Raw genomic sequence first — 144,179 nt, forward strand, 5'->3', positions numbered from 1 at the left:
AGATTCAGGATTCTCTGGTGATTAATAGTAACGGGAAAGAGAGAATAACATAATCTCAAGGGATTAATAAACTAACTGAAAAAGTTGGTGTTTCAATCAGTAGTAATGTCAATACTGCATGTGGGGCCATAAGGTCAAACAGAGAACTTAGACATAGTTTAGCTGAAACATTGCTATTCAGTGCCAGCTCTTACCCAGGACAAAAGGTATAAGCCTTTCCCACAGGTCGAGGGTGAGGATATAATAAGTAATAGGTTTTTGATGTTCCCCATAAAGTTTAGTTAAAATTCCACGGTTTGTCCAGGTCACTCATGCATAGTTAGTGATACCAACGAAGGAGGTTGTTGAAGAGTCTTTTTCAGGTTTCAGAAGACTTGTTCACTCTTGGGCCCCCAAAGAACTTGGTTTCTTATTGAGGACTTTTTCAACTTATAAATAGTTATTATAATCTCAGAATAATTTGCTCTCATTGTCTGCTATATTCAGTTAAACCTAGAAATACTCCAAATTTTCGTTTTGTAGTGGATCTAGGATAAGCCTATACAGTCTTAGCTTGTCACAAGAGACTGGCTTTCCCTCCTTCGGTAGGTTATTTCGTAATGCATAGTATTTCAGCAAAATTGTAATGTGTATTTTGAAACTTTATGTCACTTTCTGCCATTGCTAAGAGCAAGCATAGATGTTTTTAAAGGTTTTCTTATTCTCTAAATAAAGTAGGAAATCTTCTACATATTGTATCAAAACTGAATTACAGCAGAAATCTATCTTTTAAATCTTGAATGAGGGTGTGAGAAAAATAGGAGGGAACTTCAGTGACCCCCTGGGGAATAACTGTTCAGGTATACTGTTGTCTTCCCCAAGTATAGGCATGAAGGTATTAACTTCTGATCTAGAGGCACCCAGAAAGAGGCAGGGTAAAGAAACATTATAATGAAACAAGTAGCTTTATGTGAAATTGATGACAGGGTGGTAGTTGGATTAGGTCCTGCTTAGAAGAATAACAATATTGCGGATGGACCTAAAAATTTGAACAAATAAATGTCTTCATCTATTAGGTTTCTTTATTAGAAGAATTAATTCTGCAGCTTTTTGGTGTGCAGGGCCACCTGTCTACCTTGGGTCATGTCTTCTTTTTGTTTTAAAGTCATTTCAAAATGTTCTGCCATGTGCTGCAGTTCAGGTAAATGGACTATTTTCCACTCTACTTAGTGTTTTAGAATTAGATAACCAATTTCCCATTGAACTTCAAGGACAAAATTATATGAAAAGGCTGCTGTTATATCAGTATCTTCTTTAATTGTTGAATGTTGTTGGAAGGTATTTTCTAGTCTATCCTAAAAAAGAAATAGTTTCATATTTTTTCCTGTTTTCATGATTCATTTATGGTCCAATGAATTAGTAATGGAGGGTTTCAAGTATGGCTTTTGAAAGACTGACCGGGTGTGGTGGCAGGGGCCTGTAATCCCAGCTACTCTGGAGGCTGAGGCAAGAGAATCACAAGCCCTTGAACCCAGGGAGCACAGGTTGCAGTGAACTGAGATTGTGCCACTGCACTCCAGCCTGGGCGATAGAGTGAAACTCCATCTCAAAATAAATCAACAAATACAAAGAAAGACTTTGACCAATTTGGGGGCCTTTTTTTTTCCAAGGAGAAAAAAGTTCCTATAGGTCCCTTCAGGGACCTCGGTCAGTTCAACTGGCTTTTGTTACCCAGAATCTCGCATCTGAGGTTCTGATCAACATGTGCACAAGTGAGGTAGGTTGTATAACCCTAGATTATATGCATCAAAATAATTCTAGGTTCTTCTATAAATAACTGTTGGTCTTATCTCGGTTTATGGGAATTTTTATTGCCCTTAATACACCTTGGGTCTAAGGTTTAAATTCTATTGTTGGCCGCATACCTGGCTCATGGAAGAAAAAATAGTTTTTCAGAGCCACTGGCATTTTGGGTCAGAAAAGAGTCATTGGCAAAAAAAAATAATAGAAAGAGAGATGTAGAGAAGACAAAGAAGAGGGCAGAGGTGATGAAAGGAGAAAGATTGAAAAGATAAGGGGGTGGCAGGATAATTGGATGTAGGGAAGGAAACTTGAAGAAAATGAAAGAAGGATTCAGTAAAAAAAAAAAAAAAGTCTATTGTCTAAGTTTATGAAATGTTCATTATCTCCAAGCAAAGAATCATTTAGTGAGGCAATTTTTTATTTAGAATTTTGTTTGATAGCTGGAATGTGTTTCCCAGAAGCTTGTGGGTTAGAAGTTTAATCCCCAATGCAACAGTGTTGGGATGTGGGACCTAATAGGAGGTTATCGGCTCATAAGGGTACAGTAGTTCTGTATGAATGATTAAGGTTGTTATCATAGGAATAGGTTCATTATTACAAGAGTGAGTTCTTACACATTGAGCTTAGCCCCTGGTGCCTCTCTCTGTTTCACGTGCTCACTTCTGCTGTTTCCACTTCAGCCATGGGATGACATTCGTCAGATGCTGACAACATGTTCTTGGACTTCCAGCCTCATGAAATATAAAAATTTCTGTCCTTTATAAATGACCCTGTCTGTGGTACTTTGTTATGCAGCAGAACTAAGGCAGGGGCTTATGCCTGTCAGTCAGAAAAAGTGCTGCCCATTGGGGCTGATCTAATTCCCTTTCTTTGCTAAGGTAAGACTCAAATGAATAATTGTTTTTATGCCAATGTTCCCCAGAGTGATCACTGAGGATCAAAACCATCTTTGGTGGAGTTATGCCATATAAAGAAATATATATAAGGACTAGGTTTATAGGCATATATATTTAAAAATCAGAGTATCTTTTTTCCTGGAGGAAGAGAGGATTTAGACTTCGTGTCCTGATGAGACCTGGAAACAGTTAATAGGAATGTGACATTTTGGTTTTTGTGTTTTGTTCACTCAATCTGATGATCAGCTGCCTCCAAAAGTACAGCCTACAATCTATACATCTTTCCTCTCCTGGCAGGTAGACAACCAGAGATCGCTCTGGATCAAAGCCAACTTTTTCCAACAACAACAACAACAAAAATCAAGATTATAGGAAAATTTCATCTTGTTTTACTAATGATCCACAGCAAAATCTGTCCAAATGAAAATCCCAAACTCTCCAGTCTGTGAAGCCAGCCTAAGCAATAGGTTATAGTCTCTATGCTTGTTATCTACTCTGGAATTTTCTTTCTTATGTCAAACAATGCTTTTAGATGATACAACACAAAAGGAAGCATGAGAATAAAACTGGATGACAAAGAATGATCTGATTCCAGCAAGGATGTCAAAACAAAAATGAAAACTGATGACAAAACCGAGGTACTGAAACTGGGACTAAGAAGTAAGGAACTCAACGCAAAGAAAGAGGAGTTTAGACCAAATGCAGACTTATTAAATTGACATGAGCTTAACAAGCCATGAGTAGGAAGACACAAGAGGATTGTGTGGGTACCAAACGTGGTCAAAGGCTAGGTTCTATAGTAACAGCAGTACGATTATATGTTAGTGGAATTTCCAAGAAAACTTTGGAAATGAACAAAGGCACAAAGGCACAAAGGAACAAATTAGAACAGAAACTATTCAGAGCTTGTTATAGCAGAGTCAGACACCATTACTTGCTTTTGGAAGAGACTTAAATGCAGGCAGGGGAGTTGGGAAGACTCAGGTATTCTCTGATTGGAGAGTGAAGTGTAGGCCTAGCGAAGATGAAACCTGGCTACCAAGAAGTAGGAATAAATTACCGATTGGTTCGGAAAGTATCTTAGTCTGTTCAGACTGCTGTAAAAAATACTGCAGACTATTTTATAAATAATAGAGACGTATTGCTCACAATTCTGGAGGCTGAAAAATCCAAGACCAAGGCACTAGCAGACCTGATATATGGTGCTATATATATGATATATGGTGAGGTATATATATGGTGAGGGCTCCCTATTTCAAAAATGGCTACTTCTGTGTTCTCACTTGGTGGAGGGGTGGATGGGACTAGGACCCTCCCTTTATCCACTTTTATAAGGGCACTAATTCCATTCATGAAGTAGGAGTCCTCATGATTTAATCACTTTTCAAAAGGCTCCATGCCTTACTACTATTATATTGGATACTAGGTTCAACATATGGATTTTGGAGGGACACAAACATTCTGGCCATGGCAGGGAGCATATTTGACTTTATCCAGTTGACCTTGAATTAAAAGCAAGGGTTGAAATTAGGGAAGATGCCAGTAATTTATCAAGCCTTGAACCCTTTCGGGCTGATCTCTATAGAGATTGCAGTTTAAATTCCTGGACTGGTTGCTGCAGAAGTCGTGAATCAGAGTACCATTGTCATATATGATCTGGCCATTGTCCATCTGTATATTCTGTCTCTCATTCAGTTATAACATCTGCAAAACATCTCTTATGACTTAAAATCTTTAACATGTGTTTTTTTTTTTTTTTAAATACATACATATTTCTGTGGGAGTCAGGCTTTTGCCTTTTTTGGTAATTCCCTTATAGAAGATCACTTTCCTAAAGGTGTCTTCCATGACTCCCCAGTATAAATCATACTCTGCCTATATACCCTGTGTTTCTGCTCCACGGCTTAAAAATCTGTCATAGTTTCTTTTGCCTAGACTGTAAAGTTGAAATACATTTTCATGTTATACAAAATCTTCTGTAATTAAACAATGTTTTCTCTCTCTCTGTAATGTCTCTCTCTATATAATTTTATATATATATAATTTCCCCCTGTTTGCACGCTCTAGGCTTAAGCCAAAGTAAATTATGTGCCAACAATCTTGGAGTGTTTGCTATCTCCAAAATTGGGTTCAAATATTCCTTTTATCTAGAAAGTACTCCTCCCTCTACACAGGCAACAAATTCCTCTTTACAGTTTTAACAATCAAATGTCCTGACCTCTACTCCCAGCTAGAATTAACTACAGTCCAATTTGTGTATTTGCTTAACATGCGAATACATCTAACAAAACAACCAATTGTTCAGAGCAGGTTTCCTTTTCCAGACTTGCTATTGGGATCTACACAAAGAGCCAGACTCTGAGTCTCAGTAACTCCCAGTGTCAGTCATATGGTAGAAATTTAGTAATTGATTGCTAAAGGAATAAATGCAGGGAGAAATGCTTAGCAGTATTTTGTGTCGTGGTGTAAATTGAATTAATTAACTGGACAGCAAACCCTGCCTAAAAATAGCTGCACTTTGAAAAATTTTTTAAAAATTATTAGAAGAAAGAAGTTGGAGAACCAGAAGAAATGAATAATAAAGACGAGAAGGTAGGAGAGAAGTTTTAGAAAGGAAGTGAAATATTAAGAAAACAAAAAATGAAAGTAAAAAAGAAAACAAATAAACAAAAAAACCTAGTTATGTTATACCACATTCCTAATATTCTAATCTTCTTATAGACTGAAAAAGGCAGCTGGCTGTCTTCCCATAATGCCGACGTGGGGACATTTCCTCTTCTGTAATTGTATATCCAGCACAATTATCTTTCACCTGTGAGCCAAAAGGAATTTCAGCAGCCGTCTTTTTGTATTCTGTCTATGAGAATACTATCATCACTCAGTTCCATTGTGCTTCTCAAGTACCCTGCCAAATGCTTCATCTCAAATATTACATTCATTACACCTAAATTTCACCTTTTTCTATAATTGGATGAGCTATTTATTTGCTTCTAATTTGCTGAAGAGCACTTCTCCATTATGCTAGTTGCTGTTTTCTACTAGCAAGACAGTTCAGCAGTAAACAAAGTAGCCATTTTATTATGCCTTTGCATATAGCCGTTAATTCTGTGAATGGGTTTCAATCTTATTAAATAAAAGTGCTGTGCAAATCAATATATATCATTGATAATAGGATTGAGTAGACAGGCTAGGCAAGGTTTGGAGCTAAAGTAAACATCTAATGTCTAGCATTTAACCAAATACTAATGTTTAAACTGAAACTGACCAAGAAGAAAAACTGTGGCCATAGGTTCTTTTACAAAATGAGCAAAGTATTCCATGTAATACATATGATTCTAGTTCTCTTTGTCTATCAGTCCTCCTTATTTAAAAATTTTTATGATAAAAATAATGAAATACTTTTATCTGTGAAATAAGAAAAATATTATTCTCCATTTAATTTTGCCAACTATTATTTTCCGCTTCACGTAACCAACCTGAATTGTTGACATTAAGAAAACGAATATGGCCGGGCATGGTGGCTCATGCCTGTAATCATCCCAGCACTTTGAGAGTCTGAGGCAAGCAGATCGCTTTGAGCTCAGGAGTTCATGACCAGCCTAGATAACAAGGTGAAACACTGTCTCTACAAAAAAATCACAACTGTAGTCTCAGCTACTCAGGAGGCTGAGGCAGGAGAATCACCTGAACCCAGAAAGTGGAGGTTGTGGTGAGTCAAGATTGTGCCACTCCACTACAGTCTGGGTAAAACAGCAGCACTCTGTCTCAAAAATAAATAAATAACAAAAAGAAAAAAAGAGTTTTTTTTTTTTTTTTTTTTTTTTGGAGACAGTCTTCCTCTGTTACCAGGCTGGAGTGCAGTGGCATGATCTTGACTCACTGTAACCTCTGCCTCCCAGGTTCAAGCCATTCTCCTGGCTCACCTCCCAAATAGCTGGGATTACAGGCACCCTCTCCACCACGCCCAGTTAAAAAAATTTTTGTATTTTTAGTAGAGACCGGGTTTCACCATGTTGGCCAGGATGGTCTCGATCTCCTGACCTTGTGATCCACCCGCCTTGGCCTCCCAACGTGCTGGGATTCAGGCGTGAGCCACTGCGCCCAGCCGAAGAAAGAATTTTTTTATTACAAAAAGAAAAAAGAAAATGAATGTGTCGGAGTCCCAGAAAAAAATAGGTTTAAAATTAAATATAATATATAAATATGTAGAACAAGCCACCAGTTAGAGGCAAAACAGAATAATAATATATTAAGAAATGACTTAGCAAGCCTCTTCATTACCTGAGTGAGTATACTTGCCTTGTTTATAAGTAACAGAAACCAACTTAAAACCCTAAAACGAAAGAATAATGTATTGCAATAATGTAGACATAACTTTCGAAATTCAGGGTCCAAACTTAAGTGAAAAGCCAATATGGTCCTTGGTAATATCCTCTGTGTCTCTTCTCTGCCACTATCTACTCATCTCTGGGTTTATGTTATATCTATACAGATAGACTTTCTCTATTCATAGTATGCACAGCTAAACATGGCTGGTAAGCTCTCATGGTACATGTCCTGGGCTCAGAAACATGAGATACATGGTTATTTCTCAGTCCCTCTCCTAACAGAAGAAATTTTAATTGGAGAAGCATGAGCGAGGTCTTGCCAATTGTAACTGTGAATTTTGGTCATCCTGAAAAAATAAGGCTGCTATGACCTGCGCCTGTTAAATTGAAGGCGTGGTTAGAGAGTCTAGTTAAAAACCAGCCAGGCGAGGTGGCCGGCGCCTGTAGTCCCAGCTACTCTGGAGGCTGAGGCAGGAGAATGGCGTAAACCCGGGAGGCGGAGCTTGCAGTGAGCTGAGATCTGGCCACTGCACTCCAGCCTGGACGACAGAGCCAGACTCCGTCTCAAAAAAAAAAAAAAAAAAGGATAATAGAGACATAATAGACACTCCAAATATGTACATTATGTCAGCCCTCCCTTGTGTAATTTCTGCACCTTTTCTTTCTGTATCATAATATAAAAACCTACCTGAATATCATTATGTATTATTTTACTTTAAGTGATTTAATACTCCTGTGATATTTGATATCAACTGACATGTTTCATTCTTTCATTCCAATATTTCTATTCAATTAAGTTAAAATGCTGTGCTAAGTATTATAGGGAATCCAAATTTTGATAAGATCCCATGGCTTTTCCCAAGTAGCTGTGATGTGCCAAGGAGATTAAGAAATATACACAGATAAAATTAATTTTAGAGGTGTCAAAATGTGTTAAATGCCACAGAAACGGAAAAGGTACATTTCAACTTGGAGGACTAAAGATGTCTTTCGGCCGGGCGCGGTGGCTCAAGCCTGTGGTCCCAGCACTTTGGGAGGCCGAGACGGGCGGATCATGAGGTCAGGAGATCGAGACCATCCTGGCTAATACGGTGAAACCCCGTCTCTACTGAAGGGTGCAAAAAACTGGCCGGGCGAGGTGGCGGGTGCCTGTAGTCCCAGCTACTCGGGAGGCTGAGGCAGGGGAATGGCGTGAGCCCGGGGGGAGGAGCTTGCAGTGAGCTGAGATCCGGCCACTGCACTCCAGCCTGGGTGACAGAGCAAGACTCCGTCTCAAAAAAAAATAAAATAAAGATGTCTTTCAATTTTCACCATTCTTTACACCTGAACCACATTTTTGGTGCTCCTTACTGTTTTCCTCTTTTGTAATCTTCCTCTTCTTCAAATTATACATTCGTATATAGAATAATGGAATTATTTCTCGGGGTGAAAGGTAAAATTTTCACATATATTTATGTTTATTATTCTGCAGATCATTACACTGATGGTTTATCCATCACAGATGCCTCTCTGAGGAATTCTCTTGTACATCTAATCTGGGCATTAACATCTTGGAGGACCCAAAATGCCACATCTGTTAACTCAAAGAGTCTTCCGGAGTTGCCATAAAATTCCCTTATTTTGAATTTTTTTAAATAGCAGACAAAGACTACAGTTTTGGAAAATGAGCACAGAGTGGGAACAAGAAGCAAATCTGGATCTCACCTGGCTCTCCTTGGGCTCAGAAAAGAAGGGAGAACAGACAAAAACTATTTGGACATTGAAATGTTCTGCTTACTGACAACATTTTTCCAGTGGGTACCTGAATAACCGGAGAGTCTATTTAAATCGAATGAAATTTAATTTAGATATGCATTTCTGTTTGATGCATACATGAAAAGGGAACATTTAATGAATAGCCTCTGGATGTTGCACCTCTGATGCGCAACTGTGCCTACCCAGATATTCTCCTCTTCCTTTTCACTTAATGCATATCTGATGGATCCATTCCTGTTTAATTATAGGACATGATTGGGTGACAAGCAAAACAATAATTTTTTTAAAGAGCTCATGAGAGCAATGGTCATGAAGATGTGATAACAATGCACTGAGCCCTCCGAATGCATTATTTCACATGGAAATATCTCTGCAGCAACATTTAGTATAGATTGGGTTGGTTATTCTTCTGTCACTTCCAAATGTACACGTGTACCTACCTTTTCTCATTTATCTTTCCATACCTCTGAGTGAGCATTGCCTCCTAAAAATCCTCATCCAATATTAAATACCCTACTCTACAATTAAGAAGGATAAAAATAAGATCAAAACATGATTTCTTTATCAATCTAAAGGCTTAATGAAGAGACACAAACATATTTAATGAAATGTAATCAGAGGTAGACAGGGACACTGGAATTTATAGGATCTTCAGAAGTGAATCAAAGTAGGACACACATATTGGTGTGTGTCCAATATGCAGAATCTTTGCAGACCATAGAAACTATCAGCTGTATTGAGCTTCACAAGAGAAACAGAGCCGAAGCAAGATTTTAGTAAATACGACATACAGAATTGGTGTAGGACTTCTTATAAAATCAATCATCTTATCTTAGAAGATAGAAGAGCACTGCCTAAAAGCTAAATGGATATGGAAATCAACAGAGATTTGTTTTGTTTTAAGATAGGAGTGATTTACTTGTTTATATATGCTGGAAAGAATTGTTAGTGGAGAGGGGAATTTAAAGAAATAGGAGAGGGAGAGGGTCATTTAGGAGAATAGCATCTCCTTAGAGATAGTTTAAGATAAAATCATTGCTCATCTAGAGATTTGCTTTGAGGCATATTTTCCTTTTAATGGAAGAGTGTGAAGATTAAAAAGTGTAATATTGGGAAGGAGAAACTACAAAAATCTCACTCTGGTATTTTGTGGAAAAGGGAGAAAGTTAAAGAGGGAGGTAGGATATTGAGGACAGTATGATTATCATGCAAAACAGTCCTATAGTAGATTATGTAGAAATAAAAATTTAAATAATAATTGGGATGGATATCAAATGAGAAAAAGGAAAAATGGCATTACAAGGAGAAAGAAAAGTTAAATTATAAAGGCATGAACAATTATGATGTGTGCAAGGGACTTCAACAACCCCATGTATGTGTTAGTAGAGAGGAGGAAAGTAGGACATGAGTGTACAGCAAGAAAAAGACATTTTGGGGTTAAGAGTCCTTTAAAAACCCTCTAATTCACACTCTGAAGGAACTACCTACTTCACCTATAGATAAGCCTCACTCCAATGGTATGTTCTCTGCTCAAAGTCTTTTGTTAGCCCCATTTAACAGCTACATCCAAATTGAGACTCAGCTGCACAGTTTCTGGGGATGAAAGGCTCCTATGAGAAATTGATGCTTCTTTTAAGCCCAACTGGGCCCTCTCAGTCTTAAAGCTTCCAGATGGCAGTAGAGCACTCTACCGTCTGAGTTTGTGAACTTTCGCTCTTCCCATATGGGCGTTGTGTAGATCTGACATGAGCACAGTAGAAAGGGCTTTATGAAAGCATCGGCACTCTCTTTTACCTCCCACTTCTGCTGTTTCTGAGGCTTTATTTAAACATTTGCTTTCAAAAGATTGTACAATAAGAAATGCAAGTCCCAGGCACTGATTCAGTCAAAGTGCCAGTGTGAGGCCGGTGTGTTAAAGGACCCACCTCCCTTTCTTAACTGCATTTTCTCATGGCTCTTTAATAAGATAGAAAAAGCATATACGAGCCCTCCATCCTCCAGGTTTACCATGATGCATTTCTTAAGTAGCAAATCCTTTCAAAAGTGTTACAATAAAAAACATTTTCAACGTGAAATAATGGCACACACATGTTTTACTGAATTTTTCTCTTTCATACTACCAAAATGACTTCATATAGAGGCAGCTGTGCCCTATTCAAGTGAAAGATTTCTGGTAAAGGCTGTATGTTATAACTGCAATTACAAATCCATTCCACTCTCAATATTTTGGTCTTAGAATTTGGTGGCTTAACACGCAAATTTACTTGCATTTGCTGTCCATGAAATGGCATTTCATTGCAACACAGCTTGGAACCTATATCTGTAACTAGCACTGTGTCTTGCCATCTGCTAGCCAATCAAGTAGTTACTTACCATTTCATGTATGACACCTACTCAGAAAGAGATGTTTAAGGGAAAGCTCTTGAAAGTATAGTATTTTCTCATCTAATTTGTCCAAATGTATAATATATTCAGAGATATCTTTTCTTCTATTGGTAAAAGGGAGATCTTACAAATAAATTGAAAACCCATAACCCCAATATCCACTTGAAAGTGATGAGTATGATTTGTATTTTGCTCTTTAGGAATCAGGGAATTTGCAATGTTACGTTCAAGTCTATACAGAGAACCTAAAAAGGATTTATTAAATGCCAGCATTTAGGTGCAAAGAGATAAGGGAACACTCAGTAGAGGAGATCTGTGCTGAGAATGAGGACAGATAAAGAGTTCTATCTTAGATCCCAGGAGCGAAACTCTGGATGTTGAATCAATCACTTTATCAATATGTAAGTAAATAGGCTGGGCGCGGTGGCTCATGCCTGTAATCCCAGCACTTTGGGAGGCTAAGACAGGCAGATCACCTGATGGCAGGAGTTCAAGACCAACCTGGTCAATATGGCAAAACTCTGTCTCTACTAAAAAATTACAAAAGTTAGCCGGGCGTGGTGGTAGGCACCTGTAGTCCCAGCTACTCAGGAGGCTGAGGCAGGGAGAATTGTTTGAACCTGGGATGCAGAAGTTGCAGTGGGCCGAGATTGCACCAGATCCAGCCTGGGCAACAGAGCAAGACACCATCTCAAAAAATAAATAAATAAAGTAAGCAAATAAATAAATACACAACCATGGCATTTTTGCCACCATATTAACTAGTTTTTATGGTCTAGTATTTGAATGGCTCGTAGATACCAGAAGCAAATTCAAGATCAGATTCTGTACTACTTGATAGGTTTGTTGGTCTATTTAGACCAAATTATTCAAAATTCTTTGGCTACTCTAAACAAATTATGCAGATTCAACAATTCTTTGGATTTTGCTTCATCTAACCTTGTTTATTCCCTATTTGGAAGTACTATAAAACAAATCCCAGAAATCATGTCATTTTATTCTTCCTCAGTGTGCCTTTCTAAATAATATACATTTTTCCATTATAACCGTTATCACACCTGACCAAATTAATGATAAATCTGTGGCCAGTTCATATTCAAATTTTCTCTTTCTCTTAGGAACAACTTTTTAAAGTTATTTATTCAAGACAAGACACACCTGAAGGCCACATATCCCACTTTGTTATTACATAGCTTACATTTTTTAAAACTACAGGTGTTTCTCCTTCCTTTTCATTTTGTGTGGTATTAATTCTTTACAGAAGCAGAATGAGTTACTCTCTGGAATGGTGTACATTCTGTGTTTGTCCATTTGTTTCTTTGAAATGTTATTAACTTGATTTTTCACCCCCTACATTTCCCATAAATTTAACCAAGCTATAATAAGGTAAAAGTATTTTGACAAAAATGCCTATAAGGGCATAGCAGTGGCTTTACATTGCATGCTATTAAGAGAAAGACAATGAGTGATTCTACAAGTTTTAGGTAGACAAAGATTTCAGTGGGTGTAGGCGATGACAGCCAGTCCCTTCTACTGTAAAGTCTCTTATGATTCTTTACCCTTATAATGTCATCTATTGATGATTATAATATGAAAAAGTTAGAGGCTATCCAATAATGGTTTATACAATTCCATCCATATTCGTTAGCTAGAATCCTGCTGTAAAGAAGCAGCTTCCTTTAACATTTATGGCTGAGTAAACCTAAAATATAATTTGTATAAGATATTCAGGATGAATAATTAATAATTTCCTCTAAATATCCAAATACCAGAATATTCTTCAAAAATCCAAATACCAGAATAAGCTATTATCACACCAGTTAGTTCCAAGAGAATTAAAAGAGTTTATTTTGAGACTTTGTTGTTGTTGTTGCTGGCTTTCTCTTGATTTGGATAGTATTTTGAACAATTAATTTTTTTCAGTATTCTGAAATATATTCTCCATTATTTTTGATATTCTCATTTTTGGCCATTGAAAGCTACTTCTTTTTGACATGGTGCATTGGGTTTCTTTTGTTTGCTTTTGTATTTTTAATAGGTTGCTTGCTTTCTGTCACACGTAGAAAGCTGCTCTTGTATTATTATACATATTTTCTGTCTCAGACCTGAAGGCAGCCATTCATTCAAGGAATTCTACTTCTTTTTAGTGGGGAATTGTAGTTAGAGGACATAATCTGAATTTTAGGTGTGCATTACTGTTAAATACATCCAATAGAAAATGGGCCATAAATATTATCACGGTTTAATACTTATAATCATCTATTCAACAACGAATATGAGCAAGTTCTTCCCTAGCAGCCTCAAATTTTAAGTCCTCTATGATCTTAAGTTAAAACAGAAAATTTTATCCTAACAAAATATTTGTTTGCTCTAAAGAGTTTTTATTCATCACTATAACATATCTCATAAAATAAAAATCCAAATGTCTTTATCATGTTGTATTTGCTTTATCTTAAGTTAGTGTTACAGTGATTGCCAGTGCAAAATCATAACTAATATACAACTGTTCAAAACAACAGAATGATAAACTTTGACAAATAATTATGCAAAAAAGTTATTGTAAATGCACATCTTTGAGATGTAGATGATAGCAGAGCAGTTTTGGTGACTTGATTAAAAACACGATGACACTATTTTATTCAGTGGACTGTCAGGAGGCAATGCACTGTAATAAGTTTCAAGATGGTTTAGATTAATGATTCTTTTGTAAAGTGGGAGAAGAGAGCTTGGTAAAGGGCAGAAAGGGAAAGTATTAAACCTTCCCTCAAAGACTCCTGGCTTTTCAGACAGATAGATCAGTATTGAAGTTGGGCAAAAATGATAATATCATTTCCTTAAAATTTTCCGTCTCTCCACAGATCTTGAAAAAAGTTGAGTCTCCCACAGAGGTATGAAAAGTCCAGGTTTAATACTGTTGGTCAAAGTCATAAACATAGGGATAGAATAATAATTAGCGGCCATAAAAAGTGAGAGATTTGTAAGGTAACATTGTTAGTTGTGGATAAGAAAATGTATTATGAATGACAATATTCTCTATTTCTTTTTTTTTTTTTTTTTTTTTTTTTTTTTTTTGAGATGGAGTCTTGCTCTATTGCCAGGCTAGAGTGCAGTGGCATCATCTTGACTCACTGCAACTTCCACCTTCGGGGTTCAAGCGATTCTCCTGCCTCAATCTCCTAAGTAGCTGAGACTACAGACACCCACCACCATGTCTGACTAATTTTCATGTTTTAGTAGAGACAGGGTTTCACCATGGTGGCCAGGATGGTCTCGATCTCTTGACCTCGTGATCCTCCCACCTCAGCCTCCCAAAGTGTTGGGATTACAGGCATAAGCCACCTCACCCGGCCACTCGTTATTTCATTTTTAGTCTTAATCTTGAGATTCATCTTTTCACAGATGTCCATTAATGCTCTGTTTCTCTCCATTTGTCACATATTTAAAAGATAGGGATCCTGTAACATAGAGAAGTATAAAGGAGTATCTACATTTTTAAATACTTCCCTTATTTCTTTTTTTAAGAAAGAATTAGGGAAGAAGTGAAGGGAGAGCTGTCATTTAGGGTTGCAGAGAGGATGCAAAAACATATTTGTTCTTTACTTTTAGATTATGTGTTTGGATGAATGTTGGTTCATTTAGTGACTATTGAATATCTGAGCTAAACTGGTTTTATTTCCATAATTCCTTAGTGATTCACAAACACACCTGAAGCATTAGTCTTAATTTATTCTGGACAAAGTCAGTATGAGATTTTTGATGAAGCAGCCTAAAATAAATGGCATTGATTATTCCTCCTTTCTTCGCTACTTCTCTCTCTCTGTCTCTCTCTTCCAGAGCTTATTCTTTTGAAAAGATCATTCTCCATTGATCTCATTTAACAAAGTCTGGCATTCTAATAAGTGATCTCATTGTTCAATTCCCACCACTCATAGGTGATGGGAATTGAACAATGAGATCACTTGGACACAGGAAGGGGAACATCACACACTGGGTCCTATTGTGCGGGGGGGGGGGGCGGCGGGGAGGGATAGCATTAGGAAATATACTTAATGTAAATGACAAGTTAATGGGTACAGCACACCAACATGGCACATGTATACATAAGTAACAAACCCGTACGTTGTGCACATGTACCCTAGAACTTAAATAAAAAAAAAAAAAAAGAAGAAAGAAAAAACACACTACATCTTTGTAGGGAAACACTCCCAAGCAAAATGCAATCATAACAAAAGTTGGGATTTCCCTTAAATGAACTACTGCTTTGATACTTACAGTAGCAAACCGGCTGATAATACATTGTAAAACATCAGGCTTGAACTGATTATAAATCCAACAGGACTCCTAAGATAGAAGAGAGTAGCTTGAGTTGGGCATTGCAAGAGGGTTTCAGGGAGGAAAAGGCCTGAGCAATCCTTGAAAAACAAATGAGTTTTGGATCAACAGAGAAATGTGCAAATCTTGCCTTACCATTGCATTGTCAGGATCAGATCACAGGTTAACAAATGGCCTATAAAGATTCTTCAGCACACTATACAATGTGCCAGTGAATATTTTATATTTCTTGTTCTTAGATACAGTCTCTGAGAGAAAATTAGTTTATATATTGTGTCATATCTTTTTCATCACTTGCCTTGAGCTCCTTCAAAGAGATGTACTATGGAAATAGAAATTATTCCTGCTCTGCTTCCCTCATAAATTTATCTATTTCTTTTTCTGCTTAACTTGTCATTGAATATATCAAACTAAAGTTTAGCTACTTCATGGTCTGTGGCTAGATTTTTAAGAATAATACATTATGTGAGGCTGTTGAAATAAATAATGGCATTATTTTTTCTTCCCTTTCCTTGAGTTCTGATGAATTCATATATAACCATAAAAATAAATTTCAGTAAAAAATGGACCTTCTGAGAACACAGAATGTGGCTGACTGTTTGATACAGCCTTGAGTGATCTATTTTAATATATTGAAAAGGTCATTATCTGAAAAGTTCTTATCTTGGCTTTTCAAGGTCAAAGGGGAATTCATGACTTTTTTAGAGTAAACATATGTCAAGCATCTGAAAACTCATAAATGTAAATCATGTACATGGGTCATAAATGTAAGTCTCTGTATTTTCTATGTTCTATTATATAAAACTAGTTAATAAAAATCAATGGACTTTCATATCATTTCTATAATTTAATACATATAACAATTTTGCCAATTTTAAAGAACACAGAATAACCAAAGATGACCCATATATTAATTAGGAAATAGTAGTCATTTTTCATTATTTTTTATCTTCAGTTTTATGGAATCTTAAACTCATAGAAAGGAAAGATAAGCTGAATGCATCAGAGTAACTAAACAGAATACACAGAGTGATTTCTCTAATCAAGTTTGAGTCTATTTCTTGAGAGTTTAGTTACTCTTTTTATTATTTTTGTTTTTGAACAAGTGATGGCATTTCCACTGATGTGTATTAAGTATAAACAATTCTTGAGCACATGTAAGCCAATTAAATAATGCAGGAGTAATTTAACTGAATGATCCTAGGCAAGATACATAAACAATATTAGCTTCGATATGTATGACTAAGACAACCTTAAAGGCTAGAGATAAATGGGGATAAAGTAATATGGATACTGAGACCTAAAGCTGAATTCTTTATTACTTCGGCAGTCAGAATGCTGAGTAAGTAAAGGAATTGAAAGACAGAATTTCAGGAGCTCACCATCCTAACTTTTGATAGAAACAAATCTAAGCCATTGTAGCCACCAGATAAACACACTATCTTAAAAAGACTAACTCATAAGGTGAATGCACAAACTCTGAGAGTTACCCTTGCCAGTGTTGCAGTCTCACGAAAGATAACCTGAAATAAAATTCACAGTTTTTGAGTTTATCCTGCCATTTCCCATATCCTTCACGAACATTGAGAATAGTTAATAAGCAGCTAGAAATAACTAAAAAGTACTATACTAATCAACACTCTATATCCCTTCCTTTCCTCAGTGGTCCAACAGTCTCCAACTGGATAAATAAATCAATGTGGATGTGTCTTTAGGTAGTTTCTGGAGTTGACATTCTTTAGTCATTGTTGTCATCTTTCTGGTTTAGTGTATCTGTGAATTGTAGTGCAGAGAGTACAGATTTGAAGGAAATACAGACTACATTTAAATATCCAAGTGATCAATTTTTTAATTGTCTTATCTGGGGAAAAGTAATAACTTTTATTCACCTCAGTTAATTCACACGCAAAACTAGAATAATGCAAAGGTCTGAGAATATTGTTCAAAATTTAATGTTACTGCTGTGCCCCTTTAGCAGTGCTTCTTTCACGCTCACTTATACCATAGTTCATTTAGGAAGTCATTTTATACTCTTAGATTTTTTCTTAAAATACTTTATCTTCATGCAACCATTTTGGCTGCCTCATGCATTTTATATTTTTTCAATTATTCTCAAAACACTTTTTGGTCTCCTATGATGTGCCAAACAGTCTGAAATTCTGAAAATATAATACAAACAGAATAAGATACCATCCCTGCTGTCATGCAGTTTACAGTATATTAAGGGAAAGTTCAAGAAAAGAAGGAGTATAAGTGCTATAATAGATATATAATTAGAGTTCTTAAGAAAGACCAAAGAAAGAGGCTAATTATACTAGAGGTGTCTGTTTACGTTTTAAAAAATGATATTCAAACCAGGCCTTAGCGAATGAGTAGCGTTCCTCAAAGAGGAAAACAGAAAACAGAAGAGAAGGAAATTACTTGCACAACAGAAAGCCTATGCAAAGGCACAGAAATGCGAATTATCAAGCATATGAATCTTAGCAACCATACTCTTTAGTCAATTGTAAATCTACTGCTACCTACCAGTATCCTTGTTTCCTCAATACACTTTCTATGTATAATTTATAAAGTAATCATTTTACACAGGTATCAATGTTCATTTTACATCTACAGAGGATAATTATTTGGAAAGAATAATACCTCAGCTAATTTAATTGCATCTCTATGCTGTTTCTTTCTTTCTTTTTTTTTTTTTTTTTTTTTTTTTTTTTTTTTGAGACAGAGTCTCGCTCTGTCGCCCGGGCTGGAGTGCAGTGGCCGGATCTCAGCTCACTGCAAGCTCCGCCTCCCGGGTTTACGCCATTCTCCTGCCTCAGCCTCCCGAGTAGCTGGGACTACAGGCGCCCGCCACCTCGCCCGGCTAGTTTTTTGTATTTTTTAGTAGAGACGGGGTTTCACCGTGTTAGCCAGGATGGTCTCGATCTCCTGACCTCGTGATCCGCCTGTCTCGGCCTTCCAAAGTGCTGGGATTACAGGCTTGAGCCACCGTGCCCGGCCTATGCTGTTTTTAAATTTTAATGTCATAACACATTTTTGCATAGATAATGTATTAGTCTGTTCTCATGCTGCTAATAAAGACACGCCTGAGCCTGGGTTATTTATAAAGGAAAGTGGTTTAATGGGCTCATAGTTCAGCATGGCTGGGAGGCCTCACAATCATGGTGGAAGGCAAAGGAGAAGCAAAAGCACATCTTACATGGTGGCAGGCAAGAGAGCTTGTGCAGGGGAACTCCCATTTATAAAACCATCAGATCTGGTAAGGCTTACTTACTACCATGGAAGATTATGGGGGAAATCGGCCCCATAATTCAATTATATCCACCTGGTCCTGCCCTTGACGTGGGGGCATTATTACAATTAAAGGTGAGATTAGGGTGGGGACACAGCCAAACCAAATCAGATAGTACAGTCACATGATTCCAAAATTGAAAGGTAAACAAAACTGTACATTGGAAACTTTTTGGTTGCAATCACCCATTTGTCCACCAACACAGGTAACCATTGTTATTAATTTGTCTTATGCATCCATAGTTATTTTATAGACGTACTAGTAAGCACTATTATATGTTCTTTTACACTCTACAATAAATTTTGAGATATTTCTATGACAGCACAAAAGTTTCTTTTTCTTATTACTGTACTATATTTAAGTAGTCTAATGACAGGTATGTAGGTTGTTATCAATCTGTAGTATTTAAACAATGCTAAAATGAATATATATTTACATATTTTTTTCACTTGTGTGAAATGTATCTGTAGACTACTTTATATCTAAAGAAATAAAGTTGGCCGGGCGCGGTGGCTCAAGCCTGTAATCCCAGCACTTTGGGAGGCCGAGACGGGCGGATCACGAGGTCAGGAGATCGAGACCATCCTGGCTAACACGGTGAAACCCCGTCTCTACTAAAAAATACAAAAAACTAGCCGGGCGAGGTGGCGGGCACCTGTCGTCCCAGCTACTCGGGAGGCTGAGGCCGCGCCACTGCACTCCAGCCTGGGTGACAGAGCCAGACTCCGTCTCAAAAAAAAAAAAAGAAATAAAGTTATGGAATCAAAGAACCAACTTTGTTTATAGTTGTGTTCAATATAGCCACACTTTGTGTGTGTGTGTGTGTGTGTTTATATATATATATATACTCAAACACCATATATGTGTGTATAGAAATACATATACTTAAACACCATAAACTGTACATACATATAGTTTTGCTTTGCATTTTTGGGGCTATCATATGTAAGAATTAGCCTAGTTCTGTTACTTTAAGGGTTATTTTTTTTTTCCTGTTTTATATGAGATGCTTATTCCCAAATATTCTCTTTTTATTTTAGGTGTTGGTCTTTTACTAATGTAATTGTAGGTTTTTGTTTTGTTTTGTTTTGTTTTGTTTTTGAGATGGAGTTTCTCTATTGTTGCCCAGGCTGGAGTGCAACAACACAATCTTGGCTCACCGCAACCTCCACCTCCTGGGTTCAAACAATTCTTCTGCTTCAGTTTCTCGAGTAGCTGGGATTACAGGCATGCACCACCATGCCTGGCTAATTTTATATTTTTAGTAGAGATGGGGTTTCTCCATGTTGGTCAGGCTGGTCTTCTTCATATGTTAAAGTTAACCACATAGTTTTGCAAAATCTACTGTAAGTTGTCAAAATATAAATTTAAAATATGGAAAATATTGTGTTAATATTCCAAAAGTCAATTTTCCTTCTATTTCTAATTTTTGGACTACTCTGCAGTGAAGAAAGATTTTCCTTAACACCAATACCCATGCTCATAATTTCCGTATGTGAAATTCTAACAGTAAATACATGGAAATAGCAAGAAAAGGTGGTACAAATCCTTAAATGCAAACTTGAAATTAGTGTTATTAATTTTTACTACTTAAAATAAAAAAAAATTAATGAGCGTCAGCTTTCATGTAATTGATGCTATATTTATATAGATTTCAGTTTTAAGAAATGACATTTTAATGAGAAGTATGTGTGAGTCAGAAAAAGTATACATTTATCATGAGTACATGAAATGACAACTCTTTTGCAGAGCCTTTTTGGAGGTGGGTGCCAGGGTAATAAACATTTTAGTATGCCGATCGTTATCTGTGTAGTATTTTGTGAAAGCATCCTCCTCGTCTTCAGATGATATGCAAGGAAAACATGTCAATTTAGGCAAACAAATTTTTGATATTTTTCAGACTACTTCCCTCTACCGGACACTTTGGTCATAATGGGCAAAATAGGTGATAGCAGCATGAATAACAGAATGAAAGATGACCTCACAAAATTAATATAGTTACTTTAGATTCTACTGTGAAATATTAAGCAGTACAATAGTGTAGCATTCTTTCCACATCGTCTCATTGAACTCAATGGTGCAGCCATTTTGTTCATTTCCTTAAGACATCTTTACTTATTTAATTTTAAATGTAAATATTCCACATAACCAATTTTACTGCACAATAAAAATGTTTTAATATAGCACTGAAAACTGAAATGTGCTTTAACAATTTATTTTTAAAGTATCCTAAATTGATAACACGAAGAAACCAAAAAGTTTTAAGAGGACATGATTTGAAACAGACATGGCGTGACACCATTTGAAAATAATAAAATATGGGGCATAGAAATGCCATTCAGTAAATCATAAGGTTTTTACATAGTACTAATGATATACCCTGAGCGTGCTGTTCAGTCATTCTTTACTAGATGCCAAGAGCAAGTGTACGCCACCCTGCCGGATATCAAATCCTTGGCCAAAGCAGCTTCCAAACACAGCGAGAAATTAAAAGCTTTACTGATTGGATTACTAAAATACATAATGGTCAAAATGAACTACAAAATGGAACTATTTCAGAAATCCACAGTTTTTCCAAACACAAAAAGAAGAAAAGTAAAATACATTAGACTATCAGACCATTGAAAACAGTCAATTCTTTTAAATGCACATACATAACACAGCAATTATTTCTATGTCTGTCTTGAGTCTTTTCTATAAAGAAAAGCAATAGCAATAATAATATTTCCATTATTTTCTTGCTTTATTCAACGGTGTCAAGAGTTTTTACCTACATGCTTTCATCTGCAGCACAAAAACGAGAGATAAAATGGAATAACAACAAAAAAGACAACATCATTGTCCAGTATTAATAAAGAGGCAAGACAAATCCAGTAACTTGTTCACTTACCGCTCGCTCAGTCATTATCCTTGTGAATCTTACATGAACATATATTTTATCATGTTTCAAAAGTGAATAACTTTTGAAAATATAATTATAATTATTCTTATAGTAATTCTGTGAGGGAAAGACTATTTTTCACCCTCTTTTACGGATAAAGAAATTGAGCCATGGAGAAAATAAATTGCCCTGCTCAGACTGGCCAAATATTAAGAGGCAGTTCAAAAAGTAAAATCCAAAGCATGCGTGATCCCAGAGTTATGACTTTAAACTTGTTTTTCTCCTTATCTGGTAGATTCTAAATATCTATATTAGTGATTAAGCATGCCTTCAAAGGTAAAATAACTATATTTCTATATTTTGTTCCCTGTACTCTACAATTAATGTGGGGGTTTAAAAAATGTAAATTAGTAGACTGGGTAAATTAAAGTCTACTGATATACCAATGATAACTCCATGTGAAACCTTTCAAACATATAATTATAAACTTTGGAAGGCTTCCTAAAATGTAATGTAGGTTGAAAACAAAATAAAACTTTTGGAGGTTATTTGAATATCAAACTTTTTCAAATTCATCATATGAACAGGTGTTTTGTACAAGGACATTCACTCCCAGAAGTAAAAGTACTATATAAATAAAAATATACTTAAACTCCAGTTTCTTTTTTTTCCTTTTTGCTTCTAAGTTTGTACAAGACTATATTTACTGCCAAAAATTAAACCTGAGATATTACAATGGTAATAAAAATGTCATGTAGGATTTGCTTACGTACTTTTAAATGATATTAAAAGTGAGTTGTAAACTGGACTGCATAAAAGAAAAAATGTGTACAGCTATTGATCTTCCTTAAATGAGAACGTTTTGCTGTTGCTGTGGTAGGAAGGCTTGCCACAGGAATGTAGACAGCTCATAAATGTCCAAACTTAAACATGAAATGGCCTATTTTTAGACAATTAGAGAGTTGAAATACTACTTGTTTTCTCATTTTATAATTCTATAGAATAATATTACAAAGGGCCATTACAAAGATTATGTAAATCTTTGCCCTTAAAATTTTGGCCAAATTTATACAAAGAAAACAAAGAATAGGGTTGGGTATACATCTAAGAAATTTACCTCATAAGGTGAAATATGTAGAGATCACAATGCCCAAATCTATGCTTTACTCAAGTGTCATAATACTATTTAAAACAAACAAAGAAAAACTTCAAATTATCTCAACTTTCCATTTTCATTGACCTATGTAGACATAACCAAAGAACTATTGGTCAATTTTATGTAGTTTACAAAAGCCTGACAGTGAATATACTTCCAAAAGTTAATTTTGCCATGATGTAGGTGAAGAATATGGTTTTTATGTGATAAATTACTCCTAGATTTGTTTTATCATTTTGTTGTATATAAGTAATCATGATCTTTCTTTATATAAAATTATCATTTCCAGAATACGTAGAGAAAATATTTTATAAAACAATTTGTTTAGTTAATTAATTTACTTTTTGAGACAGGCTCTCACTCTGTCACTCAGGCTAGAGTGCAATGGCAGAATCAGAGCTCACTCAGCCTCAACCTGCTGGGCTCAAGCTATCCTCTTGCCTCAGCCTCCCAAGCTGGGACTATAGGCACATGTCACTACACCCAGATAATTTTTTAAACTTTTTAGTAGAGACAAGGTCTCACTAGGTTTCCCAGGCTGGTCTTGAACTCCTGAACTCAAGTGAACCTCCAACTTCAGCCTCCCAAAGTGCTATGATTACAAGAATGAGCCACTGTGCCCAGGCTTGTGTCTAATCTTAAATAAGAGGTAAAATGTGTGTTCCAAGCAAATAATGAAAGTCCCCCCAAATTATCAAAAGAATAATACCACAAGTGTCTGATTTTATTGCTGAAGCTTAGAACAAATTCTGCCATTACATATGCCAATTCTGAAGTTGGTTCATTGTGTTGTTTCTTTGTGAAATATGACCTCATGGTGATTCTTAATATTTTATACTTCTGTTTGAATTATAGTTCTGATTTTAATCATATGAATTTTATTATAAACATAATAAAATGTGTTTAGTAATATTTATATTTATGAAATTACTATACAGGCATACGTCAGAGATAATGCATTTATCGTTGCATTATTCGATTATTTGGTAGCCTAAAATAATTTGATTTTAGGCTACCAAAATCAAGCAAATATCGACACAAACTGAGTCACATGAACTTTTTAGTTTCCCAGTGCATTTAAAAGTTATGTTTACACTATATTGTAATCTATTAAGTGTGCAATAGCAATAGAACAATGTCTAAAATATAATGCACATGCCTTAAAAAATAATTTATTCTTAAAGGCTAACAATCATCTGAGCCTTCAGTGAGTTGCAGTCCTTTTGCTGATGAAAGATTCGATGTTGATGGCTCCTGACTGATAAGAATGGTGGTTGCTGAAGGTGGAGGAGACTGGCAATTTCTTGTAATAAGACAACAGTAAAATTAACTGCAACTATTGACTCTTCCTTTATAGCAATGATGCTGTTTGATCAAATTTTACAATGTAACTTCTTTCTTTCTTTTCTTTTCTTTTCTTTTTTTTTTTTTTTTTTTTTTTTTTTTGAGACAGAGTCTGGCTCTGTTGCCCAGGCTGGAGTGCAGTGGCCGGATCTCAGCTCACTGCAAGCTCCGCCTCCCGGGTTTTCGCCATTCTCCTGCCTCAGCCTCCCGAGTAGCTGGGACTACAGGCGCCCGCCACCTCACCTGGCTAGTTTTTTGTATTTTTTAGTAGAGATGGGGTTTCACCATGTTAGCCAGGATGGTCTTGATCTCCTGACCTCGTGATCCGCCCGTCTCGGCCTCCCAAAGAATTGTGATTAATTATCTCAAACCCTTCTGCTGCCTTATCAATTAAGTTTATGAAATTAATCTAAATATTTTGTTATCATTTCAACAATTTCCACAGCATCTTTACCAGGAGCAGATTCCATCTCAGGAAACCACTTTATTTGCTCATCCTTAAGAAGCAACTCCTCACCTGCTCAAGTTTTATCATGAGATTGCAGCAATTCAGTCACATCTTCAGCCTCCACTTCTAATTCTAGTTCTCTTGCAATTTCCACCATATCTGCAGTTACTTCCTCTACTGAACCCTTGAACCCCTTAAAGTCATCCATGAGGGTTGGAATCAACTTCTTCCAAACTCCTATTAATGTAGGTATTTTTTACCACTCCCCACCAACCCATGAGTCACAAATATTCTTAATGGCATCTAGAATGGTAAATCTTTTCCAGAAGGTTGTCAATTTGCTTTGCCAAGATCAATCACAAGAATAATGATCTATGCAAGTTATAACCTGACAAAATGTAGTTAGGAAATAATAAAATTTGAAATTTGAAATTACTCTTTGATTCATGAGCTACCAAGTGGATGTTGTGCTAGCAAGCATTAAAACAACTCAAATTATATTGTATGTGTCTATGAGAGCTCTTAGGTAACAAGATGCAATTGTCAATGAGGAGCAGTATTTGAAAGGAATCTTTTTTTTTTGAGCAGTAGGTCTCAACAGTGGGCTTCAAATTCTCAGTAAACCATGCAGCAAGCAGATATACTGTCATCTAGGCTTTGTTGTTTCATTTCTAGAGCACAGGCAGTGTATATTTAGCCCATTTTAAGAGCTCTATGATTTTGAATATGGAAAATTAGAATTGGATTTAACTTAAAGTCACCAGCTCTATTAGACCATAACAAGAGAGTCAGCCCATCCTTTGAAACCAGACATTAACTTCTCTGCTCTAGCTATGGAAGTCTTACGTGGCATCTTCTTCCAGTACAAGGCTGTTTTGTCTACATTGAAAATCTGCTGTTAATGTAGCCACCTTCACCAATGATCTTAGCTACGTCTTCTGGATAACTTCCTGCAGCTTCTACATCAGCACTTGCTACTTCACATTGCAATTTTAAGATTTGGAGACAGTTTCTTTCCTTAAACCTCATAAACTAACTTCTGCTAGCTTTAAACTTTTCTTCTGCAGCTTTCTCACTTCTCTCCACCTTCACAGAATTGAAGACAGTTTAGAACCTTGCTCAGGATTAAGTTTTCGCTTAAGATAATGTTGTGACTGGTTTGATCTTCTATGCAGACCATTAAAACTTTCACTATATGAACAATAAGGCTTCTTTGGCTTTCTTATTATTTGTGTGCTCACTGACGTAACACTTTCAATTTCCAAGAACTTTCCTTTTGCATTCACAATTTGACTAACTGTTGCAAAAGATCTAGCTTTTAGCCTATTCTGATTTTCGATATGTCTTCCTCCCTAAGCTTAATCGTTTCTAGCTTTCAGTTTAAAGTGAGTGACATGTGACTATTCCTTTTACTTGAACACTTAGAGGCCATTGTGTGGTGACTGGCGAAATTTCAATATTGTTCTGTTTCAAAATAGAGAGGTCAGGAAGAGGGAGAGAGACAGGGGATCAGCTGATCAGCGCAGCATTCAGACGTAAACAATATTTAGCAATTAAGTTTGCTGTCCTATAAGTATAGTTCCTGACACATCAAAACATTTAAATAGTAACATCAAAGACCGCTGATCTACAGATCGCCATAAAAGATATAATAATAAAGAAAAAGTTTGAAAATACCAAAATGTGACACAGCATCACAAAGTGAGCAGATGCTGTTGCAAAAATTGTGCCAACAGCCTCGCTTGATGCAGGGTTGCCACAAACTTTCAATTTGTAAAATATTCAACAAAGTGAAGCACAATAAAATGAGCTGTCTGTACATTCTCTCCAGTATTTATAAATGATGAAACTCACAGCTTCTCTTCTCAGAGTCCTCTGAATCATGCTACAGTTTGGGAAATTCTTCCTCTGGTCCCACATTTGGGATAAAGATAGGATCTTATTCTCTCACTCTTCGACCCTCATTAGCCTCTACCTTCCATTCTTTCTGGTTCCAGAAAAGATTCTCCTCTCATCCTTTTCATCTTCAGTGGGTGCTGCTCTTCATGCGAAATGGGGCTGTTTTTCAGTGGGTGCTGTTCTTTAATTTAGCCACTTCAGTATGACTCACAAAGACCTTAAAGTATTACTGAGAAAAGACCCCATCCTTTCTTGCATTCATACCTCCAGGACTCATGCACTAATATGACCAACATAACATATATTTTCATCACTTTCTGCTTCTCAGAGTTAGTCTTCTTTCTGAATTCCATGCCAGACAAATCCAATCTGGAAATGCCCACCATCTAGGCCTTACTCTGCTTATATCCACATGCATGACACAGGGGAAGTCCCCTCCTCTCTTTAGACTACATTTTCCATCTATAAGACAATGAGATTATTATAGGACAAATTATGTAGCTCACAGGCCTTAAGTGTTCATCTGACCATAGATTACTTATCATCTCTCTCTCTATTTGATATCATGGCTTAACTCAGCCTATTGGATTTATTTGTGGAACAGTTACTATATTTTAAATAGATATTTTAAAAATAGCAATTGGCATAAAAATAACACATCCAGTTACTTAAATATGAAAGGAAATATTAGTTCTTTGTTAAACAGGTAAACCAGGGAATGCTTTGATCAGTGAAAGTAAAATGAAACTCGACCAAGCATTTGCCAATAATAAATATTGGCTCAATTATTGGAAAGAAGGCTTTTCTATCATTGTGTTATAAGTTCTCTTGCTAGAACTTCTGAAAAATCTCTCTAATTGATAGCCTTACTTGGTAGCTGACTTATCAAATCAGAGAAATTCAAGTCACATGCTAGAGGTGTAGCTCCCAAATCCTATATACAGATTTGCTATAACAAAAACACCTAAAATGTTAACTTATACAAGATATTTCTGATTACTTTTTATGGCTTGTGGAAATAGTATAAGCAAATATAAAAAACAACCATCTATAATTTAACAACTACCTCCAGAATGCAAGAATTGCTATCTCAAAGGATATTATACAAAAATTGTTACTTCCCTTATCTTTAAAGAGAGTCATATATTCCATGGCCCATAAATTGTCAGATATCAGATATTTCAATAATTTCCATGAATTTAAATCCAGTAGACCAATAATCTGAAAGAGCATCTCTTGACAAATAGTCTTTATGCATACTTGACAGATTAATTAAAGAAATGCAATTCTCCTGTATTCTGTTTTATGAAATGAAGATAATATGTTTTCAAATTAATATTATTTGCAAAAACATACCATGGAATATATTTACAAATCTAAATAAACTATGCTTATTTTAAACACTAAAATATTTAAGAAATTCTAAGACTCTTATTTGGATTCTACAGAAGTCAGATTTTTAAATATTCTTGGATAAGCAGTTGTTGCACCTGGCTTTCTTATTATACATAGCACATGCCACAATGTCAAAAATCACATAAGTAAGAATTATGGATGCAAACTCAGTGATATAAATGTCACTAATGATGTATACTCTAAAAATCTTAGATTGAGTTGAACTACTCATCTTTGATTGAAAAGTGAAAAATATCAATCCATGGACTGTCTTATCTACAAAGAACAACATTAAAAAATTGGTTTTCACCTGTTTTATTATAAATGTGATCTGTTGTTTCAAAGTCATAACAGCTCATTTAACTATGTTATTGTATACATTTAATCTAAGAATTATATCTCAAAATAGAAATATGCTAAATTCAAAGGTCTTCCTAAACAATTATTCTCACAATATTTAATTGATATTAAAAGAAACTGTAAAGTAGATATTAAAACTCTCTCACACAAGAAAGTTAGACCCAGAATTGGTAAACAATTCATCCTAAACTGCATTGCAAACTAAATAAATTGAGAAAATAAGATTCACATCTGACCCAATTTGCTCCACGGTCAATGCTATTTGGACTGCGATATGCTCTTATGATATAAAGACAAATCCAACAGGAATCCTGTTTTCAAATGCATATTGTTACCTTGTATAGGAAAGATTCCTCCTCAGGCTGTGTCATCTACTGCTGTGGTTCAGATTTATCTGGGCATGTGTTTCAAATTGATGGCAGAGGGCCTATTAGAAACCTGTCTACACGTGTCTCTGCTAGATCATCTACCTTGTCCAAGAGAAGAAATCTCAGTTCCCAGGATTGAACTGAAGCCACAAAAAGTCTTAGTTATTTATAACAGAGTGATTCTGAGTTCAAGGATTTGTCTGTTTTTCTTTTTTTTTTTTTTTTTTTTTTTTTTTTTTGAGACGGAGTCTCGCTCTGTCACCCGAGCTGGAGTACAGTGGCCGGATCTCAGCTCACTGCAAGCTCCGCCTCCCGGGTTCACGCCATTCTCCTGCCTCAGCCTCCCAAGTAGCTGGGACTACAGGCGCCCGCCACCTCGCCCGGCTAGTTTTTTGTATTTTTTAGTAGAGACGGGGTTTCACCGTGTTAGCCAGGATGGTCTCGATCTCCTGACCTCGTGATCCGCCCGTCTCGGCCTCCCAAAGTGCTGGGATTACAGGCTTGAGCCACCGCGCCCGGCCTTGTCTGTTTTTCAAATCCATTTTTATCCCTAATTCCTAGTCCCATATTCAAGTCCAAGAGAGAAAGAATGTAATAACTAAAAATAAAAATAAAGCAGTTATTTCTTTTCAGGTACAGACAATGCTACCATATGATCCTTATCTTGGGATGTATACAAATAGGCAGGAGCTGTTTTTTGTCACATTGATACAGACCAGAATTCAACTTGGCCTTTCTGAGACACAGAGACAGTCAAGAGAGTCTGGCTCTGACCAGGACAAGAATTCTGCTAAATCATCTGGGGAAAATAGCACCAATTAGCAGCAGCTGTCACCATATTTAAAAGACCAGTGGTGACCACACACCAGACAATAGCCACCTACAGAAAGAGGTACTCCTCAGAGGAGCATGAGTCCTGTGGGAAACTGGTTGTAATAAGGAAATACATGCCAGTCTCCTCTGAGAACTTTCAGAAATATTCATTGTGGGTGACAAGCAGAGAAATTCAGTTATTATTGAAGTATATTAACTTTTCCTCTTTTGTGTCTACAGTTCAGTAAGATCTGGTGACACTGGGTCTAACTGATCTTGTAGCTATTTATCTACATAAACCTTTCCCATATTAACCTACTCTCTGATTGACTCTTCCCTTCAACTTTAAGAGACATGTAGTAGGCCCATTTTAAATTCTATGAGAAAATCCCAAAGTTAGTATCCAATGAGTGGTAGAACTAACATTGGAACCAAGAATTGTGTCACCTCAAAACAGTATTGTTTCTTCTATACTGGTGTGTACAGAAAAGCTAAATTGGTAGCAACAATTGTTGTTTCTGAAACATCCTTGGGAATTACATTTGGATGCTCTCTGATCACATTTAATATTGTATACAAATGATTTAAAATAATATAAAGAATACAATTCTCACCTTGTCTGTTCACTATTGTATTGCCAGTGTGATAAAATAAGAAAAATAAATTAAATACAAAATGATTGGAAAGGAGGAAATCAATTGGTTATCATTTTCAAATGACAGAAATATCTACATAGAGAAGAAAAATATTTTAGAAATTATTATAAATAATAATAGTATGTGCAAAATACTAAGTAAAAATCAATGTACAAAATTCAATTGAATTTCCATGTACCGGCAAAGATTTAAAAAGAAAAGATTCTAAAAAACATTTAAAATATTTTCAGGTTTTTTTAATCCATAAAAAATACAGAAAAAAAATGCCAGATCTACATTCAGAATATTATGAAACATCAATGAACATCAGTATAATAGGGATAAAATAATGAAGTTATTACACGGGCATGGGTAGGCAGACTTTATAATGTTAAGATGGCAATTCTACCCAAATAGATGCAAGGCTTTACTGAAATATCAGTCAGAACCATTTAGCAGGGTTTTAATTATATACAATTTGTTCTGAAGTTTATATGGAAGAGTAAATAACCCATGTATGAAGATGATTATAAAACTATATTAAATACAATGCATGGCAGAGCATAGATAAATTAATAAATGGAACAGAATAGGCTAATTACTTAAAACATATGCATACAGATTTGTAGTATCTGACCAAGATAGAATGGCAGATCAGAGAGAAAATGTGCCAGAAAAAAATGGTCTTTCACATGAAAAATTAAAATTGAATATGTAGGTCCTTTGTATAATAAAAAAGAATGAATGAATGAAAGATAAGAAAAAGAAAGAAAATCAATTATAGATAAATTCAGAATTTAAATGTGAAAGCTAACTTTTGAAACTTTAAAAAATATAAGTGAATTTTTTTCTAATCCCAGGGTAAGAAAGGATTTCCTAAGCAAGACAATAAAATCTCTAAGATAAAAGTTAATAATTGATATATTGCTTTGCATAAAGATTAAGAATGTCTCTTTATCAGTTCCAATCTTAAAAGTCAAAAACTATGCTACATGCTTGAAGTAAATATTTGCAACACAAATTATTGACAAAATATTTTATAAAATATAAAATGACTAAAAATTAGTAAGGAAAAAAAAGGCAAATAACCCAATAGTTCAGAAAGTTATTTCATAAAAGAAAAAAAAATACATGGACAGCAAATATATGAAATGAGCTCAAAATGAATAATTTGAAAATGTAAATCAATACTAAAATGAGACATAACATTAATGATCAGACAATTTCAAATAGCAGATAGTATAGATCAATGCAGTAATATAGAAACTTATACATTGTGAAGGCAACTTCTAGTTAGTTAAAATATACTTAGGAAAACTATTTGATGTTGTCTTGTAAAGTTTAACATTCATACACTATGATATATTATTTAGTGGCCTCTTATCCCCTCCCTTCCCTCTGTATGCTCTGCTTTCTCCTATCATGCACTGGAATTAATTTTGCTAGTCTTGCAGCTATGTTTGTTCATGCAACTATGTGATTTGTTTTGACCACTGGGACACTGACAACCATGGGGCAAGCAAGAAACTGGAAAAGCAGATATGCACTAAGGTTTGACATCACTTGTTATTCCAATACCACTATTTAAAGTACCATGTCTGTTCTTCTTGGGGATGAAAGATCACATAGAGAGATCATAACTAGAAAGATCACATAGAAAGATCACAACTAGAGCCCTAAACACCAGGTCGAGGGATCTTCTGAATACATCCAGCCTAAGTTGCAACACTAGGTGTCAGAAGAGCAAAAGAGCTGAACAGCTGAGTTCAAGTCAATTGCAGACCCATAAAACCAGAAGCAAATAAAATAGCTGCTATTTTTAACTATCATATTTTGATTAGAACTGATACACTTAAATAGGTAAAGGAAGAAAAAATGTCTTACAACTGGAATGACCACATAGTCAAGTTAGTGTGGGACAGTGTAGGTACATGCCTATACTAATAATATTTTTACCTCTCAAAAATGTTGTGGTATAGAATAAAATTATGTCATACCTGTAACCCCACAATATCCATCTTAAACTATCTGAGATATATATTCAAGAGAAATGCTTGAACACATATAACAAGATATATATACAAAATGTTAATGGCAGGCCTGTTCATAATAGCAAATAACAGGAAATATGCTCAATGTTTATATAGAAGTGAATAGATTTTTCATATGTGATATCTGTACACAATGAATATTACACATCAGTGAAAACAACAGCATAGTTTGATTTCATTAACATAATATTCAGTGAAGAATGCAAACTCCAAAATATTATATATGAGTTTTGAAAATATTTTACTGAAGTCTAGATTCTGAGACAGACATTAATGGGCAAGATGTTAAATAAGAAAATAGCCTTGGGAACATATGTTTTAGAAGGAAGAGGAAGAAAACAATTGTGCAGAGGGGTAAGTTAATATGTGATGCAGGTCATGTCAAACTTTCAATAGTGAATCTAAAATGCTTCTCAGGGAAGTTCTAAGGGACCAAGAGAGATTTTCATCCTACAGAATTAAATAGCTATAGGATGACACTGGATATTGAATGTCACTAGTCATCTTCCATGCTGCTGAGGCAATCCTTGAAGCTTGTACAGGTTATGATTATCTATTGACAACACTCTAGCAGCTTCGACAACTTAATTCTTCAATGGATAAGGGGTTTGCCTTGTACAATACAGTGTCCACCAATTGGAGATTAAGCTTAATCTTTTTCTGTACTTCCTTTCACCATCAAAGTGGATGCTGATCTCCAGAACTCAAAGGAAATCCTCCAAATGAAGGTGTAAGACACAATGAATTTCTCTAAATTTCTCTTCAAAGGTTCAGCCTGTTAACTTCATTGTTCTTTGTTCTCAAACTCAACTTTCTTGTTCTCCATGCCTCCTTGCCTCTAGTTACTGTTAACAACCTTCCTGTCAGCTCTAATCAATAACTCACATCTGTTCCCTTGGTTACCCACTCTGCACCTATACCACCCTTCAAAACCACACGTCCCACCATTGTGACTCACACATCCCCCTTTCCTTACTTATTTGGGAACATATTCACCAATAACCAATCGGGTCAGTTTATGTTGTGTGGTCTGACCCCTGCCCATGGGGGAGTGACACAGAGGTAGGGACCCTGCGTTAGAAATAAAAACCCTTTCCCTCCTTTATTCAATGTGCTCTTGCAATTGTGATTGATGCAAACAGCACCCTTCTGCAGAAGTAAATTGCCTTGCTGAGAAGATGTTTGCCTGAGTACTGGTTTCACTTGGCAGCACTGAGCATTTACTTCAAATAAAAGCTAGCCTGGTCACCCAAGTTCCAATTTTTTTTTTTTAATTTCATGTTGGCAGATTATTTCCTGTTATACCAGGTCAGTAATTCACTTATAATAACATTTTGCAGATAATTTACAATCATTTCAATTCTTCAATTTTAGAAAGACATTAAGATACATGGTATTTCTAAAACCAAAAGGTCAGAATGCTGTTGCCCTTTCTATAGTCAATGAGAAAAGGTGATGTTATGAATAAATTATTGCTCATTTTTTAAGAGTACTTGCTTTGGATGATTTATATTTTGCTTATAATAATATATGAGAAATATGTTAAAAAATCATTCTAACACTACTATTTAGGATGGGAATGACAATCAAGCACATAATTGTGCTGTATTGAGGTCCTGATGATTGATGGCGTATCTCACAATTTTATTTATTATCTAATTGTGACTTCACAGTGTCTGAATGGAAAAAACAAAAACCAAAATCAAATACTTCTGGTTTCAGCTCCAACATGTAAAGAGCTTAGAAGTCATCACTCCCATCTTAAAGTATGTAAAAGCTAAAGACAATACAAATCGACAACTTTTCTTTGATGCATCAGAGAACCAAGGTGACACAGTAAACTATTACTCTGAAATCTAGAGATGTATGTATCTAGAGAAATAAAGCTGCTAATATTTTCTTACCTAGAGCAGAAACCATTGGAATCCATTAGCTGGTAGGAATATTCAGATGGTTGTTTTATCAATTGCTGCAGACTGAGTGTAGAATTGCTTGAGAGTGAGCAATTCATGGGAGCTGCATTCAAAAGGGCCCTCGTACATTTACAAAGGCATTCACTCTAGGAATCCCACTGTGATCTTACAGTGCAAATCTGTTAAATGTTCATAACACTAACTTGGAGAAAGGAAGACCATCTATTATGAATCTCACCCAGACTAATTTTCCTAGCAAACACCTGAACTTTAGGAGAAAGAGCAATTCTAAAACTTTATCTCAGGTAGGAGAAGGAAATTCTACTCCGACTCCAGCCTTTTTGTCTAAGGTATTGTTAAGGTAAATATTTACAATATTAATAACAAAGTGAACAAGGGCAGGGGGTCAAGTGAATAGATACAAAAAGCTGCACACAGTGAATGAAATAAGGGACAGAAGAAGGAAAGCTATAACCATGGAGTAGAGACAGAAACATTTATAAATGCCCTTCCAATAAGATGTAGACTTACTAAAAGACTGAAACATATCAGAAGATTGCACAGCAGTACCCCCCAAATACCCAATAGCACCACACCAATAAGTCCTCAATGTAATGCTAAAGCAAACTAAATATGACCTGAGAAGGACTCTGTACTTCTATATTTGAGTCCTTGTAGATGAACTGCAACCTAATTTAATAGGTAGTCAAGATTGAAAACCTAATTTAGGAGTATGTGCTTGTAACAATCGCTGAGTCTTATCCAATTCCAGCAGCCTTACTTCAACCAGTCATACACTGCTGAGTGTTCACAGTGTTCAAATAAGGCAAACGTGGAGCTGTAAAAAATCCAGCTGTTTCTTTACCTCACTTCCAATTTCTGTACATCAATTTACTTTTTTTTTTTTTTTGGTCTATAAATGTGTTCTGATCATGAGGCAACCCTGGAGTCTCTCTGAATCTGCTGTGATTCTGGGGGCCGCCCAATTCACAAATTATTCATTGCTCAATACAACTCTTTTAAATTTAATTTGGCTGTTTTTCTTTTAACAATAATAACAGTGGATTAAAGCTGGAAAGCTGCATGACACAGACTCTAAGGAGCACTACAAACAGAAGTCCCAAAGCCTAGACAGGAGACAAAAATGAAGACACTGGAGGAATTTCTTCTGGTTCCTAGAGCTATAACAATTCATAAAAACAGCCAAAATCCTAGCCAGATTGACTTAAATCTTCACAATGAAGGCCTATTTACCTGAAATAACATTACTGGCTTTGAACAAAAATTACAAGTCATTCTAAAGCCAACAAAAAGCAGAGTCTGAAGAGACAATAGAAACATCATATCTAGACCCAGATATGACACAGCTGTTGAAATTATCAAATAAGAACAATAGGCAACACGTAAGACCAGATGTATAATGTTATTAGAGAGATGGAAATTCTATGACAGACTCAAAAAAAAAACTGCTAAAACTAAACACACAGTTAAATAAATGAAGAACAGATTGATGGGCTCATCACTAAACTCTGCATAACTGAGGAAAGAATAAAATCAATAACTTGAAGACAGATAAATGGAAACTCCAAACTAAAACATAAAGAGAGAAAAGAAAAATAATTGAAAAAACAGAATATTTAAGACCCTGGGACAATATTAAATAGTGTAATGTATGTGTAACTGGAATATAAAAAGGCAAAAAAAAAAACACATGATTAATATTTGAAGCAAAAATGGCCAAAATTAATGATACACAACAAACCACACACTCAGGAAACTGAGAAAACACCAAACAAGATAACTTTTTAAAGACATATTATATTCAAACTACAGAAAAACTTAAAAAAGAATATCTTTATAAATACCAGAACAGGGGGAAAACTTATGTACAGAAAATCGAGGGTAAGAATTGAAATAAACTTCTCATCAGAAACCATGCAAACAAAAAGAAAGTAGAATGAAATATTTTTTAAAAGCATATATTATAGATAAAGAAAAGAGATAAGATGGACCACTTATGATGCCAAATTCATTACAAAAAGGCAAAAATTGAGGGAAAAATGTTACAAAGTATTAATGAAATGAATACTGTTTAAAAAAAATAAAAAATTAAAAACAAAAAGAAGTCTCACTCTTTTGCCCAGGCTGGAGTGTAGTGGCGTGATCTCAGCTCACCACAACCTCTGCTCCCGGGTTCAAGTGATTCTCCTGCCTCAGCCTCCCGAGTAGCTGGAACTACAGGCATGCATCACCATGCCTGGCTAATTTTTGTATTTTTAGTAGAGACGGTGTTTCACTATGTTGGCCAGGCTAGTCTCGAACTCCTAACCTCTTGATCCGCCCTCCTTGGCCTCCCAAAGTTCTGGGATTATAGGCATTAGCAACCGGCTCGGCCTGAAATGAATACTTTTATTAAAAGTGTAGATATTAATTTATTGTGTCAGTAATCACTCTTAATCCACATGGTCTAAGTACATTAGTTAAGAGACAGATTATCAAATTAAATGAAAACTTAACATAACTATATGCTGCCCAAAAGAAACAAAACACACCTTAAATACAAAGTTTCACATAGGTTAAAATAAAGGGATGGAGAAACATATACGATATTAATAATAATCAAAAGAAACCTATAGTAGCTATTTTAATATAAGGAAAAGCAAACTTCAGTACAACAAATATTTTCCCAGATAAAGATAAGATAAATAATAAAGGGATCCATTTTATAAAATGTCATAACAATTCTAAACTTTTATGCACCTATAAACAAGGCATCAAAACACCTGAAACATAAAAAAAAAAATAGAAATAACTATATTCACTACCATAGTTGGAGACATAAACATTCCTATGTAAGTAATTGGTAGACAAAGCAGGCAGAAAATTAATGAGAATTATATGACATAGCTCCGTGAAGCATACACAAGTTTCAATACCCGAATTGATCAAGTGGAAGAAGGGATATCAGAGATTGAAGAACAACTTAATGAAATAAGTGGAAATAAATAAGTTCTTCGAAATCAATGACAACAAAGACACAATGTACCAGAATCTCTGGGACACAGCAAAGCAGTGTTTAGAGGGAAATTTATAGCACTACATGCCCACAAGAGAAAGAGGGAAAGATCTAAAATCAACACCCCAACATGACAATTAAAAGAACTAGAGAAACCAGAACAAACAAATTCAAAAGCTAGCAGAAGACAAGAAATAACTAAGATTCGGGCAGAACTGAAAGAGACAGAGACACAAAAAGCCCTTCAAAAAAAAAAAAAAAAAAAAAATCAATGAAATCAGGATCTGGGTTTTGAAAAGATTAACAAAATAGACCACGAGCTAGACTAATAAAGAAGAAAAGAGAGAAGAATCAAACAGACACAATAAAAAATGATAAAAGGGGTACCACCACTGATCCCACAGCAATACAAACTACCATCAGATAATACTCTAAACACCTCTGTGCAAATAAACTAGAAAATCTAGAAGAAATGGATAAATTCCTGGACCCATAACCCTCCCAAGACCAAACCAGGAAGAAGTTGAATCCCTGAATAGACCAATAACAGCTTCTGAAATTGAGGCAGTAATTAATAGCCTACCAACCAAAAAAGGTCCAGGACCAGATGGATTCACAGCCGAATTCTACCAGAGGTACAAAGAGGAGCTCGTACCATTCCTTCTGAAACTATTCCAAACAAGAGAAAAAGAGGGAATCCTCCCCAACTCATTTTATGAGGCCAGCATCATCCTCATACCAAAACCTGGCAGAGACACAACAAAAGAAAAGGAAATTTCAGGCCAATATCCCTGATGAACGTTGATACGAAAATTCTCAATAAAATACTGCAAACCAAATCAAGCAGCACGCTAAAAATCTTATCCACCAAGATCAAATCGGCTTCATCCCTGGAATGCAAATCTGGTTCAACATACACAAATCAATAGTAATCCATCACATAAACAGAACCAATGAGAAAAAAGCCCATTTCTAACTCAATAGATGCAGAAAAGACCTTTAATAAAACTCAAGACCCCTTCAGGCTAAAAATTCTCAATAAACTACGTATTGATGGAATATATCTCAAAATAATAAGAGCTATTCATGACAAACCCACAACCAATATCATACTGAATGGGCAAAAGTTGGAAGCACTCCCTTTGAAAAGTGGCATAAGACAAGGATGCCCTCTCTCACCACTCTTATTCAACAAAGTATTGGAAGTTCTGCCGAGGGCAATCAGGCAAGAGAAAGAAATAAAGGGTATTCAAATAGGAAAATAGGAAGTCAAATTGCCCCTTTTTGCAGATGACATGATTGTATATTTAGAAAACCCCATTGTCTCAGCCCAAAATCTCCTTAAGCTGATAAGCAACTTCAGCCAAATCTCAGGATACAAAATCAATGTGCGAAAATCAAAAGCATTCGTATACATCAATAATAGACAAACAGAAAGCCAAATCATGAATGAACTCTCATTCACAATTGCTACAAAGATAATAAAATACCTAGGAATCCGACTTACAAGGGATGTGAAGGACCTCTTCAAGAACTACAAACCACTGTTCAAAGAAATAAGAGAGGGCACAAACAAATGGGAAAATATTCAATGTTCATGGATAGGAAGAATCAATATCGTGAAAATGGCCATACTGCCCAAAGTAATTTATAGATTCAATGCTATCCCCATCATGCTACCATTGGCTTTCTTCACAGAATTGGAAAAAACTACTTTCAATTTCATATGGATCCAAAAAGAGCGTACATAGCCAAGACAATTCTAAGCAAAAAGAACAAAGCTGGAGGCATCACGCTATCTGACTTCAAACTATACTACACAGCTACAGTAATCAAAACAGCATGGCACTGGTATCAAAACAGCATGGCACTGGTACCAAAACAGTTATGTAGACCAATGGGACAGTACAGAGACCTCAGAAATAACACCACACATCTACAACCATCTGATCTTTGACAAACCTGACAAAAACAAGAAATGGGGAAAGTATTTTCTATTTAATAAATAGTGTTAGGAAAACTGGCTAGCCATATGTAGAAAACTGAAACTGGATCCCTTCCTTACACCTTATACAAAAAGTAACTCAAGATATATTAAAGACTTAAACGTAAGACCTAAACCCATAAAAACCCTAGAAGAAAACCTAGGCAATACCATTCATGACATAGGCATGGGCAAAGACTTCATGACTGAAACACCAAAAGCAATGGCAACAAAAGCCAAAATTGACAATGGGATCTAATTAAACTAAAGAGCTTCTGCATAGCAAAAGAAAATGCCATCAGAGGGAACAGGCAACCTACAGAATGGGAGAACAATTTTGCAAACTATCCATCTGACAAAGGGCTAATATCCAGAATCTATAAAGAACTTAAACAAATTTACAAGAAAAAAAAAATCAAAAAGTGGGCAAAGGATATGAACAGACACTTCTCAAAAGAAGACATTTATGTGACCAACAAACATATGAGAAAAAGTTCATCATCACTGGTCATTACAGAAATGCAAATCAAAACCACAATGAGATACTATCTCATGCCAGTTGGAATGGTGATTATTAAAAAGTCTGGAAACAACAGATGCTGGACAGGATGGGGAGAAAGAGGAATGCTTTTACATTGTTGGTGGTAGTATAAATTAGTTCAACCATTGTGGAAGACAGTGTGGTGATACCTCAAGGATCTAGAACTAGAAATACCATTTAACCCAGCAATCCCATTATTGGGTATATACCCAAATGAGTATAAATAATTCCACTATAAAGACACATGCACATGTATGTTTATTGCAGCACTATTCACAATAGCAAAGGTTTGGAACCAACCCAAATGCTCATCAATGATAGACTGGGTAAAGAAAATGTGGCACATATATACTATGGAATACGATGCAGTCATAAAAAAGAATGAGTTTATGTCCTTTGCAGGGACATGGTTGAAGCTGGAAACCATCATACTCAGCAAACACAGGAACGGAAAACCAAACACTGCATGTTCTCACTCATAAGTGGGAGTTGAACAATTAGAACATATGGGCACACGGAGGAAAACATCACACAGCAAGGCCTCTTGGGGGGGTGGGGGGCAAGGGGAGGGATAGCATTAGCAGAAATACCTAATGTAGATGATAGGTTGATGGATGCAGCAAACCACCATGGTCCATGTATACCTATGTAAGAAACATGCATGTTCTGCACATGTATCCCAGAACTTAAAGTATAACAAAAAATGTATTTGAAGATTTTACTGGTCAAAAAATATTAACTAATTATGTTTCAATTGGTTATACTACTTGAATCTGACATATGTATATGTCAAACCAGATTCAAGTAGCATATATATATGCTACATATATGCTATATATATGTATGTATATATGTGTATATATATTTTTTTCAGTTGTTTACAGTGTTGAGGATTGTAGCAGATATTATGAGAAATTTACAATTAAAATGAATAAAAGATTTCCTCTAACTCTTTTGGGGGCTTCTGATTAAACTAAAATGCCTTCAACTAGTTGAATTAAGGTGCTGTCTTTTGTAATCATAGGAACTGAATCAATGCCTTACAGATAGTAAGGTAATAAATGCTCAACAGAGATTGCATTGACTTGATACGCGCCTCTAGTATGCATGAATAAAGAATACAGCTCATCACAAGATTTTCAGTTTATTGAGTAAATATTAATCCATTTTAGAAAGTTTACTTAGCACCATGTAAGTGCATAACATTAAGCAATATATCCTCTAGACATATAAAACTGTAATAATTTTCACACCTTAAGGAAGTTTATAACTTCCCTGTGGAAAAAAAAATTACTAAGATAAGAAAGACCAAACAAGAGAAGCCACTCCTGGGACAGTACACAAAATCCTGCAATATTTAATGTATGTATGTCAAATCATGCCTGCACTAGCAGTATAGTAAGGAAAATGAAGGCCAGAAAGAGAAGAAAGTGTAATTAAACAAGAATAATGCAGCAATAATGTCAGAATTTGTCTGGAAGTTGTCTGTCTTCAAAGTCCACACACCAGGGGTTAAAAGGGTCACATACCAGAAAAATGGACAAAAATTAAGCAGAGTATCATCTCAGAATTCTCCACATAAGACCAGTATTCCTAAAGGATAACATACTCAGTAGGTGAATAAGGAAAACAAACAAACAATCACCAAATACATACCACAGTAGTATAGGTGACTGATTTAGCCTTGAATTGGGACTGAATAGAATGAAAGAGTTAAAAAGAAAAAAATATTTTTAAAGCATAAACTTGTAATCACATAACTTTGTGTCCTGAAATCGTATAAGTTGTTGTCTTAAAAGCCTAAAAAAAATTAATCTAATGCAGCCCCATATCAGTTTATCCATAGGGATTCGGAGAAAAAAAATATATAAATGCTCTTTGGAGGAAAATATTTTAAACAAAGTCCTCAAATTCTTTCTATTAATAAAATTCTAAATAGCAACCTGCATTCAAAATAAAACCCTCAAGAATCACAAAACAATGAATAAGCACAAGCAAAAGTCAAACTAAAGCATCAGATTCCCAAACTGTAGATAATGGAATCAACACATAAAAATATAAAATAAACACATTTACATGTAAATACATAAAGAAGGTTATTGAAGTTACGTTAAACAATAAAACATCAAATTTTTTTCTGAATTTTGAAATTAGCACAAATTAAACTTCTAAAAATGAAAAATATACTGTATATATTAAAATTCTAATACAAATAATATTGACATAAAAATAAAAATATACTACTAATATTAACATTTTTAATTTTAGTAATTGAAACTGAGTTAAAAGCAATTAAACACTGCCTCAGAAAGCATTAGTGAAGTAGAATGTAGTTCTATAGATAATTATTCAGGAAGACAGAGATAAAATATATAATCAGGAAGGACAGAGTGAATATACCCAAACTCTCTCTAATCATATTTTCAAAAGTGGAGAATCAGAAGAATAATGAAAGGCCATAGTCAGTGATGTAACAGTAAAAAATATACCATATTTTATAGAATATAAGATTCTTCAGATTCAGAAAACTTAAAGAATCTCAAACAGAATAAATAAAAAGAAAATACACAGCCATGCCAGGGCAAAATAGCAGAGCAGGCGAATAAACAAAACACAAAGAAAAGACCTTCAAAGCAATCCAAGAACACGATCAGTTGACCTACAAAAAAATGACAGTCTTATTTCTCAACAGGAAAAAGGAAAGCCCAAAAGAATGTAATACCTCCATAGTGATAAAATATCTACCGAAGTACAACTATTTTTGATATGACTTTGTTTTCTTCATTCTTTTTATTTTTTAATTAAAATAAATTACCAGTTTTAGTGGAGGTAAAATGCTTTATATTTTTCTTTATGGTATGTGCTTTTATGTCTTGTTTAAAAACAAACCTTTTTCTATCTAGAGGATGTGAAGATAGCTTCATATATTTTCTTCTAAAGAGGTTTTTTTTTAATTTAAGTTACATACAGAAGATTTTGCAACACACTTCTGAGGAAGGGTTATATATAATCTCATAAAATTAACTCCTACAAATAAATAAAAATAAGACAATATAACAGAAATTGAGGAAAAGCCATAAGGAGATATTTCACACAAGGGCTTTAAAATTAATGGTGATGATTATATTTAAACTATAATGGATATTAATTTTTCCCACTTTTTATTGGCACATACAAATATTGTTCTGCCGTTGATAAACTTCATAAAGAAAATATTTATGGTAATTAACATGCAATCAGTATAAGGTGAAGTATAATTAAATATATTTATAATTATCATAGGAATTTCAAGGAAAGAGAAAGCACAGTGAACTTAGAAGAGTTGTCACATGCTTTTAGGAGCAATGGGTTGTATTGCTAAATTTCCTTGAGGAAATAAAATGAAACAAACAAAGGGAGGGAGGAAGAGAAGACAGGGCCAACACAATGCATAGAAAAAGCTAGTATTCACCAAAGCCTGGCAGAGACACAACAAAAAAAGAGAATTTTAGACCAATATCCCTGATGAACATCGATGCAAAAATCCTCAATAAAATACTGGCAAACCGGATTCAGCAACACATCAAAAAGCTTATCCATCATGATCAAGTGGGCTTCATCCCTGGGATGCAAGGCTGGTTCAACATTCGCAAATCAATAAACATAATCCAGCATATAAACAGAACCAAAGACAAGAACCACATGATTATCTCAATAGATGCAGAAAAGGCTTTTGACAAAATTCAACAGCCCTTCATGCTAAAAACGCTCAATAAATTCAGTATTGATGGAACGTACCTCAAAATAATAAGAGCTATTTATGACAAACCCACAGCCAATATCATACTGAATGGGCAAAAACTGGAAAAATTCCCTTTGAAAACTGGCACAAGACAGGGATGCCCTCTCTCACCACTCCTATTCAACATAGTGTTGGAAGTTCTGGCTAGGGCAATTAGGCAAGAGAAAGAAATCAAGGGTATTCAGTTAGGAAAAGAAGAAGTCAAATTGTCCCTGTTTGCAGATGACATGATTGTATATTTAGAAAACCCCATTGTCTCAGCCCAAAATCTCCTTAAGCTGATAAGCAACTTCAGCAAAGTCTCAGGATACAAAATTAATGTGCAAAAATCACAAGCATTCTTATACACCAGTAACAGACAAACAGAGAGCCAAATCAGGAATGAACTTCCATTCACAATTGCTTCAAAGAGAATAAAATACCTAGGAATCCAACTGACAAGGGATGTCAAGGACCTCTTCAAGGAGAACTACAAACCACTGCTCAGTGAAATCAAAGAGGACACAAACAAATGGAAGAACATACCATGCTCATGGATAGGAAGAATCAATATCGTGAAAATGGCCATACTGCCCAAGGTTATTTATAGATTCAATGCCATCCCCATCAAGCTACCAATGCGTTTCTTCACAGAATTGGAAAAAACTGCTTTAAAGTTCATATGGAACCAAAAAAGACCCCGCATCTCCAAGACAATCCTAAGTCAAAAGAACAAAGCTGGAGGCATAACGCTACCTGACTTCAAACTATACTACAAGGCTACAGTAACCAAAACAGCATGGTACTGGTACCAAAACAGAGATATAGACCAATGGAACAGAACAGAGTCCTCAGAAATAATACCACACATCTACAGCCATCTGATCTTTGACAAACCTGAGAGAAACAAGAAATGGGGAAAGGATTCCCTATTTAATAAATGGTGCTGGGAAAATTGGCTAGCCATAAGTAGAAAGCTGAAACTGGATCCTTTCCTTACTCCTTATACGAAAATTAATTCAAGATGGATTAGAGACTTAAATGTTAGACCTAATACCATAAAAATCCTAGAGGAAAACCTAGGTAGTACCATTCAGGACATAGGCATGGGAAAAGACTTCATGTCTAAAACCCCAAAAGCAACGGCAGCAAAAGCCAAAATTGACAAATGGGATCTAATTAAACTAAAGACCTTCTGCACAGCAAAAGATACTACCATCAAAGTGAACAGGCAACCTACAGAATGGGAGAAAATTTTTGCAATCTACTCATCTGACAAAGGGCTAATATCCAGAACCTACAAAGAACTCAAACAAATTTACAAGAAAAAAACAAACAACCCCATCAAAAAGTGGGCAAAGGATATGAACAGACATTTCTCAAAAGAAGACATTCATACAGCCAACAGACACATGAAAAAATGCTCATCATCACTGGCCATCAGAGAAATGCAAATCAAAACCACAATGAGATACCATCTCACACCAGTTAGAATGGCGATCATTAAAAAGTCAGGAAACAACAGGTGCTGGAGAGGATGTGGAGAAATAGGAACACTTTTACACTGTTGGTGGGATTGTAAACTAGTTCAACCATTATGGAAAACAGTATGGCGATTCCTCAAGGATCTAGAACTAGATGTACCATATGACCCAGCCATCCCATTACTGGGTATATACCCAAAGGATTATAAATCATGCTGCTATAAAGACACATGCACACGTATGTTTTTTGCGGCACTATTCACAATAGCAAAGACTTGGAATCAACCCAAATGTCCATCAGTGACAGATTGGATTAAGAAAATGTGGCACATATACACCATGGAATACTATGCAGCCATCAAAAAGGATGAGTTTGTGTCCTTTGTAGGGACATGGATGCAGCTGGAAACCATCATTCTTAGCAAACTATCACAAGAACAGAAAACCAAACACCGCATGTTCTCACTCATAGGTGGGAACTGAACAATGAGATCACTTGGACTCAGGAAGGGGAACATCACGCACCGGGGCCTATCATGGGGAGGGGGAAGGGGGGAGGGGGAAGGGATTGCATTGGGAGTTATACCTGATGTAAATGACGAGTTGATGGGTGCAGCACACCAACATGGCACAATTATACATATGTAACAAACCTGCACGTTGTGCACATGTACCCTACAACTTAAAGTATAATAATAATAAATAAATAAATAAATAAATAAGATAAAGGTGAAAAAAAAAAAAAAAGAAAAAGCTAGTATTCGAGGGTTGGTCAACCAATCTAAGTAAACCAATGCATAGCTGTGGAAACTGTTTTGTGTTACTAAATAGGACTTTTTTAAGCTGCTCAGTTTGCCCTTGAAATATGTCAAATGACTCATTTCAGGTTTACCTAGAGAGTATTGTCTTTGTGTAACTCCACCATCTTATCCCAGAAACAATCATTCTTGTACGTCATGGTTACCTCATTTAGTGCCTTTTGAGAGCTTTTGCAGGTGGGCAATATTTCACATGCAGTTTGGTTTGTATGCTGTAAACATCACTGAACAAAAACAAAACCATTCAGAAAAATAGCACTGAAAAGATTGGAAGCTGCTAAGGATAGAATCATTCTCAGTTATGGGGTGGTCTAAAGGTTTGCCTTCTTGGAATCCCAAAGGGAAGCTGTTTTATGAATGACCTAAGGAGAGCACACAGAGGAATGAGCTGAGGCAGAGGTAAGTTTGTATTTGTGCACATTTAATAATTGTATTTGTGCACATTTAATCAAAGTGACTAAACTTTGATTAGATTGTGTTTTACTGTAATTTTATAGAAAACAAGTGGTTTTGTTGTGTGTACCTGTATACTGTAAACCATGCATATCAAATCAACCGTATACAGGCTAATTTCACTTTTTAAAATATAAGTTAATTCTCAACAGGTTGCCACAAAATCAACAAGATTAGATTATTGCGATATCAAAATAACCAATAGTTATTTCAGTAGTGCATTATTCACCTGGCCTGACAAATAGCCACACAATTGACTTGGAGGGTAATACTGTGGAACACCAGTTTGCAATGAGAACGGTAAATGTATCTAATAAAGCTTCCTCCTAGCTAGATGGGCAATTAAGGAATACTGCTCTGCCACAAAACTGTCACAGATGCAACACCTGAGCCATGTCTCTGGCTTCCTCAAGCCTCTATCTGGAGAGGAAAAGAGCTGTGTTTTCCAAATGAAGCCTTGTCTTAGTAATCTTCTTTTCTAATGAGATCTGATAACTGTCATTGAGTCGAACTTTTTGGCCATATTGAAGCAGTTAAATTGGCTGTCTACTTAGGCTTGAAAAATCACGTAAATCAAGTGAACCCAAAAGATGTATTATATATTCTTGCACTTTGCAATGAACACTAAAGCTAAGGAAAGACAATGGATAATCCAGAAAAGTCCCAATCAGCTCTGACACAAATGCTGCACCAAAAAAGCATTATTTGTAGGACTAGCATTTATTAAGATAGTTAACACTAGTTATTAGGAGAGCAATCCCATAAGAATTCATAACTCTTTTAGTTTACCTGATATGGCTTTCTCATTAGTCAATAAATTTTATAGATTTTTAAAATTTTATAGATTTTTTTGTTTCAAATTCCATCTAGACTAATGAAAAATTATGGCCTATATTTTCTAGTAACAGAAAAAAAAATGTTAATTTAAAACTTTATCCTATGTAATAGATATTTTATTCCTAAACAGCAATACTTCAGTATATACAAATAAATGTAGATTTTAACTATGTGCAAATTGCATCAGATGTGTTTTTTAGTGTGTCATGATTAAGAGTACCTTCTCTTCTCTCTCCCTTTCTTCTGACTATCTCTTTCCTCTCTGCAAAATCACTCTTATTATCACACATACAGACTGTAACACGGGTAGGTGTTAGGATTGTGAGGACGGAGGTGCTTTATAACAATACATAATAAAACACACTGTTGAGTTTTACTAACGGCATTGGAACAGACATCCACTGTCTTCAGTATCCATTGGCCCAGAACACTCACCTTCATTCATTTGATTCAAAACTTTTTGTTTTCTGAGCTGGAGGTTATAGAGAAAAGAATATGAAAGAAAGTGGTGCCACATACATTTTAAGTTTTATGATGTCATCAGTAAGTTCTTGTTATGTTAATAGAAAATTCTACCATCATAGTATTTAGCTAAAATTTAAAAGTTAATATGTGAAATTTCTGAAAATAATATGTGATGAAGACTAACCTAATAATCCTAAGAGAATATACTAATTCTGGTTTTTTTTTTTTTTTCCATTACTCACGTATAGTGAAATTGGTACATGAAATAATGAAGAAAAGATGCACTCATTGGTGGGAATTGAACGTAGTTGACCTCTGTAGCCCAATTTCTCTGCTGCAAAGAAGGCTCCCGGTATTCACAGTCATTTAAAAGAAAGGAAAGGAAATGTCTGTAAAGGATTTTAATGGATTCCTAATAACATTAACTGAGCTCGATACTCTCTGCTCCTCTTAAACTGATGTTTAAAACTTTCCTAGAATGTGAGCAGTTCCTTCGTGTAAGTGATGATAATAATAATACAAATCAAAATTCTCTTCCAGGAAGAAATCGAATATGGCAGTTTTTAGCCAACAGTGACTTACCTGACATATAATATCTAGTTTGTAGTGTGTACAATGAAAAACTCTAAGAATACTAGAAAGAATATTTCTCATATTAAAAAATCAATTTTACTCAAATATTATAATAAAGCTTTGGGATTTTGACAGTAAAATTTATTTTCAGACTGTTGTATAAGCTTCCTGACCTGCATATTTATAGGTTTAGTAAGGTATGGTTGTCAGAGTTACCGTTCCTTGTCCATTTGTACTTATTTTTCTGGAGTAAGTCTCTCTCTCTCACTCCTTCCCTCCCTCCTTTTATGTATTCACACATATTTCTTATCAGTCAATAAACTGCATGCACACACACACACACAAATCCATTATGAAAATACATAATTTCATGGGTTTATAAAAATAAATTATCAAAAGGAGGAAAGGTAAGTCAAATTGTGGTCTTATGAGCTTGTCCAGGTCCTCCAGGTACTATTATTATGTGGTGCCTGAAGATACATTTGTTACACTCTTCGCAATGTCTAAAATTTTAATTTTCCGCTATGAAGCATCTAAAGTCTGTCTGGGATAGTCGGAAATGTGTTTCTAATTGCTTTTTCCATGCAAAAAAGATACAATAGATTACCAACAACAGGACTATTAATCATCCATCTAAGTGCAGCTTCTCTTCTGCATGCAATATTTATAAGTGTTTATATACTCGTGGCTAATGCTAACAATCAATGCCTACTTGATGAGCCAACCTATATAATTGTCAAATGCCTGAAACTCACCAGAAGATTAAGTTGATTCTTGGCTTCTGTTCCAGATTGGATTTGTGATTAAAAGAAAGAGAGAGAAAGAAAAGATATCTTTTCGAAGTTTCTATTAGGAATGGAAAAGTAATCTAGCTGCATTTTTCTTGTAGATAGTAGAATCATTTTTACTGTGTATTTTCATATGTCAACTATAATAACAAAATAAGTAGAGATAATTTTTCCTGCCTCTGTATTTGTGAAATACATCTCAATGTACAGTTTCTGTGATGCTGAGATTAAAAACAAAACCCAATTACTTTAATAGTTTAATTGAGAACTTTTAGACCTTACAAAAGTTAAGCTTAGCTTTCATCAATGTGCAAATATGGTTGTGTTGCATGTCTTTTGTTATTTTTGCAATTTTGTTATTTTTGTGAGGAATATAAATCACATTCTCATAGTGATGTTCATTAACTGCTAGTCAACTTATTTTTTCTTTTACTATTTTTGTTTTACTAGTGAAACTTATACAGAGTGATGCAATTCAACCCAGGGTATTAAAATTTTTTCTTTTGTGTATTTAAATATCAAACAAGATACACAATTACAAATTTGTATTTTACATTTGAGATTTTATCAATGATTTTATTTTATTTTATTTTATGTATTTATTTTTTCTGAGCAGGAGTCTCGCACTGTCGCCGGGGCTGGAGTACAATTGCGCCATCTCGGTTCGCTGCAACCTCAGCCTCACAGGTTCATGCAATTCTCCTGCATCAGCCTCCCAAATATCTGGGATTACAGGCACACACTACTACAACTGGTTAATTTTTTGTATTTTTAGTAGAGATGGGGTTCACTATGTTGGCCAGATTGGTCTCGAACTCCTGACCTCATGATCCGCCAGTTTCGGCCTCCCAAAGTGCTGGGATTACAGGCGTGAGCCACTGCTCCCTGCCATCAATTATTTTACTTTATTTGGTAGAGCAACTCATAAATATGTTTATAAACTAGCATAGTTTTAGTACTTATTAAACTCTTAATATGCAATTACTTGGTTATTAAACTTGATTTTTACCCTAAATATTTATCTTCAAGATTCAAACCAAAAGAGTTTTGAAGTCTGTACTCATTCAATAATTTACATTCTATGTATATCATGCCATGCCAGATTCTACAAATAATAAAAAGAAGACTTTAAGTTAAGATCATTTATCTCAAAATTTATGTTTCTTTAGGGAACCAAAGACACCTATGGCAGATTCAATACCAATATGCAAACACTACGTAAGTGGTCATTGAGGAAGGGCAATGGAAACTTACAAAATTATTACTGAACTATAAATTCAGAAGATAGGATCTCAGAGAAGGTGGGATACACATTGTATTCAAAAGAGTTGATGGGATTTGAATGGGCCAAGAGAAGAAGAGGGCTCAGATGAGAGGGATACTCTGAAGAAAGGCTCAGAAGTGGAAATGATTAGCATGGCTCAGTAGGCAGATAAAAGGAGGGGGGAGGCATTTCTTTTGGAATTGCTGAAATAGCTGGAGATACATTTGCAAAGGCAGTCAGTAAGTACATTGTATGGGGAGGATATGGAATTTCAGACTGCAGAGTTTGTGTTTTACCTTGCGATTGAAATCCATTTTAAAGTAACCCACCAAGGTGACAGGTCAGAATCAGAATTTTGCAAATATTTTTCTAAACACAGTTACAGGTTAAACGAAAGAGTTGCCCTCCCAGAGACAAGTTAGACTATCCTCTAAAGAGTGCTGTCGAACCAATTCTGTGCCAGGCCACAGGAGAGATCTCCTGGTGAATGCTGGAACTTGGTGAGGATTGGAGAATTTTTTTCCTTTTCTACTTCATCATTGTTGAAATTTAAAAATGAGGGAACACTGCAAGGAGAAAAATTAGACTAACTAGAGCTTGGGAAAGTTACTTACTACTTGAGTAGCCTCTCATAGGATTCTGGGCTCTCAAATCCCCAGAGCCTATTACCAACACAGATTTGTATCATTTTTCAGGACTAACATATGTGTGTTTGTACAGACACACACATATGCATGCATATATATATGACACATAGATCACACACTGGTGATGTATGGTGTTCTTAGAGTGCAGGCAAGGAAAATAGGACGAGATCACACATGTGGCCATTTCTTTTATATCCCTTAGTAATTCCACATTGTTCTCTTTCCTTCTGCTTATTGTCTACCCTCATCTCTGCCCCCAAACCCTTCTTTGCTTCTCTATTTCTCATTTCATCATCAATTTGTATCTTTTGCCTATCTTCTCCATTTTGCTTTTGGTAAAAGGTTCAACAGAGATTACCAAGAACAGAAACAGCAAGGTAATAGTGAGTCACTTACTTCTAGAAACCTTGGAGCACTTGTGGAATATATGATACCTGAGAATTTACAGACTTAATTAGAACAATTAGTGAGGAAAAGTGGTAATTACAAAAACCCAAGAATGGCATTTCTTGAATAAAAAGTTTCCTCTTTATGCTGTCTCTCCATCTGCAGGCTATTGCTATCATGGTTTATAAGCATGACAGATAGCCTAGACACTATGGATGGAAGCTTGGAATATCATCGGATAGAGTGGTGCCATCAGAGGAATTCCTGGTATTACCAAATGGAGTAGGCATGGGGACAGTTTTTGTGACAAATATTTTGGATGTCTTCACTCCGCCCCCCACCCACTATAGGGATAAGGGCAACAGAAGGCATGAGAATTTGAACAGAAGAGACACGCTACTTCCTGTACTTCCTACACAAGACCCAGTGACCACAGGCTCCCGGGGAGTATGATATAATCTGTTACCATTTCTTCTTACACCTGACCCCAAATTGTATGTACTCTGTAACTCTTCTGTAAATCTTTCTGGAATAGACAGATTTAAACACTACTAATAAAATACACACCGCTACATGCTATACATTCTTAATAGGCACAAATGTTTATACAGAAATTTTTATTTTTCTCAGACGCCTATTTATTTTGGGTGTATTTCTAAGATATTTTGTTTCCTAAATTCATCTGATATCACTGCAGCATAGACCATTGTTTACATATACTACAAAAAAAACTAGACTCAATTTAAATTTTAAGGAGAGAAAATATGATCCCATGAAGAAAGGCTCCAAGATTTATCTTTCCATGAAAAACTTAGAATGTTTGTCACAATTTTTAAAAGTAGTACATCCTCTAGCAGGAGGTTTTACATGCTGACTGAGCAAAATCTTCACAGATTTTCAGCAAAAGAGTCTCCTACAGTATTTATACATCTGTTCACTATTGTTGCTAGGTATGTAGCCTTACTGATGGATAATAGAATTTAATTAAACCTAGCACATGTTATATTTACAATATTTTAAGAGTAGTGTTTAGCACAATTCTGCTGGTATTTCTTCTTCAAAAATATTTACAATTTCCATTTTGGTGGGCTGTTTAAGTATTAAAATCAGAGATCTACTCTCTAATTAAAGTGTAAAAGCATTACCCCAGAAAGTTCTCATTGCTTAAATGACATATAAAACATCTTGGGTGGAAATAAACTTGTCCCAAGCTCTCAAAGGCAATTATGCCTGTTAGTTGCAATGCTCCTTTAAGAGAGAAAGAATAATCTAATTGAATGGCCATATGCACTATTTTATTAGGTTGATGCTTTGCATTTTAGCATAGTTGGCATTTGTGAAAGGAATTCTTTTGCATGGAGAAACTTTAAAATGCCCAAAACAGATAATATATCATCTTGATATGCCCTTACTGACTTTTTATATTATGAAAAGATTTAAAGCAAGATGACTGCTATTTAAGTAGTGAGCGATTTTTTAAAGTATAGATTTCCATCACATAGTCCCACATGCTGTAACCGAGTTGTGTTAGTAGGCGATTATCAACAATACTGAAAAAATCATTCAACAGTAAACAAAGCTTCGGTTAGGATATGACAAAACTAAGTTAAATACCATCTAATGTCAGATCAAAAGGCTGATTTTAACAGAGATTATCTATAAATTTTATAACTATGAAAGTGAGAATATCAAAAGGGAAAGGAGGCACAGCTATTTTAATTTAGTTTATGTACTATAAGTCAGTTGTGGTCCTCTGATAAAGTGATTTCACAGTTAAATTTCAGGACATAACTAGGGTGTTTAGCATAATAATATAATATCATAATCTAATTTGTACAGTAGATCCATGAATAAATCAGTGAGCTTACACTTATTGTCTGATATTTAACCAATACAGTTTCACCAGCAAAGGTCCATGACATTGGGAAGAAAAAAGTAGTTATGAGCTGTTTGTATACATTTTTGAAAATTAGCCATGATTATAGGAAAAGTGTTAAGTTTCTGGTTAGGATTTCTATTCATTATGAAAAATTCATAGAAGTATATTTTTTTGAAACACTTCATAATAATTTTTTTTCCACAACTTAAAATGTGATGTTAAGAGCCTTGAAAGAGAAATGTAGTAAATGGTTTTTCTAGGGAGTAAATGACTCCAGTTCAGAGTTTTCTTAAATAAATTTCTAGAGAGTTTTAAAAGTCTTTTTTATTTTGTGAGCTGAATTGTGTCTTCCCAAAATGTAGACATTGAAGCCCTAATTCTTAATGCCTCAGCATGTGACTTTGTTTGGAAATAAGGACTTTAAATAGGGAACTAAGGTAAAATGGGTAACTAGGATAGGCCTTAATATAATATGATTGGGTTCCTTACAAAAAGAGTTTGGAACATAGACACACAAAGAAAAGACCACGTGAAGACACAAAAGAAGATTACGTGTGCAAGCCAAAGTGGTAAGGCCTCAGAGGAAATCAGTCTCAGCATTATCTTGATCTTGGACTTCTAGCTTCCAGACTGTGAGAAAATAAATTTCTACTGTTTAAGCCACCCAGTCTGTGGTACTTCATTATGGCAGCTACAGCAGACTCATGTAATCATCAATACCGCACATTCAGTTTTCCTTAGCAAGATGCTATACTTGACTAGACACTAGACTAAAAGAAGAGGAGCATCTCCATAAAAACTCTTTAAGAAGAATACAATTAAATTTCTCTAGCATGCAGATCCTGAAAAAAGTTAGTAGGGAAGACAAAAGAAAACTATTGTACTCTGATGAGATATTATCCATTCACTTTATCCTCTATATGTTTACTTGTTCATTTTGTAATGTATTTGAGCATTCCATCCACCACTGTGTGTGCTCTCCATTTTTTGTTTATTGATTGATGGAAACCAATGGAAATATTACCTTCAGGAAAAGAAAAAAGCTTCGTTGGCATCTTTTAGATAGATAACACTTTTCTAAGTACATTAAGGAAAGTGAAACTATTATTTTGATTAATAATTCTTCTTCCTGCCTGAAAAAATATAGAATATACTTGATAGAAGTCAGTCAACCTTTCTATAATAATAAAAATAATAATATATTCCTGTTTTAATGATAAATTATATAATTATTAAATAATAATATATTTATAGTAGCAATCACATATTAATAATTGACTATGTCAGGCACTGTGCAAAGTATTCTAATATATTGTAGCTAATTTTGCATAACTGTTTGAGGAAGGTAAAATTTTTTCCATTGAAAAATAATAAATCTGAGGATCAGAGAAGAGAGTAAGATGTCCCAGATCACAAAACATTCAAGAGAGAGAGCCAGGATTCAAACTATGGTCAGAATGATGGGGTTGGGAGGTTCTTTATCAATATCTAATCTGTATTTCCCAATTCCCAACACATTTACTTTCTGTTTTGCTGTTGTTGTAATTTGCTTTTTTCCTAGTGAGGGCAGTCATTTTTCAAAAATCTGTATTAGTAGCTGATTCAAAGCCACTTATCTTCAGCTTATAAAGGCAGAATTATATGTTTGGAAGAGTTTCGTAGAATTTTGTTTGTTTACAGTCCTCAATATCTGCTCATCATCCTAATTGCATTTGGTTTCCTTTTGAAAACAGTAGCTCCATCTTTCCTGCTGCCATTTCTGGTGACTGGTGCTTTCACTTCAGATCTTGCTCTCTCTCTGTACTTTGGAAGAAGTGAAGTGACCTTAACATGGTTAACTGGATTTTCTTTCTATGACTTTGTATCTTAGACTGAAAGAAGTATAGAGTAAATAACAAGAATTCACATATTTTCCATCAGAAAACTTGGGCATGACTCTCAAACTGTTCCTACTACCAAGAGTATCAGGAATAGACTGGATTCCATTGTTTTCACATTTGTTTTTTAAGCTTTGCTTTGTGTGTGCCGTTTGTTTTGTATTGTTTGGTGTGTGTGTCACAAAGTTCCTGTTATGATGGATTTTTTTCTGTTTCTCATAATGGCATAAGTCAGTGAAAACAGGAAAAGACAAGCAATAATAGGAAGTGTGTGTGTGTGTGTGTGTTGTGTGTACATGTGTGAGAGAGAGAAAAGGAATGAAAAAGTGGAAGCAAGAGAAATAGCTTCCAACTCTTGACTGCTTAAAATCATCCGATCATCTGTTTCAGGCACATATCTTCTCTATTCCAAATCAGGTATTTATAAAGGACTTTGTTCCTCAAATTTCTTATGCATTTTTAAAGTTTCTCTAAAATTAGTTTAATATAGGATATTACTTTTTGTCTGGCAAGGTATTATCTCTTCCACTTATCGACATGAATTATTATGATAGGTGACTGGGATACAACTTTTATTCCTTTGTAAGTAAGCCCAGATCACACTTTAATATCATTCCCATTGCCAGAGACACCACAAGAGCCAAAGTAAATAGGGCCCAGGAAATCTGTGAGAATGTGTTCTAATGCTGTCAAGGCATGGCAAATATATTCCTGGAAATCTAAATTAGAGCTTGAAATTATTTTCACTATAGTCCCAATATTAGACACAGTATTACAGGGTGACTTTTTCCAACACGGACATATTATGATTTTATTATGCATTAATGTATGATGTTACACAGATCCAGGGTTTGGACTAACAAGCACATGCATTTAATGTGTGTTAAACATATTCAAATAACCAACATCCACATAAACACTTTGGGGAAAAAATGTGTATTAATATAAGGCCATACACTTTTTATGTTTGTCTTAGAAATGAGTAATCACTGAAGTAGTACTTTTACGGTAACCATAATGTACTTATTCTGTAAAAGTTATCTTTCTGCAAAAATACTATGTAGTAACCTTTTCTAGATTAATTATTGGAAATTTCAAGAAACAAATATATATAATAAAGACAAAAGAATTGTTTGCTTACATGTTTATTTTAGTTTATCTATGCTATTAAGTTAACCAAAGAGCATCACAAAGCATTTTTTTTCAAGCTACTAGAAAAACTTAGCTGCCCCGCTTGTCAACTGCAATAATAATCCTGACATTCATCCCCACCCCCAGCACCGGACACTGTAACTTCTTAAAAACTAGTTGTAAAGAAAAGTAGTAAGGAAGTAAGCTTTGGATTTTATGAGAGAGGGTCATTTTACTTTCTGTAGTTGTGTATACGTGTGGGCCATATGCAAAATGCTTGTGTTTATCTATCTTTATCAGGCAGCATTAAAGTCCAATCAGATATTAATATTTTCCTTGAATGCTATGGCAGGGATTCATAATGATATTTTGCTGGCTCAGCCTTTATCTGTAGACTTTCTAAAACTCTGTGCTCAATCCCCACTAGTCAAAGGCATCTTTAAGGCTGTCTCACATGTGCATTCAAATAGTCATTACTATCACACTCTTCCACTTTGGACAATCTATCCCTTCATGCATGTCTATACCTGACATTTATGAGTTAGTTTATTTATGAAGAATGTTTTGGTAGTAACTTCAGCCATTGTTAAGAACCATTTCACAATATGATCTAATAGGAAATGCTATAGAAAGGAAGTTTGACTTTACTCTCGATTTCAATTGCATTACACTCTTGTATAAGTCAGAGTGAAGTGCTGTTTGTGTTCTTATTGCTTATTCAAAAAGCTCTGCACAGTTTCTGAGAGAAAGAGGAAAATATGAGTGACATACACAGGTTGGAACTCTTACATATTGCTGATGAGACTGTAGAGTGGCACAACTCTGGAAAACTCATTGGCAGTTTCTTACCTTGTATCCCAGCAATTCCATTCCTAGGTGTTTACCTGAGAAAATTCGGAGTGAGGAGAATGTGTCCTCAAAAACACCTGTGAAAGAATCATCACAGCAGCATTACGTATAATAGCCAAAACCTGGAAACAACCCAAATGCCCACAAAAGGAGATGAGATAAACAAATTGTGGTATATTCATGGAATAGATACTGCCCAGAAATAAAAAGGTATGAACTGCAGCTATAAAAAACAACATGAATGAATTTCTAAAACACTATGTTGAGAAAAATAAGTCAGACACAAAGAATAACCTCTTAATGAAGCAGTCGCATATCTTCAATATAGCAAGAAAGATATCTCAATCAAAGAAAGGCTTTAAAGTTATTTTTACCTTATTCTCCAGGACAAATAAAAATATATAATTTCAGAAAAAAAATACAATGAGGTTTTTTTGGGAAGTAATAGGAGTATCATATAGAGGCTAAAAACATAGGTCTTGGACATAGATCAGAAAGTTTGACTTAACATTTAGTAGCTGTGTGTTATTTAGAAAGTAACAACTCTAAACATCTCAGTTTCTCAGGATAGGGTTGTGATGATAATCAAGATATTTATTCCCTATTGAGGTAGGAGTTATTAAGAAATTATTTTAGACAGAGCGAGGAAAAAAGGGGTCCTTGGAAGATTTTTCCTATAGGGCTGTGATGACAATCAACATATTTATTCCATATTGAGGTAGGAATTATTAAGAAATTCTTTTAGGAGAGAGAGGGAAAAAGGGGTCCTTGGAAGATTTTTCGCAGCTCCTGTCTAGTATGAAAGCCCTGGGTCTTAGACCCGGGCAGGGCAGGCAACCTTTGATATGCAAATGCCAGGCATTGGAAACTGGGTCCACCCAACATGGAGATTCCCACCGTTGTCCTTTAGCCCTTGTTCCCATATGTGCCTGGCGACATGCCGGCCCCCACACATCCCCACGTGTGCGGAACATCACGGTGCTCTACATTTGCATATTAAAAGGCTAGGGTGGAAGGCTAGTTTTTTCACAGGCTACATGAGTGACCTGCCTAGTCAGACCAACCCCCGAACCCTAAGCAAATCAGACACCCTCTCCTCCAGCCATCAAATATAGCAGGCTAGTATTACCTGAAGGTGGGGTTCCTTCTGTTACATGTGAGTTCAAAATTTCTTTTCAAAGAATTAATATGTCAGTATGTTCAATTCTTTGCCTTCTACTTTTAAACTTAACTTCCTCGTAAAGCAACCTTTTTCAATTACCTACTCCACCCTGACTCATTTTGATCACCTGCTCCACCCTACGTTGCAATCACCTGCTCCACCCTAACTCCTTCCAATTACCTGCTACCTGCTCTGCTCTGACTCCCGCCAAAGCACTCACTTCCTCATTCTCTTTAATTAGCCAATCGGAATCAGTTTAGCCTGTGCCGGTCTAACCCTAGCCAATAGGGGAGCGACACAGCAGCAGGGCCATGTGCGTTGGGGATAAGAACCACTTCCCCCGCCTTGTCCAAGTATGCGCTCACCATTGCTCCATCTGTAAGGGTGCACCCTTCTGTAGAAGTAACTTGCCTTGCTGAGAATTAAGAAGAAAATTTTATATTTGAGCACTATTTCTTTTGCGGCACTGAAACTTCATATATAACACCTCTCTCGGCTTTGGAGCCACCCTCCCTCTGTCTCTGTATAGGGGAACTTCTTTCTTTCTTTCCCCTTCTTTCTTGCCTATTAAACTTTCTGCTCCTTAAAGCTACTCCACGTGTGTCCCTGGCGTTTTTTCTAATTAGAATCGAGATGAAGAACCCTGGTGTTTCTCCACTCATCCGAGCCCTATCACTATGAGGAGGAAGGCATTTTCTTTTTTTGTAATTTTCGTATTTACACATCTTCAAATATAACTTCATTGGTTTTTTCCTTAATTATATATGTGATTTTCATCATTCCAATGAAAACAATTTCAAGAAATATTAAATAAAATTTGAATATAAGTTTTCTATTTTTCAACTCCCTTCTCCTGAAATAACCAGAGTTAATGATACTGTATTTATTAATCCACAATCTTTTACACAGCACAGACATATATATATTCATATATAATTGTTTTCCCAAAAGAGGAGTTCCAAAACTTCATTTTTCTGTTTAATTCTGAGTATTCAAATAGACATGCTTCTAAGTCTATTGATAATTTCCAAATTAAGTTCACAAAATATTTTGGGCAACTGCAGAAAAATTGAAATAAATGCACAACATCTTGGATAATAAAATTGAGTCAAACAGTGCTAATGTGATAGATAATATTCTGACATGTTTAGTTTAAATTCAATTACGTTAGTATTTAGCCAGGAACTGTTTTTAGTATTTATTTTAATAGAGGATTTGAGTATTTTGATAGGTAGAATGGAATATGTCAAAGAAATGCCTTTGACAGATAGAAATATTTAGATCCAATATATTTTTGTTCATTTATAACCAATGTTTCTGTGTTAAAAACATAGATAACTCACTGTCTGTATTAATACATAAAATTCAGTAGATAATGTTGGCCAATCAACAACCAAAGAGTGAAATAGTTTCACATTCAATCTAATACAGTGATCTTACTCCTTGAAATAAATGAATACTCTAAATGCCTCCTTAACAATCTAGTTCTCATTATAGCTCTGAAAAAAATGGAATTAACTTTTCATTCTATAATCTGAAAGTATACTGCTCAATATTGTGAAGTCACTCTGTCTAATGTCTCCATTATTTCAAAATTTAAAATGATGCTGGAATTCAGCCCCTGAGCAGCATAGAGATTATAGCAGACAACTGCATTAGTGTAGTGTTCATTGTCCTGTATGAGAAGGCTTATTTTAAGCTGCACAAAGTTTACTAATTTATCAGTTTTTAATTACATTTTATTACAATATGACTCCAGGGCTTCTCTTATAACCAAAGAAGAACACTTGATCTTCATTTAAAAATAAAATAAAACTCTCATTTCAAAATCCCAACGCTTATGGGAAACAGAATTAAATGCTCTTATTTTTTTCAAGTTTTTATTATAATCAGGATTAAATATCAATAAATTCATGTCTAAATTTTATAATCTCCTCCTGCAGTATAGAAAGTAAGCTGAACTCTTTACATCTACTATTAAAATTACACATTAGAGTTAATTCCATATCCATTATTCTTTTTCTTCTAATTGAGTTGCCTTAACTTCAGTAAATTGCCCTGGTGGCCAGATTTCATTAGCATGTGCATAAATTCTCAGCTGCATGTCTTGGCAATTTATATTAGTAATTTCTGATTTCTAATAGCCCAAGAGAATACAATATGGTTGTTGTCTTCGTTTTGTTCTAAGTGATCATAAAATAAGACTCATGGTTCAGCCAATGGATTTGAGGTTGGAACTAATAAGGATTGCTTCCAATTTTGAGTTTCTTGAGATAAGAGACTCTTAGTTAGATGTATATTTTTCCATAGTGCCTATATAGTGCATTATACTGAGACAACTAATACACTTTGAATACTTGAATTGAAACATAGTTAATGGAAAAATATAGAGTATTATTTAGTGTAATATGTATCCAAAACCTTATATTCCCAAATGGCAATCAGTTATGTGGTTAAGGGAGCAAAGAAACACCCAGGGGTAACTAACATCTTTGAACTTTGATGTCTTGTTTTTCTCCCCTGTAAACAGGAATAATAGAAATCATAGAAACTACTTCTTAAAAGCATGGTGAGGATTAAAAGCAACACCATAAATGAAGCCATTCGATATTTTCTGATACATAATATGCACTCAGTAAGAGAAAAGCATTAATAAAGTATAGTGACTCTAGGACTTGGGAGGAGGAGTAACAGAATATTTTTTGAATCCCTATTATAAATGTAAAGGATGATGATAAGTGCTTTTCTTAGGTTACTTATTTTTTCCTCATTAAATAATCAAGGATTCTTATTATAAATACAAATTAGAATTCAATGGAGTTATTGTTGTTTGCTCAGATGTGGTTAATAGTATAAAGTAGATGAGGTTCCAGACATGCTACTCCAAAATATGGTATTTTCGCATGTGAGAAAATAACAAAGGCAGGAAAGCCACTCTCATCTTTTTCTGGTCCTTCTCTTCTGAAGCAGTTTACAAAATCTTCATTCCAGAGATGCCCACTCCATACCCAACGAAAAACAATACCCTAATCTCTGAAGATAACAGAGAAGAATCTGAACAAATAGACCCTTCTAAGTTCCCTCCAGTTTATTACCATTTGATTAGACCTCCTTTGTCTAATCACACTTCTCTACAACTATCCATTTCTTCATCAAACTAAACATAAAAAAAACACAGGTTTCCCTGTTTATTTGGGTCTTAATTTCTGAAGCCTCCCAAATTACATAAAACTTATATTAGATAAATGTCTATGCTTGTTAATCTGTCTTTTGTTATAGGTGCCTCAGCTATGAACCTAGTAATGAGTAGGGAAAGAAATCTTTTCTCCTCTACATGGTTCAAACCTAGATCCTCTGAGACCAGGGAACTTGCTCTTTCCTTGATACCTTGATCTTGAATGCTGACATTTGAGGGTATGAAGGCATAGAGTAAAAGGGGAACAGGTGATGCTGCATGAGTCACTAGCTTCTATTTTCAAATTCATGGTGGATTGTCTGAGACATTCATTATTAGACAAATTTCATTTGTAGGTGGTGGAAAGTTCAGATGCTGGTTTAAATATCAAACAGTATCTATTTATACACACCATGGTAAGCACTTCACATTAACTATGGCTACCACTTATAATGATGTGATTGAAATACAGTTATTTATTTTATAATTCTGAATACAATGGTGAAATGGTTACAGACTGGTGGGGTCAGACGTCTCACTATAGTGCCTTTGTACTTTCCTTCCCCTCACTGCTGCTCATGATAATGGCAAACCCAGCTGACTTAAATCACAGATGAAAAAAGGCATTGACAATTAATAATAGTAAGAACTCTGACAATATTACATTTTATGAAAATTCTAAATTGAACAGTCAAACCTTTACGGTTGAGTACAATAGACGGGATGCTCTCACCACCTAATGCAGTCTCTAATCTAGTATAAACCAAAAATTTCAGCTATTTATAAAAATTACTTACAGCATTTTTAATTTTAAGGCTTTCAAAATGCAGAGACCCCCTAATGAGAATCATTTTTACTTTAGAGTGTTCAATGCTATTTCATTTAATGTGACTCCTAGGTTTTTATATTTCCTTTTTGAGTTCCTAAAATGTTAGAATCTTATAATGGATTAATAAAGAAAAACATGACAAAAATATATCTTGATATCATTCTCACACTTCTAGTCAGCATGTTTCTTACATGAGTTTACAGTAACACAACAGCAACAGTTAAATTTCACATTAAACTTTCTTTGCTAGTAATTTTTTTAAGAACTTAATCTTATGTCTACTTAGAGGATTAAATTTCTTTATAGAGAAAGATAAAAACACAGAGACACAAAGTTTTAAGTGAATATTTAGAAAGTTTTAGGTTAGGAAACTCTTTTTCCAGAGATACTTCTAATGTTTTCTGAGGATCCTCAGTAACCTAATACATTCAAGATTTTGATTCTCGTAATGTTTTCTTAATTCCCCAGACAAATGAGCCAAGCCTCTGCTTATTCTTCGACACGCATATCACATCACCCCAGCAAGAAATGGATTTCCTCAGTATTATTGCTTATCTGGAGAGAATAATAGTTCACAAAGTCCAATCAGATCAAAGCAACTTCATGATCTAATTAAGACTCACATGGATTCAAAAACACTTCTATTGAGCACCTGGGGCATTGCATAAAATGACTATAGCTTCAAGCACAATGTCAATGAAATAAAAGTTATACTTTGTGAAATAGATTGTAATCTAAGTATAGATATTCATTTTCTTTTATACTCAATGGCCTTTGTCCATCTGTGTATGTGTTCAGTTAATGCATATTTATAAGTGATGAAAAGGGAAACAAGTCATCATTATTTTTATCAACTTTGGTTAAAAATACATATCGGTTAATGTTGTCAGGTAACACACAAGATGCTCTATTGAATTCGAATTTCCAGTATACAATAAGTAAATTTTTTAGCACAAGTGTGTGCCAAATATGGCATAGAGCATACTTATACTAAATAGTCATTGTTTATCTAAAAATCTAATTTAACTGAGTGTCATATTTCCTTTCTCTTTTTCCAGCTTTATTGAACAATAATTGTCAGAAATTATATATACAGCCATGTGTTCTTTAACAACAGAGATGCCTTCAGAGAAACACATAATTAGGTGATGTCATTGTGGGAACACTTTAGATTGTAAACCTAGATCATATAGCCAACTACACACCTAGGTTATATGGTATAGCCTATTGCTCCTAGGCTAAAACCTGCACAGCATATTACTGTACTAAACACTATAAGCCATTGTAGCACAGTGATACGTATTTGTATATCTAAATATCTAAACATATAAAAGGTACAGTAAAAACACAGTATTATAATATTATGGGACCACTATCGTATATGTGGTCCACTGTTAACCAAAATGTGTTAATGTGGCACATGACTTTATTTAAGGAGCACAATGTGACTTTATTTAATGTATTTAAGGAGCACAATGTGACATTTTTATGCATGCACACATTGTGAAATGATTGCCAGCCCCAAACTATTATAACTGGCATACCTATCACCTTATATCATTATCAATTTTTCTTTTTGTGATGAGAATACTTAAGATCTACTCTCCTCACAAATTTCAAGTCTACATTATTATTAAGTGTAGTCACAATGCTATGCATTACGTCTCCAAAACTTATGCATCTTGTATCTGAATGTTCATACTCTTTGACCAACATCTGCCTATCTGCCTCACTCTCTGACCTCTGGTAACCGGTCTTCTATTCTCTGTTTCTATGAGTTTTACTTTTTTAAATTCCACATACAAGTGAGATGATGCAGCGTATTAGTCTGTTTTCACACTGCTATAAAGATACTACCTGAGACTTGGTAATTTATAAAGGAAAGAGATTTAATTGACTCAGAGTTCCACATGGATGGGAAGACAGGAAACTTACAATCACGGTAGAAGGTGAAGGGAAAACAGGCATCGTCTTCACAAGGCAGCAAGAGAGAGCAAGAGTGAAGGGGGAACTGTCAAACACTTTTAAAACCATCAGTTCTTGTGATAACTCCCTCACTGTCATGAGAACAGCATGGGGGAAACCACTCCTATGATCCAATCATCTCTCATCACGTCTCTCCCTGGACACAGGGGGATTATAATTCAAGATGAGATTTGGGTGGGGACACAGAGCCAAACCATATCATGTAGCATTTGTCTTTCTGTGCCTGGCTTATTCACTTAGCATAATGTACAGCAGCAGCATCCTGTTGTTGCAAATGACAAAATGTCCTTCTTTATAAAAGCCGCCTAGGTCACTTCTCAAAAGAAAACACATAAATGGTCAATTAGGATATGAAAAAATGTTCGATACAACTTAGTCATCAGAGAAACGCAAGTCAAAACTACAATGAGACATCACCCTACATTTGTTAGGATGTCTATTGTCAAACAGGTCAGAGAGAAGTTTTGGCAAGGATGTGGAGAAAAGAGAACGCTTGTACACTCTTGGTGGGAATTAAAATTGGTAAAGCTGTTATGAAAAACTGCATGAAACCTCTTCCAAAATGAGAATTACAACCACCATGATCCAGCAATCCAACTTCTGCATATATCCAAAAGAAACGAGATCAGTGTCTTGAAAAGATTTCTGCACTCTTATATTTATAGCAGCAGCATTCACAAAAGCCAAGATATGGAAGCAACCTAGGTGTCCATTGATAGACGAATGGATAAAAAAGTCTAATATTTCTTATTTGTTAAATCTGGACACCCTAATTTAGGTACAAGCTTCCTAGAAAACAAATGGCTTAGAACCCGATTATTTTATTTATAGAGATCTGTTATAAGAAATACTAAAAATGCATGCAAAGGTGTACAAAATGCACTTACGCAGTGAATATTTATTTCACACATTTTCTAGGCACTGGAGATAAATCAGAGAAGAATACAGTAAGGTGCTTGCTTCGTGGAGCTGACATTTTAAGAGAAGACAAAAAAATTAAAAGCATAATAAATAAATGAATAAATAATAAAGTATCAGTGCCAGGATGAAAATAAAATCAGACAATGTGATGAAGAGACTGAGGAACTACTTTTTATTGGAGACTAAGAGAAAGCCTTAGTAGAAAAGTGATATTTAGTCTTAGAAATTATAAAATAATAGGAGCCAGCCACTATAAAGGGAGAGACATGTCAAATGTAAAAAACAGACATAGAGGTTATACAACTTGGCATATTAGGGCAACAGCAAGAAAAAGAAAAGTGACAGTGAGACTGGCATCAGCAATGCAACGATTGTTGTATGAGATGAAGTCACAGGGATATGCAGGGTCTAATTCAGGATCCAAAATGCCAGGGTGATGAATATAGATTTTGTAGTAAAAACAACAGGAAACAAACAAAGTGGGTTAGTTAACCGGATAAGTGAAAAAATAATAATTTCTGATTTTAAAAATAGTTCTGGCAAGTGATTTGTAAGCAGTCAAGCATGCAAACTAGGCAATGAGTGACACTAGGAGAGATGAAGAGGATTACAGGGATTGGGAACATGATGAGTTTGAACTGATAGGATTTGGGGTACATTGGCTGCCTAGCTTAAGATAAGAGAGGAATCAATACCACCTCATTTGTTTTTGGCTTACGGAACTGGTAGATGGTGGTAACAGTACTACAGTTGCATAAGCAAAAGAGTTTGTGGACCAAGGTTTTATTTAGTTTAGTTTGCTTTGAGATATTTATTAGACACTTAAGTGGAGATTTAAAGTAACAGCTGGTTGTGAGTCTGGAGTTCAGGGACAAGATCAGGACTAGGGATGTTATTATCACTTAGATATTTAAAGCCAACGCAATGGATAAGATTTTCTAGAAAAGGCAATAAATCCAGAAAGAAATGGAAAGTAATTTAAGTCCTGAAATATCCAGAGATCTAAAGAAACAGCTCAGCAAAGAAAACTAAGGAGGAGCAGTCAGGGAGTCAGAAGGAAATACAATACCGTACAATATACAAGAAGCCTAGAATAATATTAGTTTTCAAAAATGCAATTGTCAACCTGGATAGAATAAGCCTGGAGATGAGGTAATTTGAAAGCTGAGAAGGGTTCACTGTATTTGAAAATATGAAGCCCATTGATGACTGGGTAAAAGCAGATACAGTGGAGTGGTCAGGAGCAGAAGTCTGGCTGAACTTGATAAACGAAAGTTGAGAAGTGGATATGAAGCTACTGACAGCTTCTATAAGAAACTGTGCTGTAAAACAAATAGGAAAATGTGGCTATATTTTTTAAAGCAGGATTTTTTAACAGATGGAAGACCCCAAAGAATGTTTTATATTGATCAAGATAATACAAGAGAGAGGGAGAAATTGTTGTTGCCAAAGAGAGAAATTTCAGAAACGATGACCTTGAAAGATGAAAAAGAACAGGATCTGGAGCACAAGTGGAAGACGGGCCTTTCATAAGGGTAGTAGGCACTTCCTTAATTGTAGCAGTGTTGAGATAACAGTAAGCAAAGAAGAAAATAGATAGAAAGCTCGAAATCACAAAAGGAAATACTTAACATTTTGAAATGTGAATTCAACTTTAAAAATCCAAGAGCTGAGAAATAAATTCATATCATATAATATAACACAGCTGTTAAATTTGAATATTTTCATGAGATACAGAAAAGTTTATTACGGTAATTTAAAAAGGATGATGAAAGCTATGTATATATAGTATGATATTAAGTACGTAAGAAATATACAAGAATAGAAATACCTCTGCCAAAATACTATATTTCACCACTAATAGTGATGAAATATAAATATGAGTTTTATTATTATGAATAAGGATTATTTCATACTTTACATGTTTACATAGTCAGGGAAATAATTTTAAAAGATATTTCACAATAACTGATTAATATAATATTAAAATGGGTTTTCTATCCCACTTCACTAATCTTGCATTAGCAGACTAATTTTAACACTAATTAATAGTATTTTTAGAAATTTCGGATGGAAGGCCAAGTATTAAATGATTTGTGCATAATCAAGGACTGCTTCTATTTGAGAGTTTTCTGAAGAAAAACCCCATAGAAGAAAAATAACTGGTATCTAGCATTTTAAAATGATACATTGATCTTGATGCATTTTTTTTTTTTTTTTTACTTAAGAGGAAGAAGTGTAAGAGTTAATAATGTACAAACAAGGACCAGAAAAAATACGATGTAAAACTAAATATATAACCAAGAAACCACTTTAATCCCCACAAGGGGGACTATAGAAGTGATGCTGTGGATAAAATTTGACTTGCTTAACAATCAGTATTCTGCTGTTGTATTTAAATTATTTTTATATTCTGCTACGTGGTCTCATTCTTATAACTTTTAATTCATCAAATACAGATCTTCAGGTTGAGGATTTTTTTAAATTATAGGTCTTTTCACTGAACATGTCATTAATTATATATTAGTAAAATATATAGTTTTCAATTGTAGTTAGAAGTTTGCTTGCTTCAGTATTAAATGGTAAAAGTGACCACTTTCTTTTCAGTACATTCATCTAGTAGAAACTTCTACAAAATTGAACATATGGTACATATTTAGTAAAAACTTTCAAGTAAGTGTTTTGTTAAATTTTTTAAATAATAAGTAAGATCTGTCATAGAGCATGTGATACTCTCTGGTGCTTTTCTTCTTAGTTATTCATTTCACTTAATAGATTATGAGACACTGGTGGATAAGAAACAATGTCTCATTCATGCTTGTATTCTCAGAATGCAGCCCGGCACCTGGAATATGTGACCAATATAAGTGCCCAGTATGTTTGCTGAAAAAGAAAAAGAAGAAGGGAAGGAGAGAAGGGGAAAAGTGTACTCTCCAGAGATCTTGTAGTTCCAAAGGGTGCTAAGTATTAAAAGAAAACAAAACACTGTTTTTTCTTTTCCATGCTTTTGAAGAAATCATTCGTCAAAAAAGAGATGGAATTTCGTGGAGTGATCACGCTCATTGGCCAGTTTTAGGGATTTGAGAGGCCATCAATCTTTAAGGCTGTTGGTTGATCTGCAACATTTAACCAAAAACAAGTTGTTTTGACTATTAGAAATGAAAAAAAAAATCCTTTGTGCTATCCTTAGGGGACTTATTTCTAATTGATTGAACATTCCTGAATGCATTCTTAAGTCTTTGTAGAAGTATTAAAATAATATCTCATCTTGTAGTGTATAATAGCATGAGTTGTGGATATGGAACAAACAGCCACTTGTAACCATTATGAATATATCTAAAGCAGCAACTGGGCCATATTTTAAAGTGACTTATAGTAACAACGTTCATGTTGTAGAACTTCCCAGAACAAAACAGGGAAAAATGGTTTCTTCAGAATTTAAGCACTTACCTAATATTTTTTCTACCTCTCACACATGAAGTTGTGATAGGTAATAGTACAGAATGAAAAAAAATAGGTGAATTAGACAATGCAAATTGAGAGAGGAGTGCAATTATCTGACCATTAAGACATATTTATCTTTTACATGAGGAATCAATAAATTGCATGAATATTTTAACAGAGCTATTTTTAAAACCATGATTTTAGTATATTACCTTATTTAAGAAACCTGAGTAGCATTCTGAATCATTATTTTTGCTTTTGCTAAGATACTGAAAATATATAGTTATCTTTATCCTATTTCCATCTAGATATAGATCTTCAGTAAAGCTTGTTGTAAATAAGTTAAAGCCTTACTAAATGATGTATTGACCATATACAGCATGATGTTTTAAAGTATGCATACATTGTGGAATAGTTTAATTAACAAATGCATTACCTCACGTTATTTTTTGTGGTGAGAACACTTAATATTCACTATCTTGGCACTTAATAGTCACTGTTTTTTCAAGAATATAATATATTGTCATCAGTTATAGTCACCATACTATAAATCTCTTAAATGTATTCCTCCCGTGTAACTAAACGCACATCCTTTAGTCAACATCTCCCCATTTTCCTCTCCCACCTAACCACCTCAGCCTCTGGTAACTACCATTCTACTCTCTACTTCTATGATATCAACTTTTTTTCAGATTTTACATATGAGAGATATCCTGCAGCATTTGTTTTTCTATGACTGGCTTATTTCTCTTAACATAGGTTCTCCAGGTTCATCCATGTTATCACAAATGACAGGATTTTACTCTTTTTATGGCTGAATAGTATTCCATTGTGTATATATGCCACATTTTCTTTATCTATTCATCCATGGATAGACACTTAGGTTTATTCTGTATCTTGGCTACTGTGAAGAGTGATACAATAAACATGGAAGTACAAATACATTTTTAACATGCTGATTTTATTTCCTTGAGATAAATACCCACTAGTAGGATTGCTGGATAATATGGTAATATGGTGCTTCTATTTTTAATATTTTTAGAAACCTGCATGGTGTTTTCCATAATGACTATATCAGTTTATATTTCCCCTAACAGTGTACCAGGGCTCCCTTTATTCTACATCCTCACTGTGCTTGTTATCTTTTGTCTTTTTGTAATAGTCATTCTAACAGAAGTGAGGTGATATCTCATTGTGGTTTTGATTTGCATTGCCCTGGTGATTAGTGATGCTGAACATATTTTCACATACCTTTGGTCCATCTGCATATCTTCTTTTGAAAAGTGTCTATTCAGATCTTTTGCCCATTGCTTAATTGGGTTATTTGCTATCGAGTTATTTGAGTTTTTATGTATTTTTGGATATCAACCCCTCATTAGATGTATCCTTTGCAAACATTTCCTCCCATTCTGTAGGTTGTTTCTACACTCAGTGAGGAATCTTTTTAGTTTGCTGTAATTCCATTTGTGTATCCTTTGCTTTTGTGACCTATGAATCTGAGGTCATATTCAAAAATTATTGCCCAAACCAACATCAGGGAGCTTTTCTCCTATGTATTCTTCCATATGTTTCATAGTTTCAGATCTTATATTTGGGTCCCCAATCTGTTTGAGTTGATTTTTGTATATAGTGAGAGAGAAAGGTCTAATTTCATTCTTTTTGCATGTGGATATTCAGTTTCTCTAACACCAGTTATTGACTAGACTGTCCTTTTCCCAAATTCATATCAAACCACAATGAGACGCCATCTCTCACCAGTTAAAATGGCTATTATTAAAAAGTCAAAAAATAACAGATGCTGACAAGGTTGTGGAGATAAGAGAATGCTTAAATACCACAGGTGGGAGTAGAAATTAGTTCAACTATTTTGGAAAGCAGTGTGGTGATTCCTCAAGGAGCTAAAAACAGAACAACTATTCAACCCAGCAATCGCATTACTGGGTATATATCCAAAGCATTATAAATTGTTCTATCATAAAAACACATACACACATATGTTCCTTGCAGCACTACTGACAATAGCAAAGACATAGAATCAACCTCAATGACCATCAGTGGAAGACTGGATGAAGAAAATGTAGTACATATGCAGTTGTAAAAAAGAATGAGATAAAGTTCATAGCAGAAATGTCAATGAAGCTAGACACCATTATCCTTAGCAAATTAATGCAGGAACAGAAAACCAAATACCACATGTTCTTACTAATAAGAAAGAGCTAAGTGATGAGAACACACAGACACAAAGAGGGGAACAAGAGACACAAGGGTTTACAAGAGGGTGGAGGGTAGGAGGAGGAAAAAGAGCAGAAAAAATAACTATTGTGTTCTAGGCTTAATACTCAGGTGACAAAATAATCTGTACATCAAACCCCCATGACATGAGTTTACCTACAGAACAAGACTGGACATGAACCTCTACACCTAGAACAAAAGTTAAAAAAATAAAGAAATAATTCTTAATGTATATTATTTACTTTTTTAAAAATGTCAAATATTTTAAAAAAGCAAAAGATTAGACTTTACCATTTTATCATTTGAGTAATCAAATAATTCAGAATGTACTCTTCTTGTAGATTCTGCACGTACTCTTCTTATAGATTCTGCAATCATAAAAACATGCTTCAAAAAGAAACAATAGCAGGAACTAAAAACTGAACTAAAAAAATAACCCAGTGATTACATGTACCGGTTTTTTATGTGATTGTATAACGTATGTCCTATATAGGAAAGTGTGAAAGTAATGATTACAAATTTTGCTTTTCAAGATAAGTATTACATTGGTCCTCGGTATTCAGTGAAGCTCGTTTCTTATTTGTTCATTCTCCCTGCACAATTTATGATTTCCTTCACACCTTCAGTCTCTTATTTGTGAAGAGTAAGTATTTCGGTTCTCATTGCAACAATGGATTACTTAGTTACACTTAATGTGTACTAGTTTTGCACTGACTTTTGTGTTTATTTCTTTAAAAATGGCATTATACAGTCTTCAGAGAAGCAAAATTATTTAGGTGAAGTATATTGATATTTAGCATCCCCATTTTGGAGAAAATAAAATAAAAAGGGGAACTCATTTGTTACTGTCACTCAGAAAACTTGGAACTGACGGACAAGAGAATCAATATGGTTCATTCCTGTACTGAGTCTCTGAAAACTCATTTCCAAAATTCATCAGCAACAATGGTAAAATAAATAATTACCTAAAATTAAAATTACTTTGCAAGTTCATAGTCTTAAAAATTAGTTTACGTCTTCATCAGTCATTATGATCCAATGACCCTTGGAGGAATCACACTTTGCTGTTAGAACAAACCCATGAATCCTTCATAACGTCTAAGATTTCCTCATCTTAATACCAGGTATGGAGGAAATCACTGAAATAAAGAAGATGAAGATGGGAAAGAAGATGATGATGGTAATGAAGAAGAAATATTTTTTCCTGTGTCCAAAATGGAGTAATAATGGTGTTAAATAAAAGACTGCGCAACTGAAATAGTGAGTTTACAAAGTTAAAAATTTGGAAATACAAGTAGTGGTGTTTGGTACAGATAATGCTTCACAGCTCAGACACATAGCGAAGGTCGTATGGTATAAAACATTTTTGTAATAAGTACTTTTACAAAATTATGTAAGAGTGAAGTGTAAAAAAGAAAAGAGGATTGAAAGGATCAACTTTGGGGGGATTATGCCCTGACAGTTGAAAATATGTAAGATTTTTCCCACTGTTGCCACTTCTAGGAATAAATCACTTTCTTTTACCCATGCTCAAGTCGCATCCTGGATTTCCTTTGAATAACTATTTATTCAGCAAATATTTACTGAAAACTTAATGCCTGTAGAGTATAGTCCTATGCTCTGGAAGGAAAGTGATAAATAAAAAGACAGAAGTATTTGTCCTCATGGAATTTGTATCCTACGTTCAGCAAGTTGCCTACATGTTGCAGTGGTACTTACAGCTTATTTGTATTCTTCATATATATAATATGCATTAAGTATTTGCATATTCACAAACTGAATCAAGTACTCATCAACACACCAATTCTTAAAAGCAGAGACTTGATTTGGAAAGTATAGTGGATCAACATATTTAGGCTCAAAGCTGTTAGGAGCACAGGACTTAGATTACCAACTTTCGGATTTAAAAAGTGTCTCTGGGAATTTCTGGTTTCAGCTTTGACATATAGTGACCTTAGAAGTCATCACTCCCTTCCTCACAAGAAAACACTGAATAGACTAAAAATCAGTGATGAGGAAAACCACCACCCAGAACACTGAAGAGACAGGTGGGACATGAGAATCACAGTAAGTCCTGCCTATCTGGAACAGAACCCATGGGAGCCATTAACTGGTAGGGACACTTCCTGGTGATGTTGACAAACGGTTGGAGGCTGACTATGAAAAGCACGGAAGTGAGAAATTCCTGGAAGCAGCAGTATTAAGGAAGCCCTTGCACTTTCCTGAGTTTTCCCTCTAAGAATCCCACCAAGTTCACACTAAGATGGACCCTTTGATCCTCTGATAGAGAAAGGAGAATATTCACCATTGTGAAATACAACCAAAGCATTCTTGATAACAAAACCCTGCTCCTCATTGTAAAACACTTTACCAGGGCCATATCTCACTTGGAGAAAGACATTGAACTCACTCGATCTTTATTTGCCCTCCATTTTCACCTAAAAAGTTAAAAAAAAAAAAAAAAAAAAAAAAAAAAAAAAAAAGCTAATTTGTGAAGATGACAGTCCATAGAATCAGACGCACTAAAAGACAAGAATTTAATTGTAAGTATTCAGTTGCTTCCCTTCTTCCATACTTACCATATTAGTTTGCCAATGCTGCCATAACAGAATACCACAGACTGGGTGGCTGAAACAACAGGAATCTACTTTCTCACATTCCCGGAAACTGGAAGTCCAAGATGAAGGTGTTTGCAAGTTTTGTTTCACTGGAAGCCTTTCTCCTTGGCTAACAGATGGCCACCTTCTCACTGGGTTCTCACATGTGGCCTTTTCTCTATGCATGGGTGTCCTTGGCATTTCTCCTTCTTCTAATAAGGATAGCAGTCATATTGAATTAGGTCTCACTCATATAATCTCATTTTACCCTACTTACCTCTTGTAAGTTTGTATCTTTGTAGGTTCAAAGTTACAAATCTTTGAAGGTTGTATCTCTAAATGTGGACCCATTCTGGGATACATAGAGGGTTAAGACTTCAATATATAAATTGTGGGAGACATTTTAATTGACATTGAAGGTATGTAGAAATGTAAGATAATTAAAAGGTGCTCTTTTATATAGTGACAGCGTCCAAATATATGATGAATTGTAATCATTTTTGAAAATTATTTTCCATTTTCTGTAGAGTATCATTTTCTGTTAATATCAAAGGTTTCGTGTACTTTCTAATTCTTATAACTCTATGTAAGCTATAATTCATTTGTAATGTTAGCATCACATTTGATCTTTCTCTTCACTTTAAATAAAATGTTTCCAATATTTTATTATGATATCAGATGCTTTCTTGTACATATTTGGTTATTTTTATCAGACTGAGGAAGTTCCCTTTAATCTTGCCTTGCTGGATTTTTTTTTTCCATGGATATGTGTTAAACTTTGAAAAAATATACTTCTGTGTCTAATGAGATAGGCATATGACTTTTCCTTTAATATGTTCACATATTCACTTACACAGATACACTTTCTATGTTGATTTTTGATGCTTAGGATGACCCCTAGTCATGCAACAGTACTTTTGTTGTTCTTATGATTTTAATTTGTAATAAGTTTGAGGTATTTCTATCTATCTTTATGTGTTAGAATGGTTGGTAGTTTTGGTTTTTCCTGTATTGCCCTTACCACATTTGGATGAAATATTATAACAGTCTCATAAAACAAGTCCTGTAGTTTCTCTTCTTTTATTCTATTGTTTAAAATATTTGGTATAAGATAGAAATAGTCTGTGTTTTAAAGTTAAAAAACTTGCCTACAACTCATATTAGGCATGGCAAGTGTTTGTTTTCGGGTTTTACTATTCATTCATTACATAGTGTGATTGTAAAACTATGAGCTTTTTTTTGAAGATTTCTGGTTTTAAAAAAAACACCTTAAAGTCCTTGTTCTGGTGCCAAATAAAAGGGATAAGATATAAACTATAAACAAAAATATTAGAAAGCCAAATCTGTGCTCAAATCATTAATCTTCTTCAGATATTATAAACAGAACAGAAACAGATTGATCAAATTCTGAACTAAAGACCGTTGCGTATACTCACAAGTGGGCCCTGGTAACTGTCTGTTCAGTTCTTACGTTTAATTTAATAATGAGGATATTAACTCAATTTTATTAACTTTTATCTGAGCCTTCAACCAACCATGAAAGATTGGGCTTTAATCATGTTTAATTTCATGTTAAACTTGATGGCAGGTAGACATTTTACTTGTTTTTTTGTGAGCAGAAACCAAGGATAAATAAGTTTCCAAGGTGAATTAATATTAGTGGTTAGAGTATTGCTAATGTTTTCTAGACAAAATAGCTAAATATTGGGAATGGACAAAAGATTTTTCTGTAATTCTGCTTGGAAATAAGATTTTCACATGGCATTTGAGATTGGGAAATCATGCATGTATGATGATCGAGGGGACACTAGCCATGATTTGGGAAGAGTCTACTGCTGCTATTGCTTGATTAAAAACATGGTTCAATGCCCAAACACTGCTCTATCATTTTCTCAGTGTTTCTTCCTGATGAAAGTTGCTCTCAGTGGATAAATTGTTAGTCAGATCTGAGAATAGTTGCAGCTGTTGTGCATATTTAAATATTGCCAAGGAATGAGATTATCATATTGGACAGAAATCTGGTTTTCATACATCTCTGTATACAGACAATATGCCATTTTTCAAGTTATTCTGTGTCTCAAATTGTCTACTTAACACCTGTGAAAAACAGAAAGAAAATAAATAGTAGACACTGGTATATTTACTGTCATAGTCGCAAGCAGAATTTTGTGATCTAATCACACTTTGGATAGCCTCTTTGGACTCCAGAAAACTATTTTTTTTTCTGTTATTAAACATGAAGATTATACATAATAGACTCATTTTAGAGAAGAAACAAATGATTAAACATTTAAACTTTCATTGCCTCTCACTTCACCTTATTATCATTGTTTTGTAATTTTTCTTTTTTAGCAAATTATATAGCTATTTATGTGGTGGACACTTCCTGTACTTGCATTATTTACTTTTAGCTTTCAACAGGTTTTGGAATCATAATTTTTACTGAAATAAAATTAATGTTTTTGGCAGTGAAGAGAATAAAATTATTCATGTAAACATAACTTTTAACACTGTTATTTAAAACTCTGAAATGTAGAAGGGCATGGTCCAAGATGGCCAACTAGACGCAGCCAGGAGGAACATCACCCATTGAGGGACCAGGACTTTGGGAAAACTGGTGCACAACTAGCAGATCTTCAGAGGGAAGGAATTGAGAGCAGATGGAGGAAGACACAGAAGCTGGGCTGAAGCGGGAGGAAGCCGGTATTCCTGCAAGGGACTATTGCTCCGTGGGACTTGTTTCTGGCCCCCAACAAATCCTGTGGAGAGAATGAGTTGAACAGACAGGGAGGAACCAACTCCACCATGAGCCTCTGGAATCCCAGCATGAGGAGACCCTCTACCATGATGGACACTTGAGTTGGTATGGAAGACTGCTTTAATAAGTGATGGGGCAGCTTGGTAGCTGTTTTGGTTACTATCACTTTATAGCATTTTTGTACAAGCTCACAACTAACATCTTATATAGCATATTTTGAAATTGGGTAGTGTTACGACTCTAGCTTTGTTTTTTTGTGGTTTTTTTTGTTTGTTTGTTTGTTTTTTTTTTTTTGCTCAAGACTGCTTTGGCAGTTCAATGTCTTTTGTGGTTCCATGTACATTTTAGGATTTTTTTTTTTTTCTGTTTCTGTGAAGAATGTCCTTGGTATTTTGACAGGGATTGCATTGAATCTGTACATCACTTTTAAAGTAAAGTCATTTTTAAAAAAAGTCCAGTAATCACATATACTAAATAAATTATAATTTTCAATTAGTTGTAATAAAAATTCAAAATAATTATACTTGTTATATAACTTTCCTAGAATACCAAATGTTTTTTCATAAGACCCAATTGCCAAACTAAAAAGCATATATAATTATTTCACAATGTATATTTGATTAATTTACTTTACATACATGTATTGAGAGCTTAGGCTATAACAAAATCTATGCAAGGCACCAGGGATGCACAGGCCTTTGCTCACAGATATTCTAGTTTAGTGTGTTAGGAGGAATAGCGGCAGGTCATATTATTGGCCATAAATGTCAAGGAGCAGCTATGTCAAGTACAATCATAGATAAATGGTAGGGCTCAGTGCACCAGTATTAAGGAGTTTTATCTCTACATGTCTTTTCAAAAACGGATAAACGAAATCCAAAAAGGTTGACATTTTTGCATGAAAACTTACCTAACTGAAATCTACCTTCTCAAAATAAAATGTTGCAACATTTTTTTTTTCATTATTCTGAAATAAAACTGAAAGCAGTTACTTCCAGGCCTAAAATTTTTGGTCAATTGAAAATAATAAAAGTGTGTATATGTATGTTTAATGTATGACTGATATAATAAGGGAAACAATAACTGTTGTATAGTGGGGGCTTCACTTCAGTTGGGACAAATTTACATTTAAAGAAGAAATGGACATATGACAGTATTGGTTTGACCACTTTTCCCAAGGTTATATCAATCGTATGAATCTCAAAATATGACTGGGTGTTTATTTCCCTTAACGTTAGCCGTAAAAAGGTAACATGTGCCTGTCCTCACTTAATCAGATATTTGCATAGCAAATACCTATATTATTGACTTAAAGCAGTCCTAAAGAAGTACAGTAAAAGAGAAGATAAGCAACAGAGCTGGTAAACATTGGTAGTTCTGAGCCTGCCCAGCTGCCTACAAATATAGAAAGAATGAGGGCTCTGGAATCAGATTGTTTGGGTTCAAATTTCACTTTTCCCAGTAACTGACAACTCCGTGAATTTGGTCAAGTCACTTTGCTGTGACCCTCTTTTTGTTTTCTCATCCAGAAAGGAAAATTTGTTCTGACAAGACATGTATGCAACAGTTTCACACAGTAGTTTACACACAGTTAACACTCAGTATATGTTATGTACGTGTTATGTATGTTATTACAGGAGGTACATTTACAGAAATAGTCATAAGGCAATGACTTAAATCTTTGTTGTGGCTTCTTTTTAAACTACATTCACTTATTATTGAGCCAATAAAATACAGATTTCTGTCATCTTTAGTTTTACAATGACAAAATATGTTTATCCCATATGAATATGACAAGTATTTGGGGATGATAAAATCTAACTTTTCTGTTGTAGGTGACCAATAAAATTATAGAACAAATCACATCTTCCAAAAATGTGTCCATTCTGTGTCATTCGCATTAATTCCTCAAAATTATATGAGTTGCACAGTCTTTTATTTAATGCCATTATTACTCCATTTTGGACACAGGAAAAAATATTTCGTCTTCATTACCATCATCTCCTTCTTTCTCTCCTTCATCTTCTTCATTTCTGTTATTTCCTCCATACTTGGTATAAAGATGAGGAAATCTTAGAAGTTATTAAGGATTCTTGGATTTGTTCTAACAGCAAAGTATGATTCCTTTAAAGGTCATTGGATCGTAATGACAAAGACATAAAATAATTTTTAAGACTATGGACTTGCAAAGTGATTTTAACTTTAGGTATTTATTTTACCATTTTTGCTGATGAACTTTGGAAATGAGTTCTCTAAGACTCAGTATAGGAATGAACCATATTGATTCTCTTTTGTCAGTCACAAGTTTTCTGAGTGATAGTAACAAATGGGTTCTCCTTTTTATTTTATTCTCTTCAAAATGGGGATGCTAAATATCAATATACTTTACCTAAATAATTATGATTCTGTGAATATTGTATAATCCCATTTCTAAATCAAGTTCCAGAGAAGGGGTAGAATAATAAATTTTGAGGATTTCAGAGAAGGGAGAAATCACTAAGAGGTGAGATAGTAATAAAAGACCCTCAAGCAATCTAGAACAAAAACTGAGTCCTGAAAATAGTATAGGAAACATTTAAACAAAAGGAAAAAGGAAAAGAAGAAAGAAAGAAAGAAAGAAAGAAAGAAAGAAAGAAAGAAAGAAAGAAAGAGAGAGAGAAAGAAAGAAAAAAAAAGAAAGAAAGAAAGAGAGAGAGAAAGAAAGAAAGAAAGAGAGGAAGAAGAAGAAAGGGAGGGAGGAAGGGAGGAAGGAAGGAAGGAAGGAAGGAAGGAAGGAAGGAAGGAAGGAAGGAAGGAAGGGAGGGAGGGAGGGAGGGAGGGAGGGAGGAAGGAAAGAGTAGGAGGGAGGACGGGGCAGGCAGGTATTCCAACCAAAAAGAGCAGGATGAGCCAGAACACAAAGACAGAATGGTTCATAGAATGAAAGGTAAGAACAAGGAAGAAAATTTGTTCAGCAAGGAGGATTTCGGGTGAGGCACAACATTAAATTCGGTTGGAAAGGTAAGTAAGGGTCAAGTGATCATTTAAACCTTAGTCATAAAACTGAATGATAACATTAAAATGTGTCTTCTGTAGAAATTCTGGACCTCTTCGCAGCCTTTTTTTTAGTGACAGTAAATCACAAGGATGCTAGATCTTTTAGCATGAAAATGATCCACTAATTGTAGGCACAGTCCAACTAAATTGTAATCAATATCAGAGGATTTTGGTGTTCGCAGTACATGTTTATATAAAACTATATCATTAAATTTGTACGCAGTTGCAGTAAAAATCTCAGGTTCCCATTCCTACTGAAAAATTCTCTGGGCTGAAACACATCAATCTAAAGTATAAGAAAGCCAAAAGTAAATAAATAAATAAGTAAATGAGGAAGCACTGTAAAAACCCAGTCTGAAAAATCGATTCTTTTAAAATCTAGAGAAATAGCAACTAGAAAAATAATGAGAAATATATCCAAATGTCTAGAATTCCATCTTTACTTAGTCTTCAAATTCGAATAAAATTACCCTCAATATGCATCATTTAAAAGGTGTTAAATTTATAGTGGACAAAACCCACATGATTCATGACCTACACAGACTTAAATAATCAAAAACATGTTTAAAGTATTAGGCAGTCGTTTCCCTCAAGAAAGAGTTCTTGCAGCTGCAGGTTTAATTTACCATTAAGTATGTTTATCTAAGTTTCTGTGTGCCAGAGCTTGAACAAAATCTCAGGGAGCTTACCACTATATAAGCTCTAAACATAAGTAAAGAAAGTTATCCTTTAAGTTGGACTATTATATGGCCAGCTATGCATTTTATAAATACCACTTATTCATTTCTCTTCCCAGTAGGTTCTATTTTCCAGGTTAACTTTTCACGTATTAACCTGGAACTCTATTAACCTTTGTACTATATTAGTATAAAGTCGCATCTTTTCAATAGAAATGCAGGTTCATTTATATCTGTTAAACTTTGCTGTTATTTATGTTACAAAAAAAAATACTGACAGAACATCATATTATGTTTCCAAAATTCTCAATCACTAGTGCTTTTCTGACAATTGAATATTATTTTCCCAATGATTTCTAATAGCAACGAAACATAAGTGACATATAATAAGATTTAAAAGCAAATAAAGGACTATATTAGTCTGTTTCACACTGCTGATAAAAACATACCTGAGACTGGGTAATTTACAAAAGAAAGAAGTTTAATGGAGAACTCACAGTTCCATGTGGCTGGGAAGCCTCACAATCATGGCTGAAGGCAAGAAGGAGCAAGTCACATCTTGGGTGGATGGCAGCAGGCAAAAGAGGGCTTGTGCAGAGAAACTCCCATTTTTTAAAACCATCAGATCTCATGAGGCCCATTCACCATCATGAGAACAGCCTACGAAAGACCCTCCACCATGGTTCACTGATCTCCACTGGGTCCCTCCCACAACATGTGGGAATTGTGGGAGCCACAAGACGAGGTTTGAGTGGGGACACAGAGCCAAAGCGTATCATGGACTATGCCTACATACATCAAATTCATGATAGCAGAACCTTTTATGCACTGCAGAAAACCTTTAGGTCTAGACACAATTGATCCTTGAATTACACATTTCCAAACATTGGGATAAGAAAGTATTATCAAGAAAATACTCAAACCATCATCAAAATTGATGTATTGATAACTTGAGTCACATTTCTACTTTTATATAGATGTAACTTTCACATGTTTTAACATTGTAAGGGTTTCAAGTCTATAAAAATAGATCATGCATGCAAAACTTTCAAACTTAAAACTCAGCAGACCAAGAAACCCAAACTTCAGTTACTGGAGATCTTAATACATCTCCATAACTCACTTTCCTGTCATTCCATACAATCTTGCCACAGATAAAGTTATAATGAGTGTCTATATGAGATCCAATATAATGTACTCACAAAATAAGTTTAAAGAAGGAAAGATACATACAAATTGTGTCTCCTCGCAAATTTTTTCACATCAATTTCTAAGTGCAATTGACTTAACATGCATATTATCTACCACATTATGCAAAATTATTTCATATACTTGTGTCATCAAACAACTATTTTTACTATGAGTAAGCGTTATCAAATAACTATTTTTACTATGAGTAACTTAGTAAAATCACTGTTCAAAATTCTAGTTATATGACTATGAAAAAAAATCCTAACATAAAATTCAAAATTCATTATTTGCCTTCTAAGCGAAAACAAAAGATTAAAATGATCTGCAGAGGTTGGCTAGAAAAAAAAGTTGTTAAATGTTCCTAATAATAGACAAATTAGACATTTCCACATACTTTAAAATAAAAGCTTGGTTAATATTTCATCTTGTTATTGACAATTATTTTTTTGCCAAGGATTTTATATCACTTTAAGAAAAATTGATCTGAATAAGTTCCTCACTTTTTTCTTTTTATTTCCTAGAATATTAAGTTCAATTTCCAATAGAACTATAAATCATCTAGAATGCCTTCTCAGAAGGATTCATAATACTGTTTTTATCATTTAATATATATCATTGTTTAATTATTATATTTAAACATCACATTAATCTTACCACTTTTGAATCCTGAATATCTTTCAACCTTTAGTTCTTAATATAATCCAACACTCTTTACTTCATGCTTTCTCATATTACTACATTTTTATTTGATCTATATCCTCCGTTTTTTATATTATTTGCTGTTTGGTACATGTTATAAATTATTTTAGAATATTGAACAAACTGGTCAATAATCTGTATAATAATTGAATAGCCACTAATTTCAATCAGCACTTAAGAGTCCCAGTGCCATGACCTAAAATCTAGATTTGTATTCTTATGTATATTTGTGCGTCTCTGTCCAACACTAGGCTATAACTATGTTCATGCTTCTGTGACGCCCACAATCAGGCTGCAGCACCTTCTAATTAATCACTACTGCACTTCACTATGTTATTAACGATTGTGGATGATCTCCTTATGATCACTACACCAGCAAGGTATTTGGTCCACTATTCTCTTTCCAGTGCTGTCCTGTGCAGTGTATTGGGTGTTGAGGCAGTTTGGTTGATAGTTCAGGCTCCAATTTTAACTCCATAGAAGAATTGAAAGAAAAGCTCTTAATTATGTGTTTTATTAAATCATTGGTTTGCAATCCTTGCTGCACATTAAAATTTCCCAGTAACTTACAAGTAATTTCTGATGTCCAGTTACCACCTCATCCCAACACCACTTCACGGTCTGGGGTTGTTCCTGGGCACCATGTTGAAAAACACTGGTCTAAACACATGGATAATATTTTTTTCTGTTAGATGACTAAGAAAATCTTCACTACATTCTGAATTTTCAGAAAATGATGAGAAACAAGTAGGCTTACCATCCACTCTCTGAGATAATTATGTTGAAAAAAATATATAAGGATATACTACACGTCATAAATACTCATTAGGTGTGTTAATTAAATGATCTGAAAATACTTATGTTTAACTGACCACTGTAGACCATTCTTTCATTTATTACTAGAACGGCAACAATGAGAAAACCTTACATATTGTTAACTGTCAGAGAGGGCATAATCCCCACACAATTGATCCTTTTAAACCTCTTTTCTTTTCTACACTTCTCAATTATACAATTTTGTAAAAGTACTTATTATAATAATGTTTTATATTACACAGTCCTTCTTATGTGTCATGAGCTGTGAAACAAACAGCTCTGTACAACAAACAACTTCTTGTATTTCCAAATTTTTAAGTTTATAAATACACTAATTCAAGAATCAGGAGTCAAAGTTCTACTAATGGTCACGAATTTGCACACTTCTGAGAACACTACAACAAACGTTAGACATGGTTTTTAATCTAAAGGAACACTAATTGGCAAAAGAGATAGATCTTCAGACAATTAACTATACTTCCTTTTAATAATTAACATAAAACTGAAATAGTCAAAGGATATAAAAGTATGGGAAGGTGAGTCTTAGAGGTAATTCTTATGAATGTTCCATAATCAGACAGATAACACTTTTGTTGAAATTTGTGGATAACATATGATTATAGCACATTGGAATTAAGATGTTAGGGGATTTCTGGACCAGGAATCAGAAAACTTCAGTCCACTGCCTGTTATTTTCTGATCTCAGAGTTAAGAATAGTTTTTATACTTTTAATAGTTGAGGAAAAGGTAATATCTCACAATATATAAAAATTCTATAAAATTCAAATTTCATTGTCTGTAAACAAAATGTCATTAGAACACAGTCATGCTCATGTTTTAAATGTATTGTCTATTGCTGCTTTTGTGTTGCAATGGCAGCGTTGAGTAGTTGCAAGAAACCAAAGTGGCCTCCAAAGACTAAAGACTCTCTGGCTTTTTACAGAAAAAGGTTGTCAATGTCTGTTCTAGATTAACACTATTAAATAGAACTTTCTGTGATGACAGAAATGTTCCATATCTGCACTGTCAAGTACAATACCCACTAGCTACCTGTGGCCATTAAAAGCTTGAAATGTAACTAATGGGAGAGGTAAACTGATTTTCTGCATTTCATTTTAGTTAGTTTAGATTTAACTTATTATTTCAAAATATAGCTTACCTTTAATTATTACAAGTTTAGTTTATTTTGAAAAACTTACTCTGGTATTAATATTTAAGAGTATTTTCTCATAAGTCAGCTTGCATGGATTTTAATTTCAGCTCTGGTAAAAACTAATTCTGAAACCTTGAAATTTACCTAATCTCTTGGTGAATAGTAATACTCTATCTTAAGTTATTATAAGTACTAAGTTAGAGAATATCTCTAAAGCAAATAAAATTTTTCGTAGCAAAGAGATGCTCAAAAATAGTAGTGATTATTAATACCATTATTATTAGCATGTTGTTTTGACATTGAAATATATTCAACAAGCTAATGCATCACATATTTGTGCTCCCAGCCTCTGTAGTAAAGTGCCAAGATATACAACTGATGCAACAGAGAAGATATCTGTTCTCATGCAGCTTGCATTTTGCAAGCCAAGGTGCAAAATAAAACATGCCACAAGTAAAAACTTTCTGTAAGCTATAAGGAATTATCTATGTGAACGAAGATCATATTGATAACTTGAAAGGGAATAAAACAGAAATTATCTGACTGCAAAATATGCCATAAGCCTTATTGTCATCTATAGCTTCTAATTTCAAATTTTTGTTTACATTAGATCCTTTTCAACGTTCTACTTGATTCATTATGAAATCTAAATTGAATTTAAAATAGAAATTTATACTAATAAAAAGTCATTTGTATCTGTTTAACGTATCAAAATTTCTTAAGAGGCTTTATTTTTTTTAAGTCTTCTACTGCTGACATATGTATATAATATATGCATAATATCACTGCTGAGTCAAGAGAACAGTTAGAGAACAGAGAAACCAGCAGGGAGGTTATGTAATTTTCCTGAAGCAATTAATACTGTCAAAGCTTGGTTGAGAACCCAGGTGAGTAGCAGAATTTTGATATCCAATGGGCCTTTTCTGGAGAAATGACATATTTATCCTGTTCATAGAACAGGTCACTAAAATAACCACGTAAGTTTGCAGTTGAGATTTGAAAATTTCATCCTGCTTTTCTAGAAGAACCAGCAACATATTTCTAGACATAGGTTTAATTACTGTTTGTAATTTCTTTATCGAGGTATCTGTTATCCATAGAATAAATATCCAGCCAATTTACTTCAATTACTATAGCCAACATTTTCTTTTAGAACATTTTGTTATAATAAAGTATAAGGGTCTGTCTTGCAATGTGGCTCTTGCCTGCTATTTGGCCTCATAAACAAGCCAGAATTGTTCTTATGTGATTATCAAAGCAGAACCATCACATGAGACACCTGGCTTCCACCTTAATTGATAGGGAACTACACTAACTAGATCACTTCTGGCAAAAACAAAAAGGCTTATCATAATCTAACCGTCAATGGATAAAAGAACATTCCTTCCAAATGGTGTTGTCTAGTTGATGAAACCTAAGGCTTTCTACAAAATTCATCCTGGGCAAGCAAAATGTGCTTCCAGAAAACTGGTGCTATTATCAACCACTGAATACCAAATCTTTTTGAAGGTTAAAATCCTGAACGATCTTAAGACCTATTCCATAGAGGTTGATTTCCATTGGAAACCATAAGTAACTGAAATCTTGCTTGATCATTTCTCAGCCAATGAATACAGTAAACCAGGAGTTCTCAGTTCAAAACCAATAAAAACTAATATACATTTAAACACTAATTGAGAAAAATTAGAAAAATTGAATACAGCAGATGATAACGATGTCCCACAATGTTCATTTAGAAAACATGAACTCTAAAATCTCAAACTAACATTATCGATAAAGGCAGAGAATGTTTTGTGATATAGAATTTGGTATTTTAAGAACAAAGTATTTTGAGCTGGGTGTGGTGGCATGCACCTGTAGCCCCAGCTATTTGGGAAGCTGAGGAGGAAGGATCATTTGAGCCCGGGAGTTAAAGGCTATAGTGAGCTAGGATTGTGCCACTGCACTCCTGCCTAGGCAACAAAGAGATATGTTATCTCTATAAAAGAAAATAAAATATTTTCACAGTGAAAATGTTAACATCTATTATAACTATATAAATCGTTTAGATCACACTAGACAGCCCTCTTAGGAAAAAGAGAGGAAATTTAATATGTGAAGTAAGGACATCTTTGCATTTAGAATAAATTGTTTCATTAGAGAAGTTATTTAAAAAAAAAAAAAGAAACATGAATCATTCTGTGGGAAATTGTAGATTCTAGAAGGATGTAATTTACCTCGTCCCATTTGTGTACCCCAAAAATACTGTAGGAGTATTAGGAGTATTAATACAATTTGAATTCTTTCCTCACTCAATTTTGAAAATTCTTATAGTACTTCATGCCATCACCCTCACAGAGCCCCAGGTATGCTTGACCATTGAGGGCCAGGAGGTTAACTGTTTCCTGGACACTGGCGCAGCCTTCTCAATCTTACTCTCCTGTCGCGGACAACTGAACTCCAGATCTGTCACTATCTGAGGGGTCCTAGGACAGTCAGTCACTAGGTACTTCTCCCAGGCACTAAGTTGTGACTGGGGAACTTTACTCTTTTCACATGCTTTTCTAATTGTTCCTGCAAGCCCCACTCCCTTGTTAGGGAGAGACATTCTAGAAAAGCAGTGGCCATTACATTCCTGAACATAGGAGAAGGAACACCTGTTTGTTGTCCCCCGCTTGAGGAAGGAATTAATCCTGAGGTCTGGGCAAAAGAAGGACAATATGGACAAGCAAAGAATGCCTGTCCTGTTCAAATCAAACTAAAGGATTCCACCTCCTTTCCCTACCAAAGGCAGTACCCCCTTACACCCGAGGCCCAACAAGGACTCCAAAAAATTGTTAAGGACCTAAAAGTCCAAGGCCTAGTAAAACCATGTGATAGCCCCTGCAATAGCCCAATTTTAGGAGTACAGAAACCCAACAGACAGTGGAGATTAGTGCAAGATCTCAGGATTATCAGTGAGGCCATTGTCCCTCTATACCCAGCTGCACCTAACCCTAATACTCTGCTTTCCCAAATACCAGAGGAAGCAGAGTGGTTTACAGTTCTGGACCTTAAGGATGCTTTTTTTCTGTGTCTCTGTACATCCTGACTCTCAAATCTTGTTTGCCTTTGAAAAATCCTTCGAACCCAATGTCTCAACTCACCTGGACTGTTTTACCCCAAGGGTTCAGGGATAGCCCCCATATATTTGGCCAGGCATTAGTCCAAGACTTGAGCCAGTTCTCATACCTGGACACTCTTGTTTTTCGGTACGTGGATGATTGACTTTTAGTCACCCACTCAGAAACCTTGTGCCATCAAGCCACCCAAGTACTCTTAAATTTTCTCGCCACCTGTGGCTACAAGGTTTCCAAACCAAAAACTCAGTTCTGCTCACAGCAGGTTAAACACTTAGGGCTAAAATTATCCCAAGGCACCAGGGCCCTCAGTGAGGAACATATCCAGCCTGTTCTGGCTTATCCCGATCTCAAAACCCTAAAGCAACTAAGAGGGTTCCTTGGCATAACAGGCTTCTGTCGAATAGTCTTCTTGTTCAACTCATTTCTATACAAGAAGTCTTCTATTGCACAGAACCTAGATTGCTTGATGTTATCACACAGGTCACTGAATTTCTGTTTATTTTATTTTTCCAGTCTTTTATATTCTCTGTTGTTGGTGGATAGGTTCTATTGCTATATCTTCAGGTTCATTGATCTTTTCTTCCGAAGGGTCTAATCTGATATCTATCTCATCTAGTAAAAGTTTTTTTCAGTTACTGTATTTCTCATCTCTAGTAATTCCTTTGTGATTCTTTTATTTTGCATTTCTCCCTAGTAGAAAGCAGGAGCTGTTATTGCATGCACTTCATTTGATTACCCTCTTTTTGACAGACCACAATCCTGTCCTGCTTATTATCCAACATACGAAAAGAGCTGCTTTACATATTCTAATAGTTTACAGCTTCAAGGGAAGTCCAGTACTCCATCAAGGCTGAAAGCACAGTCTTGAGATAATTTTTATTTTGTATTCGTTTTCATATGACCTGGGCATACATTACTAGCTATTAGTTCAAAACATGAAGGCATAGCAACACAGCAAATGACATCTGTATTTAGTTATCTTAATGTGAGATGAGACTAACTTCATCATAGCCTGGAATTGTGTGGTTATATGATTTCAAACTGTATTTTAGCATCATGTATGTTGTTCTGTGTTTGTATATATGTGTGGCTATCTATATAATTAATTTGGCAGTCATATCTGAATAGTAGAAATGGCTCAGCATTATATTACAGATGCTTTAGAAAAAAGCATAATCTAAATTACAATATGCAAAATTAATGTGGATATAAGCAGAAAAAATACAAATAAATAAAAATGAGACACGATGATGAATCTGAGATTGGAAAATATGATTTTTTAAAGCTGATATAATGCTTGAACTGGAATGTGATAGAAAGGGGAAAATAAAGATCCATATAAGTTTCAAAATATACTTATAAAATGTCTAAATTAAATATGGGTAGAGTTGGCAGTTTACTACGAGAATAATATGCCATGTCTAAACAGAGTTCATTTCAGAGTATGAAAATATTTTCAGGTTAGCTCTCTGTTCAACCAGCAGTGGCAACTTTAGTTTTGAATTAACAGACAAACTCATAAGACAAAGCACACTTCACATAACATTAAATTTATTTAACTTTAAGAAAGAATGCAAGACAGGTTGCTAATGTAGCATGTGCAGCAACAGCAAAGTGGAGGTCCTACGACCCTCTAGTGCACCTTCCTATGTCCTAAAATTATTTCACACTTGAGACACACATACTTGCCTAAGTCTACAGAATCCATAACTACTATGGTCACATTTCACATTGCTAGTAACATAGCCCCTCAAAAGCAATGACTAGCTCACATTCTCCAGTGCTACTCTAACTCGTCAATACAGGAAACCAGTTATTCAATAAAATTATTGGTGATGAAGTACAGTTCTTAGTCTGGCATATAGTTCCTGATCAGATTCTCATCTGTATTGGATCTAGTCTCTGTTATAAATTTCTTGAGTTAACGTTGCAAAAATAATTTGAACTCCAGCTGAAGCATGAGGCATACATGAGAACTAGGATAGGACAAAGAACTCATTGATAACCCCTTTCTTCCAGTCAGTATGGGTTTTTTTTTTTCTTTCTATAAGGATTACCATGAAAATAGGTGAAACTGTGGAAGAATTTATCCATGTACACACATTTACATCTATGAAAATTTACAAGAGGCACTTGGTAAAATGCAACATCCAGTCTTGATTTAAAAAAAAAAAAAAATCTTTAGTGAAATAAGATTGGAAGTTTCATAACTAAATAGCTAAATATAAATCTCCAAATAATTGTCAATGTGATATAATACTTAATGGTAAACACTAAATGCGTTCCAAATAAAGTAACAAACACGACAGAAAAATGTATCTTTATATTGATATAATTTAACTTTGTTCTGGAATTCTTAGTAAATATAACTGTATGATCAAATGAATTAGGCAAAATAATTTAAAACAAGGAAAAATAATTAAAACTCACACCATGCCTGCCTCTGAAAGAAACACTAAGGTGCCCAATTACAAAATATGTGTAAAAATTCAATACTTAGCTTCATCTTCTTTAATTAAATAATTATCACGTGCTTTTGTGCCAAATATCTTGCTAAAGGATGAAACAATGAAATTATCAGAGTCCTTTTGCTCACAGTTTAGCCTCCAGTAGTGTTCCTCAGCCCCAGCTGTGCATCCAAATTAAACTGAGGAGCATTTTGCTAAATGTGCATGCTTCAGCCACATTCCAGACCTGTTAAGTCATAATAGTCAAGGGTAGGGCATAGACCCCTTTATTATTTTATTATTTTTTAACTGACATATAAAGCTCATAGATATTTATGGTGTACAAGTTCTGTTGCTGTTGTTTTGAGACAGGGTCTTGCTCTGTCACCCAGGCTGGAGTGCAGCGATAGGATCATGGCTCATTACATCCTCTACTACCTGGGCTCAAGCAATTATCCCACCTCAGTCACCCAAGTAGCTGGAACTACAGGTGTGTGCCACCATGTCTGGCTAGTGTTTCTGGATTTTAGTAGAGATGAGGTCTCACTATTTTGCCCAGGCTGTTCTCCAACTCCTGAGCACAAGTGCTCCTCCCACCTATGTATCCCAAAGTATTGGAATTACAGGTATGAACCACCACGCCTGGCCCTACATTGTTGGTTTGATATAGGTATACATTGTTGAATGGCCAAGCACAGCTAATTAATATATGTATAACCTTACATAATTTTAATTTTTATGATGAGAAGACTCACAATCTCTCTTATCAATTTTTAAGTATACAATACTCTATTATTTACTATACTGATCATGTTATACAATAAATCTTCTAAACTAATTCCTCCTATCTAAATGAAACGTTGTGTTCTTTGACCAACATCTCCCCAATCCCTCCACCCCCACAGCCTCTGGTGCTGTGTTCTTTCACCACAGCCTCCCCAATCCCTCCACCACACCATTTTATTCTGTTTCTATGAGCTCACCTTTTTTAGATTCCACATATAAGTGAGATCATGCAGTATTCATCTTTTTTTTTTCTTTTCTTCAGGCCCCTTTATTTTGGAAGCAAATAAAATCTTTACAAATAATTATTTTATGTGTAACTAATCAGTCATTAACCACTGCTTCTGAGGAATACAGAGAATTACAATTAAGTGAGTTGCATATTATGAGAAATGAAATAAAGTAGAAGAGATAGGCCTTGCCCAAACTTTAGGAATCAAGAAAGAATTATGGGTGAAAAGGTTTAGTAAACCAAAAACTTAATGGTCACAATTTGTCAGATGAATAAGTAGATATGAGAAGTTTGTTTTATGCAGGAAAAAGAAAAAATATATTGTACAAAAACACTGATGCAACAGAATACCTAAAAATAATTTATAAGTTTTATTATACATAAATATCTAAAAACAATTTATAAGATTTATTATACATAAATCTCTCTCTCTATATATATATATATACACACATATATATATGTGTATGTGTATATATATATATATATATATATATATACTGATCTTAAACCTTGGGAACATATAATAATGTAATGGAGAATAATAATGGGGAAAATAATATGAGCAATATATATTAAATTTGAAGAAAACCTTGCCAAGAAATTTACAGAATTTGCATTTTAAAAACCAACAATAAATCCCAGAAAAATCTATTCTGAGATATGCAAAAGAAATCTTAAAAATGTATAAGTAGTCCGGAATGAGAAAACTCACTCATATGATTCAAATCTTCTCAAAGTTAGTGTACAGAGAGAAAAATAATATATTACATGGTTTGTATTTATTCGATAGTTTTTCACTAGAGTACACTCAAAATATGTTAAGGTCCTTTAATTTGCAGTCAGTCTCCAACTCATCAGGGTACACTCTAAGTTTGTATTTGATATTTTTTAATCTTATTTTATTTATTTTTATTTTATTTTATTTCATTTTGGAGCACGTATGTTTTAGTTCCTAAGAAGCAGACACTGTATATGCAATCTTCATATATGAAAAAAAATAAGAGAACAACTTTAAGGGAAAAATATGAAAATGTAGACAATAGGTTTTCATCCAGAATATGAAATACCAAATTTGAGTCAAGATAAAGAATAAGCATAAATTGACCCTTTGCCGTTTTAGAAATAAATTATACATGACATACCTTTAAAGAGCTATCCAGGGACTTTAACAATGAATAAGTAGATTTTTGATACAAATTTCTAGGATAGATAAATTTTAAAATGCAGAGAGTGTTTTACTTTGTTAAAAGGATTTCATTGGAGATCTACCAGTGCAAGGAATTTGTAGGTTAAAGATTCAGAAGAGAAAAAAAAAGAGAAGTAAGCTGAACATTTGGATACAATGTTCCCTTGATAATAAATAGACACAGCTCAATGCAGTAGGACATTTTAACAATATTTTTTCATTATTGATAGGACACAAAGGAAAATAACATGCACACAGAAAATGGCACAATATACATTATTTTCAAATTCATATTAAACATTTATTAAAGTTGGTCTTTTTTTGTGCCATAACATAAATCTCAATTCAAAAGGATTAAAATTATACAAAGTATACTCTTTGATCACATTAATGAGAAAATAATCTCATATTTTGAAAAAAGCAATACAATTCTAAATAACTCAAGATCAAGAAGAAATCACAATGGAAGTTACAAAATATTTTGAATGTAATAGTAATAAAATAATACAAATCATACTTTGCAAGATCTAGCTATTGCTTTGAGGAAAACTTGTAGACTTAAACATATACATTAAAAAATAATAAAACTGAAAATTAATGGCCTTAAGCATAATTCTTAAGAAGATAGAAAAATGTTAATAAACGAACAAAGAAAACCAAAACCTGAAGAGGGAAATAAATAATAAAGATAAGAGAAGAAATGAAGGATGTAGAAAACAAACAACAAACGTGATCTACACAGCCAGAAGATAAACTAATAAAATTGATACTTCTGACAAAAAAGATCAGGGGAAAAAAGAGAGCAGTTACAAGTAGACGGCACCAGGAATCAGTAAAGGGACATCACTAAATACCATAAAAACAGAATATGGAAATCAGTAAACATTGTGAAAAACTTTATATTTAATATCCCACTTGTTCCAGCAATACTTCAGTAACATATATAATTTGGACAAATTCCAGAAGTGAACTCACATATCATCAATAACACAATTGATGTGCCTAACACAAGGCAAATATTTATTATCTTTTATTATATATCAGTACCGTGGTTAGGCACATGGGATGCAAAGGTGAAAATACCAATGCCTTGAACTTATAAACCAGTGCGGTAAATATCTCTGAATAGTTTCGGAACAGTTTTAAGTGGTGTCATAACATCAAACCAGAGTGATAAGGGAGTAGGTATAAGAGTAGTAAACCCAAGCCTGAAGCTGCCAGTGAATGTTTCCTTGAAGAAGTAAAAATAAAGTGAGCCTTGAGAACAGAGCAAAATGGCACTGAAAATGTCTTAGACAGGGCCAAGAGTGTGTCAAGAGGTGTGATGGAGTATTTAGGTATCAACTTGACTGGATTAAGGATTATCTAAAGAACCGGTAAAACATCACTTCTGGATGTGTGTGTGTGTGAGGGTGTTCCCAGAGGAAACTGGCATGTGAACTGGTGGACAGCGTGGGAAAGATCCATACTCAATATGACAGGCACCATCAAATTGATTGGGGGCTGGATAGAAAGAAAAGGCAAACAAAAGGTAATTTTGTCTCTCTCCTCCTAATAAATCCCTTCTTTCTCTCTCTCTCTCTCTCTCTCTCTTTCTCTCTCTTATTGGGTCTGTCCCTCTTACTCTGACTAATAAACATGCATGTAGGCATGACACAACCTTTTGGGGAGAAATACCCCCAAGTTTGGTATTGGTAGATTACACACTAAGGCCTGCCACTGAGAAAGAGAAGCACTTAAAGAAGTGCTCCACTTCCTATTCCACTCTAAGGTATGTTGACTATATTTCAACAGCAATGGGCTGCTGTGATAAATTTCATGAAAGGGAGTAACATGAACAATTAAGGTTTTGCTAAGAGTCTTGTTTCTCAGAGTGTGATCTTCAGAACAACATCATTAGCATCATATGTGAACTTGTAAATGAACTCAGACTCTATTCCAGATCTACTGAATCAGAATCTGTCATTTAACAAAGTTCTCGGGTGATTTCTATGTAAATATCGTTTTGAGAAATGCTGAATCAGATCATTAAAAACGGCATATTTTCTTCCTTGGTGAAGGCAATATCCAAGTGAGGAGACCAATCAGAAAGGAAATCAAAGTATGCTAGATACAAGTTGAAGGGAATGTAATAAGTCATGGAAAATAAATAGGAGAAAAATATTGAAAACAAAAGAATAACTTAAGGGTAAAATTAGATGTATAGGTATCAGGTTAAACTTGGAGATTAAGGGAGGAGAAGAAGTCAAAAATGTTGACCAGGTTAATAGCTTAGGTGAAAAGATAGATAATGAATATACCAAAATAAATAGGTGTAGAAAATACCCCATCATTCAGAGAATAAAGCTGAGTAGTAGTAGGTTAAAATAAAATAATTAATAATTCTTAAAGACTTTGAAAGCAGTAAATCTCTGATTTTATGGAGTTTTGCAGTTTACAAAACTGTTACTCATTTGTGAAATTTTAATCTACTGATTCGTAGTATTAACTTGAATTTACCTTTCAATGGAGGGTTAAATCATATAAAATCATAGCTATTTCCTTTTAAATTTAAGACTACATTACTGTCAAATCATGAGTTTAGGGTTAGAATAACAAAATTTGCATTCACAGTTTCTTGAATTATGCTCCCTTCTGCTCTGTACTTATGGCTACTGCCTAAGAAATATGGGACAAATTTCAAGATTTTTTTCATTAGTATTAAAATATTTATAGAATTTACCTGAGTTTGTATCTTTTATGATACTACTCTTGGGAACTATTCTGCAAGCTATGCTCATATAAGCTATCCTTCAGCAAGTTTCCATTTCAGCATTGCCTAATGCACCCATATTATTCCTGCTGATAATGCCTTTTTTGTTTGTTTTTTAACTGAGGCAATATGAAAGATCCAAAAGAAAATGTACAAAGATTGCTGCTATTATTTGGGGATAGAAAGTACAAGATAGCCACATGCTATAGGTTTACCCAACATGTCTGAATTATAAATCTTGTCATCAAAATGGAAAATGATAGTAAGATAGATAGCTGATCAACTCTAATTATTTGGCTCCACAAGACAAATTATTAAATTGATTGTCTTTACTCTGGATACATTGAATGTTTCATACACAAAGTAAAAGGAAGGTTCATTTGACTACTGAGACCTGAATAAGTAAGTTGCTTTCTATAAACATCAACTCTTAATTAATCATTCATCAATGATGAATAATAAGGGGGATGCCTGGCTAAATCTAGGAGGATGCTAACATAATTTTTCTGTGTTCCAGAAACTTCACCCTTCTCATTTATCTTCTTATCTAATAAATTACTGTTGTTGTTTTGATCTGACATTAAATTGTATTTGATATTGTTATATATAATATTAAATGTTATATTATTATCACATATTTTAGGTAACTTCATTTTCACTGGTCCATGTTACAAAGAACAGCTTTTCGATTTAAAGACTAAAATAAAATAGTTGATGTGTTCATTTATATTGAAATTCACCTTTACATAATATACATTGATTAGACACTTAAGCTATATAAGGCATTCTTCTAGGTATGTTCTTACTGATGTATAAAAACAAAATATAAAGATAAACATGATACACATTTCACTTTAAAAAATATAAAATCTAATATGGTGAAATGAGTAATAATAACATGAAACCAATAATACAATGAAGGAGAATAATCCGAAAACCAAAGACAGCTTGAATTCCATAGTGGAATACATTTGGAAGCATTCTTACTAATAATTTGACATTTATACTCAATAATATTGTTTCCTATTGACTTCCTATGTTTCTTCTGTAATAATATAAGTCTCCACAAGTGAGTTAAGTAAAGCAATAGATTTGAGATGGTTTATACAGGTAATTGAAAACCTAAATCCATTCATAAGGAATGTAAAACGAAAAAAATTATATAACTTTTGCTTTAGTAATAGGAAGTTATATGCCATTTTCATAAATGTAGTAGTGAGTATTGCATTTTTACATAGGTAGCTATTCCTGTATTGCCCCCTTTCTGTAGCAGCCGATGTCACTGCAAATTTCTAGCACAGTTTCAGTTAGGCCAGTGAAGCATTTTTTTTTATTTTGTTTTCTTTAAATTGGCTTTAACATGCTCATGTAATAATCAAGTAAATGCAATAAATTTCCAAAAGCCTATGGGATTTGATGCAAGTTACCAATGATAGAATGCCATTTACTGGAACATTTTTTTTCTCTTTTTTGTTATTCTTTCAAAAGGAATTTTACTGCCAAGATTCCATTTAAATTATATTTTATATAATATAATTAAATTATATTTTATATAATATAATTTAATTATATTTATTAAAACAGAAATTATACTCTATCCAATTACTCAAGTATTCATCTAGCCTGCACAGACACAAATATACCTTGAACTGTAGAGTAAATGTAAGTGTATTTTATATTATCTCAGTTCATTTTAAATAATCATATATTTTAATCATCTGGTTTATTTTTGTTGTTAGCCTTTTACAACTTTAAAACAAACAAACGAAGGAAACCAAGGACAGAAAGCAAATTTGCAAATCAAGAATTCAGATGGTTAAATAAATCAAAAAGTTACTTTTCTGGGTTTTATTACTACTCAGAATCAGCTTTGCTCATGAATTCTGTTTCTGCTTTAAAATAAATGTAAGTAGCTTATGTAGATAAACCAAATCAGAGGTGATTGTTCTCCATGATACTTGTACTATTTATTTACTTCTTAATTTTTTCTCTACTCAAAAGCAACAAACTTCAATCTAAAATCCTTTCAGATTCCAATAAATGTTTGTCCACCTAAAATTGCAAGGCCCATTGATGTTACCTTTAGATTTTCTTTTCTAATTTTTTTAGGGCACAGAGCAGGAATAAATCAACTAAACATACTTTTCAATATTAATCTCATCTCAAAATCCTACTTGTATACAGGTTAGGATTTGGGTTTTGCATTGGCTTAAGTTATTTATATTTTTTTCTTCAGGAGGATGTTTTCCAAGTTAGTTTCCCTAAAACCTTGAAATTTTTGCTAAAGAATAAACAAGAATTTGTGTTGTATAAAAACAAGAGGATTTCCATGCTCCTTTCATTGCAGACAGTATCTGCTTGGGTAGGATTTTTGAAGTGGATTATCTCAATGGTTATTATACAAAGATTTTAATCTCCATAAGGACCATTAAAATTAACTTTTGAAAATGTAGACCCATCAAAGTAGTCAACCAGGTGCCAATGTAATAAAAGGCTCATAATTACATAAATTAAGTTAAATTACAAAGCCTTCATTAAGAGAAAAAACAAAGAATATGAACTATGTTATTGAAGAGAAAAGAAAATTCACATACTTTAATTCTTCTTGTCATGGATTTTACATTTTTAGTAAGAGAATTTTATTTAGTTAAAGTCTTTGATATATTTTGGAATTGAGAAAAAAAGTTATATTTTTATGATTCTTGCAATTTGGCTCAGAACAGTAGTAAATCCTGACCTGACCATTTAATTATTATATTCTATCAAATACATGTCTCAAAGTTATTGCAGATTATTTTTAATGAGTATATATTTGGTTCCTCCTAATTTGTGTGATAAACTAATTGTTTAGTAATGAGACACTGTTATATAAATATTATCTATAACTGATGCTAATTGAGTAACCTTGTAAGTTGTTAAAATGTGATTTTTTTAAATGACTTAGCATATTTTTGCCTTTAGTATTTGAAAAATAAGAATTTGTATCTAACTCTATTGTACTTGTTTGAATGTAACCTTAGTGATTTGGCCATGATTTGAAATAATATCATTATATGTACATTAAACAGACATTTTACTTTGCAATAAATTCTTCCCAGCTCATATTGCCATCAGTAAATGACTGAATGGTATATTTTTGTTTTAGAATAAATATAGATGAAAGAAGACTTTTGTTTTCTACAATGTGATTGAAAAACTTCAGAATAATTTTTGGCATTTTCTTGTATTAGAGGAAATAATAAAAATAGCATATGCTTTGAGAAAGTTAGACCTTAGAGATAGTAAAAAACACAAGTTTTGAGATGAATTAGCTATAAGGTCAAACTACACCCTTTCTGACCCTGTCACTTTGAGCTTAAGTTCTTCAATTATATTTTGATTAATCTATAACATTAGACCTATAAAGGTTATTATAAGACATAAACATTAAACTCTGTCTAAAATTTTGACATGATGTCTAACCAGGTGAAGGTATAAAATATATGATTTTTTTCTACATCCTCCTTTACCAAGAAAAATATTGGAATTTTAATGAACTAAAATTGTCTATAGGGCAGATGTGTTTTGTTATATCTATCTATATAGATAGATAGATAGATTCATTATTCCTCTATATTTCCATATTCCTCTCTCAGTTACAACAATGGAGCTTAGGACAGTATCTACTGGGTAAATCAATGACTATTAACAAGTGAGAGAATGACTAGGGAACAAGTAAAACATTGATAACAACTTGCATCTCCACTAGCACATTGTTTATTCACATGCACGTTGGTTTGTGATGGAGGCAAAAACACTTGTTTTAACCCATTAACCTGAATATTTGAAAGTGGTATTTTTCAAAATAAATATTTACTAGCTCGTGTTCTTGTTGTGTTGTACAAAGTTGGGGTTTGAAATTTTATAAGTAGCTTCATTGAAGATCCTAGAGAAGTTACTTCATAGAATATTAATCTAGAAAGTGAAGAAAATGCCTATTTTAATATTTCTTTAAAATATGTAGTTGAGATAAGACATTTGCAAAACTTTAAATCTCTTGAATCGAGTATAAGTAATATTAGCATTACTCTTGTTAAAAGAATCAAGGAATAAAATATTTCATGAGATACTCAGAGAGTGGGTCAAAACAGAGGCTGAACTTGCACCACTCCAGATGTGTGGGAATATGACCATGAATTTACTTTCTTACAACTCTGTATTGTAGTTTATTTATTTAAGGTAAATATGAAATGTTATCTTCATTCCATGTCATACTAATTATCCTAATTGTTTATTGTAGAGTCCCTAATGTATGAGTTACAAATTCAGTGGCTGGGAGAAGATTTGGCTACATGTGGCAAGGTTTAAAATAATTTAAAAATGGAGGCAGTAGCTTTCCTGTTTTGATATGGTACCCACCTGCTTAAATCTCATATCTTAGAATCTAGCAAATTAAATGCAAAAAAAAATCAAATCAAATAAAAATTAAGTCAAAATGGATTACAGACCTAAATGTAAAATGCAAAACTACAAAACTCCTAGAAGATAACACAGAAGAAAATCTAATGACCTTGGGCATAGTGATAACTTTTTAGATACAACACTAAAGGTATGATTTGTGAAAGAAAGAATTGATAAGCTAGCCTTCAGTACAGTTTATAATGTCTGCTCTGTGAAAGACACTGTCAATAGAATGCAAAAGCATTGTACCCTCCCACCCATGTAGCCCCTGAAAATCACTATCCTACTTCCTGTTTCAATGAGTTCAACCTTTTTTAGATTACACACATCAGTGACATAATGCGGTATTTCTCTTTCTGTGCCTGGCTTATTTTAGCCAGCATAGTATCCTCTAGTTTCATTTATGTTGTTGCAAATGACAGAATATCTTTTATTTTTAAGGCTGAATAACATTCTGTCATGTGTGTGTGTGTTTGTAGGTGTGTATATACCAAATTTGTTAATCCATTTATCCATTGATGGACACAATGTGATTCTATGGCTTGACTATTATGAATAATGTTGCAATAATCATTAGAGTGCAGATATATCTTTGAGATACTGATTTCATTTTTTAAGATATATACCCAGAAATGAAATTGCTGGATCATACATTAGTTATATTTTTTTAATTTTTGAGAAATTTCTCTACTGTTTTCCATAATGGCTGTACTAATTTACATTTCTGCAAACAGTCCTACAGCATGGTAACTATAGTTAATAATAATGTACTGTATACTTAAAACTCGCTGAGAGAGTAGATCTTAAATGTTCTCATCAAAAAAATAATAAGTATCTGAGGTGATTAGTATGTTAGTTTGATTTAATCATTTCACAGTCCATACAGATATTAAAATACTACATTGTTTATCATAAATAGATAAATTTTATCAATTAAACCTTATTAAAGCTGAAAAAAGAATGAGAAGACAAGTCACAGATGGAAAGAAAATACTTGAAAAAGGCATGTGATGGTTAATACTGAGTGTCAACTTGATTGGATTGAAGGATGCAAAGTATTGATCCTGGGTGTGTCTGTGAGGGTGTTGCCACAGGAAATGGGCTGAGAATGGCAGATCCAACCTTAATATGGGTGGGCACAATCTAATCAGCTGCCAGCATGGCCAGAATAAAAAGCAGACAGGAAAACGTGTAAATACTACACCGGCTCAGCCTCCTAGTCTACATCTTTATCCCATGCTGGATGCTTCCTGCCCTCAAACATCAAACTCCAAATTCTTCAGCTTTGGGACTCAGACTGGCTTCACTGATCCTCAGCTTGCAGATGGTCTATTGTGGGACCTTGTGATTGTGTGAGTTAATACTACTTAATAGGCCAGGCACGGTGGCTAACACCTGTAATCCCAGTCCTTTGGGAGGCTGAGGCGGACAGATCATGAGGTCAGGAGTTTGAGACCAATCTTGCCAACATGGTGAAACCCTGTCTCTACTAAAAATACAAAAATTAGTTGGGCATGATGGCACAAGCCTGTAGTCCCAGCTATTCAAGATGTTGAGTCAGGAGGCTCACTTGAACCCAGAAGGCAGAGGTTGCAGTGAGCTGAGATGATACCACTGCACTCCAGCCTAGGCGACAGAGTCAGATCCCATCTCAAACAAACAAACAAAAAAAATTCTACTTAATAAACTCCCCTTTATATATACATCTATCCTATTAATTATGTCCCTACAGAGAACCCTGAACACTACAGATATTGGTACCAGTAGAGTGAGGCACTACTGAAAAGTTACTTGAAAATGTGGAAGCAAATTTGGAACTAGGTAACAGGCAGAGGTTGGAACAGTTTGGAGGACTCAGAGAAGACAGGAAAATATGGGACAGTTTAGAACTCCCTAGAGACTTGTTGAATGGTTTTGATCAAAATGCTAATAATGATATGGACAATGAAATCCAGGCTGAGGTAGTCTCAGATGGAGATAAGGAACTTCTTGGGAACTGGAGCAAGGTGACTCTTGTTATGTTTTAGCAAAGAGACTGGTGGTATTTTTCCCCTGCCCTAAAGGTTTGTGGAACTTTGAAATTGAGAAAGATGATTTAGGATATCTGGTGGAAGAAATTTCTAAGCAGCAAAGCATTCAAGAGGTGACCTGGGTCCTGTTAAAATCATTCAGTTTTAAAAGGGAAACAGAGCATAAAAGTTCAGAAAACGTGCAGCCTAACAATGCAATAGAAAAGAAAATCATGTTTTCTGAGGGGAAATTCAAGCCTGCTGCAGAAATTCCCATCAGTAATGAGGACCCTAACGTTAATCCCCAAGACAATGGGGAAAATGTCTCCAGGGCCTGTCAGAGGTCTTCACTGCAGCCCCTTCCATCACAGGCACAGAGGCCTAGGAGGAAAAGATGGTTTCATGGGCTGGGGCTAGGGATCCCCTGATCTGTGCAGCCTAGGGACTTGGTACTGTTCATTCCAGTCACTCCAGTCATGGCTAAAACGGGCCTAGGTGCAACTCAGGCTGTTGTTTCAGAGGGTGGAAACCCCAAGCCTTGGCAGCTTCCACATGGTGCTGAGCCTGAGGGTGCACAGAAGTCAAGAATTGAGGTTTGGGGACCTCCGCCTAGATTTCAGAGGATGTATGGAAATGCCTGGATGTCCAGGCAGAATTTTGCTGCAGGGGTGGGGACTCTCATGAAGAATCTCTGCTAGGGAAGTGCAGAAGGAAAATGTGGGGCAGGAGCCTCCACACAGAGTCTCTACTGTGGCACCACCTAGTGGAGCTGTGAGAAGAGGACCACCATCCTGCAGACCCCAGAATGGTAGATCCACCAGCAGCTTGCACCATGCACCTGGAAAAGCCAAAGACACTCAACAACAGCCCATGAAAGCAATCAGGAGCAGGGCTATATCATGCAAAGCCACAGGGCAGAGCTGCCCAAGACCATGGGAACACACCTCTTGCATCAATGTGACCTGGATGTGAAACATGGAGTCAAAAGAGATCATTTTAGAGCTTTGAGATTTGACTGCCCCACTGGATTTTGGACTTCCATGGGACCTGTAGTCCCTTTGTTTTGGCCAGTTTCTCCCATTTGGAATGGCTGTGTTTGCCAAATGCCTGTACCCCCATTGTATCTAGGAAAAAACTATCTTGTGTTTGATTTTACATGCACATAGGTGAAAGGGACTTGACTTTTCTTGGATGAGGCTTTGACCTGTGGACTTTTGAGGTAATGCTGAAATGAGTTGAGACCTTGGAGAATTATTGGTAAGGCATTATTGGTTTTGAAATGTGAGGATATGAGATTTGAGAGGGGCCAGGTGGAATGATATGGTTTGGTTGTGTCCACACACAAATCTCATCTTGAATTGTAACTCTCACAGTTCCCACATTTCATGGGAGGAACCTGGTGGGAGGTAATTGAATCATTGAAGTCTGGTCTTTCCCATGCTGTTCTCATGATAGTGAATAAGTCTCATGAGATCAGGTGGTTTTTAAAAAGGGGGTTTCACCACACAAGCTCTCTCTCTTTGCCTGCTGCCGTCCATGTAAGATGTGACTTGCTCCTGCTTGCCTTCTGCCATGACTGTGACACCTCCCCAGCCATATGGAACTGTAAGTCCATTAAACCTCTTTTTCTTCCCAGTCTCAGGTATATCTTTATCAGCCACATGAGAATGGACTAATACAAGGTATATCTGGTTTAAAAAAAAAAATCTGTTATCCAAAATATACTAAAACTCAACAATAAGAAAAAGAATACACTAGATACACTAGAGACTCAGGTGAAATCAAATTGTTTTGGAGACAGAAATAAAGGCAGCTGACTAATGATAAAATGAGAAATAGGAAAACAAGAAGATAACTATATCCTGGAAAAGTATCATCCTTATCTAAATATCTAATTGAATTGTGAAATATATATATATGTGTATATATATACACACATATATCAATAATCAGCTTGGGACAAAATACAAAAAAAAAGTCTAAGTCTATCATTAATTAAAAATATAAAATGAGAAATGTTAGAATTTTCTTAGCCACTCTTTGTGGTAAATCTATTCTTAAAATATAGAATTCACAGAAGGCAGTAGAAAATTAAACTTTTCAAATAAATGAAGGAAGCAGTAATATTAATACCAACCAACTTTCTGTAATCCAGTGTGTTAATAGGCTAGAACTATAATGATGATCATGGACTTAAAATGAGAAACATTAAATTTGCTAAATTCTAGGGGGAAAATGGCAATAGAATAAATCTTCGAGTAAAGAAAAATGAAATAACTGAGCTTATATTTCTAAACACAGAAAAGATGTCATTCAAAAATAAGGATTGAATAAAGACATATTAAGACAAAATCTGAGAGAATCAGTTGCAAACCAGTCTGAACTACAAAGATACACTAAACATGAGTTCTTTAGGCCAAAAGAAAATTTTCTCAGATGGAAAAAAGAGAACTGGCCACAGTGGTCATTCCTGTGGATCTCAGCCACTCAGGAGGCTGAGGGAGGAGGACCCTATGAGCCCAAGAGTTTGAAACAAACCTGGGGAACATATTGAAACTTGTATGAGAAGAAAAAGGAAGAAGGAGAAGGGAAAGGAGGAGGAAGATGAGGAGGAACAGGAGGATGAGGACGAGGAGGAGGAGGACGAGGAGAGGAAGGAAGGAAGGAAGGAAGGAAGGAAGGAAGGAAGGAAGGAAGGAAGGAAGGAAGGAGAAGAGAAGAGAGAGAAGAAAAAATAAAAGAAAGGAAGGAAGGAAGGAAAGAAAATAAAAGAAAAGAGAGAGGGAGGGAAGAAGAAGAAGAAAAAGAAAAAAGAGAAGAAGAAGAAGAGGTGGAGGAGGAGGAGGAGGAGGAGGAAGAGACGGTGGCAGAGGAAGAGAAGGAAGAACAAGAAGAGGAGGAACCCCAAAAAAGGGGGCAAAATATATATAAAAATATGCATTAATGTCAAATATACAAAATAATGTCATATAGTACAGGGTTCTAAACATAGAGAGAATTAAAAGTTCATCATTTATGAGAAGACCTCTTAGCAAATGAGGAGTAAAAAATAACTCCCTAATTATAACATGAGACATGGCTTCAAATGTTTAAAATATGCCAAATGTCTCCAAATTAATCTATAATAATGCAGAACAAAATTTGAAATATTATGTTTGTTTTCATTAAAATTGTAAAGCTAGTTTTAAATCTATATGGAAATGTGATGAGTCAAGAATACACAAAACTTTGAAGAAGAATAAGCCGGAAAGAATTATACTATTAATTATTAAAACCTATTACAAAGTGATAATAATAATAATAATGCAGTATGGTAATGATAGAAGAATAGATAACTAAGGCAATGTTATTAAAAATAGTTTGGAAACAGAATTAACTAATTTATGACAAAGGAGATACTATACGGCAGTGAGAATCAATGATCTTTAAGCAAATAATGCTAGATTAGATTTCCATATGAAAAAAAATTATCTTGACCTTTACCTCGTGCCATATACAAAAATCAATTCTACATGGATTGCAATGCAAACAATAGCACGTTAAAGTAAAAAACCAAAACAATACAATTTTTTTAAAAAAATCTTAAAATTTATTTAAAACAATTATAAAAAGTTAAATAATAAAATTTTAAAAAGAAAACATAGAAAATTATTTTGTTGACCTTTGAGTGAGCAAAGATTTGTAAGGACTCTTAACACAACAGGGAGCTAATTGTAAAGAAAAACAGTAATAACTTAGGAAATATGAAAACTAAGAGATTTTTATTCACCAAAAACCACCTGAAGAGAATGAATAGGTAATCAACAGAGTGAGACTAGATACTTGCAAGACAGATATCTGAAAACAGGCTTATGATCAAATTATGTAAAGCACTACAAATTAATAGAAAAATGAGGATCAAACAATAAATGGACAAAAGACTTGGTCAAGATAAAAAAGAGTATTCAAGTGTCTAACAAACATCTGAAAATATGCTCAGCATCATTGGTCATCAGGGAGATGCAAGACAAAAAACAACAAGTGTTTGGCAGGGACATGGCATAGCCAGAATTCTCTTATAATAGTTATCAGAGTACAACTCTCTGCAATCACTTTAAAATGTTATTAAAGCTATCTACTGTAGCTGAACATAAACATATCCTAGAATCTAGCAATTCTACTTCTAAGCATATAACCAATAAAAATGTATACATAAGATGGCCGAATAGGAACAGCTCCAGTCTCTAACTCCCAGCACGAGCGACACAGAAGACCCGTGATTTCTGCATTTTCGACTGAGCCTCTGCTGCTGACACCCAGGCAAACAGGGTCTGGAGTGGACCTCAAGCAATCTCCAACAGACCTACAGCTGAGGGTCCTGACTGTTAGAAGGAAAACTATCAAACAGGAAGGACACCTACACCAAAACCCCATCAGTACGTTGCCATCATCAAAGACCAGAGGCAGATAAAACCACAAAGATGGGGAAAAAGCAGGGCAGAAAAGCTGGAAATTCAAAAAATAAGAGCACATCTCCCCCGGCAAAGGAGCGCAGCTCATCGCCAGCAACGGATCAAAGTTGGACAGAGAATGACTTTGACGAGATGAGAGAAGAAGGCTTCAGTCCATCAAACTTCTCAGAGCTAAAGGAGGAATTACATACCCAGCGCAAAGAAACTAAAAACCTTGAAAAAAAAGTGGAAGAATTGATGGCTAGAGTAACTAATGCAGAGAAGGTCATAAACGAAATGAAAGAGATGAAAACCATGACACGAGAAATACGTGACAAATGCACAAGCTTCAGTAACCGACTCGATCAACTGGAAGAAAGAGTATCAGCGATTGAGGATCAAATGAATGAAATGAAGCCAGAAGAGAAACCAAAAGAAAAAAGAAGAAAAAGAAATGAACAAAGCCTGCAAGAAGTATGGGATTATGTAAAAAGACCAAATCTACGTCTGATTGGGGTGCCTGAAAGTGAGGGGGAAAATGGAACCAAGTTGGAAAACACTCTTCAGGATATCATCCAGGAGAACTTCCCCAACCTAGTAGGGCAGGCCAACATTCAAATCCAGGAAATACAGAGAACGCCACAAAGATACTCCTCGAGAAGAGCAACTCCAAGACACATAATTGCCAGATTCACCAAAGTTGAAATGAAGGAAAAAATCTTAAGGGCAGCCAGAGAGAAAGGTCGGGTTACCCACAAAGGGAAGCCCATCAGACTAACAGCAGATCTCTCGGCAGAAACTCTCCAAGCCAGAAGAGAGTGGGGGCCAATATGCAACATTCTTAAAGAAAAGAATTTTAAACCCAGAATTTCATATCCAGCCAAACTAAGTTTCATAAGTGAAGGAGAAATAAAATCCTTTACAGATAAGCAAATGCTTAGAGATTTTGTCACCACTAGGCCTGCCTTACAAGAGACCCTGAAGGAAGCACTAAACATGGAAAGGAACAACCGGTACCAGCCATTGCAAAAACATGCCAAAATGTAAAGGCCATCAAGGCTAGGAAGAAACTGCATCAACTAATGAGCAAAATAACCAGTTAATATCATAATGGCAGGATCAAGTTCACACATAACAATATTAACCTTAAATGTAAATGGACTAAATGCTCCAATTAAAAGATACAGACTGGCAAACTGGATAAAGAGTCAAGACCCATCAGTCTGCTGTATTCAGGAGACCCATCTCACATGCAGAGACATACATAGGCTCAAAATAAAGGGATGGAGGAAGATTTACCAAGCAAATGGAGAACAAAAAAAAGCGGGGGTTGCAATACTAGTCTCTGATAAAACAGACTTTAAACCATCAAAGATCAAAAGAGACAAAGAAGGCCATTACATAATGGTAAAGGGATCAATTCAACAGGAAGAGCTAACTATCCTAAATATATATGCACCCAATACAGGAGCACCCAGATTCATAAAGCAAGTCCTTAGAGACTTACAAAGAGACTTAGACTCCCATACAATAATAATGGGAGACTTCAACACTCCACTGTCAACATTAGACAGATCAACGAGACAGAAAGTTAACAAGGATATCCAGGAATTGAACTCATCTCTGCAGCAAGCAGACCTAATAGACATCTATAGAACTCTCCACCCCAAATCAACAGAATATACATTCTTCTCAGCACCACATCGCACTTATTCTAAAATTGACCACATAATTGGAAGTAAAGCACTCCTCAGCAAATGTACAAGAACAGAAATTATAACAAACTGTCTCTCAGACCACAGTGCAATCAAACTAGAACTCAGGACTAAGAAACTCAATCAAAACCGCTCAACTACATGGAAACTGAACAACCTGCTCCTGAATGACTACTGGGTACATAACGAAATGAAGGCAGAAATAAAGATGTTCTTTGAAACCAATGAGAACAAAGATACAACATACCAGAATCTCTGGGACACATTTAAAGCAGTGTGTAGAGGGAAATTTATAGCACTAAATGCCCACAAGAGAAAGCAGGAAAGATCTAAAATTGACACTCTAACATCGCAATTAAAAGAACAAGAGAAGCAAGAGCAAACACATTCAAAAGCTAGCAGAAGGCAAGAAATAACTAAGATCAGAGCAGAACTGAAGGAGATAGAAACACAAAAAACCCTCCAAAAAATCGATGAATCCAGGAGTTGGTTTTTTGAAAAGATCAACAAAATTGACAGACCGCTAGCAAGACTAATGAAGAAAAGAGAGAAGAAGGCCGGGCGCGGTGGCTCAAGCCTGTAATCCCAGCACTTTGGGAGGCCGAGACGGGCGGATCACGAGGTCAGGAGATCGAGAGACGATCCCGGCTAACACAGTGAAACCCTGTCTCTACTAAAAAATACAAAAAAATAGCCGGGCGAGGTGGCGGGCGCCTGTAGTCCCAGCTACTCGGGAGGCTGAGGCAGGAGAATGGCGTAAACCCGGGAGGCGGAGCTTGCAGTGAGCTGAGATCCGGCCACTGCACTCCAGCCTGGGTGACAGAGCAAGACTCCCTCTCAAAAAAAAAAAAAAAAAAAGAAAAGAGAGAAGAATCAAATTGACGCAATAAAAAATGATAAAGGGGATATCACCACCGACCCCACAGAAATATAAACTACCATCAGAGAATACTATAAACACCTCTATGCAAATAAACTGGAAAATCTAGAAGAAATGGATAATTTCCTGGACACTTACACTCTTCCAAGACTAAACCAGGAAGAAGTTGAATCTCTGAATAGACCAATAGCAGGCTCTGAAATTGAGGCAATAATTAATAGCCTACCAACCAAAAAAAGTCCAGGACCAGATGGATTCACAGCCGAATTCTACCAGAGGTACAAGGAGGAGCTGGTACCATTCCTTCTGAAACTATTCCAGTCAATAGAAAAAGAGGGAATCCTCCCTAACTCATTTTATGAGGCCAACATCATCCTGATACCAAAGCCTGGCAGAGACACAACAAAAAAAGAGAATTTTAGACCAATATCCCTGATGAACATCGATGCAAAAATCCTCAATAAAATACTGGCAAACCGGATTCAGCAACACATCAAAAAGCTTATCCACCATGATCAAGTGGGCTTCATCCCTGGGATGCAAGGCTGGTTCAACATTCGCAAATCAATAAACATAATCCAGCATATAAACAGAACCAATAACAAGAACCACATGATTATCTCAATAGATGCAGAAAAGGCTTTTGACAAAATTCAACAGCCCTTCATGCTAAAAACGCTCAATAAATTCGGTATTGATGGAACGTACCTCAAAATAATAAGAGCTATTTATGACAAACCCACAGCCAATATCATACTGAATGGGCAAAAACTGGAAAAATTCCCTTTGAAAACTGGCACAAGACAGGGATGCCCTCTCTCACCACTCCTATTCAACATAGTGTTGGAAGTTCTGGCTAGGGCAATCAGGCAAGAGAAAGAAATCAAGGGTATTCAGTTAGGAAAAGAAGAAGTCAAATTGTCCCTCTTTGCAGATGACATGATTGTATATTTAGAAAACCCCACTGTCTCAGCCCAAAATCTCCTTAAGCTGATAAGCAACTTCAGCAAAGCCTCAGGATACAAAATTAATGTGCAAAAATCACAAGCATTCTTATACACCAGTAACAGACAAACAGAGAGCCAAATCAGGAATGAACTTCCATTCACAATTGCTTCAAAGAGAATCAAATACCTAGGAATCCAACTGACAAGGGATGTCAAGGACCTCTTCAAGGAGAACTACAAACCACTGCTCAGTGAAATCAAAGAGGACACAAACAAATGGAAGAACATACCATGCTCATGGATAGGAAGAATCAATATCGTGAAAATGGCCATACTGCCCAAGGTTATATATAGATTCAATGCCATCCCCATCAAGCTACCAATGAGTTTCTTCACAGAATTGGAAAAAACTGCTTTAAAGTTCATATGGAACCAAAAAAGACCCCGCATCTCCAAGACAATCCTAAGTCAAAAGAACAAAGCTGGAGGCATCACGCTACCTGACTTCAAACTATACTACAAGGCTACAGTAACCCAAACAGCATGGTACTGGTACCAAAACAGAGATATAGACCAATGGAACAGAACAGAGTCCTCAGAAATAATACCACACATCTACAGCCATCTGATCTTTGACAAACCTGAGAGAAACAAGAAATGGGGAAAGGATTCCCTATTTAATAAATGGTGCTGGGAAAATTGGCTAGCCATAAGTAGAAAGCTGAAACTGGATCCTTTCCTTACTCCTTATACGAAAATTAATTCAAGATGGATAAGAGACTTAAATGTTAGACCTAATACCATAAAAATCCTAGAGGAAAACCTAGGTAGTACCATTCAGGAAATAGGCATGGGCAAAGACTTCATGTCTAAAACACCAAAAGCAACGGCAGCAAAAGCCAAAATTGACAAATGGGATCTCATTAAACTAAAGACCTTCTGCACAGCAAAAGAAACTACCATCAGGGTGAAGAGGCAACCTACAGAATGGGAGAAAATTTTTGCAATCTACTTATCTGACAAAGGGCTAATATCCAGAACCTACAAAGAACTCAAACAAATTTACAAGAAAAAAAACAAACAACCCCATCAAAAAGTGGGCAAAGGATATGAACAGACATTTCTCAAAAGAAGACATTCATACAGCCAACAGACACATGAAAAAATGCTCATCATCACTGGCCATCAGAGAAATGCCAATCAAAACCACAATGAGATACCATCTCACACCAGTTAGAATGGCGATCATTAAAAAGTCAGGAAACAACAGGTGCTGGAGAGGATGTGGAGAAATAGGAACACTTTTACACTGTTGGTGGAATTGTAAACTAGTTCAACCATTATGGAAAACAGTATGGCGATTCCTCAAGGATCTAGAAGTAGATGTACCATATGACCCAGCCATCCCATTACTGGGTATATACCCAAAGGATTATAAATCATGCTGCTATAAAGACACATGCACACGTATGTTTTTTGCGGCACTATTCACAATAGCAAAGACTTGGAATCAACCCAAATGTCCATCAGTGACAGACTGGATTAAGAAAATGTGGCACATATACACCATGGAATACTATGCAGCCATCAAAAAGGATGAGTTTGTGTCCTTTGTAGGGACATGGATGCAGCTGGAAACCATCATTCTTAGCAAACTATCACAAGAACAGAAAACCAAACACCGCATGTTCTCACTCATAGGTGGGAACTGAACAATGAGATCACTTGGACTCAGGAAGGGCAACATCACACACAGGGGCCTATCATGGGGAGGGGGGAGGGGGGAGGGGGGAGGGGGGAGGGGGGGAGGGATTGCATTGGGAGTTATACCTGATGTAAATGACGAGTTGATGGGTGCAGCACACCAACATGGCACAAGTATACATATGTAACAAACCTGCACGTTATGCACATGTACCCTACAACTTAAAGTATAATAATAATAAATAAATTTAAAAAAAAAATTTGAAAAAGTTTCTAAAGTGGTAAATGTATGTTGACAGGAGAAATATTTTCGAAGTTGAAAATTAATTTTTCATTATACCTTTCCTACAAAATTAATTCCTTTACTCTTCCAAATATTATTTTCTCATATTGTTTTGTTAATTTGAATTCCTGTGAAAAATTAATGTGACATCTTGAATTTTGCAAAAACTTATCAATGAAAATAATACTCTTATATAACATATTATATTTAATTAAGTGGGAGAAATGTCTTCTGTTTACAGCAAAACGAATACTCTCAGTTGCTCCACAGACTATGAGGCAAAGCAAGAAAAATGCTGTGTCTAATCTTATCAATTAAAATCATTTACTTAAAATGAAATTCTTGACTTAAATGCTGTAACCTATTTCCTTATGATATTCAGAAACAAATGCTATAACTTATGAATAGAAATGTGTTAAAGAAACAGGCAGTGTCTCAGAAAGGTAATTGCTTTACTTCTGCAGTGAAAAACTATCACTGACATTACTAAAGTTTTCATTTGCTTTTTAGCCAATGTAATTGTAAGTAACTAATTTTTTGATAGAGTTTTGGAAAGTATAACTCTTGGATTGACCAAGAATGAGATAAAAAGGTAAAAATCTTCTTTTAACAAATATATTGTTTATTTCATCATCCACATCTGAAGGCATATATCATACTGTAGAAGACTTCTTTATGTTCCTGATATGAGACTAGCTTTATGATCTGAAAAACCTTAAGCCTATAGAAACAATTCTAATGAAATTAGGACCTAAAACCATAAGGAAAAAAATTACATACACTTCTTTTGATGGTTAATGCTATAACCAGAAGAGTTACCCTGAGGCATCAATAAATGTAAGCACTAAGACATGTATTCAGCACCTGAATGAAATCAACAACTACCTAATGACATAGGAATATTATTTTTTCTATAAGTAGACAGTACAGTTTCTCTACCAATATGGAGAAATGTAAGACGAGATAAATCTGTGAGTATACTGAAAATATGGGTGTCAGGCATTTATAAATTCAGATATTCAGTGTCCAGCATTAAGAGTGTTAAGAGAATAATTAAAACACAGAATTTGAAGTCTACCTGGTTTCTCTGGGGCTACCATTTACTATATAAATTTATGTAAGTCATATTATCTAGGCTTCATTTTTTTCATCAATAAAATAGAAATTATAATAGTATTAAAATACTATAGTACGGTTATGAGAATTGATTGTGACTATTGCTTAAAGCTCTCAGAGCAGGGCATAGCTGCTCTCACTTACTAGTGATAATGGTAGTGATCATAATTATTATTTACTTGTTTATATTGCTGACATAGCCAAGCATGGCTTTATTAAGCAGGACAAGCTATATTGAAGAAGGACTGTATTTGAAACTAAACCTATCCATTGAGATGGGAAAAGAAATGAGGGGATGTACCCAGCACAAAGAGGAAAAAAACTGCAGACAAATTTAGGCGTTAGAACTTGGTATGTTATGGGAAAAGCCACAGATATATGTGAATTTTCTAGTTCCAGAATATTCACTCAGGGAAGGGGTATCTAAATATGCAACTGGAGGCAAACTAAGAGGTAACCAAGGAGTAGGCCCTAGTGCGGAGACTGCACTAGGAATTCAATCCCAAAGTCAAGGATCTTACACTGGGATTTAATCCCAAAGTCAGTGAATGAAGCATAAATCCCTAGAGTTCAAAGTACCTTTCAAATTCTCTCAGTAAGATATTACTTTGCAGAATGGCATATTATCTCCCAGGATAAGTCATTACACTGGACGTGTCCTCTTCATTTGAGCATCTAATGAAGTAGTTCAGTGGCATTTGGGATCAATGCTGCAATGAAACAGCGAATTTAAAAGTTTAACAAACATATGGGAATTGGAACTTAACCAGAGAATAGCACAGTTATGTCTCTCCTCTTATCCCTAAGTAATATGTAAATACTTACATAAAAAATTTTTGAAATTGTTTATTTCTCCCTCTCTCTCTGTATGTATGTATGTGTGTGTGTGTGTGTGTGTGTGCGTGTGCGTGTGGGTGTGTCTGTGTGTGTGGGACATGATAAGGTCCTTTTATACTCAGAAAATAAACTTGTGAAGAAAATTAAGGAATTAATAACTCAACTTCAGTCCCCTCTAGTACTCATTTCCATAGCCAGCTTACATTCAGTGTTTCCTCATTATAACTGCTTTGTGTATGCTTCAATTTGCTTATACCTCTTTCCCTTCATATTTCTACCCTAGAAGTCATCAAAGCTACATGTAACATATCACTTTCTCCTTACAAACATCAGAGCAATAAGCATGGATAGAGTAAAACACATAACCAAGATGACCATGCTGGTCATGAATGTGTGCACCTCAGATCTCCCTTCAAGAGAATCTACTGTGGTGAGCACAGCTGACTTAAAGCCCCCACCTGCAGCACCTAAAGATTCTCTGCCACACTCAGGCCAAAGCCCTACTTGGTCAGGCTGCTTGGGCCAATAACTAGGCATGACAGAATATTAGGGATGAGCTATTTCTGCTTCATGCTCTAACAATCCAACTCTTCCAACGGTCAACCTTGTGAGAGACTCCACATGGGCCTGGCCAACACATTCTCAGATACACCACAGACTGATGCTCTCCTACCCACTTTTCCTACCTTTTCTCTCATTTCACAGGTGTTGGACCTGCATCACAGTCTGAAGACTCTTCTCATCTGTGCCCAACACTCTCTTTTATCCTTCACCATCATTTCTCCCAATAAATTGCTTACGCATCCAATCCCACCATGGCATCTGGCCCTGGAAGGCCCTGAATTAATCACTTACTAACTCTAAATTCTTCACTACATATCTCAGGATGAATATGTGCTTTCATTTGGATCCTATTGTCTTTCCTTAGTCAATTTAGCTACCTATCATCCCAGATCAACAGTATATTTTGGTTGCTTCCAAGATGGCCAAATAGGAACAGCTCTGGTCTACAGCTCCCAGAGAGATCAACACAGAAGACGAGTGATTTCTGCATTTCCAACTGAGGTACCTGGTTCATCTCACTGGGACTGGTTGGACAGTGGGTGCAGCCCATGGAGGGTGAGCCAAAGTAGGGTGGGGTGTCGCCTCACCCAGGAAGTGCAAGGGGTCAGGGGATTTTCCTTTCTTAGTCAAGGAAAGCTGTGAGTGACTGCACCTGGAGGAATGGTATGCTCCTGCCCAAATACTGCACTTTTCTGATGGTCTTTGCAAAAAGCAGACCAGGAGATTCCCTCCTGTGCCTGGCTTGGCCAGTCCCACACCCACGGAGCCTTGCTTGCTGCTAACACAGCAGTCTGAGATCGACCTGGGACACTGGAGCTTGGTGAGGAGAGGGGCATCTGCCATTGCTGAGGCTTGAGTAGGCAGTTCTATGCTCACAGTGTAAACAAAGCAGCAGGAAAGCTCGAACTGGGTGGAGCCCACCTCAGCTCAGCAAGGCCTACTGCCTCTCTAGAGTCCACCACTTTGTTCAGATATCTGAACAAAAGGCAGCAGACAGTTTATCCAGACTTAAATTTTCAAAAGGGCAGTGGTTCTCCCATCATGGTGTTTGAGTTTTGGTAATGGACAGACTGACTCCTGAACTGGGACCCTGACCCCTGTGTAGCCTGATTGGGAGACACCTCCCAGTAGGGGCCGACAGACACCTCATACCAGCGGGAGCCCCTCTGAGATGAAGCTTCCAAAGGAAGGATCAGGCAGCAGTATTTGCTATTGTGCAGCCTCCGCTGGTGATACCCAGAAAAACAGGGTCGGGAGTGGACCTCCAGCAAACTCCAACAGACCTGCAACTGAGGGGCCTGTCTGTTAGAAGGAAAACTAACAAACAGAAAGGAATAGCATCAACATCAACAAAAAAGGATGTCCACATGAAAACCCCATCTGTAAGTCACCAACATCAAAGACCAAAGGTAGATAAAACACAAAGATGGGGAGAAACCAGAGCAGAAAGGCTGAAAATTCCAAAAACCAGAACGCCTCTTCTCTTCCAGAGTAACACAACTCCTCGCCAGCAAGAAAACAAAACTGGATGGAGAATGAGTTTCACGAGTCGACAGAAGTAGGCTTCAGAAGGTCAGTAATAACAAACTTCTCTGAGCTAAAGGAGCACATTCCAACCCATCGTAAGGAAGCTAAAAACCTTGAAGAAAGGTTAGATGAATGGCTAACTAGAATAACCAGTGTAATCAAGACGTTAAATGACTTGATGGAGCTGAAAACCACAGTACAAGAACTTCATGAACCATTCACAAGCTTCAATAGCCAATTTGATCAAGGAGAAGAAAGAATATCAGTGATTGAATATCAAATTAATGAAATAAAGTTAAAGGCAAGATTAGAGAAAAAAGAGTGAAAAGAAACAAACAAATCCTCCAAGAAATATGGGACTATGTGAAAAGACCAAATCTACATTTGATTGGTGTACCTGAAAGTGACGAGGAGAATAGAACTAAGTGAGAAAACACTCTTCAGGATATTATCCAGGAGAACTTACCCAATCTAGCAAGGCAGGCCAACATTCTAATTCAGGAAATACAGAAAACGCCATAAAGACATTCCTCAAGAACAGCAACTCCAAGATACATCATTGTGAGATTCACTAAGCTGGAAATGAAGGAAAAGAATGTTAAGGGCAGCCAGAAAGAAAAGCCAGATTACCCACAAAGGGAAGCCCATCAGACTAGCAGTGGATCTCTCAGCAGAAACCCCACAAGCCAGAAGAGAGTGGGGGTCAATATTCAACACTCTTAAAGAATTTTCAGCCCAGAATTTCATATCCAGCCAAACTAAGCTTCATAAGTGAAGGAGAAATAAAATCCTTTATAAACAAGCAAATGCTGAGAGATTTTGTCACCACCAGGCCTGCCTTATAAGAGCTCCTGAAGGATGCACTAAACATGGAAAAAAACAACTGATACCAGTCACTGCAAAAACATGCCAAATTGTAAAAACCACAGATGCTATGAAGAAACTTCATCAATTAATGGGAGAAATAACCAGCTAGCATCATAATGACAGGATCAAGTTCAGAGATAACACTATTAACCTTAAGTGTAAATGGGCTAAATGCCCCAATTAAAAGACACAGACTGGCAAATTGGATAAAGAGTCAAGACCCATTAGTGTGCTGTATTCAGAAGACCCATCTCACATGCAAAGACACACATAGGCTCAAAATAAAGGGATGGAGGAAATTCTACCAAGCAAACGGAAAGCAAAAATAAAAGCAGGGGTTGCCATCCTAGTCTCTGATAAAACACACTTTAAACTAACAAATATCAAAAGAGACAAAGAAGGCCATTACACAATGGTAAAGGGATCAATTCAACAAGAAGAGCTAACCTAAATATATAGGCACCCATTACAGAAGCACCCATATTCATAAAGCAAGTTTTAGGAGGCCAACAAAGAGACTTAGACTGCCACACAATAATAATCGGAGAATTTAACACTCCAATGTCAATATCAGACAAATCAACGAGACAGAATATTAACAAGGATATCTAGGACTTGAACTCAGCTCTGGACCAAGTGGACCTGAAATACATCTACAGAACTCTCCACACCAAATTAATAGAATATACATTCTTCTCAGCACCACATCACACTTATTCTAAAATTGACCACATAATTGGAAGTAAAATACTCCTCAGCAAATGTAAAAGAACAGAAATCACAACAAACTGTCTCTCAGCCCACAGTGCAATCAAATTAGGACTCAATATTAAGAAACTCACTCAAAACCACACAACTGCATGGAAACTGAACAACCTGCTCCTGAATGACTACTGAGTAAATAACAAAATGAAGGCAGAAATAAAGATATTCTTTGAAATCAATGAGAAAAAAGACACAACGTACCAGAATGTCTGGGATACATGTAAAGCAGTGTGTAGAGGGAAATTTATAGCACTAAATGCCCACAAGAGAAAGCAGGAAAGATCTAAATTGACACCCTAACACCACAATTAAAAGAACTAGAGAAGCAAGAGCAAACAAATTCAAAAGCTAGCAGAAGACAATAAATAACTAAGATCAGAGCAGAACTGAAGGAGATAGAGACACAAAAAAACCTTCAAAAAATCAATGAATCAGGGAGCTGGATTTTTAAAAGATCAACAAAATAGATAGATAACTAGCAAAACTAGTAAAGAAGAAAAGAGAGTAGAATCAAATAGATGCAATAAAAAATGACAAAGGAGATATCACTACCGATCCCACAGAAATACAAACTCTATGCAAATAAACTAAAAAAATCTAGAAGAAATGGATAGATTCCTGGACATATAGACTCTCCCAAGACTAAACCAGGAAGAAGTTGAATCTCTGAATAGACCAATAACAGGTTCTGAAATTAAGGCAATAATTAACAGCCTACCAATCAATAAAAGTCCAGGACCAGATGGATTCACAGCCGAATTCTACCAGAGGTACAAAGCGGAGCTGGTACCACTCCTTCTGAAACTATTCCAGTCAATAGAAAAAGAGGGAATCCTCGCCAACTCATTTTATGAGGCCAGCATCATCCTGATACCAAAGCCTGGCAGAGACAGAACAAAAAAAGAGAATTTTAGGCCAATATCCCTGATTAACATTGATGCAAAAATCCTCAATAAAATACTGGCAAAGCGAATCCAGCAGCACATCCACCATGATTCCACCATGATCAAGTCAGCTTCATCCACCACGATCAATTCAGCTTCATCCCTGGGATGCAAGCCTGGTTCAACATATGCAAATCAATAAACTTAATCCATCACATAAACAGAACCAATAACAAAAACCACATGATTATCTCAATAGATGCAGAAAAGGCCTTTGACAAAATTCAACAGCCCTTGATGCTAAAAACTCTCAATAAACTAGGTATTGATGGAACATAGGTCAAAATAATAAGAGCTATTTATGACAAACCCACAGCCAATATTATACTGAATGGCCAAAAACTGGAAGCATTCCCTTTGAAAACCAACACAAGGCAAGGATGCCCTCTCTCACCAGTCCTATTCAACATAGTACTGGAAGTTCTGGCCAGGGCAATCAGGCAAGAGAAAGCAATAAAAGATATTCAGTTAGGAAAAGAGGAAGTCAAATTGTCTCTGTTTGCAGATAACATGATTTTATATTTAGAAAACCCCATCATCTCAGCCCGAAATCTCCTTAAGCTGATAAGCAACTTCAGCAAAGTCTCAGGATACAAAATCAGTGTGCAAAAATTAAAAGCATTCTATACACCAGGAACAGACAAACAGAGAGCCAAATCATGAGTGAACTCCCATTCACAATTACTACAAACGGAATAAAATACCTAGGAATCCAACTTACAAGGGATGTGAAGGACCTCTTTAAGGAGAATTACAAACCACCGCTCAACGAAATAAAAGAGGACACAAACAAATGGAAGAAGATACCATGCTCTTGGATAGAAAGAATCAATATCATGAAAATGGCCATACTGCCCATACTACCCAAGGAAATTTATGGATTCCATGCTATCACCATCAAGCTACCACTGACTTTCTTCACGGAATTGGAAAAAACTACTTTAAATTTCATATGGAACCAAAAAAGAACCTGCATAGTCATGACAATCCTAAGCGAAAAGAACAAAGCTGGAGGCATCACACTACCTGACTTTAAACTACTACGAGGCTACAGTAACCAAAACTGCATGATACTGGTACCAAAACAGATATATAGACCAACGGAACAGAACAGAGGCCTCAGAAATAACACCACACATCTACAACCATCTGATCTTTGACAAACCTGACAAAAACAAGCAATGGGGAAAGGATTCCCAATGCAATAAATGGTGCTGGGAAAACCGGCTAGCCATATATAGAAAACTGAAACTGGATCCCTTCCTTACACCTTAAACAAAAATTAACACAAGATGGATTAAAGACTTAAATGTAAGAACTAAAACCATGAAAACCCTAAAAGAAAACCTAGGCAGTACCATTCAGGACATAGGCATGGGCAAAGACTTCATAACTACAACACTGAAAGCAATGGCAACAAAAGCCAAAATAGACAAATGGGACATATTAAACTAAAGAGCTTCTGCACAGCAAAAGAAACGTTATCAGAGGGAACAGGCAACCTACAGAATGGGAGAAAATTTTTGCAATCTCTCCATCTGACAAAGAGCTAATATCCAGAATCTACAAAGAACTTAAACAAATCTACAATAAAAAATAAATAAATAAAAATAACCGCATCAAAAATTGGGTGAAGTATATGAACAGACACTTCTCAAAAGAAGACATTTATGCAGCCAACAAACATACAAAAAAAATGCTCATCATTACTGGTCATTAGAGAAATGCAAATCAAAACCACAATGAGATACCATCTCATGCCAGTTAGAATGGTGATCATTAAAAAGTCAGGAAACAACAGATGCTGGAGAGGATGTGGAGAAATAGGAACACTTCTACACTGTTGGTGGGAGTGTAAATTAGTTCAACCGTTGTGGAAGACAGTGTGGTGATTCCTCAAGGATCTAGAACTAGAAATACCATTTGACCCAGCAATCTCATTACTGGGTATATACCCAACGTGTTATAAATCTTGCAACCATAAAGACACATGCACACGTATGTTTATTGTGGCACTATTCACAACAGCAAAGACTTGGATGGACTTAGCAAATGGCCATCAATAATAGACTAGATGAAGAAAATGTGGCACTTATACACCGTGGAATACTATGCAACCATATAAAAGGATGAGTTCATGTCCTTTGCAGGGACATGGATAAAGCTGGAAACCATTATTCTCAGCAAAATATCACAAGGACAGAAAACCAAATGTTTACCACATGTTCTCACTCATAAGTGCAAGTTGACAATGAGAGCACATGGACACAGGGAGGAGAATATCACACAACAGGGCCTGTTGGGAGTGGGGGTCTGGGGGAGTGACAGCGTTAGGAGAAACACCAAATGTAAGTGACGAGTTGATGGGTGCAGCAAACCAACATGGCACATGTATACCTATGTAACAAACCTGAACATTGTGCACATGTACCCTAGAACTTAAAGTATATTTTAAAAACCCAGTATATTCATTTTGTCTATTCTCAAACTAGCAGAACTTCTCCCCCTATTCCTCACATTCAGATGTTCACCTTGTAAATATTTTACTGAAAAAAATAGAAGCATTCAGAAGCATCCAATAACACATCCACCGACCCATCTACTTTTATTCTCATATGTTCTGTCTTCACTTCTGATGTTGCCCTGTCCTCTTTACTTTGTGCATTATTAGGATTTTCCCACCCTTGAATTATTTATTATTTCCTTCATAATTAAATATGCTATATCAGCATCAATTTAAAAATCTTCTTGACCCCAAAAATCTCTCCAGCTACCATCTGTACTCATGGTCTACCTTTCTATGTTTCACATTGTTTCTTGAACCCAAGCAATTTTTGTTGTTGTTGTTGTTTTGCTTTTAAGCTCAGGGGTACATATGCAGGTCTGTTATATAGGTAAATCTGTATCATAGGGTTTTGTTGTACAGATTATTTCATCACCCAGGTATTAAGCCTAGGACACATTAATTACTTTTCCTCATCATCTCCCTCCTCCCACCTTCTAACTTCTGATAGGCCCCAGTGTTTATCGTTCCCCTCTATCTGCCCATATCTTCTCATCATTTAGCTCCCAGTACTGAGATAATGTGGTATTTGCTTTTCTGTTCCTGGGTTAGTTTGCTAAAGATAATGGCCTCTAGCTCCATCCATGTTCCTGCAAAAGCCATGATCTTGCTCTCTTTTATGACCATGTAGTATTCCACAGTGTATTTGTACCATATTTTCTTTATGCAGTCTATCATTGATGGACATTTAGGTTGATTCCATGTCTTTACTTTTGGGAATAGTGCTGCAATGAACATATAGGTTCATGTGTCTTTATGATATAATTATTTATATTTCCTTGGGTATATACCCAGTAAAGTGATGGCTGGGTCACATGGTAGTTCTGTTTTTTATTAGGTTGGTGTAAAAGTAATTGTGGCTTTTGCCATTACTTTTAATATCTCCTTGAGGAATCAACACACTGCTTTCCACAATGGTTGAACTAATTTATACTCCCACCAACAGTGTATAAGTGCTCTCCTTTTCTTTACGACCTTGCCAGCATCTGTTATTTCTTAACTCTTTAATAATAGCCATTCTGACTGGTGTGAGACGGTATCTAATGGTGAATTTGATTTGCATTTCTCTAATGATCAGTGAGGTTCTATAGGTTGTCTTCCAGGGTTTTTACAGGTTTGGGTTTTATGTTTAAGTATTTAATCCATCTTGAGTTAATTTATTTATATGGTGTAAGGAAGGGGTCCAGTTTCAACCTTCTGCATATGGCTAGCCAATTATCCCAGCACCATTTATTGAATAGGAAGTCCTTTCCCCATTGCTTGTTTTTGTCAGATTTGAAGATCAGATGGTTGTAGGTGTGAGGCCTTACTTTGGGGCTCTGTGTTCTGTTCCACTGGTCTATGTATCTGATTTTGTAGTAGTACTGTACTATTCTGGTTACTTTCGCCATGTAGTATAGCATGAAGTTAGGTAGCATGATGCCTCCTGCTTTGTCCTTTTTGCTTGTAACTGCTTTGGCTATTCACGGCCTTTTTGGCTCCATATGAATTTCAAAATAGTTTTTGCTAGTTCTGTGAAGAATGTCATTGGTAGTTTCATAGGAATAGCATTGAATGTGTAAATTGCTTTAGGCAGTATGGCCATTTTAATGATATTGATTCTTTGTATTCATAAGCATGGAATGTTTTTCTATTTGTTTGTGTCATCTCTGATTTCTTTCAGCAGTGATTTGTAATTCTTCCTGTAGAGGTCTTTCACCTCCTTGGTTAGCTGTGTTCCTAGGTATTTTATTCTTTTTGTGGCAGTTGTGAATGGGATTGAATTCCTGATTTGGCTCTTGGCTTGACTGTCATTGGTGTACCAGAGTCCTAGTAATTTTTGTACATTGATTTTGTATCCTGAGACTTTTATGAAGTTGTTTATCAGCTTAAGAGCTTTGGAGCTGAGACTATGGGGTTCTTGAGATATAGGAACATGTTGTCTGCAAACAGGGATTGTTTGACTTCATTTCTCTCTGTTTTGATGCTATTTGTTTCTTTCTCTTGCTTGATTGCTCTGGTCAAAACTTCCAATACTTTATCGAATGGGAATGGTAAGAGAGGACATTCTTCTCTTATGCCAGTTTTCAAGAGGAATGCTTCCATCTTTTGCCTAATCACTATGATGTGGGTTTGGCTGTGGGTTTGTCATAGATGGCTCTTATTATTAAAGGTACGGTCTTTCAATACCTAGTTTGTTGAGAGTTTTTAACTTGAAACAATGTTGAATTTTATCAAAATACTTTTCTGCACCTATTGAGATGATAATGTGGTTTTTGCCCTTCATTCTGTTTATATGATGAACCACATTTATTGATTTGTATATGTTGAACCAACCTTTCATCCAAGGGATAAAGCCCACTTGATCATGTTGGATTAGCTTTTTGATGTGCTGTTGGATTCGATTTAACAGTATTTTGTTGAGGATTTTTGCGTTAATGTTCATCAAGGATATTGGCCTTAAGTTTTCTTTTTTTGTTGTCATGTCTCTGCCATGTTTTGGTATCAGGATAATGCTGGTCTCAGAGAATGAGTTTGGGAGGAGTCTGTCCTCCTCAATTTTTTGGAATAGTTTGAGTAGGAATAATACCAGCTCTTCTTTGTACATCTGGTAGAATTCAGCTGTGAATCCATCTGTTTTAGGGATTTCCTTGGTTGGTAGGCTATTTATTACTGATTGAATTTCAGACTTCACTACTGGTCTATTTAGGGACTTAATTTCTGCCTGCTTCAATCTTGGGAGTGTGTATGTGTCCATGTTTTATCCATTTCTTCTAGATTTTCTAGTTTGTGTGCATAGAGGTGCTCATAATAGGTTCTGATGGTTATTTGTGTGTCTGGGGGGTCAGTGTCATTTCTAATTGCGTTTATTTGGATCATTTCTCTTTCTTTATTTGTCTAGCAGTTTATCTATTTTATAATTTTTTTCAAAAAAACAACTTTGAGGTTCATTGATCTTTCAAATGGTTTTTCATATCTTAATCTCCCTTAGTTCAGTTCTGATGTGGATTATTTCTTGTCTTCTGCTAGCTTTGGTATTGATTTGCTCTTGGTTCTCTAGTTCTTTTAGTTAGGTTGCTAAATTGATAACTTTCTAACATTGTGATGTGGGCATTTAAATGCTATAAATTGCCCTTCTAAAATTGCCTTACATGTGTCCCAGAAATTCTGATAGGTTACATCTTTGTTCTCATTAGTTTCAAGAACTTCTTGATTTCTGCCTTAATTTTATTATATATCCAAAAGTCATTCAGGAATAGGTTATTCAACTTCAATGTGGTTGTATGGTTTTGAATGAACTTCTTAGTCTTGATTTCACTTTTGATTGTGCTGTGGTCAAAGAGAGTAATTGTTACAATTTCAGTTCTTTTGCATTTACTGATGAGTGTTTTGTGTCCTATTACATGGTAGGTTTTAGAGTATGTGCCATGAGGAGATGAGAAGAATATATATTATGTTGTTTTGTGTGGAGAATTTTGTAGATGTTTATGAGGTCCATTTGATCCACTGCTGAGTTCAGGTCCTGAATATCTTTGTTAGTTTTCTGCCTCAAAAATCTGTCTATTAATGTCCTTAGGGGTGTCAAGGTCTCCCAATATTATTTTGTGGCAGTCTAAGTCTCTTTGTAAGTCTCCTTCAGGAGTACTTGTAAGCAAGTCTGGTGAAAACAAATTTCCTCAGTCTTTGCTTGTTTGAAAAGGATCTTATTTCTCCTTCACTTATGAAGCTTAGTTTGGCTAGACATGAAGTTGTGGGTTGGAATTTCTCTTTATTAAGAATGTTGAATATTGGCCCCTAAACTCTTCTGGCTTGTAGGGTTTCTTCTGAGAGGCCTGCTGTTAGCCTGATGGGTTTCCCTTTGTATGTGACTTGACCTTTCTCTCCAGCTGCCTTTATCATTTTTCTTTAATTTTGACCTTAGAGAGTCTGATGATTATGTGCCTTGGGGATGACCTTGTAAAGTATCTTACTGGGGTTTTCCGCATTTCCTGAATTTGAATATTGGCCTCTTTAGCTAGACCGGGAACCTTCTCCTGGATGATAAACTGAAATGTGTTTTCCAAGTTGTTTACACTCTCCCCATCTCTTTCAGGGGCACCAATTTGTCCTTGATTTTATCTCTTTATGTAATCCCGTATTTCTCAGAGGTTTTGTACTTTCCTTTTCATCTTTTTTCTCTATTATTCTGACTGTCAAATCAGAAACTCAATCCTCAAGCTCTTGGATTTTTTCCTTCACTTGGCATATTTGGTTATTAATATTTTTGATTGTATTATGAAATTATTGTAGTGTGTTTTTCAATTCTATTAGGTCAGTAACATTCTTTTCTACACCAGCTATTTTATGGTCTGTCAACTCCTGTATCATTTTATTGTGATTCTTAGCCTCCTTGGATTGGGTTTCAACATACTTCTGCATTTCAATGATCTATATTCTTTTTCATATCCTAAATTCTATTTCCGTCATTTCAACCATCTCAGCTTGGTTCAGAACCCTTACTAGAAAAATAGTGTTGTTGTTTGGAGTAAAGAAGGCATCCTGGCTTTCTGAGTTGTCAGAATTTTTACATAAGTTCTTTCTCATCTTTGTGGGCCAATGTTTACTCATTCTTTGAACTTGCTGACCTTTAGATGATTTTTTTTCCTTTTATCCTATTTGATGACCTTCAGGGTACTATTGTGGTATAAAGTGAGTTCAGCTGAATGGCTTCATTTCTGGAAGATTTTAGAGGGCTCAGTTTTCAGCTTCTGGACCATGTGCTCTAACTCTGGGGGACTTGTATTGAGCCCCAACTTTGTTCGCTGGCTTCTTAAGGTTAGAAATTCACTGCACTGGGGAGCCGATGTGCCTGGTCTCAACACTCCAATGGTTGGTGTCAGCCAAAGCATTTCATGGTGCGGTGGCTGCAGGATCTGTCCTTGTTTACATGTGCCAGCGGCAGCAGTAGTGTGATGCGGTGCACACTTTTGCTGTGGGAAGGTTCTGAGGGTGCCAGTGTGCCAGCCTTCTGTGGGCCTCCGCCAGAGTGGTGGAGGCAGCAGCTTGTGGTAGTGGAGGGGACCCTGCTGGTGAATGTGCACATGGTTGTTCAGGTGATGGTGTTATCTTGGGGGCAGGGTGCAGACAGGCACATGTTTGTGTGCACTTTCTGTGTGCCACAGGCAGGGGTGGTCACTCAGGTCAGGGGATGGTCTGCTGTTCTCTGTGTCTAGTCTCACTAGTGCAGCAATTATGGCACAAGGGTGGGGTGCTGGCAGGGACATGGGTGGATGGCTGTGTGCCCACGAAGGCTCAGACTGCAATGATGGTCCCACAAGGAGCCACAAGGAGTTTGGGGGCAGACTTCACTCCTGCCAGCAGCAGGGGCAGGGTAGAGGGCATGCAGACATGGGAGTTGTGCACACATGTGTCAGCAAAATGATGTGGTGGGTTGCCAGGTGCCTGGGAGAAGTTGCACTATGGGGAGGGAGTGGGCAGGCTGGTGCATAGCCATTAGGGCTGCCCCACTGGAGCTCTCCACAGGCATGGTCTGCCAGTGCAGAGGCTATGATGCAGGTGTCCAGGGCACCTGAGGTTCCCCTGCCTGCAGGCACAGACAGTCTGGGACCCCAGGAGAGGCCAGCAGACCAAGGGGTGCTCAGTTCAGACCAGCCCGTCTTATGGGCAAGACAACCCTGCAGAGTTCAAGTCCAACATCTCCCTTAGGGCTAAAGTCTCCTGTGGGAGCAAGTTGAGCCTATGGGATGACTGTCCCTGGCCGTGCTTGCTCCGACTGACACATCCACACCAACCCCTCTGGACTCCATGTCAACGGGCTTGCTGCCTCACCGCGTCTCTGAGCACCTCTCCGTGCCAACTGGAGTATCTGTGGTGGTCAAGGGGTCTCCTCCTGCCAGGATTCCAGAGGCCCCTGGCAAGAATGGGCTGCTACTTGCCAGTTCAACTCACCTGTTTCCCCGGAGCTGTTGGAGGCCAGGAACAAGTCCAGGTAGCTGTAGCCTGTGTAGGATTCCCAGCTTTCTCCCCCTTCAGCTCAGCTTCTGTCTTCCCTCTGCTCAGTCTCAGTGCCTTCCCTCTGAAGATCTGTTAGGCATTTGCCAGCCATCTCAGTCCCTCGGTGGCAGCTGTTCCACCTGACTGCATCTAGGTGGCCATCTTTCCCTCTCTCAAACTCACACTAATTTATATCACACCACTCCATTGATCTGCTTTGCCAGTGTCACCAGGAATGTCCACTTTAATAAAGGTGGTGGTCAATTCTCAAACCTCAATTAATACAATCAGCAACATCTGACAATGTTGATCGCTTCTTCCTTGTTGAAAGGATTTCTTCATATTTATTCTGGACACCACATTTTCTTGGTTCTCCTACCTCTTTGACAACTTCTTTCAGCTTCCTGTGCAGGTATCCACTATTTTTCTACACTTATACCAATTAGAATGTCCCTTGGCTTTGTTCTTGTCATTTGTGTTTTGCCAGCTACATTTTCTGATGTGTTCCATCCACAGATTTGGATATCATCTTAAATTTGGTAAATCCCAAGTTTTGTTCTCCAGTCCTCACCCACTACCCCAGTCTGCAGACTGGTATATCTAACTGCCTATGCAACATCTGCGCTTAGCCATCAAATCTATCCCAAATTAAACATACTCAATATAAAGTCCTTATTTTTCCCAGCCAAGCTTTTTTCTCAGTTTTCCTCCTTTCAATTAATATCAATATCTTTCTTCCAGTTACTTACGCCAGAAATCTTAAAGTTCCTTGAAAATGTCATTAAGAAAGATTTTCTCTTTTCTTATTGCTTCTGCCTTCAAAATATATCCAGCCCAACTTTTCTTACCACTTTCATTCACTGCTACTCCTCTGATTCTCACCACCTTCTTTTTCAAAAATGTCTGGATTACTGCAATAATATCCCAACATTCTGTTTCACCTCTTCCCTTTGAATCTATTAGTTGCTCTGAATTTTTAGATGTACATAAAATCATATCACTCCTCTATTCAAAAATGCTCCAGAATTGTTTTTCATTCAGAGGAAAATGTAAAGCTGTTAAAATGAACTACAAGTCCCTAAGATATATGTCCTCAACTATTCTCCTCCTTCTCTGATCTCATCTTCTTACTAATCCTCTTCCTTCTTTACTCTACATCAGCCACAATGGCCTCCTTGCCCTTCTTTCATCAGTTCCTGTACCCAGGAGATGGAATTCTAGTTAGAAGTTCCCAGATATATGTACGATTACTTCTTCACTTCTCTGTACAAAAGTACCCAAACCATAGAGGTGCTCCTTAAAAACAACATATAAGGTAACTCAGATGCTACCTTGTCACTATTTTCTTTATGTATATATAATATTAAGCACAAGTTGACAATCTCTATACTCTAATACACATGTACTCACCACACACAAGTACAAGTTAAGAAAAAAAATTTGCACTATTTAGTACTATATATTTTGTGCTATGTTTGTGGTATGTAAAGCCATGAATATTTATTGAAGGGGTGAATGCATAAAATGAATAAAGAAAAAAAGCACAGAGAAGCAGGCAAGGTGATCTAGTTATTAGAACTGGGCTAGGTAATAAAAAGAAAGATAACTTGATTGATATGATCTGGTTTATAACTCTAAACTGGCTACTATAATTAAGGTACAAAGACATTTAAAAACTTGATTATTACCACTGGCATACAAAGTTTTTAGAATTAGATTACTATAAACAAAGTTAATTTTTGGTTAACATAGCTGGCCTGGGACTGCTATCTTTAGAAAAGTCTACTTTGAAGGATGACCCTTGGCTGATGTCTGGGGACTCACATTTGGGGAATTTTCTTACCATTTTCTAAATGATAAGGGTGATATATTGTGCCTAGAGTGTTTATGCAAACCATGTGGTTTATGCTACCCCTGCCTTCCTTCTGGGAGTCTTCTGGGAATTTTGGTATGTGCTAGACAGAGGGTATCTATGTGACCAGGCCTGTCTCTGTTAGTTCAGGCTCCTATAACAAATACCATAGTCTGGGTGACTTATAAACAAAAGAAACTTACTCCTAAGCATTCTGGAGGCTGGAACTCCAAAATCAGAGTGCTGGCATTATCAGGTTCTTCTAGGGAGAGCCCTCTTCCAGGTTGCAGACTACTCCCACTTCTCCTTGTATCCTCACATGGAAGAAAGTAAGGGAGTTTGTTCTCTGGCCCTGTCTAAGTGCAATAATCCCATTCACAAGGGCTTCACCTCATGACAAAATTACTTCCTGAAGACGCCACCTTAAAATTAGGGTCTCCACATTACAATAAGATTAAGATTTCAACTTATGAATTTTGGGAAGGACACAAACATTCAGATCATTGCAAACCCCCAGTAAAATCCTAGGCATTGAGTCTTTAGTGAGTTGCCTTAATAGAAACATTGCACATATGCTGCATTTTCATAGCTGGGAAACAGGATGTTCTATGTGACCCCTCATGAGAGGGGGAATGTATAAGGAAGCCTGCAGATGAATTCCTCCAGACACTACCTATGTATTCTTCCCTTATGATGCAACTATTTATCCTTAACTATATTCTAAGTTCCATGAATCCTTCCAGGAAATATTTAAATGTGAAGATGGTCCTGGGACTGCAAAACACAAGAATAACATGCCAACTCCCAAAATGCTGGCTAAAAATATACTACAAAATAGAAGAATCAATGCAATTGAATCAAGGTTAAGACTGCAAATGGGACTGAAATCAAGATCCAAAATATATAAAGGAGGAATATTTTTATTACATTTGATTAGGTTCTCACTAACACTAAAGTTTTTTTTTTTTTTTCCCTTTGTATGGAAGCTAGGAATGGAAAAAGAAATCACTACCTTATAGGAGGGAGAAATAAAATAGCAGCACTTTTTTGTGGATTTGGGACCTCAAGAAAGGATGTAGGCTTGTAATAAAGATTTAAGGAATAGAGAGAGGGGAAAAAAAAGAAACCTTCCATTACCTCTCCTCATGGGTCAAGACTCTAGATGGGCAGATGCTTCATATAATGACACTCTTCAGGGTAAAATCCCTTGATGTGCTGATAAATGTTTAGCTATGGGCTTTCTTGAGGGTGAGAACTAATTAGTAGCATTTGACAATTTTTTTTGGTGTAAATTCTGCACTATGTCAGATTTTAAGCCACCAATGGTTAAACAACCAGGTCTCAATTTTCCTGAAGATATAATCATTGGCTTTCACAAGGACAATAAGATCTAACTTCAGCATGACACAGGAAAACCAAAAACCAACATTATGTAAATGCAACCTCAATCAGACTGCTGAAAATCTAGTACTGTCTCAGGAACACAAAGAGGTAAGAAGAGCCATACAATTAACTTATACCCAAAAGGGAACAATCAATAAATGACTTGTATAAGACTTTGCTTAAATTTGAAACACATATTTCATGGGCTGCTGTAGCTCTCCATCAATTTTATTGACAACCTCAGAAAAGAAAATACACATACACTACTCTAATTAAATGTCCAGTTTTCTCTAAAAAAATTATGTGAGAAAAATAATATAGCAGTTGAATCTGTAGTCAACTGGTAACACCTTTTAATGATATGCAAACTTACCCTATTCCACATGAGATTTTAAGAAAGTTAAAATAAAATTATAATTAGTGATTTTAATTTTATAGAGAGCTATGTGTAAAGCAGGGATTGTTCTCTCTCTCTCTCCTTATTTTTATTATTCATGCTCAACTCAATACAGGGAGTGTTGTCTCTTTTTGTCACTACAGTATACATAATTCCTTGAACACCTGCCATAAAATAGCCTCTCAAAAATTTTTTGTTAAATTAATGAACAACATCAAACTCAAAAAAATAAGGGCCACATGGTTAAACTGCCTTACTTCTTCATCTAATTCTTAACAATGACAATATAAAAAGATAATGTAGGTCCGTAAAACATTCATGATAAACAGCTGTTACTTATATTTTTCAGTCATTCTGCTTTTAACTTTTTGACCCAACTGGGTAAATATAGAACACTTCCTGTCTATTTATTCATAACAGCTTTGAAGAAATGCTTTTCTGAGTGCATTAGACTATTACTTTTTTCATTGAAAGTCAAGAGTGCATTAGTCTCTTTTATATAAACTGTACTTCAAGTAGTTTTTACACTGATTAAGTTAAATGTGATAATGGCAAGAGTGACCAAATGAAATTTAATGGAAATGATATGATACATTAGAATTAAGACTCTGGTGTATTGAAATTAATTGTTTGATTGTCTAAGGAAGCACTGTGCTCACATTTTGAAATGCACCAAAGATAAATAAAATTTCCAAATTTTAAATGAATAGGTAGTAAAATCAGCTTTCCTGTTGTGAGATTATGTTAAAATATCCATTGTTATAATTTCTGATGTCTCTGCACACTTGAGAACATCCATTTAATCTGTAACTCTATTAGTAAAAAATAACTAAATAAAAGAAACTCAAAACCTACAGTTTAATAATGATATGCCAGAGGTATAACATTTACAAAATGACTTTTAAATATACGTTTTATTTACAGAAAAACTGTGTTCTGCCCTTTTAAAGAAAAACTAAATTTTCCAAGTGGTGACATTAACCGAACCGCTAATAAAAGCAATAATCTTAATAGACCAATACAATTGTATGTAACTTTCTTATCATACGAAGCATGCACCAGTTTTAATGATTTTTTTTTTTTTTTTTTTTTTTTTTTTTTTTTTTTTTTTTTGAGACGGAGTCTTGCTCTGTCACCCAGGCTGGAGTGCAGTGGCACGATCTCGGCTCACTGCAAGCACCACCTCCCAGGTTCAGGCCATTCTCCTGCCTCAGCCTCCCGAGTAGCTGGGACTATAGGCACCTGCCACCACGCCTGGCTAATTTTTTTTTTTTTTTTTTTTTTTTTTTTTTTTTTGGTAGAGACGGGGTTTCACCATGTTAGCCAAGATGGTCTAGATCAGTTTTAATGATTTTCATCTGAGCAAAACTTCTCCAGAAAAATTTGGGTTCCAATCAGAACACAGAAAAATAGAAAGAGTATTGTTGTCACTTGGACACCGTGAAAAAGCCAAATAATCTGATAATGATAACTTGTTTTGAGGTAGCTTAGGTAACAAGGGAAACAAGTAGACTAAAATCAGAGGAAAGACAGGTACCTTTAAGGAATGCAACTGCTGGCTAACCTGGGCGGGACATAATAGAAAAACTGGACTGTCATGTAAGTTGGAAAGAAGATTGCAGTTAAATTTTTAAACAAATTGTTAAAGCCCAAGCATGGATGAGCTTGAGAGCATAGAATTTCCAAGAGCCACAAGCACTATGGATTTGACACTCAGTCTCAGACGTTTTTCCATGAACTTCTCCAAGAAGTCACAAGAAAGATTCCTGGTTAGGTGAGAAACTGAAAGAAGTCCCTGTTTGTGGTGCAAGTCTGAAGAAAAAATGTGGCAGCCACTCCAGGAAAGTTCCACCTATAACCTTGTCCCCTACCGAAAAAAAAAAAAAAAAAAAAAAATCTTGAACCACAGGATGGTGAGTTGGATTTTGTGAGGGTGTGGGGAGCAAACATAGTTGAGGCTAGGGAAAGGAACCAGAGAAAAAAATTTAAAAATTCTATCATTGGGAGAATGATAAAGGACGCTCTAGATCCCAACCATTAGAAGTATCCTAGTCTGGCAAAATCATAGAAAAAAAACACATCCCTGAAGATCCAGGAACACAAAGCTAGCCTGAGACTCAGTGTGAAATAGGACAATGGAGAATGCCCTTTATACACATAGAGTTACTGACAAAAATCCCTCTGACAATCCAACCTGTACAGTATGCACAAAATAACTTAAACTTGAATCAGATAAGGCACTAAAGGTAACTATAGCTACAACAAAGCCCACACTAAGTTCAATTTTTATGCAAGTAAAAAGACAGTTGAATGACATTGTTAAAGCTATGAAATAAAAACTTCAATCCATGAAATGTGTAACAAATGAGAATTTTTTTAATTTTATTTTTTAGTTTTAGAGATGGGGTTTCACTATGTAGCCCAGGACTAACTTGAACTTCTGGGCTCAAGCGATCCTCCTGCCTCAGCCTCCCAAGTATTTGGGACTACCACACTCAGCAAAAAATATTTAAAAAAAAAAATACAGTGAAATAACAACTTTTGCAAAGAACTGAGACAATTCAATAACAGCAGACTTCATCATAAGAAATGTTAAAGAAAGTTCTTCAGCGAAAGAAATCTGATACAAAACCTGACTGAATCTCAGGTTATCTGTAAATGGAAAAAAATATTAAATCAAAAATACTTTTTTGTAGATTTTCAATTAGAAACTACCTTTCAAGTGCCTGGTATATAGCAAATGCTCAATTAATTCTGACGTATTTGCAGTTACAGGGTTTTATGTTACAGAATTATAGAGCTAATTTATGTCAGCTACAAGTAAAAGTAAAGAATTTAGGAGAATTGTTGCTTACGTATGATCATGTATTCTCTTCCTCTCAAAAGATACTTTCCATGAAGTACTTTATGTGTTCTTTTACTGAAATTTTACCATGTAAATATCACCACAGCAGAATAATCTTTAGTGAATTCATTAATTTAGCAATATTTTTAATTGCCAAAAAATTGTAATCTACTCATGTTAGACATTCGAAGTACAAGAAACTGCAATAGTGTTCTATGCCAAAAATTGATGGAGGCTTAGACAAATGTGATAACAATAGAGACCAAAGAAGAAAAGTGTAGATCTTAACTAAATTTTGTGAGGTGAATAATACATCCTCTTCAATGATTTAATTTCAACTTGTAATTAGGAATCTAGAAGGAAGTATAAAATTAAATAAAGAACAATGAAATGATAAATGGGAAAAGTCTAAATGAATATTCGCTGTATGAAACAATTACTATAATTTATGCTATTTGGATATTGTAGAATCAAGATTCTACAATAATAATAAAAAGAATAAATGGAGCTAAAGTATTTTAAAATCCTAACATTGTCTGGAAAGCACTAAAAGTGCTATTTTATAGTAGTATTTAATTAATTAAGTTGTCATTAGTAGGGTAACCACAAAAAGTAAAGTAAAACAATGTGTAACAAAAGGTAATTAAGATAAAAGTTAGAAGATAGGAAAGAGAGTAATAAAATTATATGATTGATCCCAAATAAAGCATAAAGGGAGAAAAAGCAACAAAAAGCAAAAAGATCATATAAACATAAAAATATAACTACGTTAAACAAAAGTGCAGTGAGTGCTCCAAAGAAAATACAGTGATGTTACATTTAAAATGTTTTAAATAACAAAAACAGAAGTATTTTTATGAGAATATCAATCAGTAGAGAGACAAGCGTTATAAGAATAAAAAGATTTAAACATGATAAAATAAAGCAAATATAGTAATGTTATAGAAAAAGATTTTATAGCAAGGGAAATCAAGAGATAAAATTTTACTCCACTATAAGATATAACCACCCTAAATCTATATGCTATTAATAACATAGTCTAAAATGTAAAGCTAAGAAATATATACAAAACTACAGTTTATGAGAAAATAATTGTAATTTTAAAATTAAGCTGGGTGTGGCGGTATGTGCTTATAGTTCCAGTTACTTAGGAAGCTGAGAACCAGGAGTGTGAGACCAGCTAGGCAATGTATCAAGAACCTCATCTCAAAAAAAATTAACCTATTTTTTCAACAAATAATAAAAAAGAGTAAGCACTAACAATACTACTAGCAAGCTTGTCTTAATAGACACACATAGAACAGTGCCCAGAAATGGCAGAGAAAACAAAAACAACAACATTCTTCAAGTCATATAAAATGTTTACCAAAATAGATTATATTCAAGGTCATAAAATGATTCTTAGTTCCTAAGAATTGAAATTAAAGTATTTTCTTTTACTACTATGGGAGAAATCTAAAAATTAAGAACAAAAGACACCCTGTATACCTCTAGGTGTTTTAAATTAAGCAAGACACTTTTAAATAACCTGGAGGGCAGGGAGAGTTAGAGAAGAGACAAAAAGGAGTGGAAATTAGAAAATATTTGAACTGAATGGTTAAGAAAATAGAGCATATCAAAATTCATGGATGCAGTTAAGTTTTCTCAGTCTTAGAGGAAAATTTAATGTGAAAAAAGAAGGAAGACTGAACTCAGTTGTCCAAGGAAGAAGTTATTTCTTAAAACAATGTCAAAGGCCTATATTTTTTAAAGAAATTAAATCAATAATTGATAGCCTTCCAAAATAGAAAGCTCCCAGCCCAGATGGGTTCACTGGTTAATTCTATCAAATATTTAAGGAAGAAATTATAACAATTCTCTACAATGTCTTTCAAAAGATAGAGGCAGAGGGAATACTTTATAATCCATTCTGTGAAGCCAGCATTACTCTAATAGTGAAACAAGACAAAGACATTACAAGAAGAGAAAACTACAGACCAATATCGCTCATAAACATAGATGCAAAAGTCCTCAACAAAATATTGGCAAATAAAATTAAACAATACATAAAACAGTTATAAACTAAGACAAAGTGAAATTTATGCCAGATATGCAAGATTGGTTCAATATTCAAAATTCAGTTAATGCATCACATCAATAGCAACAGACTAAAGAAGAAAAATCACATGAACATATTAATAGATGTAGTTAAACATTTGACAAAATCCAACACCAATTCATGATAAAGCAAACAAAGAATAGAAGGAAACTTCTTCAACTTAATGAAAACCACCTATAAAAACTTTTAGCTAACATTATACATACTGGTGAGCAATAACTTTCCTGCTAACACTGAACACAAAACAAAAGTGTCCCCTTTAACGACTCATTTTCAACACCATAGCTGATACAATGAGATAAAAAATAGAGAAAAAAACTGTACATATTGGGAAGGAAGAAATAAATTGTCTTTGCTTGCATATGGCATTATCTTCTATGTTGAAAATTGGGGGAAAAGGACAAAAAAAGAAACAACTACTAGAACTAATGAACTATTATAGCAAGGTTGCAGGCTATAAGCTTAATTTACAAAAGTCAATTGCTTTCCTGTATATATGCAATAAAAAAGGAGAATCTGAAATTAAAAGCAAAATATCATTTACATCTGCATCTCCAAAGTGACATACCTACAAATAAAGGTAAAAAATGTATAAGATCTATATGGATAAAATACACAAAACTCTGATTAAAAATCAAAGAATAACTAAATAAATGGAGACATCCCATGTCCATAGATATGAAGACTCAATATTTTCAATATGTCAGTTCTTCCCAACTTGATATATAGATTCAATGCAAGTCCAATTAAAACCCCTACCAATTTATTTTGTGGATATTGACAAATATGTGGAAAAGGAAAAGACAGCCAACATGATATTAAAGGAGAATAAAATTACAAGACTGACATGACCCAACTTCAAAACTTACTATAAAACTAAAGTAATCAAAGCAGTATTGTATTGGGTTAAAAAAGTAGACAAGTAGAGCAATGGAAGAGAAGAGAGAGCACAGAAACAGATCTACATAAATATAATCAAGTGATCTTTGGCAAATAAATAAAGATAATACAATGGATACATAGTCTTTTTAACAAATGGTTCTGGAATAGCTAAATATCCACAAGATAAAAAAGATCTATGGCCATTTTCACGATATTGATTCTTCCTATCCATGAGCATGGTATGTTCTTCCATTTGTTTGTGTCCTCTTTGATTTCACTGAGCAGTGGTTTGTAGTTCTCCTTGAAGAGGTCCTTGACATCCCTTGTCAGTTGGATTCCTAGGTATTTTATTCTCTTTGAAGCAATTGTGAATGGAAGTTCATTCCTGATTTGGCTCTCTGTTTGTCTGTTACTGGTGTATAAGAATGCTTGTGATTTTTGCACATTAATTTTGTATCCTGAGACTTTGCTGAAGTTGCTTATCAGCTTAAGGAGATTTTGGGCTGAGACAATGGGGTTTTCTAAATATACAATCATGTCATCTGCAAACAGGGACAGTTTGACTTCTTCTTTTCCTAACTGAATACCCTTGATTTCTTTCTCTTGCCCAATTGCCCTAGCCAGAACTTCCAACACTATGTTGAATAGGAGTGGTGAGAGAGGGCATCCCTGTCTTGTGCCAGTTTTCAAAGGGAATTTTTCCAGTTTTTGCCCATTCAGTATGATATTGGCTGTGGGTTTGTCATAAATAGCTCTTATTATTTTGAGGTACGTTCCATCAATACCGAATTTATTGAGCATTTTTAGCATGAAGGGCTGTTGAATTTTGTCAAAAGCCTTTTCTGCATCTATTGAGATAATCATGTGGTTCTTAAGTTTCTTCACAGAATTGGAAAAAACGGCTTTAAAGTTCATATGGAACCAAAAAAGAGCCCGCATCTCCAAGACAATCCTAAGTCAAAAGAACAAAGCTGGAGGCATCACGCTACCTGACTTCAAACTATACTACAAGGCTACAGTAACCAAAACAGCATGGTACTGGTACCAAAACAGAGATATAGACCAATGGAACAGAACAGAGTCCTAAGAAATAATACCACACATCTACAGCCATCTGATCTTTGACAAACCTGAGAGAAACAAGAAATGGGGAAAGGATTCCCTATTTAATAAATGGTGCTGGGAAAATTGGCTAGCCATAAGTAGAAAGCTGAAACTGGATCCTTTCCTTACTCCTTATACGAAAATTAATTCAAGATGGATTAGAGACTTAAATGTTAGACCTAATACCATAAAAATCCTAGAGGAAAACCTAGGTAGTACCATTCAGGACATAGGCATGGGCAAAGACTTCATGTCTAAAACACCAAAAGCAACAGCAGCAAAAGCCAAAATTGACAAATGGGATCTCATTAAACTAAAGACCTTCTGCACAGCAAAAGAAACTACCATCAGAGTGAACAGGCAACCTACAGAATGGGAGAAAATTTTTGCAATCTACTCATCTGACAAAGGGCTAATATCCAGAACCTACAAAGAACTCAAACAAATTTACAAGAAAAAAACAAACAACCCCATCAAAAAGTGGGCAAAGGATATGAACAGACATTTCTCAAAAGAAGACATTCATACAGCCAACAGACACATGAAAAAATGTTCATCATCACTGGCCATCAGAGAAATGCAAATCAAAACCACAATGAGATACCATCTCACACCAGTTAGAATGGCGATCATTAAAAAGTCAGGAAACAACAGGTGCTGGAGAGGATGTGGAGAAATAGGAACACTTTTACACTGTTGGTGGGATTGTAAACTAGTTCAACCATTATGGAAAACAGTATGGCGATTCCTCAAGGATCTAGAACTAGATGTACCATATGACCCAGCCATCCCATTACTGGGTCTATACCCAAAGGATTATAAATTATGCTGCTATAAAGACACATGCACACGTATGTTTATTGCAGCACTATTCACAATAGCAAAGACTTGGAATCAACCCAAATGTCCATCAGTGACAGATTGGATTAAGAAAATGTGGCACATATACACCATGGAATACTATGCAGCCATCAAAAAGGATGAGTTTGCGTCCTTTGTAGGGACATGGATGCAGCTGGAAACCATCATTCTTAGCAAACTATCACAAGAACAGAAAACCAAACACCGCATGTTCTCACTCATAGGTGGGAACTGAACAATAAGATCACTTGGACTCAGGAAGGGGAACATCACACACAGGGGCCTATCATGGGGTGGGGGGAGGGGGGAGGGATTGCATTGGGAGTTATACCTGATGTAAATGATGAGTTGATGGGTGCAGCACACCAACATGGCACAAGTATACATATGTAACAAACCTGCACGTTATGCACATGTACCCTACAACTTAAAGTATAATAATAATAAATAAATTAAAAAAAAAAAACAAGATCTAGACACAGACCTTATACCCGTTACAAAAATTAACACAAAATGCATTATACCTAAATGTAAATTGAAGAACTAGAAAACTTTCAGAAGTTAACAGAGGAGAATATCTAAATGACCTTGGCCACGGCAATGACATTTTAAATACAACACCAAAGGAACATCCAAGAAAGAAAGAGTTGATAAGTTGAACGTCACTAAAATTTATCATTTCTGCTCAGCAAAATACAGTCAAGAACATGAGAAGACAAGCTAAACACTGGGAGAAAATTTTTGTAAAAGACATTTCTGATAAAGGAATATTATCCAAAATACACAGAGAACTACTAAAACACAACAATAAAAAGAATAACCTGATTAAAAATGAGCAAAATATCTGAACAGGCAGCTCATCAAAAAACATATACAGATGACAATTAAGCATATGAAAATATATGTAATGTCATATGTCAGTAGAAAAATGCAAATTACAACAACAATGAGATACCACTACACACTTGTTAGACTAGCCAAATTCAGAACACCAATACCACTAAATACTGCTGAGAAGGTGGAGCAAGAAGTCTTAGTCATTGCTGGTGAGAATGCAAAATGCTACATTTGGAAGATGGTTTGGCAGGTTTTTAGAAAACTAAATACAGAATTACCATATGATACAATAATTGCCTTCTTGATATTTAATCAAATGAGTTTAAACCTTAGAACTAACAAAAGCCTGCACACAGATGTTTTTAGCAGCTTTATTAATAGTCACCAAAACTTGGAAGCAATCAAGATAACTGACAGTAGCTGAATGAAAAAACTGTGGTGTATCTAGACAGTAGAGTATTACTCAATGCTAAAACAAAATAAGCCACCAAATCAAGAAAAGATAATGGAGGAAACTTAAATTCGTATTACTAAGTGAAATAAGCCAGTCAGAAAAGTCTATGAACTGTACAATTCCACTATACGACATTCTGGAATATACAAAACCATGGAGACAGTAAAAGGATCAGTAGTTGGCCAGGAGTTAGGGGAGAAGGAAGGATAAACAGGTGAACAACAGAAGATTTTTAGGACAGTTAAACTATTCTGTATGATACTATAATGGTGAATATGTGTAATACGTTTGTTAAAACCCATGAAATACATGACATTAGAAGTCAACCCTACTGCAAACTTTTGACTTTGGGTTATAATGATGTATCAATATAGGTTCATCAACTGTAACAAATGTACTGCACTGGTGGCGCATGTTCATGGGGGGTAGGGAAAGGCTATTCATGTGTGGGGGTAGGGGATACATGGGAAATCTGAGAACCATAGAAAATTAAACCTTAAGAGAATCAAAGAAGGAAACAGTAAATAAATGAGAAGAAAGTAATAAATCAGAAAACAAGCATATGATAGAGAAAATCAACAAAGCCAAAAATTAGTTCTTGAAGAAATGATTTAACCTATGGCAATTCTCATTTTAAAAATAGCAAAAATACAAAGCATCAGTATAAAGAATGCAAAAAGAGGACAGTACTATAAACGAACATATAATGCAATGATAATGCAAGAATATTATAAACAACTTTGATGACTAAATTGAAAAAATTTAGATGGACTAGACAATTTCTGCAGAAATACAACTCATCAACATTGATACCATCATAACAATAAAACAAAAATGCTACATCTTTTAAAGATTTTTAATAAATAATTAAAAGCTTTTCCGGCCGGATGCGGTGGCTCACGCCTGTAATCCCAGCACTTTTGGAGGCCGAGACGGGCGGATCACGAGGTCAGGAGATCTAGACCATCCTGGCTAACACGGTGAAACCCCGTCTCTACTAAAAAATACAAAAAACTAGCCGGGCGAGGTGGCGGGCGCCTGTAGTCCCAGCTACTCGGGAGGCTGAGGCAGGAGAATGGAGTGAACCCGGGAGGCGGAGCTTGCAGTGAGCTGAGATCCGGCCACTGCACTCCAACCCGGGCGACAGAGCGAGACTCCATCTCAAAAAAAACAAACAAAAAAAGGTTTTCCTCAAGCCTTTTTACCAAGATATTACTCAACATTTTCCAGAGACTAGAAAGAAGAAATAACTATGTCCTATTTGTTTTATAAGGTAAGCATAATGCTACTACTCAAAACTTACCAGGACATTACAAAAAAGGCAAATTACAGAACAATCTTGCTTATGAATCTAGGTGTAAAATATTGCAAACTAAATTTAGAACTAATTCATTGTCATATCAATGAATGTTCTTCTAGCCATGTAACAGAATTTAGTCCCTACTCTGAGAGTAATGAGTGGGAATTAGAGAGTTTGAGGAAATGAGAAAAATCTGTGGTTCCCTACAAGTCTTATGATACAGTAGAAAGAAGACTTGATTATGAGATGTGATTCCTTCGGTCAATATTTTACATTGTAGTAAGGAAATAAAAGCTATTTCTTGTAAAAAGGAACACTGAAATACCAATATTAAACTGCATGATGCAGACTACTAAAGAAATTCAATAAATAAAGGCAATGTGATATTTAGAAATTGGAGAAAGCTTGGTGAGTGGAAGAGGAAATCGATTTTTATCATACCTTAGATGATATCATGTAATTTAGTAGTTGGGGTATATGAGAGAGTTAATTCCTGGAAGAAGAAAATAATATGAGCAAAGTGATTAAGGCACTAGTAACTTGTGCACTGCGAATCCCCAGTTCATAGGGCAATACCTTCCACATGAGACCTTCACTGAAATTTCACTGAATGAATTAGAGGATATCAGCCTAAGTGAAGTAGAAAATGTATATAATTGTAGTGGGAAATCAGATTGAAAAATATAAAGCAGAGACAAATTTTAGAGAACTTGAAAATCAGGAGTTGGGAATTTGAAACTGAAATAGGCTTCCTGAGCTCTGAACTATTCTCAAAAGTTATCTCAATGCCAAATGTTATATGCTTGTAGCGTTCTATTAGAAATTTGCAAAAGTTGACTTCATCAGAGCACACGCTATTAAAAACACATTTTTCCAATTAACTTAGGTAATGCTATGCACATAAGAGTTGCTTCTTGAAGCCTGAACTACTTTGTTATTTTTCTTCTGTCTTTCAAGAATTTAGTGTTCATACAGTAGGTGTACAAATGTCTCTGAAGATAATATATAACTCTATCTAGAAGAGAAAAAATGAGAGTACTCTATTTAAGTTATCAGATTTCAGTGAGCTGTTGCCAGGGCTGATAGCAACAGCACTTTCTTCATTTGCTTCTTGTGTATTTGCATGCTTTGAAACTTCCTCATGAAGGCTTTAAAGTCAATGATATAGTCTCAGGTCTCTCAGTTTCAACTTAAGTAGGAGATTGGATAAAATACAACTGACTTAACCACAGTTGATAGTAAAATATATAGAATATCCTATACTTTGACTGTCAAATTACAGGGCAAAGATGAAATCATTTGCTGATATGAAAAGTAAGAAACATTTAAACACTGAGCAATTTCTCAAAGACACTCACAGTTGTCCTACTTGACATAGTATCTTAGCCACAGTGCAGATAGCTCTACTTGCAGTGATGAACACAGAATGTTATGAAAGTATCTGCTTGATTCAAACAATAGAGCAAGAAATAATACATTTTTAATCTCATTTTCCATTAAAATACCCATTAACATTTAATTAGGGAAAGAACTCTAGAATTCTAGTTAGACTCTAGGAATTTCAGTGTAAAAATTGCAATAATAAAGCAATGTAAAAGAATTGGTATAATAATTATAACATAGATTGGGCAAAATTTAAAAATAAGATGATGCACACCTAACCTTTTAAATCCAAATGAGGCATGCAGGAGCAAATGTATGAGAATACTGCCAGCAGGATCAGACTGGCTCAGGTTGCCCCTCAAGAAAGAAAATGGCATCATCCTTGTCTCAAATAAAAAGGCTTTCACTACAATTCTTAAAAAGAAAAAGAAAGAAAAATTCTATCTATAGCAGTAGAAATCTTCTTTTGGACCTCCATTCTTCTTCAACACTTTGTAGTTTTAGAATTTGGAATACTGATGTTATTCTTACACACACACACGCACGCATGTGCACGCGTAAAGGAATTGAATTAACTTTCAGAATGAATACAGTTAAAAATAAATAAATGTTTAATCTAAATTAAAATAAAAGGTTACGGATAGAAGAGAATGGGTATATGGCATTCACAGAGTCCTTTCCTCTACTAAAGTTAAGCCACAAGTACGACTCTAATTACTAGTTACTAAAGCTGAAAAAGGGTTGCTGGCCATCCATCAACATGATTTGCTGAGGATTTGAAGAAAACATGAATGATTTCTCAGTGGAAGAAAATTTCTCCTGGCATTTCAATCTGGAAGGTTCTTTCCCTTCTTGCTTTTGTTTTTTGTGTGTATAAAATCAGGAGTTTATGTGAGAAACAATGAATGGTATAGTGAATATTGTCCTTGCCTATGCCCCTATAGTAAATTTAGTGATGAACTTTAATGCCAGGTCATTGAACAAAGGTGGAAGCCATGACATTACACAATAATAGCAATCACTTATTTGGCAGGATATTTAAATTACTTGTCTTTATGTAATTTTCAAAATTGCCTTTACATCAGAAAAAAATCTTAGCTTTTAAGAGTAAACAGATTGCCAAGTGCCACTTGACCAGTAAGTGATCAGAAGCTGGGCAGTCTGATACCAAAGTCCATGTTTTTATATGTGACATTATCTTGGCTTCATCAAAATGAATTCTATACAAAGTAAGGAGAAGAGGGTCAAGGGAGTTCCAATATGAGTTTTCTGCTATTCTGGCTTCATCTGCCGAAACTAGAATATTTATGACATTGGAATGGATGAATTGAACGTTTTGCAAGTGGTCCTCTATAAACACTTGGCCTCTCAGTTTGTTCATCTCCTCATAGTTGGTGATTTTATTTTTTCTTTATTTCTCTTCAATCGTTCACTCCTATGATTATGGCCTGAATATTGAGATCACAAGGACATAAACATCCCATGAAGCCTGAATACCAACATATACTTTTAAAAAAGCATTTCTTATATACTGTTGTAATCTTCTCATTTGCTCACCCTTACAATCAATGTCTTTCAATTATCAGTGGCATGAAGATACTGACCACAATACTCTCTGTCACTTCCACCTGTTCTTACCCAGCCAAAATTTAATAGCTCATGATGATAATCATGTTATTGCTTACATCCACGTGTTCTTCATCTCCTTTAAGTATTTTTTCCAATAAACCCCAAACCTTCATGAATCCAAAAAGCTAAATGCTCTTTTTTATTTTAAATGTCTTAAAGCAAAGTAAAAATTATTTACTCTTCATGTGACTGTCACTGTTGTTCTTTCTAATAGAATAGTGCTCTTATGTGGCCTTCCTTCAAGAAGTTACACAAAGAGGCCAAGGCCTTCCCTCTTGTGATGCTGCCACCTATAGAATTTCATCTCCACAGTTGCCATAGAAGAGAAGGTAGGGAGAAGAGGAGGAAAAAAAAAAAACAAAACTGATCTTGCTCCTAAAATCTAACCCACACTTGTGTGCACACACACATCCACACACAGACTTCTAGTCTCCATTTAAATGGCTTGTATTAAGAGAAGTCTCCCATGCTGTTATATCAAAAATAATGGGCCAACCCTCTCCTTTTGTCCCATTTTTTCTTAATTATGCCATCCAGAAAATGATTCTCAAAAATAGCAGTCAATATATGAAGAGAGAAAACATAAAAATATCATTAAATAGATAGCAAGAGCAAAGGGCTTTAAGAAAAAAAAAAAACTATGTCAAGTGATGCTGATAAGGTTGTGTAACAACACATGTTTCTCTTTGTGTTGCAAAGGCTAAAAGGCCTTTTCTCAGACCTCTTTATGGCAAACTTACTGGATGCAATTTAGGTTCCATCCCTGACATGCAATCATGCAAGAATAAGGCAGATATAGAATAGGAATCAGTTATCTATGGCCGTGGTGGTTGGTAAACAACTTCTAAAAGACACGAGTGTTTGTAGGGAATAGACTTCATTCCCTATTTCCAGGATCTAGTTACCATCATCATCAATCAAAGGTAATTTTGGAGGCAAGCAACGTGGATAGCAATAGCAGGTTTCTAACTTCTGGATTGCAACTAAAATGATTTAGTCTTTAACTCTTCCTTTTAACTTTTCTTACTCACACACTTTTAATGATATTTGACTGCCTAATTTCTTGAATCAAACGTCTATGTTTAAAATACCTATAATTTGTCTGTGACACTATTTGGTGATTAGAGAAGTTTCAAAAAACTGACTCTCACGCATTAGAATTTGGAATTGGTTTATCTGACTTGGTTGACTTTGAAAGTTGGAAAATAGAAATAGTGGAAAATGAGCTACCACTAGCCCAATGGTGTGTGCCAAAATGATTACATAAATTATTATCCTGTGGGGCACAGTAGTTTCAGCCTGCAATCCCAGCACTTTCAGAGGCTGAAGCAGGAAGACAGCTTGAGCCCAGAAGTATGAGACCAACCTGGGCAACATAATGAGACTTCATCTCTAAAAAAAGTAAAAACAAACTTTCAAAAATTAGCTAGGTATTTGGCCACATACCTGTGGGACCTGTGGTCCTAGCTGCTCGATAGGCTGAGGTAGGAGGATTGCTTGAGCCTGGATGTCAAGGCTGCAGTGAGCCACTGCATTCTAGCCAGGGTGACAGAGTGAGGCCCTGTCTTAAAAAAGAACAAAATAATAAACAAACAAACAAACAAACATTTTCTAATTCCCTGGA

This window comes from Macaca mulatta, chromosome 2 (assembly GCF_049350105.2).
Source record: "Macaca mulatta isolate MMU2019108-1 chromosome 2, T2T-MMU8v2.0, whole genome shotgun sequence".
Taxonomy (NCBI): domain Eukaryota; kingdom Metazoa; phylum Chordata; class Mammalia; order Primates; family Cercopithecidae; genus Macaca; species Macaca mulatta.